Source organism: Ostrinia furnacalis, unplaced genomic scaffold (assembly GCF_004193835.3).
Source record: "Ostrinia furnacalis isolate ACB-3 unplaced genomic scaffold, ASM419383v2 OfSCF0058, whole genome shotgun sequence".
Lineage (NCBI taxonomy): Eukaryota > Metazoa > Arthropoda > Insecta > Lepidoptera > Crambidae > Ostrinia > Ostrinia furnacalis.
The window spans coordinates 808,033-952,211 of record NW_021130297.1 but is presented as its reverse complement, the minus strand read 5'-3'; the positions used below and the strand labels follow the sequence as shown (position 1 = coordinate 952,211).

The 144,179-nt window shown below is 38.8% G+C and overlaps 4 protein-coding genes across 4 annotated transcripts in view; all 4 read right to left on the bottom strand.

The window, feature by feature from the left end:
* The window catches only part of LOC114358663 (uncharacterized), a 4,089-nt gene extending 226 nt beyond the window's left edge, over nt 1-3,863 (bottom strand). The window contains exons 1-2 of the mRNA XM_028312715.1: nt 3,656-3,863; nt 1-61 (exon numbers count right to left, since the gene is read on the bottom strand). The exon at nt 1-61 is cut by the window's left edge and continues 226 nt beyond it. Coding sequence (XP_028168516.1) covers nt 1-61; nt 3,656-3,773 — 179 coding nt within the window. The 5' untranslated portion in view covers nt 3,774-3,863. The remainder of the gene's footprint in view (nt 62-3,655) is intronic.
* A 19,292-nt stretch (nt 3,864-23,155) lies between these two features.
* Nucleotides 23,156-24,033, bottom strand: LOC114358577 (uncharacterized). Its single transcript, XM_028312618.1, has 2 exons — nt 23,913-24,033; nt 23,156-23,391 (listed from the first exon to the last, which is right to left on the bottom strand). Exons 1-2 carry the CDS (start codon nt 24,031-24,033, stop codon nt 23,156-23,158), a joined length of 357 nt encoding a protein of 118 aa, XP_028168419.1.
* A 38,358-nt stretch (nt 24,034-62,391) lies between these two features.
* On the bottom strand, nt 62,392-77,683 carry LOC114356164 (tripeptidyl-peptidase 2-like). The gene is made up of 6 exons (XM_028309299.1): nt 77,590-77,683; nt 74,745-74,856; nt 74,080-74,152; nt 73,693-73,778; nt 72,685-72,856; nt 62,392-62,647 (listed from the first exon to the last, which is right to left on the bottom strand). Exons 1-6 carry the CDS (start codon nt 77,633-77,635, stop codon nt 62,438-62,440), a joined length of 699 nt encoding a protein of 232 aa, XP_028165100.1. The 5' UTR covers nt 77,636-77,683; the 3' UTR covers nt 62,392-62,437.
* A 3,983-nt stretch (nt 77,684-81,666) lies between these two features.
* On the bottom strand, nt 81,667-121,920 carry LOC114358484 (inactive dipeptidyl peptidase 10-like). Its single transcript, XM_028312498.1, has 15 exons — nt 121,836-121,920; nt 121,119-121,360; nt 119,755-119,936; nt 119,184-119,542; nt 118,987-119,115; nt 117,363-117,486; nt 110,245-110,471; nt 91,871-92,013; nt 91,334-91,476; nt 87,425-87,548; nt 85,744-85,979; nt 85,323-85,443; nt 84,354-84,495; nt 82,783-82,955; nt 81,667-81,813 (listed from the first exon to the last, which is right to left on the bottom strand). Exons 1-15 carry the CDS (start codon nt 121,918-121,920, stop codon nt 81,667-81,669), a joined length of 2,577 nt encoding a protein of 858 aa, XP_028168299.1.
* Nucleotides 121,921-144,179: the final 22,259 nt, after the last annotated feature.

The window sequence follows — 144,179 nt, the reverse complement described above, 5'->3', positions numbered from 1 at the left end:
AGGAAGAAGGAGACCACCTTGACGACCGCCACCTTTGCCACGACCAGAAGTAGGATCATAGCTGTAACAAAATGAAATTAATCAGATGGCTGGTGAAAATGAAATAAATTGTACCTACTGCATTTTAGACACTCAATATCAATTTATTGATCTTTCATGTGAGAAAGTTATTGGTCAAGCTTAACTGAGTTTAGTGCCATAGGAGCGGCATGACATTAACATAATATTATGACGTGACCGATTTGTATTCTCTGTAGCACAAACCTGAAGCATATTTGAAGTTTCGCTGACGTTTGACGTCCCAAAAACATGCTTCGATATCTAAGGTGCTGTTATCTAAGTTACTCTGTTAAGAGCTAGATCTGTACAGTAAAACCTACGAAAAGGTTCATGACTAAGTTAATAATAACTTTGGTGTGCGTGCACCATTACGGGACTATTCCCACCTCTCGTTCCCACCACTGCAACTCCTGTGTAGCCAGGATCTACAGCTTGACCGCCACAAAAACCTAACCAATGAAGGTCAAGTTTGTCCCAGGGGAAAGTTAAACTGTCATTGGACCCGCAACGAAATTAATCAGAAGAACATAGGAGGAGTTCGAAATTAAGATTCGACTTCCCTCCATTGCAAAGCGGATGACAGGTGACAGCGTGCGTGCAACATTACCTTACATCAATATTTGCTCTCAGCGTGTCTTGAGGAAACCTTTGTCTTATCAGGCAATCAGGTTGATTCATGTGTGCAATATCTAACCAAACTACCAATAAAAGTGATTTCTTTGCCACCTCCTTTATATGCCTCATTTTGGGACTCACGAAACTACATAAACAGGAAAGAGAGTGAATTTCAGGTTTATCTTGAAGGATACACACTAAATAACTTTGGTTCGTTTCAGCCATGACGTCCACTGCTGGACAAAGCCTTCCCCCAAAGATTTCCATAACGACCGATCCCGTTTAACTTTAGATTACCTACTTTTTTCCACTCAAATAAAGCACAGTAATGATAACAAAATGGCAAAAAAAAACTGTGAAAATTCGTTACTTTATCTTATCAACCACCTATCTTAAATCAACTGCACCTACCAAGTACATAATCCGGCCCGCCCATTACTTAAGAGCCCAATATTGATACAAGTAAGAAAATATTTTATGTCCAGAAATGCAAATAACAGTTACAAAGATTACAAATACCTATAGGGGAGAGTTCGGTATATTGTACCGCCGGGTAAATTGTACCACCCTCATATTTCGTAAAGTATTTATTGAATGTCTGTAATTGCAACACTCAGCGATACACAACTAAAATCAATTAAAATCGGCCATGTGGTTTTTGCCGTGACAACAGACACGTGTGTTTTATTTTGAAAAGTATTTTTTCATTGTTTTCAAGTAACTTTTGACAATACATGTTTAGTTTGTAATTTTGTTAAATTTAATCACAGGCTGTTTCTAAATATTATTTACAAGCGTAAATTAGTGTGGATTACAATTATTTGAAACATTTTTCGGCATTTATAAGCTATATTTTATACCGATTTTTTTAAAGCACTGTCACCTAGTCGGCTAAATTGTACCTACCACATCAAGTTGTATGGAACTTTACCAAAGAATTTTGAATTTTTTTTTTGTAAACATATTTTGAAGTTATAACTGCATAGTTATGTTTGACTAACAATAAATGAAAGCAACAGACTGGCAAAGTAGATTAGGTACAAGTGTGCGTTACGATAATTGGAATTACAAAACTTGTACTCAAAATCGTAATAACGTGTAAAACAATATCGATTTTCTATGTTATTAACTAATGTTCCTTTTCGTTTCCTAATTTGTTAAGAATGTATCGTATAATATTTTGCCATAGTTTTTTATAGGCTTGAAATTTATTGAAATGCAATTTAGTAACCCTGTGGTACAAATTATCGAACCGGTTGGCTAAATTGGACCGAAGCTCTGAACTCGTACTTTGTTGATTTGTACTAAATATACAACAATCATGTTAATTAATACTTATGAAATAGTAAGTTGAATAATGTATATTTTATTATACAGGGTGGAAACGATAAGTGATCGCACGCGATTATTTCTAAACTATACAAGATATCGAAAAACTGGTTACTGATCCTGAAAGTGCTTTACGAGCTCTTTCCAACGGTATAAGTAATAGGTTACAGAATTAACTGGATCTATCCGAAAATTCAATGTTTTCAGCATCCATACTAAATGTATGCCAGCCACACAATATTAGAAGTGTTATTTTTTTTATTAAATAATAAAAACTTAAATTGAACTCGTAAATTGCATTCTCATTTAAAATTATTCATGGAAAACATTGGTTTTAGGCTTTATGTGCTCTAATATTATCAAGACATGAGTGCCATGACTGTGGCAGTACTAAATGTATGAAAGCTGGAAACATTGAATTTTCGGATAGATCCAGTTTCTTTTGTAACTTATTATTGGTACCGTTGGATAGAGCTCGTGAAGCACTTTCAGGATCAGTAACCAATTTTTTGATATCTTGTATAGTTTTTAATATTATGTGGTTTTACTAAATGTATGGAAGCTGGAAACATTGAATTTTCGGATAGATCCAGTTAATTCTGTGACCTATTATTGGTACCGTTGGATAGAGCTCGTAAAGCACTTTCAAAATCAGTAACCAGTTTTTCGATATCTTGTATAGTTTAGAAATAATCGAATGAGATCACTTATCGTTTCCACCCTGTATACCATTAGGGATATTCCGATACTAATAAATACGAGTAGGTACTCGATACTTTTGATTCGATACCAAGTATTTATTGTATCGAATCAATTTTGCGATACATAATCGGTATCGAAACAAAAATACTTGGTATCGAATCGAGTCAGCAAAACAACCGAAAACAATAAAAAAACCGAGAACGCATCATACAGAACTGACAGAGCAAAAACAGTCAGCTAATCAGCTTTAATCGGTTACCGAGTTACCGGTATTCGTCGCGTGGCGGCGTGAGTGACGCGTTGTCTCGCGCTGGGCCAGCCGAATTCGTCCGACTTCAGCCAAGCCCGAGCCGAAAGCGAGAGAAGGAGACACCCGCACCCGCCCGCAAATCATCTCGCCATTCCGCCATTGTGAAAGTGTTAAGTGATTGTTTACAAGTAACAAAACAAAATAAAAGTTCCAAAAAGTATCGATATCAGTAACTATCGATACTTTAGGAGTACTTATTTAAGTAGTATCGAAAAAAGATTTGAGTATTATCGAAATGAGTAGGTATCGATACTTAGGTGGTATCGGAACATCCCTATATACCATGGACATTAGCAAAAACAAAAAAAAACTAGGTGTAAAATGGGATTGAAAAAAACTGGTCCAAATTAGCGGACTCTCCCTTATCAAGTTGGCGTACTAAAACAAAAGTTATGCCATAAGGCCTGTTTACTCCTCTCCTGCAAATAAAGACCCGGAATATTATAAGGTTTATTATAGGTAAGGACGCGACAAACATAATCTGGCCAACGTTATTTACTTTCTTCATAAACAAAGAAAAACGCCTCATAAAACATTTTATACCTTTCGCGACATTAAAAGTGGCTGGCATCCCGTAAGATTACGATGATTGTTTTGCCCAGACCTTGCAGCGAATTGAATTAAATTAATCTAACTTACCCCAAAGTCTCGCTGGGTTTTTCTTCTTCTTTGCACGAGCGTCCTCAAGAAGCTCGTTATTATCCGAGCAGTAACAACACACAATGAACATTGAAATAACAACTACGGTCCTCAACATGATCACAGGAACGTTAAAATAACTCCCGAATAATTTCCCGCGCCTTTTGAAGTTTTGACAGGTGTCAAATTAATTTTCTTTTTTATTTTTAGTTTTCTTTTTCGCGCGCTGCCGAACCGTTCAGCCAGCCCTCGATAAATAACTCCTTATTTGTACGTAGCTCATGTAAATTCGTTTTTAAGAAGAAAGTTGTGCTTTGTTTCAGGAGTTAAGCAAATTGGTGCCGCTTTTTCCATTTCTGTGACTAATGCATGTGTTAGGAAACGATTATGCGACCTTTGTGTTCTCGATGCGTTCCGTTCCGTCTGTTTACGTTTTTCTGTTCAAAATTTTAACGGCCTAAAATTTCTCCGCGCGAAATGGGTTTATTTGCATATGAATAGTGCTTGAAATAATTAAAAAAGGAAAATACACAAGATGTTTTTGGCACGTTTATGTTGTAACTTTGAGCTCAATAACAGAAATAAGTTCAGTTTCCTTTGAGATTTCGATCGTTAGAAGTTCTGAATGAATCCCATCAAAAGGATCCCATCTTAATGGATTAGGAAAAAGTGTGAATGCAAAGAAGGCTTTTTTACTCAAATAAATAGAATATTTTAAGATTTTAACGGATATTTAATTTAAACCCGAAATCCTCGGTAGGTACGAAAAACGTTTTCATTACTTTTTATTAGGCCTATTTGGCTATCGTAAAACCTTTTATCCAATGGCCTACATGTAATAAAGTAATTGCGTTTTTCTTTTGAAGCGTAGGTATCTACACTGGCGTGTATCACGTTACAAAGTGATACATTCGTTATCAATACAAACATAAAGACCTACTAAGTGTGATTCTGTGATTACTTATTTTTAAGAAATAAAGATACCTTAAGTTATGCTAACTAATGAACTCGAGATTTACTGAGTGGATTTTTGTTTACTTAAGTATTTTTTTTTACAGCATTACCCAACATTTCGTGACTCTACAAATTGCTCTTTACACATTCTGTGCTCTTTTAGATATAATAATATTATTGTCTATTTAAGATTTTAGTTAATTTCCTCCGTGAATGAATGTGTTTTTACTTTCGCTTACAAATTTTAATGAAACGGGACTTGCTTTCAAAAAAAGTTTTGCATTTTACTTTTTTCTCTTTTGTTTTTCAAGATAATATAGTTTTACCGCTAAATTGTTATGCAAAAATGCCTATTTATCCATTTGGAACACACACTACGAGGTAAGGTGACTGATTGATCGACAGACATACGTAGGTACTCATGAATATGAACATCTTGCGATAACTATTAATCAACTTGACCGATCGTATATGTAGATGGATGTTATATTTCTCATTAGTTTTACTACTACTTATAGTTTTTCAGATAATGTTACATTTAGCTGTAATAGAACTCCACTGTGCTAAAAAAAATAATCTTCATTAAGTTAACTGACTGAAAAACGAAACCAAATTCGAATCCTTGGTCTAGAAAGAAAAACCAGACAGTTCGCACTTTTACCGCGCAGCCAACAAGTGGGTAATCTCCGCATCCACATGTACCGTTGATTAAAGCCCGCATATAAAACGATACATAAATATGAATCTATGTATACTGAAGTAACCGACATAGCTCGCAGAATTGCTAAAATCAAGTGGCAGTGGGCGGGGCACATAGCTCGTAGAGACGATGGCCGTTGGGGCAGAAAAGTTCTCGAGTGGCGACCACGGGCTGGAAGACGTAGCGTGGGCAGGCCTCCTACTAGGTGGACCGATGATTTGGTAAAGGTCGCGGGAAGAGCCTGGATGCGGGCAGCGCAGTACCGTTCATTGTGGAAAACCTTGGGGGAGGCCTTTGTCCAGCAGTGGACGTCATTTGGCTGAAACGTATACTGAAGAATAAATTATGGAGAATAGATTCAAATACATAACTAGCATCTGTATAATTTATTCTTCATGGTGGTGAATTAACGAAAAAATTTCGGAAATCTTTGAATGTTAGTTCTGTTAGCTACTATTTCTCTACAAAAATAAAGGAATGTTTTCGTTGAGTAAAATTTTCTATCTACAATATTAACAGTACTTTCCCTCCAGGTGGCATTACAATTTCCACACTGTATAGTTTATCTATTCACCAAAAATGAAAACATTTGCGGTTAGCTTTACGAACATTTTAACTGCATAAGCGAACATCGAAATTAAGGAACGCTCGTTCCGCTCACCGCGCTCCGCTCACTTCGCTCATCCGACTCCAGTATTTCGCTCACATAACTTATTTTTAGTTGGAATGTTTCGCCAAGTTCGGATGTACGGAAATATATTCCGAAGTACACTTTGAATTCGAATTGTGCTTGTTTGCATTAAGCGAGTTGTTTACAAGTGCCACTTAACATATTAAATTGAGTTAAGTTTGCTAAAGCGCAGTCCGTTTGTATGAGCATTAATAATTTGATTAATTAGTTTTTGCTTTCAAAAAACATTATGAGCTCATTATTTTCTTAATTTATTGCTATATTGAAAATAACTAATGTTCACGTTATTAGAAAATCAACCGTGAAAATTGAAATTACTTTGCTAGCTAGCCTTTGAAATATAATATTTTCATAATGTATTATATTTTCAAGTAAAATTACGTTGATATGCTAATAATAAAATATGAGACCACGTATCGCGGTTAAATAATTCACTTTTCATTAAAAATACCGAAATCTTCCAAAGAAATATTAATTAAAATATTATATTCTACCACATAATAGCGACTGAGTTTCTTGCGCTGCTTCTTCTCAGCACTGGCCATTTATTGTCCCAAAGCAGTGGTAGGGTTAATACTGGGACGTGTATAAGTGCTTTTTAAAAGCCTATTTGCAAAAATGAGTTTTATGACTTACTTATGAGTTTTACAAAAACCTTTTCGAAAGTTTCCATTTTAATTACGTTAGCGAGCAGTAGGTTAATTTTGTGGAGTTATAACTCCTATAAGTGCAAGCACAACGACATTTAACCCCTTATTAATAAAAAGTTACACCCTAGTTCAGGGATGGCGAACCTTTAAGTTTGAACGTGCCACTATTTAAAAAAAAATTTGAAGTAATCATAGACACGTGCCATTAAATTAACACCTAATGCCATTAAGTATCACCGCTGGTGAGTTACACGACCTTACTCTACAGTGGCACTAACTGAAGACGGCAAATACGATAGCTTATAATCAAAACACATTATTTACTATTGAATTACTGAATTTGTGATTGGTGACGTGCCCAAAATATTATGTCGCGTGCCATCATTGGCACGCGTGCCATTGGTTCGCCAACCCTGCCCTAGTTGAACCATATTATTTTGGTTGAACACAGTTTTAAAGTGATATTTCCTAACTAAACGTCACTTTAAAATAGGGTTCAACTATGGTGTTACTTTTATTATTAAGGGGGGTGATGTTTTAACTCCACATTAGTGTCCCAAGCTTGGCAACGCTTGCAATTACATTTCTCTGAGTCACACAATTACTCCACAATTTATTATAAATACGCTGCGTTCAACATAACATTTGTCATATTAATTCAATCTTCTCTCGACTACCAGTTGCAGTGTGCACTATTCAGTGTGCAGTGGCAGAACTTTTAAGTTTATGCTAGAGTAGACCGCGAACCGCAAGTGGCAACCGCAGAACTTTACAGTTGACATGTCATCGCGCCCCTAACTCTGCTACCTCGTTAAAATAACTCGTTTTCTTTTAAATTATGTTTGAAGTAGGTATAAGTACCGCATTCGAAGTCTACTTTTTTTTAATCCATAACTATCTTGGCCTGTATCTCACCTGATGGTAAGTGACGATCAGGCCGATTTCACCCGGAATCCTCAACCACGGAGGAATTGGTTATCTTACCTCTAACTGCCGGAACACAACAATGCTGTTAACATATGCCAATCGATATGCCTTGAATTCTAAGAATATTACTTATTCACTGATTTTGGCTTTTCCAAAAAAAATCTAATTCTTCCACGTACTTCTGTACAATCAAAATACAAATTCAGTGGCACTTCATTCCTATTCACTATTATCTATGAACCCAATTATAGCATTTAAGTATTATTATGTAAGAAGCCATTAAAACCTAATTTCTAGACTCAGTGCTTGGACTTAGTACCTACTTAAGTATAGTTTCCAGACTCAGTACTTGGACTTAGTACTTAAGTATAGTACTCCTCATTACGCCGTCGGATTTCCTAGCTTCCTTTGCGTCATATAATTACGCTGTAACTCCGGCGCTGTTATATTCAATTACAGAGCCTTTAGCTTATCTAGAGTGTGCTAAATATTTAGGAGGTATTAGGAACACGCGGGTAGGAGATACTGTTTCCAAGGATATTGCAATTTTGATATCGCACTTAGTTTAAGTCTTTAACTAAAGTTTTAGACGAGGTTGTTTGCGTTAGGAAATACGAGTATAACGCCATCTATCCGGGCTAGGATTCACCCCGTGATAAATTCTTATCGATGATTTTAGATGTCATAATGTCGATAAAAAAACGGCGAGATAAATCGCGGCGCACATTCTTACTTACTTATGGTTCTATGTTTCCTAGATGGGGCAGAGGGCGTCCACAACAGTCCTCCATCGTATTTGGTCGTGACCTTCGCGTTTGATCTCGCTCCAAGTTTTGCCGATTTTCTTCGCGCATACTAGGATTACAGAAATTCTGCTAGAGTGGAAACTACAGCAGTTTATATTGAACTAGCTTTCCGCCCGCGGCTTCGCGCGCTTTGACTACATTATCTACATATTTTACGGAACCCTATTTTTTTCCAAAATGAAATTTAGCCTATGTTACTCGTAGATAATGTAGCTTTCGAATGGTGAAAGAATTTTTAAAAACGGTCCAGTAGTCTTTGAGCCTATTCATTACAACCAAACAAACAAACAAAGTTTTCCTCTTTATAATATTAGTGTAGTTTAGAATTAACTCCTTAAAATCTCCCTTCGCCTCTATTGGCGGGACAGGGACATGGAAAAACAAGTATCCTCCCTCATACACTGTCTCCAAAAACTTCGTGCATCAAGCAGTACCTATAACTAGGTATCACTATCTCCACAAACATACACACCATCGTCTCTAAGGTAGACAGTGTTGATAAGCCACTTGATTTCTCGGAGCTAAAAATAACTTTGCCAAATAGTGTTTAATCTCCATGCCATAACCGCCGCGTAGTGAAGCGGAGGCGCCGCGGGACTCGACGTTCCATGAAACCAATTTTAAGGTGAACGACGCAGGCCTGGCTGTGGTACTGCTGGTGTGACCATCAAATTCATGGGAAAAAGGATAATGTCACGCATGTTGAAGTGGAACTATTTTGAGAAACTTTATCTTAATCGGTATAAAATCAGTAAGGTTTATTTTATTGAGGTAAGAAGTTCTGTTAATTAACAACACTTTAACAGCTGTATTTAACAAATCTTATCATTTAAAATTATACCAAAATTCATATTATCAAATCGATAATATTATTATGGTGGAATAGTAATTTAAAAAATTTTACCTTTGAAAAATCTTCTCCAGGTATTAGTATTCGGAACTTCTAAAAACTGAGCCTTTATAAATTAAGTATGTCAGCTGACAGTCTACTTTGAGTAGGTGCCTACTTTGGTAAATAAATAAAATATTCAGCCTAGTAAGAAATCAGCAGAACTTCGGGACTTTCTCGACGCACGACAGACGTGTGGTCGACGCGTCAGGCCCGCTTATAGAGTTTTATGTTTCGCGTGAACGAATTCCGGCTCTGTTATGAAAAGGATTCCATCCGAGCACATGTTCGCCGGCGAATAAGGAGTGGCCGAACACTGAGGATTCGTTAACTCTTGCGACTTCTGTCTGTGAGAACAGCTAGGGACTGGCCTTTTCAAGACGAGAATGAATAGGCACTTGCAGGGCAGATGTGTACCATCCTAAACTGCATCTCACTTAACACCAGGTGCGATTGCGGTCAAATACCTGCCTTGTCATGCATAAAAAAAAAGACTGGAGAATGCTTTCAGCTCGTAGCATGGTTGTTTTCAAGGTAAAAGTACATAGTCTTCTAGCTCACGGCATGGTTCTTTTCAAAAGTCTTGAGACTACTGGGTCTATCAAAGCTGGAACTCACTTCTAGCTCAAAGTCTGGTTCTTTCAAGGAATAAGTGAAGAGTCACCTTCGAGACAGTATTGTATTATGGCCACCTTAGGTAGTCAAATGCCAGCTGATAAAATTATGAAAAAATAAGCTTTTGTCTCTTTTGTCAGCGCATCAACTCAGCTAGCGCCCCATACGACATAAGTAGGTAACTAATATGTTTCGATTTTTTTGAGTTTTTTAACTTCTTGTAAAATATATGGATGAAGAGCCTGTTTAAGATGCAGGAGCCATTGGATGCAGTCTGCTGTAGATTATTCACGCCGGAATAGAAGACAATGGGAGATACCTACATTCCGAAATTAACTGCTGGCATTAATATATCGTTCCAACTATAATAGCCATACCTAGTCTCCAACTAATTAATAACATTAATAGATTATTTTGGATACCTGATTAAAACAGGATTCAAACCCGCAACTACCTACATCAAGTATACACCTATACTAGGTAGGCGAACAACCACGCCAGGCGGCAGTCTATTTCAAAACTTTTCCAAGTAAAATCTTGATCATGAACTTGAAAATTACAAGATAAATATTTATCCAAGAGATCCGATAAGGTTTCTCAGAACTAAACCAAGCTTTACTTTCTATTTCGGGGCACGTGCTAAAACGTGAATGCTCGCCCCCTGTCACTCCCGACTATAATTTTGGTCTTATTTTGCCTTCTGTCTTCTAGTAAAATTAATTACGAAAACGAATATATTGTTGTCACTATTTTTTGTATATTTTGTCTCCTATACTCGTAGATACAGTGCTGAAGTTTTTCGCCAATTGATGGTGTCACATAGGCAAAAACAAATTATGACTTTCATGGTGTTTGAAATTTAAAAATAAATAATAAAAAGATTTTTTTATATGATCCTGTTAAATCTTGTGTTGGTACATCGGTGCCCTCAAAAAATAATAATAATAAATCTTTAGACAATTTCACACATCGCCAGCTAGCCCCAAAGTAAGCAACTTAATGCTTGTGTTATGGGTGCTAGCTTAACGGATATACTACTTATAATATACTTTTTTTTAAATACATACTTTCAACTTGAATGTTAATTTTCTTCAGTAGATTGATGTTGTACCAAGTGGAGCTGCAAACCGTAATCCCAGCATTTCAAACCGACCTTCCCAGAAACAAGATTTGCAAATTTAAAGAGTCTTCAAATAAGCATATTAGCTGGCTATTCCACGGAGCGGGCGCGTCCGGCGGTGTAAGGCTGCTTGTCCACCAGAGTGGGCCACCGAACAGACGATGTGAGGCAAGCGACCAGCAGCCTTATTCACGTAACAAAACTTCAACGACAACAAATCGCTGAGTTGCGATCCTATCGAGTAATCGTTCTATCAAAACGACCCTTGTGAATACGGATTTATAACTGTTTTTCAATGGGACGACGTAACAAAACTTCAATGACAACAAATCGCTGAGTTGCGATCCTATCTAGTAATTGTTCTATCAAAACGACCCTTGTGAATACGAATTTATAACTGTTTTTCAATGGAACAACGTAACAAAACTTCAACGACAACAAATCGCTGAGTTGCGATCCTATCGAGTAATCGTTTTATCGAAAATGACCCTTGTGAATACGGATTTAGAATTTTTTTTCAATGGGATGACTTCTGAACGTCAGCGAGATCTTGACTGTCAAAATACGTGAATTAGACCAGTCGAGTTAACTACGTACCTGGCGGCCGTAACATCACATCGACGCTTTGTGTGCTTACCACAAGTTTACGTTAAGTGTGCTCGCTAGCGAGTGCGGCAAAAAAAAACTACGAAGAGTTTAGTTCTTTAAACCGCTAGGGGCGCTGTACAATCTATCGTACCAACATTATTTTTTTGTTTTTACGCAGTCGCTAGCGAGCACACCTAATGTTAACTCATGGCATAATTAAGTTAATCTGCTCATTATAAGCACACTGGTACGGAAGGGGCGAACGCGGGCGAGATGCAAATGAATGTGAGGAGACTCGCATTCCAGCAAGGTGCGCACTTAACTCGGTCGGGTTGTAGTTGTAACGAATTCCGCGAAGTTCGCAACAATGAAAAAGCGAAAGCGGTGATTGAATGTTCGTCACTCGCACCGCAACTAATACATTCGTTTGCTTGATTAGCGTGACAGTTCCTCGCACACGTCTTTTGCTTTGTCATAACGAAATATCACTCTCCATAAGCCCTTTACTTTATCTACAACTGCATGCCTACTTTGCTAACTCATACTAAGAAACTATCATTAGCGAAAGCCACCGGTGAAGCCAAAAATATCGTATAGTGTTCCTGTTCTCTCGATTCCTGTGGCAAAATAAATATGTAGAGCTGACACGACGAAACTAGATAATAAAATAATCCGATCTGTGTATTCTTCCTCGGACAGCTCTAGTGTATACGCAGTAGAGATGAAACGGATATCCGGTAACTATCCGGCAGGCCGGATATCCGGCCTAAATTTACTATCCGGCCGGATACCGGATAGTAACTCACTATCCGGCCGGATACCGGATATTAAAAAACTACGACATTTTCCTATTAATAAAATGAAATACATTAATCTTTGAGGTAAATATCAATAAAATGGCTTATAATAATGACGGCTTTTATTTAAAGTCCAAAAAATTTAAGCTTTTATTTAAAGTTCAAATTACTAATTTCTCTTTCTAGGCTATTCACTCTAATGATGAATACATAAATACTAAATATCTGTTAATGTCGAAATATTGCCAAATAAAAAAGGCGATCTTTTTTTCACTGGTGGTCTGATGACATGTTGCATGCAGTTCAGTCATATTACGCAACAAGTAAACTAATTTAATTTTCGCTATTCAATCACACAATCACGATAGCAGCCGAAATCGCCCGAATTGATCTGCCCCCTAGACAAGTGGCAAAATCTGACATTCTATTCGGACGGATTCGATTTTCGAAAGTGTAACTTGTCTAGTCTACTAATAGACCCACTGATCGCGTTCGAAGCACCTGTGCGGCGCTAAGCTCGTCACGACATGCGACGAGACAATGGGCCAACTATCCGGCCGCCGGATATCCGGCTATCCGGCCTAGCAGCTGGCCGGATATCCGGTATCCGGTATCCGGCCAAACAACTATCCGTTTCATCCCTAATACGCAGCCTTACAGGGTGATCTAATAAGGAGCTCATAGCGGAGGATATCTTCAGCGAGACTACTTAACACGCGATTCAGAGGGTAATTTTAAATCTGGGAACATCTTGCAGACTTGCGTTTGGGGGATATTGAATTTTAAGACTGTCTGGGTAAACTTAACTAACTTGCTAACTTTGATAAGAGGTATCTAAGGTACATGTTTAATACTGCTTTAACAGAAAATCCACCTCTGCTAGGGAGATCTTGTTTTTCTGTGACCTTAGATTAAATATTTTAAAAAGTCCTACTTGGCACATTTTAGTTCAGGGAATTATATTAAAAAAGTCAAGGTCTTCGTTTTCAAAGATTCACAGAGGAGTGAGATATCAAACAATGTCACAAAAATGTATTTATACTTAGATATCTTTGAAAGAATGTATTGATACCCCCATGTTTCGTATGGATCCGATACATCCGTTGATCAGGATCTGAGGGTTTTTCGACTTCATCCATCAAGCCGCGAAATTTTGTTTGTGCTCCAAAATGTGAGAGCAAGCGAATATCACAAAATATTTGGATCCAATGATTTACGCCCAATTCGACGAGTGCCTTTTTAAAAAAATACATTTCAGATAATACATTATAGTTATAATCTGACATAATAATAGGTACTATCTGACAACTAAGTTTAAATGTAAACTCGACAACCCGAGATGTCCCGAGAAATCAGCCTCGAGAATTCTCGAGACCCGAGAAATTGAAATTTCGGGAAATCATGAACCCTACAACTAACAGATTGCTGCTTACTGGTCACATCGAGATAAATGAAGCCGTTTGCGTTTACTGCGAGCTGGAAACGACAGGTGGGAACAGTCAGTATGTGGGACATAAGGACATTACATCAAGTCTCTCGTGGCTGACACCGCATCAACGTCGTAACCTCGTTATGAAGTCGGCGGCGCTCTAAAGCTCCGGCAATCATCGTTAAATTAAGTCCCGTATCAATAGCGGAGCACCAGATGTGACACTAGGCATAAATTGGGACACATTTTGTAACAAGTACACGAGGAAAACTCGCAGGCATTATGTTATGTTCTTAGCTGATATTATACTTCAGGCTTCGACGCGGATTCATAACATCTGATACAAAGTTGACAGTTTACAGACGAGCGCGATCGAAACCTTACAAATAGCCTTAGACTTGAAGCAAGAATTTGAATAAGCTCACTCACATGTTACAAGCGAGCTATAAACCTACTGTGTCTTTTTCCTTTGATGCAGATTACGGCACTATTCCCACATTCCCACCTCTCGCTCCCACTGCTGCAACACCTGTGGCCAGGATCTACAGCTTGACCGCCAATAAAAACCCAACCAGTGAAAGCCAAGTTTATCCCATGGGAAAGTTAAACTGTCATTGGACCCGCAACGAAATTAATCAGAAGAACACTTAGCTAAGTAACTCTAGCTAGGTAACCGTCCCTCTTACAAATTATTGTTCTATGAGACGCCACAGTTTTACGGCCCACGTGAACCGGCTTATAATCGACTGCGGGCTACGGGGTCGTAAGCCGCTCATCTCGCTCTGAGCAGCATGCATGTGAGCATAGCTTAAACAGATGACGACACTAACACATTCGTATATAGTTACAACTAGCTATTGCCCGCTGCTTCACCCGCGTGAAATTTAGTGCCACAGATCGGCATAAATTTTAGCCTATATGTTAATCTAGGTTACAAACAATAATACTGTAAAGTTTCAACAAAATCCGTTCAGCAGTTTTTGCGTGAAAGAGTAACAAACATCCAGACATCCAAACTTTCGCATTTATAATATTAGTAGGATACCTACATGAAATTTTGCAACAAAATTAAAATTTAGTAGAACCTGGGAAAATGGCGCATCCATACTAGCAATACTGCCGGACTAGGATGCGCACCGTGATAAAATCTATCGTTGATTTTAGACGACAAACTAGTAAAATCAATAAATTAATGGCGTGACAAAAGCTGTATGGGGTACCTAATTAATCTGCTTACCTTCTATTTGACAGAACCTTTGAACATGTTATTGCGTAGCGTACCTATCACTCAACGTGCATTGGACAGCTGCTTTACATAAGGTTAAATGCCTCCAACGAATTTGGTTCACTGGGTATTTTCCAACTGAATCTATTGAAAACCAAAGTGAGAGAAGTAAACTCAAAATGGAAATAAATTAAGTGGATAAAAGTGGAATTTTTAGGTCCAATCTCTCAAAACAAATCTGATACACCTACATTTGGTAACATTTCAAGTACTTACGTTAAATATCATAAGTTTACAGCTGGAATTCAATAAAATGTTTGAACTGAAAGGAAAATTAATTACTCGCTGAATGGGCCCTTTCAGCCCCGATGTTTCTTGTTAAAATGTTATTTACAGCCTATTAAAAAGCTACTGCAATAATTATTTATTCCGCAAGAGGATCATACAAACTAAGTGGAATCCTTAGTTTGTTTGAGGACTCAACAAGATCTATGCATGAGAGAGATTAAGAGCCAACACATTAAAGAAACTGGCCAAACGTAGTCTTATTAAGTAACCTACTAGGTTTCTGTTATCATTCTTTGGGTATTTTTTTATCTACAACGAGGAAGCTCTTGGTACTGTATCTCACCTGAACCCTATGGATATGGAACCCTAAAAATTACCAAGACTTTTTAAACCCCGTTAAGGTACTAATCTAAATAATTATGCTTGTGTTACGAGTGGGTTCACTACAATAGTCGAGCGGTGGTGGGGATCGAACCCGCGTTCCTCGAATCATGGAATTGGTTAATCCGACACCTTTCAACGTTCAGCTTGTGGTTCAGCTATCGTCACTTTGAATAATAGATTAAAATATCGTAGGTACAAAATATGGTTTTCCCCCTATTACCACCACTTAAGATGTCTCTGTGTAAAACTTGATGTACTACCGTCAGCATATAAGTGCCACTTGTGGTCTAAACTGAATAAATATTTTTGATTTTGATTTTGATTGATTTTGATAATACTCTATGTGTAAACCTAGGTAGGACACACTCAACAGAGTAACAAAATTAAGGAGGTATTAAGTTTCACTGACCTAGGTGGTCTCAACGGAGTTGTTTGGTTGGCATGCCATTATTTATTTAGTGGAACAGGTATTTTCGTTACGAACCTAGACAAACCTAATTTAGTTATACAGCCAGAGGTCGGACAAAAATAGAAGCGTTTTTGCAATAGATAAATGATATAGGAAGCGTATTAGAATGTCACATGTATTTTTAGATAAAGAAGAATCGTGGCATTTTGCGTAGTTCCAATACTTCCAATAGATAGGTACAGTTTTGTAATATACATGAGTGAAATCTACACTTAACTGTAGGTACTATGGCACAGCAATAAAAAGAATCAGAATTTCTACGCCAAGTGGAATGTGAACCACAGTTTTACCTTCGAATTTTTGGAACTTACTTTTATTAAACAATAGAGATCTTCAAAGTAGATTTTTCGGCCAAAAAACCCTCATGCAGCATTTGAGTCAGCTCCAAAAATCCGCATGCAATAGTGGCACTACTGTTTCATTTCACTGTGATACTGGCCGTACAGGTACTGTCAGTATGGCCAGAGTAAATACAAATGAGTAGGTCATCTTCAATTCGGCGCACCTCACCGCTAATCAACGCTAAATTTTGTCAGTGTATGCGTGCGCGCCGCATACGTATTGGCGCGCTCACATGCAAACCGCGCTGGGTGCGTTTCTATGAAGATTTACTCTGGTACAGGTACTGTCAGTATGGCCGGCCATCTGCTATTTCTTTTTATACCCACATTTTACTGGCCCACTTTCTAGCCGTAAAATTTGCCCCATATCTTTTAACGGGCCCCGTTTTGTAGTTTGACTTCCAGTTAAAAGGTAAAACGAAACGGGATGAACGACGTTTCATGAAATAAAAAGGACCTTTAGGTTTTACGGTTCAGGTTTTTACTTTTTTCGTATACCTAGTATAGTATCTTTACGGATTTAAAAAGAAATACCAAGTTGGTTTTTCTTTAGGTGGTTTAAAACCTGCCAGTTTTTCCACCACATTTCACTTATCCCATTTTTTGTGAACCTGTCTTTCTCATTATTAATTTAAATTCTATCCTATTTTGAACAGAAAGTACTGTTTTTATCACATTCACTAAAGTATCTATATAAAAATTCCAAATATGTATGAACCAAACTTGAATCTAACTCGAGGACAAAAATGTAGGTATGAATATTTGAAATCAGCAATCTTATCACATATTCCTCAAGTTACTCGTATTGTTCACATCGTGTCTCTAGGGAAGGTTTATTAGATTTTTAGTTAGCCCTAATTTCCCTTAAACCCTAACCCTAACCCTTGAGCTCATGTGGACTTAGGGGATTTATTTACTTTCATAGAGAATTTGTAGGTCAAGGGTTAAAAGAAATTTTATCAGTAAATTACCTTCGCATCAAATAAAATTGCTCAGCAGCCTATACCAAACTTTCAATGTGGATTATAACAAAACGAATTCCTTGTGGAGTTAAAAACTTTATAGATATTTCGCTCACAATTTGTCCACTGCCAGCAGTGCAGTTAGTTGTTATTACTCTCAATAGTTGAGAGTAGAAAAATGGATTCAATTAAAACTAGCAATTATCCTATTAAGCTATCCTATCCCTCAAGATTGGCAAGGCCCCAGGACTCGACCTTATCACCGCAGAAATGCTGAGAGTCGACGTAAACTCCGCCGCCGACGTTCTGACACCTCTCATCGAAAACATCTGGATGGAAGAGGAACTCCCAGACGACTGGAATAAGGGGCTTTTAATTACTGTGCCAAAGAAAGGGGATCTAAGCCAGTGTAGCAATTGGAGAGGTATCACTTTGCTCTCGATACCGTCAAAGGTTTTCTGCAAGATTATCTTGGATAGGTTATCGGGGGCCGTTGAACCTCTTTTGCGTAGGGAACAGGCTGGCTTCCGCCCGAACCGCTCGTGTACCGACCAGATCAATACTTTGCGTATCATTTTGGAGCAGGCATCAGAATGGCAAAGGGAAGTCTACCTAACCTTTGTAGACTTTGAAAAAGCCTTTGATACGCTGAAGTGGGCAAGTATATGGTCGCGACTCGCTGACATTGGTGTCCCGCCGAAAATCATCGACCTACTGAAGGCCATCTACAGGAAATATTCTTGTACGGTGACTCACGACGGCCTCATCTCCGAAGACATCGAGGTGCATGCGGGCGTCCGGCAAGGCTGCCTGCTTTCGCCCCTTCTCTTTCTGGTTGTCTTGGATGGAGTCATGAATCGCGCATATCAAGACCAACGGCGTGGAATAGAGTGGGGTATAATCGGAGTCTTAGAAGACTTAGATTATGCCGATGACCTCTGTTTGCTGAGCCACACGCATCACGATATGCAATCCAAACTTAATGACCTACATCGAGAAGCGGGTATCACAGGGCTCAAAATTAACTGCCGGAAGACCCAAGAGATGCGATCTGGAGTGAGAAATTGCACGCCATTACGGATTGGTGCAGAGGATGTGGCACGAGTCCACAATTTCACCTACCTCGGGAGCGTCGTGTCAGAAACTGGAGGTACCGAAGAGGACATCACTTCGCGCATTGCCAAGGCCAGAGCTACCTTCGCACAACTTCGCCCCATATGGCAGTCACGGAAATTGACCCGAAGGGTCAAGATCAAAATATTCGGGTCCAACGTTAAATCCGTTCTGCTCTATGGGTGTGAAACGTGGAAGGTCACAAAGGTTATCTCGCACCAGCTGCAGGTCTTCATCAACCGCTGCCTTCGCCGAATTCTCGGCATATACTGGCCCGAGAAAATCTCCAACGTCGAGCTATTGGAACGCTGCCACGAAATCCCGATCGACCAGCAGATCAAGCGCCGCAAGTGGAACTGGATTGGCCACACTCTCCGAAGGGACCCCGATCACATCCCTAAGCAGGCTCTGGATTGGAATCCCCAAGGAAAACGCAAACGTGGTCGACCCAGGCAAACTTGGCGGCGCACTGTAGCGGACGAGGCGAAGAAGATCGGCAAGACCTGGAGCGAGATCAAGCGAGAAGCTCAAGACCGAACGAGATGGAGGACTGTTGTGGACGCCCTCTGCCCCATCTAGGGGACATAGGACCATAAGTCAAGTAAGTCAAAACTAGCAATTACACTAAATTCGTCATTATGATCATCATCATTTTAGTGACAGAATGTCCATCTCCGCCAATGATATCCAGTTTCAGACTGATGGCAATCCAGATTGACATGTCAGCAACCTGCATCCAGCGCATTTCTGCAACCTTTATAAGATCGTCTGTCCTCCTTGCCTTATGCGTTTACTCTTCTCTAGAAGGTAATTAAGTAAGTGAATGAGCTTGTTTAACTGCCAAAGACAAAAATACGCCTCCCTATTTTACAAAAATTTTAGGGTAGTCACCAATTTTTGTAACAAAGTATCGAATCGTAAATTCACATACATCAATGAACTTCTCGCTAATTTAATTACTGGGCTTGAAGTGCTGATAATTCGATTCACTTCACGCCAATTTGAAATTTAAACCGGATTACTTGTCGGTAGTTTGACGCTGTTAATGGATTGTCCTGTAATCCGATTAAACGATTGATTTATATCGATACAAATAAAAGATCGACGCGCAGTGGTGCCTAGTGATGTGCAAGTTCCGAGAAATGGTTTGGAGATTGCTGGAACTTACTAACGGTTTTTAAGAGTAGGCGCACACCTTTGATTTTTCGTCGGCCGATAGTTTAGTTGGACAGTTGATCAGTATGGGCATGTATGGGAGTGCGCACACTACGCCGATTCGATTAGGCCGATTCTTCATACAAATTAAAATCGGGCACAACTATCGGCCAACTAAAAATCAACGGTGTGCGCCTACTCTTAGGCACTCAATTTAAACGTCAAATTTTACTTACCACCATCTTACTTCAACTTTTAACAAACGTCAAAAATCTGTCCATACAAAAAACAACGGTTATATGGTTAAAATAAGGTAGGTAGTGCAACTCAGCCTAATTGTTCAACATTTTCACTCGTTGCTATTTATAACTTTTTTTATTAATTATAACTTTTATTTAATAACTAGCTGACCCGGCGAACTTTGTTCCGCCTTAATGGCAATAAATAAGCAGACTTTTTTTTTAATTTCGAACGGGATAAAAAGTATCCTATGTCCTTCTCCTGGCTCTAAACTACCTCCCTGACAATTTTCAGCTAAATCGGTTCAGCCGTTCTTGAGTTATAAGCGAAGTAACTAACACGACTTTCTTTTATATATATAGATTTAATATCCAAAACTAACATACAGAATAGGTAGTAAGGATTAAAAGCTCTCATTCATACCGTGTACTAGGTAGATAGATAAAGCTTCACAATGAACACGCGTCTTTGTTAAAGCTTATTTACGTATCAACTCCCGAGTTAAACCTCCTTTTCATGTGCGAGTAAAGGCTTAGCGATAACGAGAGATAAAAATAGCTATATGGCATTATAGTATTTATGCTATAGATTGTGAAACGTGCCAGCAGCGTAAAGATGCATAATTGTATACAGTTTAGCTCTTATTGCTACATTCTGATATCCAAAATGATCACACAATTTTGTCTGTTCTCAACTTAGGACTGTGCGATACAGTAATGCAGTAATCCCGCGAAACTGGACTGTCCTGTCCTGTGAACACACAAGTGTGTGTTTGAATTTCGAATTCCAAATTCGAACGAATCGATTTTTTGCGGGACACTGCAAACGGGATGTTCGTGTGAATGAATTAATAACTAGCGGCCGCCCGCGACTTCGTCCGCGTGGATCCCGTTTTACCCCCTTAAAGGTTGAATTTCACAAAATCACATCTTAGTGAGCACCTACGTTTTAAAAGGAAACCCCATGAAAAATTTGAGACTCCTAGCTCTTGTACTTTCTGAGATTTCGTGATGAGTGAGTCAGTCAGTCAATCAATGACCTTTCACTTTTATAAATTTTGATAAAAGTGCATACTACTAAACGGGATCCTGCAAAAAACGGGATGTCTCCGTGGAAAAGAATCCCAGTTTCATACAGAAAATAATGTTTTTATTGTACTCGTACTTCGTAGTAAAAAGGTAGGTACTTATATCTATTAACCATAGATTTGCACAGTGCATTCTGTGATAGTGCATCCACCGCAAAGTCTGTCATATGATTCACAATAATTATTATTTATCACGCTCCGCTGCACTGCCGCCGGCATAAATACACAAATTACGTTGACGTTAAAAGTTCGTTGGTTATTTATTAGTCATTAATGGTTTGAACAATGCGATCGGCTTATCGCCTGCAAGCCTGACGGTTTAAATAAATTTGTTAAAAGCGGATTATGTTTGAACTTTAATTTGGCACGAAAACCTTTATTTTCGCGAGAAAACTACTCAACTATCGTTAAAAATTGTTCAGACGTTAAAGCTTTGTGCAAAAGTTGTAAATAGCTCGACAAAGGGAGACCGCAAAAATGGTGCCGCGGCCTCTTTTAAATTTTGATGTTAGTTTAGATTTTAAGTCTACTTACATGATATCCGAAATCTACCACTAATGTTAAAATTGTTTTTCTCTATGGCTGCAATGAATAAAAACACAAAGGTTTTAAAACATCACTATGTATCATGAATTTAGTTTTAGAGCATAATGCAAAAACCATACCTAATATTTTTAAACTACGTGAGAACCTCAAAAACTATCTATTCATTACTGAAAAGAAATACAACCCGAATTAATATTATTAAAATATCTCTATGTAATAACGTTATAAATAATTTCACTTACAACACTAATCACCCTTTTATATTCTTCGAGATCAAGTTCGAGTAAAAAGTGAGTTGGCGTATAGCGGTACCAGCGTCGATTAACAAAAATTTAAAAGAGGGTAGACCGATTTCTTTTCAATTACTCCTAGTGACCCAACCGTCTCCATACGTAATCGCGGCGCAGACAACTGTGCACGTTATTTGTCGAATATTTTTTTTTAGTAGTGGAGAGTGTGTACCAAGTGTAGTGTGAATTTTCAGCAATTGTGCATGATATTCATCCCATAATTTTATAGTATACTTAACTAGCGGCCGCCCGCGACTTCGTACGCGTGGATCCCGTTTTACCCCCTTAGGGTGGAGTTTCGTAAAATCCTTTCTTAGCGGATGCCTACGTCATAGCATCTACCTGCATATAACCAAATTTCAGCCCGATCCGTCCAGTGGTTTGGGCTGTGCGTTGATATATCACTATGTCAGTCAGTCAGTCACCTCTGAGTTATAATATTTAAATTGTGTTGCATAATTGTATTGTTTATTGCAAAAGTGGAAAGTGTGTACTGAGTGTAGTGTATAATCTAGTTTAGTTGTTGTTTAAAACGCGAGATGCGGCGCTGCCAAATTTTTGATAAGCGAGCGCAAGCGCAACCGGGTGCAAGTTATCTGCTAAACAGCTGCCCTGGGCAGGCCTGGGACTTACAATGCTGTGTAAGGTAAGAATGTAAGGAAAATAGTGCATTGAATTCATAGAGTTTGATTTTGTTTTGTGAAAGTTACAAAGTTATTGTGCAGGTACCTACCTAATACATTTGCGATAGGTTTTTAAAATTGATTTATGGTGTACAGAACAGGCATTTTAACATTAATCTCTGCAGCTTTGGGGCCAGGCTGACAAAGTTATTAGTGTGGGAGTTTTATCAATATGTAGGTATTTCTAGTCGTACCAACTTATTATTATTCTGTGGTCGTACAAACAGTTTAAAATTGGAATAGTGTGAAATATTTGGTGTTTCGAAATGAATTACTTAGGTAATAACATTTTATTAACAATAAATAAATACCTTATTAAATGAATTAATTTAACTTAATCTTAGATGCACCTACATGAAAATAAATTAAATAAACTGCTATTATATAGTATACAATCCATTGTGAAAATTAAAATACGTAATTTCAGTACGCCTCCACACAGTAAATTCACAATACAAATAAATATTTTATCATTTTACAGTCACTCGGCAAGTAAAAGTTCGTGGGTTCGATACCCACCTAGGTCAATATTTTTTTTTATTTTCAATGCGTCAATGGTTTTTCCTCCTATAAGGCCCGTACGCGCCATAAGCCGGCTGATAATCGTAATGGTGGTCATGGCCGTGATATTCATGGTGGTCATGGTGCTCATGGTGCTTCTTCTCCTTCAGGTAGCTGGCGAACCAGGCCAAGAAGTACCCGGCCTTGTGCAGAACGACCCAGAAGATGAACGCGTATACCAGCTTCAGGATGAAGAACTTCTTCAGCACCAAATCGGCGATGTACACTGCAAGGAGAGATGTCGGTAAGTGTTTTGAATATTATCTTTAATTGGTTGCGGGTAATATTAGCCACTACGAACTTTGACAATATTTTTATTTTTTAATCATTTTCATTTTAGAATACGCAAAATTTTATCAAACATAAATGCAAATTTAATAGACACAAAAGGCAGAATTAATACCATATAGCATTTTATATGTTGCGTATGGATTGTAACAATCGGGTCACAGCCCTGATGTCAGACTTTAGGAGCCTCATAGACATTTATTTGTACAATAACTTTTTAGAGCATACAGCACGGAATCTTGTTCCTTTACAGGTAATACTAATATTGATTTAAATACCCGTTATTTTAATCAAACTGGGTAAAAAATACACACTTATATCACACGAAATCGAAACCAAAACCTCCAAGACTCGACAAATTCACCTTGCACTTGAAAGAACTCGGACTAGGAAGGCTCTTTATTTGATTTAGGTAGTAGTTACTATGTGAGTGACAACAAATAACTCCACAAGACTTACCAAACAAAGCGATCTTCTTTTTCTTCTTCCCTCTTGCTTCTAAATCGTTCTGTCCAATATAACTTTCACAATACGCCACACCACACACCAGTAAAATCAAAAACACTGTATTTTTACTCATTTCTATACTCTTTAAACTCTAGGCTTAAGAATCAAAGGCAGTATTTATAAAATATTTTACAAATGTTTCTTGTATGTTGTTTCATGAACAATGGCAAAATGAAATATGGTGTTAGCTCTAAGAGCTCGGTATGTAATAATGGTACTAAATCAAGTGCTAAATGAAGAAAAGTTAGATGCTTTCGAGTGTTTGCACGTTATTTAGGCACAAGCACGCTAACTGGGTTATGAACTTGGCAATAGTTTGAAAGTTATAGGATGTTGTATGGGAAAGTATTACGTAGGCAGGTGTGAATTCGGTAAAATGACCAATTTGGAAGAGAAAAGTGTTATGAAATATTTTAGAACTTAAGCAATACTTTGAAATCTTTACTTAGTTTATTCTGAGGCGATATCTTTCGAGGAATTTAGAAAATTATTGCTAGATTATACAAACAGGTCTCCATAGTGGATTCCCATAAGACACTTGAGCAAGTAGGTTGCAAAGACATTTTTAAATTAAGACATTTTTTGTTTATATTTCTATGTTTGTAAAGCATGTAAAAACGAGGCAATAAAGTATTATCTTATCTTATCTTATCTTAAATTCCAAGTCTATCTTACATTTAAAAGATTTCTACAAGAACATAGCAATGTAATAGCTACATACTTATAATAAATAGGTAACTTTAACAAAACCAATGATAATAATTTTTCTTGTATATTTTTGATACAATCCCACATAAAATGAACGAAAAGAGTAGGCACGGATTACGAGAAAATTGTATTTCTGGAAAAATAATATTTATACATTATTTTTATAACATTTCTGCCTATGTAGGTAAGTACCGCGTATTTCGAGCAAAATAAGCAGATCTTTGCGCAGACGGCGTCAGCTCAGATTGTCGTTTCATTGCTTGACATGGAAGATCTGTCAAGGGTGAACGGGATCTTTAATTGTTTGTGTTCCGTATGATAATTTTAATAGTTTTGCGTTCATCATAAAAATACTCGTAAATAAGCTTGTTATTGATAAACTATACAGTGTCATCTAGTCACAAAAGGTTTATGATAGCCGATATACTAAGCAGATTTCTGTTTATCAAATCAAATCAAAGCAAATCAAAAATATTTTATTCAATTTAAACCACAAGTGGCACTTATGTTGAGGCACCTACATAATAATCATAATCATCCTGACTGATTTTAACAGTCTATCAAATCTCCACAAATATCAATCTAAAAACGTTTTTACTCATAACAATGAGGATCCCTGAGCATCTAATATTTACATAAAATATCAGCCTCAATTCAAGGCAATACTGACGTTGTTCCCATTCTTTTGAAGTTACGCTTCACTGCGTGCAGTATTTTCTCTATTTTAGCGTACCTACCTACCTGTCAAAAATATTCAGATTCTAGTAAACAACGACTCAATCTGGCTGGCAGTTCAAAGAGCTGAAAGAAATTAAGAAATCTGATGATTCTAATAGCTTTAATTAACATACAACAGCACATCAAACTATACATACTGGGTGTCCCAAAAACAATAGATAATCCTATAACCATTGATAGGCCTCGCCATGGTCTCCCTAATATAAAATTTTGACCCTAATAAAAATATCACTGTTTCCAAGAATTTTAAGTTTGTGCATTTTTAGAATATTGCCACCTACGATTACTTTTTTCATTGCCAACTTTTTTCAAATGAAGATCTTTTTAAATCACAAGGAATAGTTGGGCTGTCAAAGGAAAAGTTTAAAATTCAAATATAACTAGTTCAAAAGTATGAAAAATAAAAGAAATTGCAGAATAGAAGGAAAAAATAATTCATTATTTTACACTTTTGATCAGCCATCGTGTAAAAAAATGTAGGAAGCCCATCGTGTCCATTATCTTGAAAACTTCCTTGGTAAATTGTGATTCTAAAAAGGTATCCAAGTGTATGTATGTTATTGCCAATTCGCTTCTGTTACAACTAAATAGGACCCCAAAGTTTTTAAACTAGCGTGCAAACCAACCCCCATACGAAAATAAAATTAGTCCGTCGGTTTACCTACCAAATAAAGTTTTCTTTTCCAGTTTCACATAAACGCGAGCCAAATATTTCAATTAACCCGATCTACTGCACCTTTGTATATTTTTGTCAAAATACTCGTACACCTGTAAATCTATAATACAGGAAACCCCCATGTTCTCGAACATACATTTTAAAATATTCCCGATACAATATGGCGCATTGAAGACAAACAAGCGTATGGTTTACAGGAACGGTCCCGCGCGGTCTGAATACACCTTTCAAAGTCGTTAATGGTATACGCTAGGGTGTGCATGAATTTAAGATCTTTTATTAAGATATTTAAATTTGATTTTGACTTTTTTGACAAACTTATGCGACGAACAATATTGGGAAATCTATGTAACTTACTTCGTTCGTTTGTAACTTAGTAAAATCCTAACTTACATAAATCTTTTTCCTGGCTCAATACCGGTTTATTTCTATATTATTCTGCTTAGGCTTTGGCGGTAGACGGATTATACCTTATCATGGCTTCAAGGGACTTATCAATATAATCAAATTATCAAGTCCAACTACCTATGAAGGATAGAAATTATAGAACTGAAAACAATGGTAGGAGCTTTTCTGATAAAAGAGAACTTTAGTTGAATTTGTTTCGGTTAATACCTACCTAAAGTATAACTCCTGGTATAACTGGCACATTGACAGTTTCAGTATGGGAAATATGTCAAAATGACAAGTTTATTCTGAGATTAATATTTACTTTTGTTTTGTCGAATCCACTCTAAGGGCCTTGCCACACTAGCGGTTTAAGCGAAGCGGCGCGCCGCCCACTCCGCTTGCAAACCGCTTGTAATCCGCCAGTGTGGCAAGGAACAAAATAGATACTGTTATTTATCTGTTGAGATTAAATATTCTAATCGTTTAAATTACTGATAGTGCCAAAAGTATTGCCACCCTATTTAGAGGTAACAAATATCCAACCCGCCAATTCCGGGCACGCGCGGCTACGCGATCGCTCGCAACGCTGCAACACTCGCAATAGCTGCAATGTGTCACCGTGCACCGGCCTCGGAAACATTCGGAACACCGCATTAGTGGCCGGGCCTGCACGTGGCTATTGATAAAATAGATACGGTTATTTATCTGTTGAGATTAAAATGTTCTAATCGTTTAAATTACTGATAGTGCCAAAAGTATTGCCACCGTATTTAGAGGTAACAAATACCGCGCCCGACAATTCCGGGCACGCGCGGCTACGCGATCGTTCGCAACGCTGCAACACTCGCAATAGCTGCAATGTGTCACCGTGCACCGGCCTCAGAAGCATTCGGAACACCGCTTTAGTGGCCGGGCCTGCACGTGGCTATTGATAAAATAGATACGGTTATTTATCTGTTGAGATTAAATGTTCTAATCGTTTAAATGACTGATAGTGTCAAAAGTATAGCTACCCTATAGGTAACAAATACCCAGCCCGCCAATTCCGGGCACGCGCGGCTACTCGATCGTTCGCAACGCTGCAACACTCGCAATAGCTGCAATGTGTCACCGTGCGCCGGCCTCGGAAACATTCAGAAAACCGCTTTAGGCCCAGTTTTTTGATTCTTAGTTAAAATAACTAATTGTTAAATTTTGCTACTAATGGTTAAATATTAACAAAATGTTAACTAATAGTTAAAAAATGTACTAAAAGCAAGCTAACCATTGTTCGAAAAACATTTTTTTCTGATATTTAACTACTTGTCATTTGACATCTGTCAAATTTGACCATTGGTTATTTTAACTACGAATCAAAAAACGGGGCCTTAGTGGCCGGGCCTGCACGTGGCTATTGATAAAATACGAGTAGATACGGTTATTTATCTGTTGAGATTAAATGTTCTAATCGTTTAAATGACTGGTTAGAGTTAGAGGTTTCAGTGTCTGTTTTTTTTTCTTCGCTGATTCTAGTAATTCCGTAATGGTTTGGCAAATAACTAATTAGTGCAACGTAAGTCTGTGTGCTAGTTAACACAAAACTCATATCTTTTAAAATCCTGTCTTAAAGCTTTATCTTTAAAACCATCCGCAATATTCTATGAAGCAGACTTGTTGTGGCGCGTGACAGCCTCCAATCGCTGCTCGCGTGATCGGCGCGACTCCCGCTGAATTTCAACTATATTGGAGGAAACGGGTACATCGATAATGGCGCATTCACACCGCGTCGCGATGCACTTCTCCCGCTGGTCATCATTTTGTGATGTGTTAGTCACGTGAAATTGACTTAGCCTCGTTATGACGTGTAAACGTGCGTTAGCATCTTCTTTTGTTCGTAATTTCCACTGCTGGACAAAAATCTAACCCAAGGATTTCCATAACGAACTGTCCTGATCTACCTGTATCTTAAATTGTTAATTGAATAATTTTTTTATGTTAAAAAATGCACTAAAATTCAAGCTAACCATTGTTCGAAAATTTAACAGAAAAAAATGTTTTTCGAACAATGATTAGCTTGGCTTTTAGTACATTTTTTAACTATTAGTTTACATTTTGTTAATATTTAACTATTAGTAGCAAAAATTAACCCATTTAGACCGATAATTATTTTTGTAAATAAAAATCGTTTTTTCAGCAAAAACTTACAAAGGGAAGCCTAAAAATCATGAAAAAAATATTTAAAAAAATAATCCATAAATAGGGGGCCGTGGGGAGCCCGTACCGTATAGGGTACAGTAGGTCTATAAGCAAGCAAAACATAGACGTTGTTCAAAGAAGATTTTTATTTATTTTTGTATGATATAAAATAAAAATAAAATCTCATGATCACTAGTATCACACTTGGCATATCTTGTAAGACGTTTTCTGTGATACTAACCACATTTGGTTCTTTTTTCCCACCTTCTCCGAAGTTAGTGAGGATAGCTGAAGAAGACCTGGCTTCTTCTGATTTGTTACGTTTAGTGCTATCCATAATCGCATTTAGCAACACGATGATGGAAATTTAGAAAATCCATCGAAGAAAACTCTGACGGTTATTATTTACATTGACACTATCTTTATCGCCTAAATCTTCGTCAATCTGAGCATCATTAGCGGTCATCTGACAAGACAGCAGTAGAAAAATACCAAGACTGCTTTATGTTTGCTGAAATTATCAAATTTTTCATGAGTTGTGGCAATATAGTGATGCATCAATAGCCTAAAACAAATAATAATAAATATTAAATTATATTTTTTCTCATGATTTGCTCATGCATAGACCTACTGTACATTATACGGTACACCTATTTTAGACTGGAATAAACCGTATAAAAATAATCTCAATAATATTTTTTTTATAGTCATGATATCTATTGTACTCTATTTTTTAAATAAAATTGATGTAATTCACCATGAATAATAAGAAAATATACCTTCTTAAATACATTGTAAATATTTTTTTGGTTTTCTGTCGAGGAATTTCATAAATATTTCCGAAACCACTTGTTAAAACATATTTTTAAATATTTTTATATAAAATAATCACTTTAAGCTTACTGTCACAATATTTTTTACAAATTAACAACAGTTTGGTACTTCGAAATATTTTCAAAAAGATACCGTACCACATGGGGTACGGTAGGGCTAAATGGGTTAACAGTTAGGTATTTTAACTATGAATCATAAAAACTGGGCCTTAGCCACGTTATGATGACGTGTAAACGTGCGTTAGCATCTTCTTTTGTTCGTAATTTCCACTGCTGGACAAAAATCTAACCCAAGGATTTCCACAACCAACTGTCCTGAACTTCTGATCTCCCTGCATCTTCACCAGGTCATTGGTCCACCTAGAGAAACTGGAAAGCCCGACCAAATCATAGTCAAAATAGAGGAATTCACTCAGTAAGTAGATAGAAAATAAATAAGACAAATGTAATCTGCCGATGCAGCGAAATCTCCATAGGCATCTTACACGATTGATATTGCCCACCATTAATAAATAGGGGTTTCTTACGACTAACCTTCGTTCGGCAGTTTACCTAAAGGATTGGTTCCCACTTTGACCTAAACCCCGGACTTGTTGCACCAAGCTAGTTTAAATCGCTGCCCACGTGTTAGAAAGCGACACACGCTGAATTTCAAGTACTCTTAGGAAACTTAAAAATCTTCATGAGTTTAATAAAATAGAATCAAAGCCTGATAGTATTTTCAGTTCTGTACGGGTATACGATAAATTTTATTGAATACCTAATTTTGTCACAATACAATCCTAATTTTCAGATAAATATAATCAACGCATTCAACTCATGAAACCAAATTACTGCAGTGTTTCCGTGTATACCGAATATTGTACTAGGATAAGCATAAGAATAATGTCCGAAAATTAAAGTTTTTTTCTTCTTCTTCCTTTTCTCTCTCTGAGTTCACAACCATGTCAAACTTTTTGATCTTATTATGATAATTATTACGACTGCAACTAGGTAGGTAATGTTACTTTTTATTATTAGACCACATGACTGCAGTTTGAATCAACGACTGCACAATCAAGTGCAAACTTTTATAGGTGGTATTTTGAATTGAAGAAATATGTCTCGCAACGGCCAGCGCAGATGGCGAGAAACTTTCTGTTCACGTAGCGCGTAGTTTTTTGCCGCCCGCCTGGGAGGGTTCCAAGCCCGCGCCTTTTGGCTGCGCATTTGCTAAAACTAAGCTACACATCTTTTAATCACTAAAGGTTTTTTCTATTTGATATTTCCTATAAAAAAAATCGATTATATGTCTTCATCTTTTTTTATTCTTATACTAAACTAGCGACCCGTTCCTGCTTCTCAGTAAAAATTGTATGTACTTAAAAACCTTCCCCTTGAATCATCAAAGCTGCTGAGGTCACTTGTCGTTAAAAATTTAACTAGATTTTCTCTTTCAAAAGCGTTTTGGAAAACTCATTTCACACTTAAGCCCTGGCTAGTAGGACTCATGCCTTTTCCCTGGTCGTAAGTAACTTATCTTTAGAACGGTGAGCCGTAGGCTTAGCCCACTTTGAAAGATTCAAAGACTTTCAGACTGTCATTTTGTTCTCTTTCTAACGGCATTACCTGCTATTACAATGAATTTACAAGCACTCCAAATAATATTTTACTGACTTGAATTCTAACAAAACTAATTCTAACTAACGAATTTTACAACCTCGGAGTAGTGTTTGCTCTGATGCGTCCCGGTCACTATATAAAATTAGGCCATAGCCATATTTTCCGCCGCATTAGCGCCCATTGTGTTCCTATAAATAATGGTTTGTCTGTTCCTACTACAATGGAAACTTATTATAGTGTCCAATAAAGAGTTATAGCAAGGTTAGCTCTTTACTTTAGGAACTGGTATTATTTTTAGACCTAGGTTTCGATCTAGGTGCAGAAGTTTTCTCCTCTCTTAATGGTGTGATGTGTGAGATGGGAGAGATTTTGCGTTTATTATTTTAGTAGCAATAAAAATCATAAACGTCCATGGATCTTTCCTGTCAAAATACATGACCACTACCAATAAAATTTTCGAGAAATTATCTAAAAAAAACTGAATTTTATGAACTTTCTAATGCTTTTAGGTAAACTGAATTATCAAACAGTTTAAAATGCTACATTACCCACATGAGCTGGCGAAACGCAGACGTCCATAAAGCCTAATTTAGTCATTTTTCACAATACTACAAAGAATCCATTATACCAGAGTATTTTTATCGAAATACACAGCATCCTTTTCATCCTCCGCCGTTGTATTAAACCTGCGGCGCGATAAATCAGGTTTTTACGAAATAAGCTTTTGTTGTAAAGACATTTTTCAGGAATGCCTGTTCAGGGTCCTGGTTTCATGAAAGGAAACTATTTGTTACTTTCCTGAAATCGATTTGAAACTATTTGACGTAAATCTTCGTCTAAATAACAATTTATGTCTGAAATTCCACTAATTTTTTTCGTTATAAAAAGCTTTTGAGTATCGCTGGAAATATACCTAATACATCTTTTTTGTTGTACTTTAACTAAAGTCTAACAATTTCCATGCTTTTAAGCAATTTTGTTAAAATACATATTATTGGCAGGAAGCTAATAGGTACTCGTACCTTAATTGATGCTTACTGTCCGTGGTGCTCTTCAAGGTTCTTAACCGATTGAGTCCCAGACGGCATTAATTAATGTCATAACAATTGATTATCTATTGTGTCTAGATTCGCGGAGCTTGAAAGATTAAAGGTAAACTTTGTTTTGTCACCTATCATCCGTTTTGCACTAGAGGGAAGTTGAACCTTAACTTCGAACTCCTTCTTCTGATTAATTTTGTTGTGAATCCAATGACAGTTTAACTTTTTTCCGTAACAAAGTTGAACTTCACTGGTTGGGTTTTTATTGCCGGTCAAGCTGTAGATCCTGGCTACATAGCGGTGGGAACGAGAGGTGGGAATAATAAACCGCCTCTGTGGTCTAGTGGTTAGACCACCTGCTTCAGACGCAGAGGTCCCGGGTTCGATTCCCAGTGGGGGCAGATTTTTCTGTTCGGTTTGGTTGGTGGTAGGGCTTGTTCTAAGTCCGCCTGGCTAGCTACCACCATCTTACCTAAGTCTGTCGCCATAACAACAATGTTAACAGCATTATTGTGTTCCGACAGTTAGAGGTAAGATAGCCAGTTCCTCCGTGGTTGAGGATTCCGGGTGAAGCTCGCTTCCACCTTCGGCCTGATCGTCACTTACCATCAGGTGAGATACAGGTCAAGAGCTTCCTCGTTGTGGATAAAAAAAAAAAAAAAAAAAACCCGTTTAAGGTCTAGCGATGTGCTTACTAAAGCCTGGTCCGCGAGCACGTAGAATTTTGTCCAATGACCCCAAGCTACCCATCCTTATCGCTCGCCCGTAATTCTGTTGCTGTCGCGCTCGCACACTCACTGCGTGCGCCCGTCGCACAGTCGCGATAGCAATATAATTACGCGCGAGCGATAAGGATGGGTAGCTAGGGGTCATTGGACAAAATTCTACGTGCTCACGGACCAGGCTTTAATATTTACTTAAGGCGATTAGTGTCCTCAATCCGCGCTAAATGGGCATTTTGTAAAGCCTACTCCTCTTTTACTGCTGGACAGAAATAGTTGAAAAAAATGTATGTTATACAACAGTTCAAGGACTACATTTGTGACGTTTGAATTTTCGCTCCGTGTCTTTGTTTTGGATTAAAAAAATAAATACGGGACATCGATTTTTTACTTAAATTCCCTACTCCTCCAAAACGGCTATTTTAATTTAAAAGATTTTTGCACGAATAGATTGGGAATTCTTTAATCTTTAAATGACACGTTGCGTTTTTCAATCGAACAATACTTTCATTCATAAATTTTACTTTTGATAAATTCCGAACGTTTTGCTGTTGAGGGGGCCTTCGCGGGGTGCGGGCGGCAGTCGGCCGCTGGCCTTCAGACGAGGAGGTTGTGTCACTCGCTACAAACTGACATTAGCGATCAAAATGAATTTTTTCTTTGGCTAAGTTGCACTACCTGACGTGACCTAACTTTGACCGTAGCTTTGGCGATAACCGGTGTTTTTTGTATGGAGTTAGACAGACTTTTGACGCTTGTCAAAGTTGAAGTAAGATGGTGCAACCCAGCTTTTGTTCGACAATAGATTTTATGTCAGAATTGTTCATAGAGTACGTGCAGTCAGATGATACAATTGAATTATGACGCGCTCAGACGCTATTTTCTACCTGAATAGAATCTATTAGTGTAAAAAAACTATAATTGACTCCAAAACAACTGCACTAGATAAATACAAGTAGAAAAATTATTACGTTATTTATTTACTAGGCCTTTGCAATCAGTATCCAAATTAGGAGCTAGTCAGAATCTGTAACTTAATCGATTTACGTGAAGAAAACAATTTATATTTTTCATACTTATTAGAATTAGATTTTAAATATGTTTCTTCGCGAAAATACCACAATTAAAAATAACACCTGTAACGCCCCTGGGTCTGCGGGTGTCTATGGGTGACGGTAATCATTTACCAACAGGTGATCCGTTTGCTCGTTTGCCTCCTGTCAGTCCTGTCACATTAAAAAAAATAAGATAAAGTGGTATTGAATTGTTCTATAGAGCTTATTAAAAATTTGGATACTCATTACAAAATTAGCCATTTTCGGAGTCGGTGTCGGTGTCCTACCTTTTGGTGAAATTAATCTATTTCATGCCTTTAGTAGACTATAGGTATATACAAGAGCTTGTTTTAAAAAAATCTTTTTATTTATGATGGGGAATTTACTGCGGCGTAGTAGCAGAGATTTTCCGTTTATAGATCGTATTAATTTCGAAGAATAGGGATGTTTCGTGGATAAAGCAAGAAAGTAGCAAGAGTTTGAATTAGTCCGTCGGTGAACTTACCAAAAAAAACTCTAAATGTATTTTTCACTTTTTTAAACTTATGAAAATTTAGAGATGAAGCGCACCAAAGTTCAGAAGATGAGGCACATGACGTCAAGGCATGCTTAAAAATGTGGCGATTTGTGTCGTCACGCGGAATTTCATCGCATCATATCTTAGTAATTACTTGTTTAATTGACAAATAAAAATATCCTGTGTCCAATATTTTTTGATAATGTAAAATTGACGGACCAAAAGTCTTTTTTAAAGAAACTAGCCTATTCCTATGGCCACATTCCAGCTCCATCATCAGACCCTGCAGTTTACCTTAGAGAATTGAAGACTCATGATTTTCAAAGTAGCGTACTTATATAACATTAGGTACTTGCTTATACAGGGTGTCCCAAAAACAATGGATAACCCTTCAACCATCAATAGGCCTCGCCATGGTTTCCCTAACGTCCAATTTTGACCCCAGTAAAAATATCACCGTTTTCAAGATTTTTAAGTTTTTGTGCATTTTTAGAAAATTGTAATGAAATTATTTAGGTATAATAATAAATAAATACAAATCAAACGAGCCTAAACTCGATGGAATCGTTTAATCCCGGAGTTGCTATGGGGCCACTGGCATTCCAGCTCTACCATCAGATCAGCTCCACGTCATCACAATATTGAATTGTCACCCGTATTACATGTATATCCGAAATTTTAACTCAATCAATTGATGAAGGATTTCTAATAAAAAGACAAATACATTTTCAGTTTATTCTTCATAAGTGACACAGAGAGAATGACAATAGACAAAAGCAGAAACATTTGCTTTTTTAGGCCATAGACAATACTAGGTACTAATGCGTTCCAATAGGGATGATGACTGGGTAATGAAATCGAAATTCTTCTTCTTCTTCTTTATTTGTTGATGGCGATGGACTTGTGTTTTTTCGCCACTGGGGGCACACTGTTCCGCCAACGTCACGTGCGCAGCTTTTACACAATGTTATGAATCAAAATTCTATTTAGTCCGTCAGACAGATAATTAGAAAAGATTAGACTATATTTTTTATTTTTTTCCATAATCGAATAATTACAGTATTATATTGAGTTGAAATGTCGCGTGACGTCACATTTGAGTAAAAATTCTACTCAAGCGTGGCGTATCGCGCCATTTCAACTCGATGTAGCACTGTTATTATTTAATTATGAAAGAAAATAAAAAATATGAGTCTAATATTTTCTAATTATCTGTCTGACGGACAAATAATTGAAATTTTGTCATCTAGCCTAGTTGTCGTCAGGAAGTTGGTCTAACTAATTCAGCTTGCAAGATTCCACCCGAACAAACATTTATGTAATTACCTACATAGGTACATCATAAATTGCAAGCTAAATAAAAGCTTGTAATAAAGTCGGGTTTGTTCAAATTTCGAGAACGACTGAACCGACAAAAGCATTAGAAAATTTACAAAAAATAAAATAAAATTTTATCCCGCACAAAATGTTCATGGATTTCGTTATTTTTATTAAATACCTTTACGCCTGAGTTAAATGACACCGACATCAAGGTTCATCAATTTAAGTTTAAAATAATAGGCAGTAATGTATGAAGAAAGAGCTTCTATTCTGTATCTACCTATGCCCGTGTATTTTTGATCGGTGTCAAATCGGAGTTTTCGGTGCGGGGTGCGCGGGTGTTGCTCGCGGCGTGAAGGTCAAACGCCCAAGGTCATTGAGGACTCTAATCGCCTTAATCCTTAAAGACTGTAGCATTCACTTAAAGATTTAATAACCCCCAGAAAAGGGAAGTAATTTAAAAGACTCGGTATTCTTTCTTCCAAGAGTCGAGATTACGTGTAGGTAAATCTGTTTATTCACAAGCGATAGGCCTCGTGTATCGCGCCCGTGATTACGTACGCATTAGCTCCGGCAGTCGGATAGATTCAAATGGTTTGCGTACCCCGAATTCTTGCTGGAGTTACGAAGAATGGATGCGGCAATTTTTCACTTGTGAAAAAAATTTGCGCCGATCTGGTGAAAATCGTGGAAGTATGTACTTAGGATACGGGCAGCGCGGGACCAGTCGTTATGGAAATCCTTGGGAGAGTCCTTTGTCAACAGTGGACGTAATTTGGCTGAAACAAACTAACAAAGTAGTAATGTCAATGTTAAAATAAGATAAGTTTTTGGTAATTTAAAGTTAAATGTTTGCTTTGAAAAAAATAATTCTGCACGGTGAGTGTTTTTGTAAAACGTTAAGGTCAGTGTCTATTTCGATTTCCATCGTTATTCGATATCTCACTGTCGCCTTTGTGACTAAAATGCGATTCACGGGAATTTCAACTCGGTCGTGACGTGAAACAACTTGCTATTAAGCTGACTGAGTACTCGTGTTTTCAGCTGAATACGCATTGGGCTGAAGAAAAACGCGCGTGACTTTTTTAAAAAGCATGACCAGTACAATTGACAATTTGGCATTACATTAGGCTTTGATCGCTCTTCATCTAGTGCTGGTGACACGCAATAGCCAAGTATGTATCCGACATTTGCCGTTGTAATGCCGAGTCCACATTTCGTCCATCCCGCATCACTCAGTATGCAACAGTCCCAGTCAGATGAGATGGAAGATTGGAGTAATATGTCCCGTGTAGATCGCATCTGGGCTTCGACAGGACAGCCTTGACAAATATATTTAGGGGATATCTCTAGGCCCGGCGCGATTGGCATTTTGTTTAGCCAAATGTCTCGAACACATGTCTGGCAGAATGGATGTTGTGTTTTTTAGACCCTTGATAAGAATTTGAAGGCGTGAATTGCGAGATGAATGAATCTCGGACATGATTGATAAGTATTTGAAGGCGTAGGGACACGGATAACAGAAGTAGGGATATAGGAAATCAATGGTTTGCTCCTCGCGCCACATTCTCTTCTGTAAGTTACTTACTTATATGTGATGTTAGACATTTTTATGCGTAGCTAAGAGCAGTTCAATGATTTTTTAATATATCAAGGGTAGGTAGGCGTATTAGCGAGCATTTATTACGTGCTATTAGTCTTTAAATTATTTCGGTCCTGTAGTAAGTGACACACGTTTTTATGTTTTGTTTTACTCCTGCTGGTTTTGTGTTTTGTATCTGTCAGACTACGTATTTAGTTAATAGGGTGTTTGTAGCGACGCCATGTTGTTTCAGACCGTTTACCTTACCTGAAACCGTACTGAATTGGAAAGGTATGATAATTGTATTTACTCGTAGTAAGTTAGGTATTTCAAATCAAATCAAATAAAAATAATATTTCAAAGAAAGTGGTAGCAAGATATGTTATTGTTGTAGTGAAAATTTTAAATTATTGAGCTAATCTCAATATCACACAGCACAGATTGGCTGTTGAAAAATGAAAACCATTCTTGTTTCTCAAGCCATAAGGTGTTAGGTTGCTCATCCCTTAATTCCACAATAGCAGAGCTAAGTCTAATCCTGAGTTAACCCGCACTTCGTTAAGAGGCCGAGATAATGCGTGTTTGCGAGTTGGGGTCGTGTGGACCGCGCGCTGATAACACGGGCTACCATTACAGCCTAGTAAAGGGAATAGTAGAATATCTTCATGCGAACAGCCTACCAAAATACGTCGGCCGTTTGGTGTAGTGGTTCAGAACGGACTACTATGCCGAGAGGTCCCGGGTTCGATTCCCGGCCGGGCAGAAATTGAAATGATGAATTTTAATTTCTGTGACGGGTCTGGGTGTTACTATGTATAATATGTATGTATTTAAAAAAAAAAGTATATAAGTAGTATATCCGTTAAGCTAGCACCCATAACACAAGCATTAAGTTGCTTACTTTGGGGCTAGCTGGCGCTGTGTGAAATCGTCCAAAGATTTATTTATTATTTATTTATTTATTTAAAATGCAAAAAAAAACGAGATTCTATAAACAAGGTGACTTTTTAACCGTTCAATCTCCAAGCGATCCCATAATATGACCGCTTAACTTAGCGTAGATTCGCGGGGCTTAAAAGACTATACTATGTAGCTGCATACAGGGTATCCCAAAAAGTTCAAACTTGACTATTCGCACCACAGTAACAAAAAAAGTGCCTAAGCACAGAAATTACAAACCATCATAACTCGAAAACTATCAAAAATCGCGGAACATACATAGGGATGATTTGGGTAGCCCTAGTGATGCTCTACCTCTGGGTGTCGGCTTGCCACTACTTTTTGGGCCACCCTGTATAGTTTGAACATGAAGTATACCTACATTTTTCAATCATTTTATTTCCAGTCATAACGATTTGCATAAGAAGTCATCTAGTTTGCCATGCACACGTGTAAAATGAAATTGCTTCTATGAAGATATCTTACTGTTCCCTTCCACTGTGCTCACAGCATCTGTTTGCGGTCTCCTAGACTAATAGTCTTGGGCTGTCGCGCCACGATAATAACACGAGCATTGACGGGTTAACCGAGCCTTGCGTTGGCTTGAGTTGGCTCTCGCCTGTCAATTGTTTTAGGCACCGTGATCGCTAAGCCAGGGATGAAGTTAATGGGTGTAGGCAACTTTCGCATCCTTCGAAGTAGAGACTGCCCTTAAATAACATTCAAAATAGATACATAGGTACTCGCATTTTCTACGATGTTATCTAATTTTCACCATTTTAGTGCAAAGGGATACTCTGTATTGCCACTGTAGCAATTTTTTAAGCATAATACAATTTACAGCGGAAACATTGTCCTAATTTATCTTTTCCCGCCTCTAGTGATGTACCTTTATCTAATCTTTGATTGCAAAGTTGAATATTGTAGAAAATGCGTGCCCTATATCAATCTCAAGTCTCTATATCAATATTTTTTACTGTAACTTAATGATTCTCAAGTATGAAGGTATGAGTATGTACACAAACACATACATATTAAGTAAGCACTGACTACTACCCGTTCGCGCTAAGTTTGCCGGTCCGTGGAATGCGCGTCCCCCTCCCCCAACCGCGATTAAGCGCAATTAGCTAGTGATTAAACGCAATTAATGTGTCTTATTTTACGCAAATACACAATATTTATCAATAATAATAAACAAAATATATTTTAAATATAGTTTGTTATAGTTATAGACGTTTTACTTCGAGTGACGTCATACCGCCACCGGCAAACTTATCGCCTAACCCATCGCGAATGGATAGTATTGTATTAAGCAGCTATTATTAGCTCACTCTACACTACATGTATACTCAATACCGTATTAATGTGCCGTTCCCACTCATCCCTATGAGCTTTGTATTTAACTTATCAGCTCTGTTATCAATTTATAGCTCAGCGGGGACTTTAAGATCGCCCGGTCGGCTATAATCTCGTGATAAGGAAATCCCCGGCTCTCTGTACAGGATTACCAGTGTTCCTGGATTATTGTGCGAAATGCCAGGCTTTGGCAAGTTGATTGTGTCCTGAAAACGCTGTCATACCTAAGCTTTCACAGTTAGCAGATAAGCTACTTCAAGAATAACCGAAACCAAAAACCTTTTATATGTCCGCAAAAATATAGAGCAATTCACGAAAAAGAGCGATTTGCATAACTTTAATACAAGAAACAAAAATAAACTTGCCGTTCCAAATTTCAGATTGCATAAGATTGGTAATTCATTTATGGGAAAATGTATTAAATTCTTTAATAAATTACCACAAACTGTTGTAGAACTACCCATTCATAAATTCAAAGCACATATTAAAAGTACCTTAATGAAAAAGGGCTACTATAAAGTCGATGATTATTTAAAAGATAAAAATGTTTGGGATACTTTACTGCCTAGCTCGCATAAATATTTATAACTTTGTACATTTTAAAGCATGTAAACCTTTGAGAAAGAGGCTGACAATAGTGACTGAGTTTCTTGCGCTGCTTCTTCTCAGCACTGGCCCATTTATTGTCCTGAAGCAGTGGTAGGGTTAATACTGGGACGTGTAAAAGTGCTTTTTTTAAGCCTATTTACAGAAATAAATGAGTTTTATGAGTTTTAATCAATATCTATCATGTCACGTTTCTAAGATAAAAATATAACATGGCAGGCATCGATAAAATGGCGTGATAACCGCTTATTGCGGCGCGCATCCTAGGCCTACAGGCCCCCCTGAAAAAGAACCCCAGATACGCCAATGCATACTAGCTGTGTCTCAAAAATTAGCATAAGCAGTTATACCTAGTAAGTTTGTATTGCATACTCATCAAGAAAGTACCTACCTAAACAAAAAATTAGCAGTTTCACGAGCTTCTTTGTAATAAAAAACTATGTGGCTTTTTTTTACCACTTCAAGATTTAATATCAGTCTCTCAATACCTATTATAAGTAGATACAGAATCTGATAGACCGATAGAACTCTCATTTTCTCTACTGCACCGCGTATTTTTCCACAGTCTAGATACAGCTATCCATTATACCCATACCCAACCTGCGACCGTTGTTCCCGGCGAAAGTTAAACAGTCTTTCCCACAACCAAATTAATCAGAGGGCTACAGAACAGAATATAAACTTGGAACACTTGTATTATGTCCGAGCCATTATTAGCGCCATTAATTACGAAACTCCAATGAAAACATCGCAATAAAACACGGAAACAAACTGGAAGTTCTCCCGTTTGATAATTACGATCCTTAAATTAAGCAGTTAAGTTTATTTAGCTCGTAGATAACTAGACGTGCGATTGCAATGTTTTTTTAAATATATTTTCTTGAGTTAGGTAGGTATTTTAAATCGCTAGATTGATTCAGTCATTCTGTAGGCACCAAAATATTTTAAGTAACAGAATATTTTAGTTACCAACCTTACCACGTTACGTTTTGTTTCAGAAGGCTATCTACTCGTAAGTAGGACCTGTTTCCGAAAGTCTTGGTTTTCATTTGTTAGTTTCCTGAAAAAACATGCAGCTAAATATTTCAGACCTTTATTAAAATTCAATTTTTTTTTCTTCTACTTCCTTTTTGTTTAATATTTTTTTAAATTATCCCATCTTCTTACCTATTTAATTTTCGATTAGAATAGATAAGAGTATAAATCGCGCTATTTTCGGAAATTCATTGCCTTCCTTAGGCTAAGTCGAAGGGGGAAGAGGGGAAGAGTAAGGGTGGGGGGTAAATAGGCGCAATTACATGGTGGAGGGAAGAAATATTTTTAATTAATTATGAGATAGCGCACGCTCCGGAACTGCGGTGCGCTATCACACTGTCTGTAAGATACGAGCGAGTTCTAATAAGTAATAGGATGTCGTGAAACTAGAAAACTAAAACAGAAATGATTTAACTTGTGATATCAAAACCATAGTTTAATACTAATCTAGAAGATAAGTCTGTGTCGTAAAAAAATTGTGTTGGAATCAAAAAGTCAGAGTCGCCGTTTCAAAATTCTTCATTACAAGAGCCACAATTTTAAGTACTGCTAATGGATCTCAGGCTTAAGAGGTTATAAACTGCTTTACTAATTTCAGTGCACAAAAAAGAATTTCACTTTGAGTTGAATGAAACCTAATTTTAATGTGCCTGTAGAAATAAGATGCTCTGTACTATTTTTTTCTCGTGGCATCTAGGTGTATGTTATCAGTCTTCCTCTATTTTTATAAAACTACATGAGTAATATTTTTTGGTCCTTCATTTCCCTTTGATAAAAGTTCAACCAAAGCCAAAATCGCTTGTAAATTACGCCAACTCGTTAAGTGTGAAACGCGAAGTAACGAGTCGGCCGTCTCGCAGTCAAACGGTTACGCTAAAATTTAATTAAACTATTTAATTAAACCTCATACAGCGAAGTGACCCTCAGTTCTATCGTTTTATGCACTTATCCGTTAATGAGGTGGAAATAAAAACAGTTAGCCAGCGCGGGTTTTAATTGAAGTCGTTTGTTCAGTGCTTAAAGGGATTTGGCTTAAAAATTTAATGGCTTAATGTCCAGGAATCGAATGGCTTAACGATAGCTTCATTCGATTGCCAATAGTCATATTATTTTCTCTCAATGAGTTGTATGTTTAGGACTATGGTTAAGTGCAAAACAGACACAATGTTACAATCATTTTGACGTCACTATTGTGGGGGTGAGGAGGGAGTTACGTTAAATAGACTCTAACGAAAACTGGCTATTAAAACTACAAAAATCTAGCTTTTAGTTTTAAGTAACAGTACCTATAGCAATAGACGAGAAAGCTTGAAAAGCCCCTTGGAACTTGGCTATTTATTAAAAACAAGTTATAAGAAAAATAATTATATTATCTATAGGTATTCACCTATAGATCTTGTCACTCACTATACGGCGTTTTCTTATTCTTTCAAAGACTCACAATAACCCTCCTTCTGACGCAGTCGGGTAAAAACGGCACGTGCCTATACTCGTACTATTTCCACAACAATGTAAGGAGTACATTGTAGATAGGCTTTCGCGAAGCAATAGGCATGAAGCCTGTCTCACGGAGATAATGCTATAAATGGAGATGAGCTGCACACCGGTGGAATAATCTCCAAGCAGGGGTGCTCATTGTTGAGGACGACTAGCGATATGGCCAGGTTTCGCTCGTCCTTGGAATTCTCTTTTTTTTTACATCAAACTCTATCAATCTTTCACTACTGATGTCAGTCATCATCATTTCAGTGACAGAATGTGTCCACCGCTGAACATATTTACATATAGGCCGGTTGGTAGTGACCTGAATCCAACATCTTCCTGTTACCTATAAGGTCGTCTGTCTACCCACAAGGTGATTCCCATTCCCATCATTATAAACGATCTCCATCATAAGCTCTAAAGCTCTAAAATATTTATTCTTTACATGTAAATGAAAGTCTTTATCATGGAGAAAAAATGGATTCAATTTATCCTACTTCCTACTAATGTTATAAATGTGAAAGTTTATGAAAGAATGGGCGAAAGTACTTACCAAGTACCAACCGTGCCAAACTGTAGAGTAGAGAAAGAAAACAAAAATTTCATAATAAATACCTACTATAACAATACAGATTACGGTTGTTTAGGACTATGTTGAGCTGCCGCTTTCGATCGATAGAAATCCTCCGTGGTTGAGGATTCCGGGTGAAGCTCGCTTCCATCTTCGGCCTGATCATAACTTACCATCAGGTGAGATACAGGCCAAGAGCTTCCTCGTTGTGGATAAAAAAAATCGGCCCTTCCGGGGTCCATAGAAAAGGTTAAAATTTGCCCACCTGAGAATGGGACGTGTTTTAAAATGATGACGTGTTGCGTATCGAGTGTTGTTGCCAGGGTTTTACCTTTACCCTGCCCAGCGGCTGTACAAAGCTGTCGGAACCATAATTATTAATTAAACAATAATTAAATCCCGCCCTTCCTGGAACAACCCGGGACGCGGGACATCCGCGGATTAAATAATAAATTTGTAGCACAATGACATACTTGCTATGCCAAATTGTAGCTTTAATGCGCAGTTTTACTTTGTAGGTAATCTATGAAAATTTCTGAAAATACCTACATACTGATTAAATTTTTTTACGTGCAATCATATTCTAATTCAGGAATATATTATCTTCTTTTTTTCTTTAGGTTACATTTTTTTTCAGGCATTTTACTGCTTATTTTAATCATTTTCCGTCCATCAGACTTAAGATTTTGCAGTCCGATAACATTCAGCTTTTCAGTTTACATTCTATCAAGTTTCCAAAATGTTCTTTTAAGACGACAGTAATTTTTTCTCCCCACTACCAGAGTAGTTTTTTCTATGCCACTACGTTCCTGTTACTATACTACAAAAAGGCAGTATCTACGCTACGAGTAGGTAAGTAGCGTTTATTACAATAAATAAATTACAGCTTAGACTTTTCGTTTCGACTCCGAAGCCATAAATAACGAAGAGCAGGCCCGGCGTGGTTCCGCCCATTTGCATGCCGGCGCTTCCGAGGCCGGTGTATATCCGCGGAATCCGCGGATACACACGCACTCAGGTGCGGTGGAGATAATGTACTGACAGTGCTGGATTAATCCATAAACATAGTCTTAGGCTATGTTCAGATGGCAAAATTTTAACGCGCGTTTTCAAATCGCGCGACTACCAACGCGTGCAGATCGCCATCGCCGGCGCGATTATAGGGAAATGACAGGTCGCGCGAACTGTCATGGTTCGCGCGACCTGTCATTGGCCGTTGATCGCGCCGGCGATGGCGATCTGCACGCGTTGGTGTGGTTGAAACTTTAATCCGGCACTGTGTACGGACGGCACATCAGGCTGCACCCTGGTATCTTACGTCCGCTTTAATAGGTGTGATTTTGGAAGAGAAATGTAGAGTCTGATGTGCTGTCTGCTGTATTTATTGATTCACCGACCAATTTCAACCATAGCGACCACTTCTTGGCGGGTTAGAGTATTGGACCACTTTTTGGCGGGTTAGAGTATTGTAAAAAAAATATTTTGGAGATAATATGAATCGTGAAGCTAAAGTTCATTGTTTGCACCCGAAGAGCAAACCAGAGAAATTGGAACACTGGTTTTGACTACACAAATAATCAAACGTAGACCTAGATCAAGAGAGTAGAGAGTAGATATCTCTAAGTTCATGTGAACAGCCTAACTCACTATCGATAAAGGATTTAATACCTAATATTAGAACATAACTGGACGACTCTACCAATAATAATTCAATAAGCTGCTCGTGCTTACACCTCTCACAGTCATTAAATCCTAGCTTAGCTGAAAATTAACGATTTTGTTTTTAATCTAAAAAAATCCTTGTAACTTAATATTACTTAACTTAAAATTTAACCTTTCTTCTGCGAGGATATCACCGTGAGGTTTAACTATTTTTGCATTTTTTTTCTTAAGAAAAATAGAATTGCTACCCTCTCTTTATCAAAAATTCCCATCGCGTAAGGTACAGTCGTGCTCGGATCATTATCTGTCAGATTCGCAGCTCCCTTTGACGCCGCGCCGAATGGAAAGATTATCTTTGCTGATTGTCAGACTAGAGCTTTTTTCAGTCCTGAAAGTTCTCTGAATAAGTGCATTTCTCACTGGTGTCACTGTGCTGAATACAGCATTTTCACATTTTAAATTAATATTTTTGTAATTTTATAATGGTTTTCCTTTTGAAAAAAATATGAAAGCAACTACCTACTTAATATGTTTATACAAAAATAGGGGTAGGTAGGTACTGCATGTATGATCATCTGGCTTTAACTTAGATTTTTATTTTAATCCAAGGCCTCTACAAAATAACTTACTTATCAATACCGATTAATCACATAGTTAATCAAATCTCATCTCATCTCCAATGTAAAAGCCACATCAAAATAAAATCAGCTTCGTTTAATGACCGCTCACACCACATATTCTATTTAGTATTCATTCTATAGCCAAAAGTTAGGCTGAATAGGCCTTTCGAAGGCAACCCAAATCCGATCTTACCTAATTAACTTACCAGTTACTGCTTAACATTCTCCCAAGGCGCCATTGCAGCGTCTAATCCGATTGCCTTTAAAAGAAAACCCAACACAAGTTATAAGCAGTTCTAACCGGTTCCCGCGGGAGCGTCGGGAATATTAAGCAACGGAGCCGTTGGACAAAGGGCTGCGACCTGGAGTGCTTGGAGGAGTAGTTAGCACTACAATTATCGCTAGTGCTGAGCTTATCTCGATGTCGATTAGTCAAAGCTAGATCTAGTCAATCACTCTTATAACCAAGAATTGAGTTACTCGACCTCTATTGTAAAATATTGTAATATGCTATGAACAATACTCTACTAACGAAAAGTCTACTACTCTACTTTTTCTAATACCGTGTGCAACCAAAACTAATAATTTTTAATCATCATGTCACATCGGGTAACACATTTTCTTGCTTCTGCCAGTCTTCTGCTGAGCTTTATATTTTCTAAAAAAATCACCGATTTTCCTCCATTACTAAGATTTTCAGTATAGGTATCGAAAGTCCTCGTAAATTTTTGTCACCATAATATTCAGCCTGTGACCACGGCCGGTGCAACTCGGTCGAAACGTCAGGCAAATACAGGTTTAATATTATTTCAATGTTACCTATCCGCGTATCACGTTAAAACCCGTTGAAATTAATTCAACCATAATATTCATATTACAAACAACATAACTTCAACAAACTAAGTACCTGGAAACGACGTCGCTTTTCGAAATGTCAAAACAATTACCTCTAGAACCGGTATTCATTCATCCCCTGGGAATCAAGTGTTTCAGCTAATTAGGTACACTATTCAAACTATTATGTGTCACAAACTATTGACGTTGACAGAATTAGACGTTTCCAAGTATCGACAGCGTACATCCCTCGCTGGAAACACTGAATTAATTTAAGGAATCGACTGTGCAGTTCGCAGCGGCGATTATTCCGCAAATTGGCGTCTCCTGCAGGCCAGCTGGAGCCGGATCACACCGGTTTAATCCGGTTTGCTGAACTAAAGCAAAACAAACTAGAGGGTGCTGGCTGTCACGGTAAATACTGGGAAGTTAACTGTTACGGGGAATTCTCATACTTTAGATGCAAAAAGTTAACTGTATTTCTACCATTTTATTGTTGACTAACTTTTGCCTGCGACTTCGCCCGCGTTAATTTCGGTCTATTTTGATCCATCCATATTATATAGCCTTAGTTCATCAGGGATAATGTACAATTCTAATGATGAAAGAATTTTTCAAATCGGTTCAATAGTTTCGGAGACTATTCAATTTAAACAAACAATCAAATTCCTATTAGTGAAGATAATTATATAGGCACCTACTTAACATTACATACTTGAACTTTTAACCTAATTGTAGTTGCCGCTGCAGCGGGTAGGTAGGTACAATAATTATCGGAAACCTATCAAAGGTTAATAGTTTGAACTTCGACATACCTGGTGTCTATGTCGCAGTCGGATTGTATAATCCGCCGTTTTACATTACCACTAGGCATTTTACATTACAGCTCTGTTTTGTAATACGGCGGTTCAACGTTTAGGCGGATTGTCATTGCGATATTACGTTCTTCAATACGGCGGCCCACGTTTAGCCGCATCGTACTTCTATAGATTGTAGGGTGACCATACTTACAAAATAAAACAATGTTTAATGAAAATAAATTTTAATAAGACAGATTTTGAGAATTAATTACCTTCGTTACTGTATACTAAATAATATATTTGGCTTCAGTATTTTTTTTTACTTATTTATAAATCACAAGGGATAGCCATCTGAAAAAAAGTAACTCAAAACAATTAGACTTTTCTAAACATTTTAAGAATTAATTAGATATTTGTTATAGTCTTTTTGAGACATTAAAAATGATCAAAGGGAACAGGTAACTCAAAACAATAAAGTTTTAGTCATTTTTTCTGGGTTATTATTTATCTAGCAGACCTAGAAGCTTCAAATTTGGAATATAAGTAGTGTTTGGTGTATGAATCAAGGAAAAACTAAAATATTTGGGGGCACGGTAGTGCAACCGCCAAGTCGAGTAAAATTTTTCAATTTCGGTCCAGTTTTCTAGATACATAACTGCTGTCTACAAAATACAAAAAGAAATGAGATCCCATCAAAAACAATACTTGTCAAGGAGGCCAAGTCTCGCAACTCAGTTGTTCTACGGTAGAGGGTTGTGAGATCCATGTAATACCAAGTCCAGGCCAGGAAATCTTTAACGTTTTGCATGGATATATTGACTTGGCCATCGCATGAAAACGTGACGTGTAAATTAAATTATTTAGTGCGATGGCCAAGTCAATATATTTATGTGGAGCGTTGGGGATTTCCTGGCCTGGACTTGGTATTACATGGATCTCACAACTTTTTACCGTAGAACAACTGAGTTGCGAGACTTGGTTTTTTTGGCAGGTATTGTTTTTGATGGGATTAAATTGACCTACATCTTTTTTGGGTTGTCTGTGGGGTGAGTGATTATTATTTAATTTTGTTCGGGTATCTGATATCTATTTGTCTGTCAAACTATAAACCTTAGTTTAAGATTATATTAACTATCTGTGGTTTAAGTAAGTAAGTAATTTAAATTAATTACATTTTAAGTTAATTAACTTTAATTAGTCGTCAAATGTGGCTCAACTTTATAGGGTGTCAAAATGTATTCTCATAATAATATTATGTAAGTAAGTTATTTGTAATGTTCTAGTTTTCATCTTTTGGAGTTTGCGTCTCGGTAAGCCGAACGGTAGATTTACTTTAAGGATATTCCAGGGAAACCTATAATTAGCCATACTTATTGTTAAGTTACTTTAAGATTTATTCATTGTAACGCCGTTGGTTCCTAAATAAAAAATAAATAAAAAAAATAAATAAAATAAATAAAATAAATAAGTTATTTTTCTTTAAGATAAAATTATCTTCACCGGCCCCAGCCATGATTTCATATTTTTACACTAATAATATTGTGTAGGATTCCGCCGAACACCAGAATCCATAGCCACTTTGTCCGGCAGAGCCACGGTATTGAAAATAGGAACTAAAAACTGTCAAAGCGGTAATGATACGCTGTTTTACATTACGGCTAGCCGTATTGAAGAACGTTTGGCGCCGAATACATTCCGGCGGATTTTCATTCAGCCGTATTCAATCCGGCTAAACGTTAATCCGCCGTATTACAAAACAGAGCTGTAATGCAAAATGCCTAGCTGTAATGTAAAACGGCGGATTATACAATCTGACTGCGACATCTACACCAGGTTGTTAACTACCTCTAGGTTTGCTAACGTACACAAACACCAACTGCAGTTCTGTGTTAGAGTCCCGCTGGTGACAAAAGTTAGTGGAATGATAAGTAGATAGATAATACATAGGTTGTATTAATGGCCTCTTAATTCTGTCCATTCCACTGGATAACGTTTTACTAATTAACTTTAATGGTAGATATGGGTATCCAAGATAAGTTGTCTATGACGCTCTATAATCCTTCCCAAAACCTAAATCCTAATCCCAACAATTAAGCCCCATTACATAGTAAGTATCTTTAGAATACCTAAACCTTCAGTAAAATATGCATACAGTCAAGTCACGTTCATCCCTAGGGAGCCTAGGGACACGTAGAGCTACTATAGTCCCATTAACAACGTAATATAAATTTGGGTAAATGCGGCTTTCACTTCCCCTTAGGACAAATGCCGTCACCGTTTACATTCACCACATACTAGCCTCCCGAGAAATGTTACCTCCGGGAAATTGTAAGTACCTTCGTTTAATCCTATGTCATAGTTGATTTGTTAGGTTCTACGCCATCAGAATGTTGTAATATACCTAGATCCTTTATCAATGTTCCAAAATGTCTTCAGAAATACGTAACAAAACGTGATCATATTGTAATGTGGCAAAGTTACCTCTTTTATGAGTGTATTGGGTTATACATATAAGTACTATGTCACGGAAAATATCGTTAATTACAACAATATCATGTCACACACATCACCTGTGTAGGCGTAGCATGGTGTTGGAAAATGGGTAAAGTTGCAGTGACACAGGTAGAGCAAATGCCTCATCATGGGGGATACCGCGCCTGTTAGTATATCTGGCATCCATTAACGTTGATCTAAGGTTCATCTAATCTTATGGCCAGCGTTATCCTTTTTCTCAGCCTTTTCCAACCACGTGCATGTAGACATCAGATCATGCCACCTTTTATGGTCCCCGTTATTTTCATCATCTTCGTCAATTCAACCACAGCTGAACATAGGCCCAGTGATTTACAGACCGGTACAGGGTAGACGTCGCACACTGCGTTTTTCGTGGCCTTCAATCCAGAACCTTGCTGCCCCATTATTTTACTTAATACCATTAGCTCCTTTGTCCCAAATATTAACTTAATCCATCTACCTCATCGTATACAATAAAGAATCAATCCGACTATAATGCTGACGAGCAGGATCGGCCGCAAACAATCAGCGAACATTACGGCTCGGTGCCGCAATTCGGCACCTCTTTCGATGTTCTGTGGGCGCCTCCCTAACCTATAGAGGCTGACGGATGCCCATCGGCGCCAATAAATCGCTCCATTAGCCAGGAATCGCGCACATCTTTTATTAGACACCGGTTCCCAAAGGATTGGACCCGAATAAGAAGGGTACTTAAGTCCTAATTACCTAATAGTATTAATTATTAAATTACCTAATTACCTAATAGTATTGGTTAAAGTATGTATTGAGTTTTTTTTTATTTTACTTTGAAGAATTATAATAGTTCTAAAGTGCAAGATTGTGCAACGTACTTATCTTAGGTCTTATTTAAAACGAAAATAAATCTCTGTATTGAATGTAGCTGCAAGCGCCGGGTGCACATCGTTTTCAAGATTGTATCAACTTCACCCCTCACTAGAGTGTTTGGCAACCATTACCAATCCCGGGAAAGGAGCACAAAGGTCGTAAAACTGCTGTTTTCCGGGAAAAAGGGCGTGATTGCTTCCGGGATAACCGCACGGCAACCTTCGGTGGCCAATGGGTTTGCCAAATCAACAGATGTTTACATAGATGGACAATATTTTTATTCTTGCCTTGATTGATAGGTATAAACCAGGTCTCATACAATGCGCTGGAAGTGCCATAAATAAGAACAAGTCTCTTTTTAACCAAACCAAAACATAAAGCAGATACATATAAAGAAACTTTTGTATCTTACCTACTTCATCCAAACCTAAGCTTTACTGACCAAGCAATTTATTTCAACCTTTACCTTATAGTCTAAGATCCCGCTATACAACGACCTTCACCGAGATGCTTATTTGATGAAACATATTTTATATTTAATTTAACATGTCAATAATTATATTGCTTAAGGGTTGCCTAATAAATTTCAGTCCAGGATATGATTAAATAATCATTAAAAAAAGATTTCTTTTTAAATATTTCATCGGTTTGACTATTAAACAAACTCCATACCAGTCGAAAGTATGAAGCCCATAGAATATGCAAACGTTAGGTTGCCTATTATTTTCCAGTCATAACTCTTGGGTTGCCAGGTATAAACAGGTAAATTGATAGAGCATTTTGCACCGGTCTGATTATTTAATCAAATTTAAATGAAAATAAAGATTATTTCATTATGAACACGGTGGTATAGGGTTGCCTGCGAAAAATCAGTCCTGAATGACGGTTGTCGAATTTTGTAAAGTGAAATTAAAACTGAAAGGTGACATTTTTCGAGTAGTTGGCAACATTTGGGAAAGACGAGTTGTATGAGGCGTTTGTGTGTCTTGTCAAGAGGTATCGCTTGGGTGAAGAAATTTCTCCAGTGTTGCCGTGCTTTGGGAGATTTGGTCAAAAAATGTCGAAAGTGGAAATAACGACTTCCGGTCAAAAATTTGGATGACGCCTCCTGCAAAGACAAGACACACAAACGTCTCATACAACTCGTCTTTCCCAAATGTTGCCAACTACTCGAAAAATGTCACCTTTCAGTTTTAATTTCACTTTACAAAATTCGACAACCGTCATTCAGGACTGATTTTTCGCAGGCAACCCTATACCACCGTGTTCATAATGAAATAATCTTTATTTTCATTTAAATTTGATTAAATAATCAGACCGGTGCAAAATGCTCTATCAATTTACCTGTTTATACCTGGCAACCCGAGAGTTATGACTGGAAAAGAATAGGCAACCTAACGTTTGCATATTCTATGGGCTTCATACTTTCGACTGGTATGGAGTTTGTTTAATAGTCAAACCGATGAAATATTTAAAAAGAAATCTTTTTTTAATGATTATTTAATCATATCCTGGACTGAAATTTATTAGGCAACCCTTAAGCAATATAATTATTGACATGTTAAATTGAATATAAAATATGTTTCATCAAATAAGCATCTCGGTGAAGGTCGTTGTATAGCGGGATCTTATACTATTACTTTTACCTCGCACATAACCAACACCTCGTACGAGTACTTCAAATCCAATTACCGGTCTTCCCTGAAAGCATGATTCAGCCCGAGTGCACACGACTGTACTCACTGAAGGCTATGAAAACGGACATTCTAGCTTAAGTACTAAGACCCTCCAGAGCTTACGACAGAAACAGGAACTAGTCAACAACACAAGCTAGAAAGAGAAGGAATTCACTCGCAGAAACAACAAATAGCTTTTTTATGAACAGGATATATCGCGTTCCAAAACAATAAAGAACCCGCTTTGTTCCAGTGAAATTCGTGTGAAAATTTATGGTGTTTAAATCTCGGGTGTTACTGATATTATAACTTTTTTGGGGGTCCGTATGGGGCTTGAAAGAGTGGACGGGACCATAAATGTAACGAGGGCTCAGAGTTACGAGCACATTGTTTTTCTACGTGGATTTACAGGATGGTCGCTTGCTAACCTTTTTTAGATTAAATGAAAAAAGTAAATATACTACACCTAGAATATGCGGGTTTACAATAAGAGCCTTATTACAAAAAAGTTAAATCCGGGATTAACACTGGTTTAAAATGAAATTTCCATCGTTATCAGTCATTAATTTGGACTTCACTGCAGGAGCACGGCACTCTAATTTACCAATTTAGAGTTTAACTTTTGATCAGTCAAACTTTGTGCCTTGTCTCTTTTTACTTTGGCTAGTCATTTGCTAATCACTAGTGTTCGTGAAAACTGACTGAATTATTGAAATGATGAAACATTGTACGCACTTTATTATTTTAACAAATAATTAACTGTCAATAAATGTTCGGAAAGGATTGTTTCTCCATTTTCCAAAAAGCTTTTCATTCAAGATCCAAGATTTAACCACGTTGTTTCATTCCAATAAATTGTACAAAGTACACAGTACACCCTATTTCCTGTATTTTCCGAATATCTAACGTCAAATTGTTTATTCATGCACTTATTATAAGTTAAGGAAATCCCTAAGTCAAGGCGATTCGGATCGGTGCATATCCTTAGGAAGTTTCGGACGAACCTTCAACAAGTCCCAAACCGTTTGAATGTAGGGCTGCCACACTGAAAGGGCAGGAAGATTTATTCACAATGTCACATTAGTCTAATAGAGCTCTGTGATTGGTTCGTGTATCACCTTGTGCGTCCACGCGCACTGTGAGACCTCATAGTAATGTTATGAAATAGCTCTAGGAGCGTTATTTTGCATTTTGATTGAGCATTTTTTATTATTTTTAATTCTAATTCAAATAACTTATCAGAAGCAAAAGCATAAAAATTATTTCTCAAAAATAATGAATATTTTTTTCTGTTATTTCATAAATCATACCTACATATACATTATTTATCCAAAAAATATGATTCTTTTTCTCAATAAGTCCCTTATGTAGATAGGATAGAGTATTTTGGCGATCGCGAGAAATCGCAGGTTACTTATCAAAACAAATTCAGGACCATTGGCAGAGTAAATACAAATGAGTAGGTTATCTTCATAGAAACGCACCGGGCGCGGTTTGTATGTGAGCGCGCCAATACATACGTATGCGGCGCGCACGCACACACTGACAAAATTTAGCGTGGATTAGCGGGGAGCCAGTCGTGGTTGCGCCGAATTTCGTCAGTATGTGCGTGCGCGCCGCATACCTACGTATATTGGCATATTGGCGCGCTCACATACAAACCGCGCTCGGTGCGTTTCTATGAAGATAACCTACTCATTTGTATTTACTCTGCCGTTGGCATCCCTGAGCAAAAACATTAACGAAGGGCACAGAATCTTTGCATTTTAAACAGTGCCCGGCTGAATTATTAACACTAAGGTAGAAGATCGGGCGCGGAAAATTGACTCCTACCCGCTCCAACGATCTCCTGCCGACTGCCTACAAGTTGCTTTGGGCCTCGTTTGCAGGAATTTATTTTGCTAGTCCAGTTAATATTTATCTGGACGTTTGAACCAGGGATGTTATGGATATCCGTAACCTTAACCGAAACTTTCGGATATCCGAAATAAAAAAAAAATCCGAAACCGTAACCGTAGTTTCGGATGTAGGCAGTTTAAATTGTTTTTTGTACAGCATCACATGTAAAGGCATAACAGCCTGATTCATCTTTATAATGCCATCTAGTATCAATTTTTATTTTTTTATTACTTTTTATTCGATGTAAAGTGTGCGGCCATGAATGAACCGTGTTGAGCAACTATTGCAAATTGCATTCTAAAGCACAGATATCCGTAACCGTAACCGAAACTTTCGGATATCCGAAATAAAAAAAACATAACCGTAACCGAAACCGATATAAATTATTGCAATATCCGTAACCGTATCCTTAACCGAAACTACATATTATTATTATCCATAACATCCCTACTTTGGGCCTCGTTTGCAGGAATTTGTTTTGCTAGCCCAGTAAATATTTATCTGGACGTTTGAACCTCTTTCTGAGATAAAGGTATACCTACCTATCAGCCTGGGGCTATCCAGCTCTTAATTTAAATTACATTTCAGTGGCAGGCTCAACCTAATGGTTTTAAAATTGACCAGCCTTTTAGATTTGGGTTTCGGTATAAACTTATTTACCTGTGTAGAATTCTAACTGGATTAAACCTACATTATTGGAAAATAAATACCTTTTTTAACCAGCGTTTTAGTTAAAACCTTGTAAAGGACTGTTTCTGTTAATACGGAAAACTGATATCCTGAAAGTGAATCATAATAATACATATTTTTTATGTAATCTTTATCAATATTTTTTATGAAGATGTTTAAAGTATTTATTTCAAACTAGCTTTCCGCCCGCAGCTTCGCCCGCGTGGAATTTTGTCTGTCACAGAAAAACAATATCGCGCGGGTATTTTTGCTCACCGTTTAGACCTACCCTGGACTACGACAAACATTTTAAAACCAAAATCAGCTCAATCGGCCCAGCCGTTCTCGAGTTTTAATCAGACTAACGAACATAAATTCATTTTTATTTATATAGATTTTAAACATCTAATCCGTCCGTTTATTAGAAATCGATAAAGTGGCATCAGTTCTCGATTATAGATTCGAATTAAAACCGGGTGAGATGAGTCCGGTAGTGGCGAACTGCCGAGTCAGCAAGGCCCGAAAACCGAATGATCTCAGTTAAGGAACTGTTGACTTAATGAAACATCCGAAAGGTTAATGATCCCCCACAAAGGCGGCCATTTTTCATTTTGGAAGTCATTATCATACTAGGGAAACGCATTCGTTAACGCTGATTGCATTAAGAAGAAAAATTGCGGCTTTCGGCCTCTTTATGGGATCTCGGAATTGGATCAAGTTTATCCAGTGCATTTTCCTTTTGAAAGACAGAATTTTTTAGTTGTTAAGCCTGGTCCGTAAGCACGTAGAATTTTGTTCAATGACCCCTAGCTACCCAACCTTATCGCTCGCGCGTAATTATATTGATGTCGCGACTGTGCGACTGGCATCCGTAGTGAGTGTGCTCACGGACCAGACTATACCAACTTTTATATTTCATACAAAAGGCATAGAAATCTTGAGGTCGAGAACACTCCGCGTTTCTACTGCTTGGTGAAGCCAATGTGAAATTGCGGGAAAAGCCTGCAGCAGTAGTCTTAGGTGTTACCTAGGCACCTCTCTATCTAGTGATTGTCCGCATGAATAATAGTTTTTTTTTACTCGTAGATGTAAAGTTTCTACTTAACAAATAAAAATAGTTACTTGTACCTTTCTAAAACACATGACGTCAAAGGCGGACCAAGGACTCTTTTACGTTTCGTAAAAGGCAGAACAAAGCGCTACGTCATCAAATGCAATCCTGAACATCCCATTTGAAATCAATCAGACACACGATGAGGCGGTAATGAAATCTCGAGTTCATGACATTCCACATTCTCACCGCGACTGTCGGCGACACGGCACAATTCACTTTTATTTCGATTTCCATCTAACTTTATTGAAGGGAAATGTATTTTAGACTGTGATAATGTTTCTCTGTAAGGGCTCTTTCGAAGTACTTAGACTCTACAATTTTGTCTCTTGTACACGTCCAAGCATTACATGATGAAGGAATGAGATGAGTACCTATAGTCGAAGTACGATGACTTTGATAATGAAGTCAAAACGTATAAGGTATACTCGTAATAGTTATACCTCTTACGAGAATTAGCCTATTTGAAGTTAACTTACTTACTGGAAGGGTCAAACTTCTCCGTGATCTTATCTCCATTAGGTCTTATGTTCAATTCCAGATGGGATCCACATATCACTTTGTGTTAGTTAAATGTTCCTAGTTATAATAATAATAAATAATAGTTTTTTTTTATAATGTATTTTTAGTTTTTTTATAATTTACATTGTAAAAAAAATATTAAAAATAAGAAGGAAAATGAATAAAGAGATAATAATAATAATAATAAGCCCCGCAGGGCAGCTTTGTGGCGAGCTGTTGGTGAGTAGCGACACCACGGGGCCAGTTGTTAATCCGAGTGCTCCCGAGAGTCGGTCAAGACCCTCGTCTTCGGCTTGCCGAAGTGGAATCCGAGAGGGTCTGCAGGACTTTCACCTCTGGCTTGCCTTAACCGGCCGGCCAGAGTGGAGTCGCTAGAGCTATATGCTCCAGGGGTGGAAGTGTTAAAGGGCATAACGCCGCGAGTAACTTCGGAGAAAGCGCAGCACACCTCTCTACACCCCTGAGTTGGCAGACGCCAATGTTGCCCCTCAGTCCGGTCTATACGACCCATGACGCCAGGGGGGGCCCATTTAGTCGCTGGCTAGTCACCGCCTGCCATTTTTTCAGTCCGAGACTATGAACCAGGCAGGTGTCCCGTAGTCTCCATCCATAGCCCAGTAACCAGTCCATCCATTCTTCATCCATAATCCTAGTCCATTCTCCAATAACTGCAATAGCTCCTGTGCACAGGCTGGGGATGGTCTCTGGCTACATCCCATGATATAGTCAGAGACTAGATCCAGCATGTGCGCACCACTTTCACTTTTGTCGATTATTTTGCGCTTAAAACGGCCTCTACGTGTTGGATCTGTATCCCCACGCAAGCCTTATAAAGGACCGGGCCACTTTTGACCCGTGAGCTCCAAAGCGTACAAACATAATAAGGGGGGCCCATTTAGTCGCTGGCTAGTCACCGCCTGCCATTTTTTCAGTCCGAGACTATGAACCAGGCAGGTGTCCCGTAGTCTCCATCCATAGCCCAGTAACCAGTCCATTCTCCAATAACTGCAATAGCTCCTGTGCACAGGCTGAGGATGGTCTCTGGCTACATCCCATGATATGGTCAGAGACTAGATCCAGCATGTGCACCACTTTCACTTTTGTCGATTATTTTGCGCTTAAAACGGCCTCTACGTGTTGGATCTGTATCCCCACGCAAGCCTTATAAAGGACCGGGCCACTTTTGACCCGTGAGCTCCAAAGCGTACAAACATAATAATAATAAATCTTTGGACAATTTAACACAGCGCCGTAAGAACATTGCGGTTAAGTTAAAAGAAGGTTACCTACAACACGAATATGGATTGACTCATTTTTTCACTGTCCCATGTAGGTATGTACCTACTCTACAAAAGCAAGTTTCTTCCTCCCTTCACCTGAACCTAACCAGTTTGAAACCTTTTCACAACTGTATAGCAATCGTTAATTGCACATCTAAGAAGCCAATCTCCCATTCTATTTAAAGAAAAAGTCAATCGCAAGTGTCCCACGGGCTAATTGTTTAACTCCGGCCATTGCCTGCCCAATCAGCCGGGAGTCAAGTAATTACCGACTTCGAAGAATAAGTACGGGCGAGCGAACTTACTCCGAATCGAGAAGTTCGCCCGGAATTATTTACGAGATAGACTCGTGTTGTGACTTGCCGTCTAAAGCTGGATGTGATGTCATTTGGGAAAGTGGGCATTCCAGGAAATATGCCTAACTGGCGCTTAAGTTCTTTACAAAACTAAGTACTTAATTACCTACTATCACACTACTACTCTCAATGTGATAAATACTGTTGTAATTGTAATTTGTAACAATAACAATCTTATTTTTCTTTCAAATATAGGGTTACAACAATTCTACATCTTTCAAATGTGCACTTTTTTTAATGCTAAGCGTAAAATTAAATTAACTGTCCTAAAACGCCCAAAAGGCACCTGTACTACTATTCGTGGGCGTGACGAATTCAGGGCGGAATCGTAAATTGCGCGTACCTTTTCAACTCGTAATAAATTAGCTAATTTAAAAGCTGGGGCAGGCGTTACTGCGCCAAAACGGCCTGTTTCATTGCACACGCTTTGTGTGTGTCCCATTATGTTTTGGCGCCGATTGTCCGGTGAGATTTTGAGCTTTTTTTGACGGTGGGACATTATTTTTATGTCAGAAAAAGCGTCGATATTAATGTACAATAATCACGGGGGGAAATGTGCCCATAAATATTTACGGAAGTTATATTAAGTGCTCAAAAATGTTGGAAATATTATGTGTACATGTAGGTATAGTAGAATCTGTGCACGCGCACACTATAATATTTAGTAAATGGGTCAACGTTACTTGCACATTACAAGGTAACCACTCAATAAGTACCTCTACATAAAATGTTTCATTCCATAAAAAAAATACTTTTTAAGCTCCTCTACTCATCGCTCACTATCCTTAGTTTCCTTAAAATAAAAGCACAAATTTTTCATCAAATAATATTTATTTTCTCCTTCCTCACCAACAATTCACTTAAAAAATTAATCTTTAATTCATAATCACGAAGCACAATATTATTTCATCACTTAACGTACAACTCTGACTGGCATAGTATCATTACCAACTGCGGAGTGTGCTGTGGTTTGAATGCCAACTTGGCTAGCTCACTTCCGTGCAACGAAATACTCAGTCCAGTTACTGTGACTTATAATACAACGGACATGAGCCTACAAATGTTTACTATCAACTACTGAAAGTCAGTCTCTTCCATTTTTTAGTATTTCCGAGGATAGAGGCAGGTATATTTTTAATATTTTCGTAGTTGGAGGTTTAGATTTTTAGGGAAGAGGAAAATAAAAAAACTTTTAAGAGATAGTAAACAATTGTGGTGCCGATTGCCCTGTGACAGACAAGAATAACAAACCAAAATGTTTGACCAAAGTTTGGATTGGATATTGATTGACAAATGTTAACATAGATTTGCGACTTATGCAGCAAAGTTATTTAATTTAACAAAATCTTAGCTTTAAATATTCGCCAAACATTTGCAAATATTTTTGAAAGTAAACTCAAACGATGAGTATCTTACCAAAGGTTGTAATGAGCAAAAATGTTTTTCTTGTCGTCACTGCTTTACAATATACTGTTAAAATCACTATTTGTGACTATGAACACAATGTCTTAATATTATTACTAATACCTAAAACTCTTACGTCCACAGTTGGTTTACTAAAGCCTGTAAATATACATATTTTTTATTGTTTTAAATAAATAAAGCTTTTTTGTCATATACCCTGAAACAACAAACGGTTCCATGAATTACTTCGATAGATTTTATATTATTGAATCTACGTTATGCTGTTACAAAATTATTTCAGGGTATATGAACAAATATTTCGTGTATATTTTTATGTTTTTACTGATATAACAATCTATGGTATTATTGCTATTTAATCAGTTCTTACAATTACACTAATGAGGTCGTCGTCGTTTTAGATTTCGTAACTAAAACTATAAATAAAAATACATTTGAAAAAATAATAATTTCATGTAAAAAAAGGATAAATTGGAACACAAGCTAAATACGGCTTTGTGGGGTACGTGATAGAGTTCATTCAGGAATATGTATAAGTCAATAAAAATAAACTGATTCATGTACTCTAAAATGCCGAAAATGGCTTGTAGTCCTTTATCTTTGGGATTATCAACCTTGTTCAAATTACCTACAAGATTATTGATTTTCCAAACACTCGATATCTGAAATCAGAATTAGTATTCTATCTCTTTTATATTCTGTCAATAAGACAGAAAGAGACAATTTCAAATATTTATAAACATTCCCTTTGAACAAGTATGGTGATCCCTTATTATACTAAAAATAAGTGTGTTAATCGTAATTGATTTTGAGCACACAACAGAAATCAGCACCCTGTCACTAAAGTAAAAAAAATAGAACCTAAATATGCATTGATATAAGGGAGAAATTACAATACTGTTGACACACTTTAATTAAACAGACCAGCTGAATAGCGTTTTTTATTATTATTTATTTAAATAATACAGGGCTTGAGTAATGCGATTTTATGTAACATGCCCAATTGCATACCATCAGTACAAATAGTAAAATAAAACATTCCATTTTTGGAACACTGGCAAGACAAGTTCTATTTATTTAGTAATTATTTATTTATGTAATTTCAACCTTTAACATCGAAAGCATCAAGTCCAAAGAAATAAAATATAAGATTTTTTTTGTAAGCATTTGATTAGGTACTTAATTTAGACAATACATAGATCTCCAAATTTAATGAACAATTAAGATCTAAATTGATTTAAATAAGATTTTTAATATCAATATTTACTGTTTGAATCGCTGTTTAGGATACACGTTCATTATGTTGATACATCTACTACGATTAGGTTTGGACAGCGATAATTTTTAAATATTGATAATATAAATCCCGTTGAACTAGAATTAACTAGAAAGATCAAAGCTAAAACTCCATAATTGGAACTTGGCCCGCACTGCCGTGCGCCTATATACATGTGCGTATGCTGGACGTCAATGTACTCCACTACAAGCTAGCTCGTACACAACTCAGCTTAGCTTAACTAGCTAGGCCAGGTATACACCTTAATACAAACACAGAGAGCACTTATTATTTCGTAACATTGTGAAATCCAGTTTTAAAAGTAGATTTTTGTAAATTTTGCTAAATTAAAAATTTTACTAAGGGTCACGTCAATCTTCACATAACGTTAGCCATTCTCCGTAAGATGCAGGTGATGAAAAGTAAGGTGAATACCCAACTTTACACAAATATTACTATGTTAATAAACTAGGTGATGAGTGGTTTAAAAATGCACGTCAAAATGTTAAAAGGGTATGCCTTGGTGTTGACCACAACTTTATTCATAATACTAATGAGCAGTCGTGATAAAACGAGGTTAAAAATGCCTATAGTTTATCTGCGCCTTTAAAATTAAATGGACAAGTCGCAACCGTTTTTTAAACCAGCCCCTGTCAGCGACAACTTATGACCTTTTGCAAGTTGTCACTCCACCTAGCTGAAAGGCGTCATGGAACTCAAATGGGCGTACCCAGCATTCGTTCCAGGTGAGGGAAGAAAGATCCAAATTATTCAGACAGGCGCATACAGATTATTTTACGTAGAGGCATCAATTTTCATTGTGCAGCTACCTCCCCCTCCTTTCTAACTAAGGATTTCGTGACGTAACGATGTCTTACACCCAGAAAAAATAAGCCATAAAATTTCCAGGGTGGTCAGCCACCTTCACTTAGTCCCGTCGCTCTCAGCGTTCAAAAAAAGGTGTGGTTTTGCTGCTATGTAAGGTTTCGCCAAATAGCGTGACGTCAAGATATAGCGCCGAATCGTATTGGTAGAATGTAGATGCGATAGCGATAGCTCATTGGATGCGGTCTATGGTCAGGTCGAAGTGAACGCAGCCTGCGTTACGTATAAACGGGGCAATCGGTCAGCGGTCCAGGCAAGACAATCTGTCAGCGGTTTGCGTTCTTTGCTCGCAATCAATACAAAATGTACAGTGGTACATTTCACTTGGAGCTGACCGTAGACCGCATCCAGTGTGACAAATCCTTCATGCGAGTCATTTCTACTAGTATCTCAATATGTAGTCTAGATATTAGCACGNATACCCATTCTTATAAGATACACCATACAAGAATGCATGGTAAATTCAGTGAACTGCTCCTGAATCGAATGTACCTACTACTACTATTTCTATTTATTTATATTAACCGGCAGACAGTGGTGACTGAGTTTGTTGCGGCGCTTCTTCTCAGCACTTGCCAAATGTTGGTCTCGAAGCGCTGGTAGGGTAAAAAGATTATGAGACATGTAGAGGCTCCTTAAGAGCAAAATGACGATTTGTGAGAACTATTTATTAGTCCAAACAAATAAAGAAATTTTGACTTTGACTTTGACAACGCTTCAACCTGACGAAGCCGTTACTTGTATTCCAGACGGGGCCATCAGAAGGGGCGGTAGGCGGCTGGGAAGCGCGCCGGGAGCGCGTGGCGCGCGTGGCGCTCCAGGTGCGTCCAGCCGAGCTGATCGTAGGCCTGCAGCAGGCGCTCCTCGGCCTCCTTGGAGGGCCGGTCCTCCTGTATCTTGGCCAGCAGCTTGATGGCGCGCCCCCAGTGCTTTAATGTGAAGCAGTGCCACACGCCGTAGTGGATCGCCTGCGGGAGTTTTTGAGGTGAGTTACATTTTAGCAATAATTATACAATTGTATACAGGGTGTTAGGTAAATGGGTATATGAGTTGACACTAGCCCATGTTAACATGGTCATATAAATGGTATGGTGAAGTCAGAAAATTGATATCTTCATTTTAATTATTTTAATTTTCATACAAATCGGATTTTATAAAATTTATTAGTATGAAAATTAAAAATATTAAAATGATGATATCAAAGGACAATGACCAACAGTGGTCCAAATGTCCACCACCAATGAGACCTATATTGGCTTATAGTCCATTAAATAGAGATTAACTTTCAGTATGGGACGAAAAAAAAATAAGCTGTCAGTAAAAAGTTATGACTGTTTGAAAAATTGTAGTAGTTTACGCGCTAATCTCAGGAACTACTGGTCCGATTTGAAAAATTCTTTTTGCTATGGATAGCCCATTTATCAAGGATGGGTTAAGGTTATGTAACATCACCCTACAACCAATAGGGGCGGAGCAGTAAAGACAAATGTTGTAAAAATGGGAAATATTATTCAAACTATTTTCACGCGTACAAAGTCGTAGGCACAGCTAGTATAATATTATACTATAATTCATCTATAACCACTATTAAACCAGTTGGAAATAAGACTATTTTTACCCCTTTTGCATTATTCTAAGTATTCCAATATTTTTGTCTATCTTCTCAGCTTATTTTTTTTTCTTTAAGCGAGAACCTAACACGGCACCCTAAGCGACATGACATAACATGCATAGATTAGTCCAAAATGTGCGATCATAGAATGATATCAAGAACATTTTTCGAATGAAAAGGTGAAAAACATGACTTTTCATTCAGTCATAACTTTTTACTGATAGCATATTTTTGATTGCGGTTTGGTTATAATGAATCAGTATTTAGTAGACTATTTTACTACATAGGTCTCGTTAGTGGTGGACATTTGGACCACACTCCATACATTTTTGGTCATTGTCCTTTCTGACTTCACCATACCATTTATATGACCATGTTAACATGGGCTAGTGTCGGCTCATATACCCATTTACCTTACACCCTGTATACTAATGTATAATAATATTTTCTGTGAAATGCAATAAATAGTTTGAATTTGAAAAGCTGAAGCTTGTTGCATTTTCTTGATGATGGGTCAATCCACTTTAATCCCATCCAATCTGTGGGCCTAAGATGCGCGCCATGATAACTTTTATCGACGTCAAAATGTATGGGCAAAATCGATAAAATGGCGTGATAACCGCTTATCGCGACGCGCATCTTAGGACTACAGGTCTATATTAATTTTTCTAATTAACTTATACATGTTTCTCAAAGAAAAATCTCGCTCACTAAAATCAACTTTTCGTTAAATCGTCTCTATTATATGTGAGAGAAAAGCCAATAGGTATGTGACAAGGTAAAATAAGAGATGCAACAAATAGTATAATTGAACATTTATTATAAAGTACCAAACATACTCGTACAAACAACTTAATCCTACTAATATTATTACGTAAATGTAACTCATAGGACTCGATTATTTTTTGCAAATAGGCTTTTAAAAGGCATTGATTTTGGAAATATGAGTGGATAAATGGATGTTTGTTACTCTTTCACTCAAAAACTACTCAACGATTTTGATAAAACTGTGGCGACTATCCACCACAACCGTAACTTTTGGCCCCGCTTTAGATTTCTGAGCAATCCGCTTCTGCTTATGAAATTGGGACAGCCCCGATCTGACCGAACAAACGTTCACCGTTCTTCGCTCACTCATCGCCTTTGAAGAAAATATATCGAAGTTACACTCTGTCTTCCGCGATCACTGAACTAACTTAATTAATTTTATTTGTTACTTCCACAGTGAATAGCTAAATTGACTAGCTATTGATGATTAAGTAGTGACATAGTTTATCTATATATATAAAAATGAAACCCGTTTCGCGTTGTCACGGCATCACGTGTGAACGGCTGAACCGATTTCGATAATTCTTTTTTTAAAATGTTTGTGGAAGTCCAAGGATGGTTCTTACGGAAAAAAATATTAAGAAAATCTCTACGCTAAGGCGGTACGAAGTTCGCCGGGTCAGCTAGTAATTTATAATAATGAAATTAAGTTACATGAATGAAACAAATAAAAAAATATAGAACATTGGCAAAAATTCTTAGGAAACTACAAGTGGATATTTATCTAAAATTTACTTACAAACAGGTTATTTGAAACTTACTAGCCAAGTTCAGACCATCTTCAGAGTTTATCGTGGTATAATGTATAGCTTTACCAGGTCTCAAACTGGGAAGTCCTATGCGACCATCATGAGGATTGTAATACTCATAATAATTATGGTTAATGCTGCGTTTTATTCTGATGCAGTTGCTCGTAATTCTGACGCAGCTGGTCGTAATATTGGCGTTATTTTTCTGTTGAAAGAGTATAATTCTGACGCAGCTGGTCGTAATATTGGCGCTTCTCGTCTGCTGAACGAGTATAATTTTGACGCAGCTGGTCGTAATACTGGCGCTTTTCGTCTGCTGAACGAGTATAATTCTGACGTAGCTGGTCGTAAAATTGGCGCTTTTTTTCTGTTGAAAGTGTAGAATTCAGACGCAGCTGCTCGTAATGCTGGCGCAACTCGTCGCTTCGAAGAGTATAATTCTGACGTAGCTGCTCGTAATACTGGCGCTTCTCGTCTGCTGAACGAGTATAATTTTGACGCAGCTGGTCGTAATATTGGCGCAACTCGTCGCTTCGTTGAGTATAATTCTGACGCAGCTGGTCGTAATATTGGCGCTTTTTTTCTGTTGAACGAGTAGAATTTTGACGCAGCTGGTCGTAATGCTGGCGCAACTCGTCGCTTCGATGAGTATAATTCTGACGCAGCTGGTCGTAATATTGGCGCTTCTCGTCTGCTGAACGAGTATAATTTTGACGCAGCTGGTCGTAATGCTGGCGCAACTCGTCGCTCCGATGAGTATAATTCTGACGCAGCTGGTCGTAATATTGGCGCAGCTCGTCGGAATTCTGACGCCACTCTTCAAAATGCTCACGCAGCTCCTCGTTATGCTTCGTGTTATTCTGAGGGTATGCACCCAAGATACCGCACACACAGGCTGCAAGCAGAAGGCTCACAAACAGAAGCCGGACCATCATTTTCTTCTTATGGGACAGAAGGTAACCGGGTAGACGTTCGTTGGTGGGTTGTTTAATCATGGTCTTTGGTTGGACCAGCAATGGTATATAAGTACACAAAATAATACCTACTTGGATTGTACAGGGTTATCCTTATCGCTACAACGTTATTTTCCCGTAAAATGGGACAAAAAACCCCGAAATTTTTAGTAGGTAAAAGAAATATAAAATAAAATTTGCCGATTAGTGATGGGCATTGCTAATATTAATCGATACATTCGATTTCAACACTCGTATATTCACAGTATGAGTATGTTACTCTGAAACTCGTTTTTAAGAACCTATTAAACGATACCCCACACTATGGGGTAGACGATAAAATAAATCATCCCTACGTTACTTGTATGGGAGCTATGCTAAAAAATATATTTAAAAAAAATATTTTACCGTTTTGTCGGCGTGATTGATATACATACCTACTTCCATAAAATTACAGCCCCCTAGTGCCAACTACAGTCTTCAAGCAAAAACATGACAAAACTACAAGGGTATAAGTATAAGGGTTCTTAAGGAACAAGGACAAGGCTTATCAGAATTACGGAACCCTAAAAACCCAGAATTGATTGAGATTAAGTAGGTATCAAAGAAACAATAGCTTTTTTAATGATCGAATATTCGATTATATTTTGACATCCCTACAAAATAATTAATAGTGCCAGAGCGATAACTTCTAACCTTGTACAGTCAGCTTCATAAAGTTCTTAGTGTGGAGACTGATAAAAATAAATAATAAGGGCACAAATTAAATTTCAAAGAGGGCGACTTTAAAAGGTGTTGGCAAATTTTTATAAGCTCTACTAGCTTTCTGCCCGCGGCTTCGCCCACGTGGAATTTTGTCTGTCACAGAAAAACTTTATTGCGCGCGTCCCTGTTTCAAAAACCGGGATAAAAACTATCCTATGTTCTTTCCCGGGACTCAAACTATCTCTATGCCAAATTTCATCAAAATCGGTTGCGAGGTTTAAGTGGGAAAGCGTAACAGACAGACAGACAGACAGACAGACAGACAGACAGACAGACAGAGTTACTTTCGCATTTATAATATTAGTTGGGATAAAACAATATTAGTCCAGTCAATGAATTCTTTAACAACGGTGTAGAGTGAAATGCGTGGAACACAATTTCTGACTTCGGGACTTTATTTAGACTAGTTAGGAGGTCAACATATAAAAAGTCCCCGCCCTTAGCCATTGAGCCGGCGGGGAGAGTTTGAAGGTTTTTCGCTTAATCCTCGGAAACTATGCGTCCTAGTGACATGACTACTATGAACCCAAAAATGTTTATTAAATTTGCTACATGTGAAATAGTTAAGTTTTTCTATATCTTGTACAGTGTTCGGGGCATCTGCTTTAGGTCTGTAATATTGAAAATTTTCTTTTTTGTTTTACATGTACATCATGAAGAAATCGACTAAATCAACACTGAGCAAACATTTTAGACATGCGGGAGCGTGATAAGCCGAGTTTATTACTGACTTGGTAGAATAACTGAGATGAGAGACATTTTTTTTTACAAGTTATGTTTTTGATGGTATGTATGTACACACGGCCACACTGTTAACTATTCATTTCCGTTTTTGCTATCGCTCTAATCAAATGGCGATTCTTTGCGATAGAACGAGATGACATGACTGGCAATGGGCAGTTAACACTATTGCCCATAGTACTTGACCACCATTCACCTAATATTATTATGAAGCTGACTGTACAATTAATTTAAATTTTATCGCATGTGGTATGATGACTCACAGAGTTCTCTAATATCATAATCTGGCTTGAATTAATAATATAATTATGAATTTATTGGATTTTCCTGTGACATCATAAAACACAAAATAGTTTCTTTATGCTTTACACCGAGTTACTTCACATTTATCGTTGTAATTTGGTCATTAACCCTTAAATGCATGATTTTTTATTTAGTTATGAAAAAAAAATTTCAATTAGATTTTTAGTCACAGATAGGGGGAAAAATAATAAAAAAAATCTTAGTACGAAAAAAAGTATATTTTTGAAAATTTACAGTATGTAGCCAAATGTCTACACCATGCGTTTATGCCATAAAATTGTTCGATATTAATTGTTCTATGGTTTGCTTATTTGGGTTTTCTTTTCAGCATGTTTGGCTCGCTATCTGAAAAGGAAATTGAGACAGCTCTTGCTGCTTTAAATGATGGTGCAGTCTCAAAAGATGATGAAAATTTAGATGATGATAACATCGATTATTACCCAAACGTACAGGATTTATTGCATGAGTCCATAGATCATAATCCACCCTTGGAACATAACGAAGACCCTCCCATAGTCTATGATGAGGAGCACATATTAGATGGTGTTTCCTTAGCGGAACCTGTGGCGGGTACCTACTTCATCTGCGCAATCAAGTTTAGGTATTCCAGGAATTGCAGCTTGGAGGTCACGTAGCCGGGAGATGATTTGGAAAAAAAGAAATTTACCACCATGGGACGATGATCGCATTGCTTTTTTAGGGGATTCGGAACTGCCCACAGAAATATCTGACCTGGAGGAGCCATTTCAGTTCTTTATCAAGTTCATAAACGATGACATTGTTTCGAAAATTGTAGACGAAACGAATTTATGCATTACTCAAAAAGAGTTTAGTTCAAATAATCGTGTCAGTTCTATTGAGATTCGTCTCAATAGAAATGACACGAAACACCATCTGATCTAATATTATGCTCCTCTTCATAGACTACTAGGGAGGATCTTCGTTGTGTTCCAAGGGTAGATTATGATCTATGGACTCCTCATCCAGATCATGCAATAAATCCCGTACGTTTGGGTAATAATCGATGTTATCATCATCTAAATTTTCATCATCTTCTGAGACTGCACCATCATTTAAAGCAGCAAGAGCTGTCTCAATTTCCTTTTCAATTAGCGAGCCAAACATGCTGAAAAGAAAAGCCAAATAAGCAAACCATAGAACAATTCCTATCGAACAATTTTAAGGTATAAACGCATGGTGTAGACATTTGGCTACATACACAAAAACCAAGTCGAAGGTACATTCGGGATAGATTACCAAAAAATAAGTTATAATAATGAATTCTTACATTGTTTCTAACACGTATGTATTTTTTTGCAATCGTTTTAGCAATTAATTCTCACTGAATCAGAAAATCAAATACCACAAATTTTAACACTACCAATTTTTTCTCCTTCGCGATCGCTACGTCAAATATCGGTAATTTTTTTTTTTCAAATCTACCTCCATTTGCGGTTTTTTTATTTTTATTTGGATGTTTTCTATGATATTAGCGTACATTCAGAAACGCTTGTAAAATGTGTTACTTGCTATAATTAAAAAAGTACTTCGTAGACATATGGCAACACTATGCATTTAAGGGTTAACTATGTTTGTTATTCTAATGTATAACATAACTACTCCAGAATTTTCTATTATTCTAGTTTAGTTACTTATCTTTGAAATAGTCCTCGCGCTTAGCGGGTGCTGTCTTTGGCTATATTTTAAACTAGCTTTTGCCTGCTGCTTCACCTTTGTTGAAATTTAGTTTGTCACAATATATCGTCATAATTATAGCCTGTTATTCTGGGTTATAATAAATAATACTGTAGTTTCATCAAAAGCCATTCAGTAGTTTTTGCGTGAAAGAGTAACAAACATCCAGACATCCTGACATCCATGCAAACTTTCGCATTTATAATATTAGTAGGATTAGTAGGAAGTAGAATGAGTTTTAATCAAAACTTTCATTGAAAAAAAAATTGAACGATTGTTCAATAGAGAAAGATGACGAGCCAATTCGAGAAATAAATATGATGACAGACATCCTTCCATCCACCTTGTTGTACCAATGCAATGGACGCTGTTTGGCAGCATCGAACAAACAAGCGAATCTTGCGCCTACCCTAGCGCCATAAGTTCAAATTTTAAAAGAAGCGGTTGAGTGACGATACTGATACTGTATTATTATTAGGGATTTATAAGGGACAACTCGACCCCGGGATAACTCTACCCGGGACAACTCAACTCGGGACAACTCGACCCGAAACAACTCGTCTCGGACAACTCTGGTCGACTTGTCCCAGTCGAGTCGTCCCGGGGTTGAGTGGTCGTAGAATGTACGCGTACCGAGAAACGCAGCGTAGGACGTCCACCCCCAAGGTGGACCGAAGACATCGTAAAGGTAGCGGGAAAGCGCTGGACGCAGACCGCTACCAACAGGGTAACATGGAAAGCATTGGGGGAGGCCTATGTTCAGCCGTGCTGCCGCACAATTTATAAACGCAGTAAGTAACACGTGAACAGTTTCGAGAAAAACGCGATCAAAGTTGAAATTTTATTTTGGGGTGTCTACAATTAGTTACGCAGATATTTGTAAAAAAAAATACATATGTGGGCTTATAGAGCTAAACTCAAAGTTTATTTTGATATGAGGTTTTTGTATTTTAATTAATATTTTGTATTTAAAATTATTAAAAAACTGTTTATGTTATGGATTAACTAAGATTTCGTTCGATACTTACTACCCATGAATGCAGTATGATTGTTCCTTACTGCGTTTATCAGTAGTTTTCGTTACTTACGGTACATGTGTTAAATGATTGATTTAAATTGTAGTTCTTACAACGTAATATATGCGCCGTATCTTCACAACTTACTGCATTTATGAGTGGGAGTGTGAATCAAAATAATTTATCAAAATTTCCTGCCCCAGCGGCCATCAGACAACTTATAGTGTCTCCAACCTTCAGAGGAGTGGGTACAGCACGGCATTTGACATGATTTTTGTCTTGTCCATTAAAGACCCATTTGTTGAGAGGCTCTATTGAGACAATCGAGGATTGAGCTTAAGTAGATCCTCCACGTTCTCAGCCATGACTACGATATCGTCCGCGAATCAAAGATGGGTGATGTACTCGTTGATGATATTTATGCCCAATCCGCTCCAGTCCAGAAGCTTGAAAACATCTTCCAGAGTGGTAGTGAACAGTTTTAGAAATATGACATCTCCCTGTCTGACCCCTCGCTGCAACTGGAGTCCTGATCCCGGAGACGGACTGACATTGTGGCCTATTCGTACAAGCCATTCAACGATTATATCTATAGTAAATTTGGCACCGTTGGAGAGACTGTAGCTTGAAGAGAGAAGTCTTTCTCATAGACCACAAATGCCAGACAAAGTTGCTGATTATTCTCCTCAGTTTTCTGCCATAGATAAGTATGTGGTCTATCGTACTATAGCCTTATCGGAAACCGATTTGTTCGGGAGGCTAGATGTTGCGTGAAACCATTCATGACTCTCAAAAACAGAATCAGACACTTCTGATTCTGTTAATAAAAGATGGGTATAAAATTAATTCTTCAACAAGGTTTTGTTGCCTTTTTTGAAGAAGAGTATCACCACACTTCTGTGCCATGCCGTAGGCGTTTTTCCCTCAAGGATGACGGAATCGAATAGCTTCTAAAGAGCCTTTAGTACCGGCGTTCCGCCTGATTTCAGAAGCTCAGCCGTGATTCCATCATCGCCCGGTGCCTTGTTGTTTTTCAGCTGTTTGAGAGCCATTCTAATCTCGTACAGACACGTCCGGGATATCTTCGGTATAGTGTCGGGTCAATCTAGCTCTTGGGTCTTCGGCTAGATTTGTCATTTGGACAGGTTTTCAACTTCTTCCAATAACGTAAGAGTCAGCCACTGCGTTCATAACATGTTAACACCTAGGCAGCACTCTGACAATCCTTAGTATGTACGCAGTATAATTGTAATTACTGCATTAATATTAAGTACAAGTCATCTGTTTTTCCTATGGAAACATAATATCAGTGTGTGTTTAAGTGGAATTACTGCACATATACTATGTGCAAGGTGAACTTAACAATTGTAGAAACATAATAAGAATGATGTAATTGGCACATACTGCACTATTACTGTGTAGCAAATTAAGTAAGCGCGAGTATTCACGTAATATTAAGTTATTATGTGCTCTTACTGCTAACATAGTATGTGAAGAAACCTACAATCTGCTCTTTACTGCGTTTATGATAATATGTATCTTCCGTTCTAAGATAGATAGAAAAAAACGGGTCTTTGATTCTTATAGATCGCGATGTCAGGATTCAGAATATTCAAAACAATCATAAATGCAGTAAGTGGTACTTACTGCGTTTATAAATTGTGCGGCAGCGTGGACGTCCCATGTCTGAGATGATGATGATGATGATGAGAATGTACCTTGGCGTCGGTAAGGTTGGTGAACTTGAGCAGGTCGTTAAGGTTGCCGGCGAGCGCGGCGGCGGTATCACGACAACTGCACCCAGGCACAACTCGACCCTGTCAACTCGGGTCGAGTTGTCGAAGGGGTTGAGTTGTGGTAGGGTTGAATTGACCGGGTCGACTTGTCCGAGTCAAGTCATCCCGGGGTTGGCGGTCGTAGAATCAGCTCGGCTATGTACCTTAGCGTCAGTGAGGTCGGTGAACTTGAAAAGGTCGGCGTGGTTGGCGGCGGTAACCCGGAAAACTCAACCCCGTCGATTCGGGTCGAGTTCTCTCAGTCCCAGTCGAGTCGTCCCGGGGTTGAGTCAGAGTAAATACAAATGAGTAGGTCATCTTCATAGAAACGCACCGAGCGCGGTTTGTATGTGAGCGCGCCAATATACGTACGCGGCGCGCACGCACACACTGACAAAATTCGGCGCAACCACGACTGGCTCCCCGCTAATCCCCGTTAAATGTTGTCAGTGTGTGCGTGCGCGCCGCATACGTGTTGGCGCGCTCACATACAAACCGCGCCCGTGCGTTTCTATGAAGATGACCTACTCATTTGTATTTACTCTGGTTGAGTGGTCGTAGAATGTACCTTGGCGTCGGTGAGGTCGGTGAACTTGAGCAGGTCGTTGAGGTTGCCGGCGAGCGCGGCGGCGAGTTTCTCGCGCGCGGCGGGCGCCGATGCCAGCGCGTGCAGCCGGCACAAAGCTGTCCCGCGCCGGCACAGCGCCTCGATTAGGTAGCCCTTCTGCTTTTCTTGCTCCCTGGGAGAAGGTGAATGAGGTGAGAACACACGTCTACACTTGTGTACAGTAAGTATCAATTTACTTCGTGACACGTCTTTGTTACAATTGAAATATAGATGATCTACAACGAACTGTCCCACCCGTGACATTGACAGGGCGCCCCCCTGTCAATGTCACCGTCAATACCGGATCGCCGATTCCGGTTTTTGCCACGTTGGAAATTTTGATGTTGAAAAATGGTGGCGCCCCCTGTTTTGGTGGGACAGTTCCGTGTAGTTCATCAACAAAGTTGTGTTGTCAACTTTTTGGCGTACGTACAGTCAACATTAAATCACACTATACACTTTTATGGCAAAGTACAAGTGACATCACGTTAAACTAAACACTGTGATGTCTTATGTAGTTGTAATGAGGACTACTTTGCAACGAAAATGTAGTCTGATGTGCTGTCTTTTGTACAATGGAGGATATCATATTGTTGACGCCACTGTCCTATCACTTAAAACCACAGGGGCGCCAACTGGTGAACGCAAGATGTCATTATAAAATGCCACAGTGCTTTAGCTCAGTGTGCCATCGATTGTACAACTACAGATTCAGATTAAGGATGGGACGCACTTGAGCAGGACTGCACTGCGTTTACCATTCAACACTTGGCGCCACTGGCGAGTGATAGAACCTTGCTCGACAGTGGCGCCAGTGGAGAATGCAAATTAGCCCCCGTTGGCACCACTGTCTTACATATGTAGTAAAATTATAAAACTTTAAATACATTACATAGCTTGCTTGGATGACAAACATGTTTTCTAAAACAAAAACTATTATAAATTCAAATAAATTGCTAGTGTACTTACTGCTTAATTTTGTTTGCGTCGCTACGTGTGTCATTTTTCATTCCCAAATACGCTAATAATTTTTCTTGATCTATCGCTTTTATAACCTGTGGACAAAGAATAACCAACGATTAGTTTATACACATAAGATACCGAGTTATAGTTCCAAAATACTGAACTGTCCTATCCATGACATTGACAGTGGGGCGCCACCGTCAATACCGGATCGCTGGTTCCGATTTTTGCCATGTTGGAAACCATATAGTTGAACGATGGTAGCGCCCCCCTGTCATTGAGTTTGGTGGGACAGTTCAGCGTGGGTCATCTATAAGAACCTCCTCTTTTTAAGTCGGTTACGACAGTCGGATACGTAAATCAATCACAAAAAAATAATTTTATTTATTTTACCTTTTCAGAAGTGGCAATGAGCTGCTCACACCATGCTGTCGTCACGTCTGGTTCTTCAGTGGCATGAGGTAATCTATAAGAATATGTCGATATTAGGAGTTTATTAGGGGGGGTTTATTATGGGGTGTTTTGTGGGTAGGCCTTAGGGGGCGTCCATTCATTACGTGAGACAATTTTGGCTATTTTTTTTAAACCCCCCCGCCCCCCTTGGTGAGATTTCATGAGATTTTGCCAGACCCCCACCTCCTAAAAGTAGCACGTAATTAATGGACGCCCCCTTATTTCTCGGACGAGTAGAATATCACAAAAGGTTTAAAGAGATTGTGTAGGATTAGGCAAATATAGCTAGAAGGATAGATAACAATATCAAGTCGACTGTACGAAAGACAAGCAGGGATAAGTGAAGGGGTCTGACTGGCCGACTTGACATCAGAGGAACGCGGGTTCGACCCCCGCCGCAGCGCAGCTCGACAGCATATTTACCTTAATAATGGACTAATGGACCTAATAGTAATTTGTGTAATACCAATTCTTAATATTTAGTCCACTTTTGCATGCCGTAGCAACCTATAATTAAGGCAGCACTAAGATTAAGTTAAAAAAATATTTGTTTGCTGGTTGTCCTATTAAATAAATAAATAAATATTCTAAAAAAAAGTATTTACTTGGCGGGGTCTGAAGGCGCGTCCAACCCGTGCAGGTAAGCCACGTGCGCGCCCAAGTAGCCCGGAAACTTTTCTAGCAGCTCCTCGTACACTTGCTCTAACTTGTCGCCCTCTGAAACAGAACAGTAAAGTGAGCTTTATTTTCAGGAAAATGCTCTAAAGAGAAACCTGTCGAGGATTTAAGATGCCCGATGACGGCGACAGATCATAATCATAATAGGTATCTTTATTATTATCAGATGATAAGATGACGCGTGAAGATCGCCATCGTCGGCGTGATCATAGGCCAATGACAGGTCGCGCGGACTGTCATGGGTCGCGCAATTAAACCAACGCGACGATCGTTCGTTTCAGCCAAATGACGTACACTACTGGACAAAGGCTTCTACCAACGATTTCCACGACGAGCGGTCCTGCGCTGCCCGTATACAGTAGAATTATGGCTAGGCGCAGACCACCGATTTTTAGTTAGCCGTTATTTGGACCCAATTCAAATTTGTATGAAGAGTCGGCCGATACCAAATCGGTGTAATGTGTGCACTTCCATACATGCCCATACTGATTATACTTCCCGCCGACTAAACTATCGGCTGACAAAAAATCGATGGTCTGCGCCTAGGCTTAGCCTTAATCTATTCTAAAGGCTTCCACAGACCAAACGCGGGTCAGAAGCAGTGCGGGTCAGTTGCAGCGCGGCTGAGGCACACTGAAAGCAGCGCAGTTTCAAAGCAGTTGCAACGCGGGCGGTTGTCAAAAATTTAAATATTCGAAAACCGCTTTCAACGCGCTGCTACCGCCCTGCGTTCGGTGAGTCATGCTAATATGGCCGCCGTAGTAATACAACAGCGCGGGCCCGCGCTCGCGTCGCTTCTGTCCCGCGCCCGCGCCGCACGGTGGATCGAAATGGCATTAAAGTGGACATAGGGATTTTTTCCGGAAAATCGAATTTTAAAAATTGCCAATCGATAGTCCTTTGCTCACTCATCACGACATGTCATATCACATTTTTCTCTAAACCTGATACTTTAGCTTAAAAAAAATAATTTGTGTTTTTTTTGTATGAAACGAGACATAAAGTGCTAATTTTCTCCGAAGACCTGCTAGATCGTGACTTGAAACAACCTAGGTCGGTATAACTGCATTATTTATTAATATTCTAAGCTATTTCCAGCTGCTCCAAACCGCAACTTAGCCTGTTAAACGATTCCGAAAAAAATTAAAAATTGACTCTTCTTGTAATTGTATTTTAGTTCTTTTTTTTAGAAAAAGCTTCGATTACGGTACTAGAAAGTGATTTTATCGTTAGGTGACATTGTTATCTATTCTCAAAACCTGTTAAACCCTTTCTTTCCTATCAGCACATGACTTTAAAACAACAATGAAGTTACTCATACCTCGTAAATAACGTGTTTTGGGTATTTCACGTTCTTTGAATTTGTGATTTCTTATTGTAAAATGCTTAAATCTAAGAATTTTCTCAACTAACTATTTGCCTAAAGACCTATGCTATAGGATATAAATGTTTGTTATATCGTTTTCACAGTATTTTTATAAAAAAATCAGCTTGTAAACTGACGCTAAAGTGGAAATTTGAAAACCTGTGAGGACTTATCTTGATAGAATTCTTAAATTAATACTATACTAATCGAAATATTATCTCAACTAACTATTTAGACGACGAAATTGCCTAATTATTTATGCCTATAACATATTTGTAATGTAACTGGTTAATGATTGTAACGGGTTAAAAAAGTAATATGTCGGCCGTTTGGTGTAGTGGTTCGGAACGGACTACTATTCCGGAGGTAGCGGGTTCGATACCCGCACAGTACAAACATTTGTGTGCATGAACATATTTGTTTGTATTGGACTGGGTGTTTTCTATGTATAATAAGTATGTATTTACAACAAAAAAAGTATTTAAGTATGTTTATATCCGTTGTCTAGTACCCATAGTACAAGCTTTGCTTAGTTTGGGACTAGAAGCGCCGTGTAAAATGTCTAAGGATATTTATTATCATTTTTTTTTTTATTTACTCTTTTTGCGCCAAACGGCGTAAACGCTCTTAACACTGTTTTCTTCTGACAAATGTACCATTTTCTGCTAAAGGTGATTATAAAGTTCCTCACTGTACATGAAAGGTTTTAAGGTATTTCTTAAGACTACGAACAAATCTATATTATTCACAATAGCTTCCATTGTAATTACATGTTAAAAACCGCATTTAAAGTTGAATGTTATTGGTGATGTTACACAGCCCAAACTAAATTTAAAATAAGTATTTAATTAATAATTTAACTGATTATCCTGTATTAAATTAACAATAATGTCAGCCGTTAATTTATTGTTTAAAGCTTTATTACTTAATCATTTATCGTATTTATTTATACAAAACAGGAACAGTTACATTAAAATGGCAATGCCAGATTTTGTATGGAAGGTGGCGTCATTTTTTTTTCGCGCGGCCATCGACCAAACCTTATTTTTTTATTACAAAATAGTGTGATAAACCAAACTTACTATGACATGTATACCTCTAAACTCAGTCTGAACTGAGTTACGAGTATTAGAAGTTTGATGATTTTACATACTAGATTTGCTTTCTGCGCGCAAGTTTTGTAAGAAATTGCAGAAATTGAATAGTAAGTTTGGTTTATCACACTATTTTGTAATAAAAAATAAAGTTTGGTCGATGGCCGCGCGAAAAAAAAGACGCCAATTTCCGGCATTGTCTTTTGATGTGACACGCTTCAAAGAGTTTCTTGTATTACAACTTGCGCGGGCCCGCATTCAAACTGCGCTGCTACTGCCCCGCGTTTGGTCTGCCCAAGCCTTAAATCTCACCTAGCTTGGCCAGCCAGTTGGTGGTGAGCTCCTTGTAGGCGTCCATATAGTCGTCGTGCGGCTTGTTCTTGTCCTGTACAATCAAAAAATTATTTATTAGAATTAAAACGAACTATTCATAGGTGTTATGTACAAAATAAAAATCTTTAAAAAAAAAAGCCTTGTCTAACATTATTATGCATACGAACTGTTGTTAACCAATATTTAGCGCCCTCTATTTACTTGTACCTCCTACCGCTTCAGCTTTCAGTAGTTGGCGCCACTGTCTTCGTCACTAACAAGTGACGGTGGCCTCACTCTACAGTGGCGCCAACTAGTAAGCAAATGCGAGGTCTATTTTTTCGGGACTATTCCCACCTCTAGTTCCCACCACTGCAACTCCTGTGTAGCCAGGATCTACAGCTTGACCGCCACAAAAACCCAACCAATGAAGGTCAAGTTTGTCCCGGGGGAAAGTTAAACTGTCATTGGACCCGCAACGAAATGCGAGGTATATCAGATAAAATCGATAAAATGGCGCGATAAAAGCTATTCGCGGCGTGCATCCTAGGCCTATAGATTGTTTCGTCACGAATACGCGCCCCACCATTATTCCGCTAATGTTTGAGTGTTATCGGTACACGCTAAATTATCCATGAGTGCACATGCACACTATAGTCTATCCAATATAGCTTGATTAGAATGACAGCTGTCATCAAAAGTAACGACATAACTTTGTAGTAGCGATCAATGAGAGCTAAATATTGGCGGACAAGAAATAATTCACGTCTGACCTACAAACAATATTTTCGACGACAGTGCTTCCNTCACACTGTATTATCAATTTTCTCATATCGATAAAAATATCTCATCGACAATAAATGAAAACTCCACCCATCCCTACCGCCAAGTGATTAATAAAGTCTTCGGTCGGAAGGTCTCGGCGACTTGAACAAACTCTGCTATAGGGGATCTTGCTTGCAAGAGATTTTTAAATTTGCATAATTTGATGTACGAGTAACACTGGTAAACGCTGTGGCATTTTATGTAGTTGTAATACATGCTTTTTTAAAGGAATATGTAGTCTGATAACTCTCTGTAAAATAGAAATAGAAAAACATTTATTTTGGCTCTTAAATAAAATGACACAGATAAGTAAGTAGGTGCAACCGTGCAACGAATAGAACCAAAAATGGCAACCGCTCAGCTATAAGTATGTCATGCCACAAAATTCCAGGCTATTTATTATGTAGTGTCTACCTAACATCAATGTTTAACCCATACGATGCCCCGGTGGACACTTTGTATTAAAATATTCAGTAGAAAATAAACAAACATCGTAGACATGGAAACTTCGCGTCGATTAACGAACTCGTTGTCCAGCGAACTTTCGCTTGTTGCCGCTTCAAGCTCTGGGCGCCTTCAGCCATGTTAATTGCACATCAGACTAAACAGTTTTGATGCAAAATAGCACTTGTTGTCAGCACATAAGATGCATATCTTGATGACACATATGTACTTATGTTTGTGGACTGTGACTGTGACGCTTTAGTTTAACAAGGCAGGCTACAAGTTGAGACTTTGGCAAGTCAATTTAGTTCAGAAAACATCGCAAACTAGTATGTTCTTGCAACTCACGAAGGCGAGTGAGCTTTACTTGTGTGTGTACGTGTGCGTACATGCACATGATGCACATAAGCACATAACGAAAGTGTAATGTCTATCAAGACTTTTGAAAAACTAACAGTAGCGGGCCACCACACATGTAAAGCTCACTCGCCTTCGTGAATTGAATCTGTCTGTAGCAACCGTTACTGACTGACTGATCAAACTACTGAACGAATTTAGCTATTAAGATATGTAGGTTGTAGGTGTGCTAAGAGAGGATTTTCCAAAACTCAACCCCTAAAGGGGGGTTCAAAGTTTATATGGCACCAAAATCAAATCTAACGCGAGCGCAGGGCAAAAGCTAGTCTAAAATATACAAAATATTCGCTAAATTTAATCAAGATTGATATAATAACTGCTGCTCACTATTAAATAATAGATTTACTACACGAAAGTTTCCACGGCAACTTGTTATCTCCACCAAAGTTGAACAGCGGGGCTACCTACTAAAGTTATGCGAAGTTTCGAATATATCCAACCCTCTCATGGAAAGCGAGTTGGCAGAATGAGCGACAGTGACAGATAGAGCCGAAAATACGTAAACGGTTAAGAGTAGCCCTGCAGTCTCTCGACGTCTTTGCATTGATAAAACTGTTTTGCAAGTTTATGCAAACCCTAGACATCTGTGTCCATTAGACCAGAAAGTTTTAGCTTATAAATTAGGTCCTGTCTAATAGTGATAAAATAATGAAATTGATTTTAAGTGTTGAATTTGTAATTTTTCTTAATAAAGCACGTTTACAAATTACTGACAAAATTCAAGCATTTTTTGGGACAATTTTATTTTTTATTTTATTTTCCCCAACCCATTTGCGACTAACCCAAATCAATGACTCAATGACTTCGAAATTAGCCAAGTTTAACCCGTCAAATGTCTACAAATGGGACACAATAGTCTAGTACATATTTTAGTAACAAAACGGCGTGTCATACTTGCTATCGAACGTTGAAGTATCTATTGTCTAGATATCGACAAAATATCTACGTACTTACACACACAACAAAAATGTAAAATTAAAATGTGCAACACTTTTTTTCCTCTACATATTTAGGTAGCCTACTTGAAATCAGAATGATTTCACAACAAAAATGAAAAATACAATGTGCTGTAGTACGAGGGGCGGCTGAAAAGTTTTGAGCCTAGGTATCTTCAAGTGTTATTATTGACTCACACTAAATTTAATTAATTTGCCAATAACCTCCTTAGTATATGTACAAAGTTTCAATTCATTAGCGTCATCACGCTTTTAGTAATTAATCCGTAAACATCATCATGTCTCAGTCATCCGCGCAATGTACGAAATTGAAGTACACAGTTGTCATAAAATGCCTCACAAAGAAGAACAAAACGCTGACGGTAATATTTGAAGAGATGTCGACAGTTTATGGGGAATCTGGGCCTTCATTTGCCACCATGAAAGATTGGATCCGATAATTCAAGCATGGCAGGGAGTCGCTAAAAGATGACCGCAAGTCAGGGCGGCCAGATTTCGCCATTAACGAATAAAATAATGAAAAGTTAAAGAATCTTGCTCTAGAGATCCGCGAATTAAGCTGTGACAGATAGCTGAAGCCATAGGCATTAGCAAGGAACGTATTGGCGATATTTTTCATACTTATTTGCACATGAAAAAGGGGTGTGCGCGATGGGTGTCAAAAATGCTCACGCCATTCGACAAACAGCGTCGAGTCACAACTTCGCAGGAGTTTTAGGACATCTTTGGCCATAATCCTAAAAATTTTTTTTCTCACATTGTCACTATTGATAAATAATAGATCCGGCAGTACGATTCAGAGTCAAAACAAGAGTCAATGCATTGGATTGAAAAGGGAAAACGCCGCCGCGGTATTCAAAGTGGAGCGATCGACACCCAAGCTCATAGGCACTATTTTTGGGATTGTGGAGGAATTTTATTCATTGACTACCTACTTAAAAAAAACAACAATAAACGGGGATTATTTTGCTGTACTGTTGATAAAAGTGCGTCAAGTGGTTGTCGAAATATTAAGAGGCAAACTGGCGAAAGGAAATCTGTTATTGACAGACAATTCGCCCGTGCACATCGCGCATGTTGCAAGGCTTGCCCCGGGTAAAACTGGATTTCAAGAAATTAATCACCTACCACACAGTTTAGTCCGAATCCTTAGCTATTTTTTCTAATTCTCAAATTGGAAAAATGACCTCCAGGAACGAAGATTTTTGAGTGACAAAGAAATGAAGGCAGCGTTAGAGGATCATTTCGAAGGCAAAGATTGCGTTTTTTTTTTCAGTGGGTTAAAAGCTCTTTTACACAAATGTAAGAAGTGCGTTGTAGTAGAGGGAGATTAAATAGAAAAATATATTTTTTATACTATTCTATCGGCATTTTTAATACCCTAGGCTCAAAACTTTTCAGCCGCCCCTCGTAAACGTACTTATCTAAATAGTACTTACACCATCAACACCAGGGGGTACTTGGTGACCTCGTCTTCCCTGAGCCCTGGTGGTAGCAGCAGCCTTACCCTGGCTGCATGCCCGCTGGACAGCTGCACGGAGAATGTGCGAGGGGTGGGCAGCGCTATTGAGGATAGCCGCTCCTGTTGAAAAGGATAGTGAGCCAGGTTAAGACGAACCAAGGTCAGGATGCGTGCCGTGAAAAAAAATTATCGATGGCTTTTATCGCGGCATTTAATCCCAGATATCGACAAAATAAAAGCTTATCGCGGCGCGTTCCTAAGCCTACAGGGTATATCTATCTAGTCAGGGCAATAAAGGGAATCTAAGTTTTAATAAAAAAGTGAAAACGTTTTGTTTCATACTTCACACGCTTTTTAGGGTTAGGGACAATTTTGAAATAAACTAAATACATAGTTCACTGCACATTTAGATTTATAGGTAACGCAGTATTGACTATGCTACTGCGCTACAATTCTCGTCATTGTAATTTAATGATAATTATATTTCTCTATCAAAAAACATATTATAAAAAACGTAGCATAATAACGTATGTGAAATGTTTTATGCCACTTCATTAAGACGATTGTTGAATAAATCTGAATACAGCGTCATATTAATTTTCTTCAGCGAGGTCATGTTTTTTTCAGCACTCGTTAGTTCTCTATTCAGTCTTACAACAGTGTTCCAGTCTTTTCAAATGACCCCTTGTACCTACTCGGATAATACATAGTTACTTGCAGGCCTTATACTCGTACATAGTTCATTCGTAATAATTATTTATAGGTATCGCTTACTATCTTACTAATAAAAGATACACGCGCGTTGAACACTTGTTTAAAGTGACATTTTTGTAAACTACACTGTTCAACGCGTGTATAACTTTTTCATGTTTTTTGTAATATTTCCAATACGATAATGTTATTGTTTATGGAATAAATGACTATGACTATGACTATGACTATGTGTTGCGGCGGTGGTGAGGCGCCATACCGCTTTTGTCCCCGTTACAGATATTTTTATGTTAGACGATGCAGCATCGCACCGCCGCTGCATTGCATTGTATGCTTTCGCTCTATGGGGGTTAAACTCTACACTATATTTAAACTTACCTTAACAGCAGTATTATTCTCTAAGTGCAGCAGTGCCCTGGGCTCCGGCAGGGCGCTCTTGTGGAGGCTAGAGGTCGGCACTCCAGGGCCGAGGCACTCCAGCACGAAGTATGCTGACGAGGGACTGAAGTGTGCCTCGTGGTACAGGCACGGCAGGTTCTGGGGCATGCCCTCTGGAGAATGATGGCAAATACGATGTCGTCTTAGTATAGTCGTCAAACTACCGCTTAGATTTTTGCTCTATCAACGTGCTTGTACAACGTCACTATCAGAGATTATTAGGTTTCATCCACAAGAACACGATCTAGTCTAATTTATTAAGGCAAATAGAGGATTTGGCCTACCTTTGCTTGATCGTAACCACATTATGAATAATTAGGCATATTTACTGAGACAATAAAGCCTATCAATACCTTCAAAAAATAGTTAAAACTAACAAATTTTTATTCTGTTATCGAATCATAATTGCATATTTTTGTTGAAAATAAAAATGTATTATCATCATTAGTAGGAAGTCTACTGGTGACCATAGGTGGTCCCTAAAATAACTAGAGTAAACTCTTAATTAGCAGAAATTGACAATTAGCCTTACTTAGTTAAAAGATTAGCTTTAGGCTAAGGACTAAAGACTTCAAAGCCTTCCTTTCAATGGGTACTTCTCATTTACACTCAAATTTGATGGTCACACAATAATAGTTCATAAACGGTATAAGTTAGAACAATAACTTTGAAATCAGATGATAAAATATCTATTTAGCTACATACAAAATAAATTTTATCGTAATAGAAGCAAAAATAATACGAAAAAATCACATGAAACGATAAAAAACGGGGTCATTTTTCGCGTTCTCATCGTGTCACACCTTCGGTTGCAATGAAACATTTGGTTACTGCATTCACAATTTTCATTCGATTTGTGTGTAGCATATACTAAAATCATCGTAATCAAATATACTTTCCACACAATAATAAAAAAAATATCTTCTTATAATTATTTTGAATTGAGAAAGCGAAATACGTTGGTCACACGATTTTAGGTACCTAAAATTTTGAGTAATAGTACAAGATTGCCGTTAAACCGAACACCAGCAACCAATCACATTGTTCTATTCCGTTAACGTCAGTCGCGCTTCGACTATTGGGGAGGTGAGATAGGTCGATCGTCGCTTCGCGAAAAAAATACGTAACTTTTTGTGATTATCCATAGACATACCGTCGCTTGCTTGAACAATATTTTCTACCTCTAAAATTTAAACAATTTAATTGAAACTTTGCCATTGAAAACTTACAGTAGTAAAGTTTGAAAAAAATATTGCTGCGAAGTACAGAATCACTTTCGTGGCATCAAAAAATTCAAAACGTTAAAGCTTCCAAACGAGACTCACTATTTGACTGATTTACTGAGAATACAATCTTCACATCAAGCGCTACAATTTTTGTTTAAAAAAAGTTGAAATAAGTTAGAAATAAAATTCGCCACGAAGGTGACGATGAGAACCGTGGCGATGAGAAATACCCCAATACTCAATAGTGATAACCTGGTACAGCACAAGAACAATAAGCAACAGTACCAGGGTGTTTCTTCTTCCTCTTCTTATTGGAGGGCGAGGGGGACGTGGCGGTTGGTAGCTCCTCATCCCAGTCCGCGTCCCAAGTACTGTCCCCTGAGGACGCCAAGCTGCCGTAGTACTCTAGGTTGATGGACGGCGATGGCTGTGGAGAATACCACTGTATGATGAAGAGGTAAGGTTCAAAATATGATGGCTGAAATGGACAGACCTGACTACAAGTAGCTGGCGTTACCACATTTAACGACAAATACACTAGGGGACAAATGGAGCAACATGTTGCGGAACATGTCGCTGACCAGCTACGTGTTTTCCCGGGACTGCTTTTTTCGTAGAATGCACGCGAAACACTGAGGGACAACTCTGTCGTAGGTTACGTTGATAAGAAATAGTTTACGCTGTATCCCCATTAAGAAAACTGTTTGGTTCCTGTTTACCTCTCTACTCGTATAACTTCTGAGTGCAATTTACGCAGTTATCGCTTGCGAACTCACTCGTGGTCGCCTCTAAGGCCTAAGGCCCAGGTTCCACCAAAACGGAGAGGAGAAGATAATATGTGTTTGAATAACCCTAGCAGAGTGGAGAGGTGATCTGGAGATATAAACAACTGAAATCTTTTTTTAACCACAACGAGGAAGCTCTTGGCCTGTACCTTATCTGATGGTACGTGATGATCAGGCCGAAGGTGAAAGCGAGCTTCACTCGGAATCTTCAACCTCTGATTGGTTATTCAAACACATCTCCTCGCCTCTCTGTTTTGGTGGAAGCTGGGCCTAACTTGACATTATGTGGCAACCGATCCGCTCAGAGTCGGCGGACAGTTGTGCTAAGTTGTATAGTTCGTTCAATTAAAGGTCCTCCGCTAAAACTGGGCACCCATTTGTACTGCTCGTACAAATTTTTGATATAGCAGAACTGCAATCTTTTAGGAGATAATGTACGATAACCACATTTTTCTAATGGTGTACTTACTTGTGAATTACACGTGACACAGTAAGGCAGCTTCTGCGGCGAGCCGGGCCGCGGCGGCTCCGACGACACTCTGTACAGGTGCTGCTGGCCTGGCTTGCCTTCGGGGATACCCAGGTAGTATCTACGAGAGAAGATCGTACATAAAACTGGGTAATACATTGGGCCACATTTATTAAGGTTGATTCTGGACGAAGGTGTGACGTATTAAAAATATTTTTTTCTTAAAGTAATCTTAGTCAGGTCTAATGATAGTTTCAGGATTTAGTTGATAATGATGTATCCTATAGTCAGTAAAGTGGAAATAAGTGATCAAATAAGAAGTGCACCGTGAGGAAAAGCTCATGGCCTTTACTCAGATTAGCGAAAATCATAAATAACTAGGAAATTCACCCTTATAGACACAACAATTTGGACAACTCACATGTGCTGATTCGTATGATCCCACGCTAGCAGCTTCACCACGTCAAAGCTGCCATGCGTAAGAGGTAGTGCTCTCGGCCCGTGTGCATTATGTTCAGTCCTCACTATGTGCCTGAACAGGCCTGCTGGTCCGTCCCTGATGGGGGCTAACGTGACCAGGGCTCCCCCTCCGGCAGACCAGAGGGGGGACGGTGCTGATTCCACCCAGCCGTCGTTGCCGGAGGATATCCTGTATACCTGGTGGAGATTGAACGTCAATAAAGTTTATTTGGCAGATAATGCCTTATGACATTTAGTTCGATACGACACTAAAGAAGATAAAGACGAAACAGCTTCGTATTACTTAGTAATTATCAGTATGAACATGTACGGAAGTACATACATTTACACCGATTAGGGTCCTTGCCCACGGCGACTTTTTGTAGTGATGCTGTTTCTCGTTAACGAAACGCGCGTTTGTCGCATTTGCAACGCACTACAGAATCTGAAGCGATGCCAACGCGCTACTAACGCGCTACAGCAGCGCGACTGACGATATCGGGGAGAGAACGGAGGGAGGGTTACTGAATCGCGTTTGCATCGCGACAGAAGCGCGACAGTATTGCGTTTGCATCGCGACAAAAGCTCGTTTATGTGGGCGAGGGCACACAACTGGCGACCGCATTGCGACTGTATCGATGTAATCTGCGGGGAGTTTTAAAACCCGTCTTCAAACATTGACTTGACTTTATGAAAATTACGAGTAACCAGTAACCTAAATATTTTGTGAAGTCATTCTGTACTGAAATTCAGAAGGTTAATTTAGTAACTAGGTAAACTACAAGATAAAAGTATATAGGCTTCGATTTACTTCTCGCGTGATCGCCCAGATTATATCTTGCCAAGAGCTCATTATTTAGGCGCTCTTTTTATTTCATCTAGCTTTTTTCTGGGTTATAGCAGTTCACAATTCATTATGGCAGTGTTTGACCAACCTTGACTTTTCATAGTTCATCGAACGGCCTAAATAACCGTCTATCCGGTGTCAGCGTCAAATAACTAGTTCGTCACAACACGTTTTTGTTGCAATTTAAATAAGGTTGTGTTGTCCACTTTGGGTGTCACGAACTATTTGACGCTGGCAGTACCATGACCTGGGTCTAATTATGTTATGAAGCTAACGCCCGCATTCACAAACATTGCGCGTGGACCCACAAGGTGACACACGAACCAATCACATAGCTCTATTCAACGCTGTGCGTTCGATTTGCTGCTTCACTTAAGCAAGCATCGTTTGCGAATACGAGTGTAAGAGTGGACAATGGACTACCACCCTCGTGAAGCTCTGCAAATCTCAGTTCATGTCAACCGATCCAGCCGAGCTGGTGAAGGTCGAATCACGTAATTATATTGTTGTCGCGACTGTGCAACGGGCGCCCGCAGTGAGTGTGCGAGCGCGACAGCAACATAATTACGCGCGAGCGATAAAGATGGGTAGCTTGGGGTCATTGGACAAAATTATACGTGCTCGCAGACCAGGCTTTAGATGCGAGCAGCGCAGGACCGTTGTTGTGCAAATCCTTGTCCATCCTTTGTCTAGCAGATGACGTTTTTTGCTTGAAAACACTCTGGCCTGATTTGAATGGCTATCTTTTTCTCACCCAGTCACTATGGGCGGGAAAAGGATAGATAAATCGTCCTACCTCCTGACAGTACCACATGGGGCTCTTGCAGACGGACACCACGGAGAGGTTTTGAGTTCTGGTCAGCCACACCACGCATACCTCTGTTAGGGACACCCATTGAGCACTGGTGAAATAGTAGTCACTGTGAAATAAAAAGAGGATATTGGTATTGTACAGACGGCATCATTCACGTTAAAAACTATGACATCTATATCTTATGCGGTTGTAACTGGTGCTATTTTGCAATGAAGATGTCTGAGATGCTATCAAAATTAAAAAAATTAAAATTCTAATAGTTCATTCAGTACATAGGCCCTTTGTAGGGCACTTATACACGTCTCAATTAATATAGCTTGCCCTACCACCACTTCGGGACAACCACTTCGACTAGGTATACAACGGCACTAATCCCACTTTTCGTTTTCCGCTGCAAGTCATGTATAGGCTTTTTCAGGACTAATTCCACCTCTTTCCACCACTGCTACTTCTTTAGCACTATCAACAGACTTCAAAACTTCTCTTTTCCACTTCTGCCACTCTTGCATAACCAGGGTTGGGTTGGGACTAACCCCAGCATTTATATGTCCATTACAGTATTTCAAATCCTGTATAGCCAGGAACAGTTCGGCCTCCAATGAAACCCAACCAGTAAGGATACTGGGACTAAACCAGGAAATAAATTTTATGTTTACATAAAATGATTAAACTCCATTGAAATAAATATTAACAGGACTTCATCACAGCTACCTATGCTTGATTTTGAATTATAATTGATTTTCACGGCTTAATTCTTGTAATTATGTACCTAATTGACGCGACTACATATCAAGTACAAGAATATCAATTACACGTCTATAAATACTCAGAAGGTTATTAATACTATCATTTTCCGGGAAACAACTTTCCCAACTTACTTCGTTAATGATATCAGTACAAAAATAAATAACAATGAAGTGTCGCAGTAAATGAGTTGCTTATTTTGGTAATCTTCTATGTAATCTTTGAGACATTTATAAAACTTAGGGTACCATTAATCATTTTGAGCAATCGAGTGGTTTGCTTCGCTAAATATTTAGGTTGTTACGGTATTCGGGGCAGAGACATTTATTATTATATCTAGGTATAGCTGAAAGGACTTTACCACAAACTACGAATTTGGTTATTGGTGTAGCAATTGTAAAAATATAACCCTCGTTCTGGCGCAGTCGGGTAAACAGAACCCTATCCGATTCGAAATAGTGTTCTTTCTCCTGTTATCATTTATTTTTTAATTATTTATGACATTAATGAAATATTCTGTTGTATCTGGCCCACTGTCCCATTTATTTATTATCCCAAAGCAGTGGTACCAATGATATTATATAAAAACAAAAGCAGATATCGCACCCTTAATAATATAGGGGCACAACTCAAAATTTTTGGTTTTTTACTTTTTGTACTAGAGAGGCATATTTTCGTCAGTTCTACAAGATGGCTTTCACAGAAATCGAAAACAACGATCAGATTAAAGAGTTCTACATGTTGTGCCCCTTCCATACTTTCATCTATCTTCCCGCTAGAAGGGCTGAATCAGAGACATGCCGATATTTGTCGAATCCGGCCCCCGCGACTGTGGTCCAATTTGGAGTTGTGCCTTTGTGTGACAAACTTTTAAATAAGTGTTAGTGAGCTAAGTCTAATTAATTCCATATATTTCTAATAATATGTTACATTTTCATTTTTATTACATTGATAAAGTCCCGTTAATCATAGAAAATTATAAAACATAACTTTAACTTTAGTTAGGCGGACCATGGATGGGTGTTTTTAGTTAAATTTATAACTCTCCTATAAAAGTAATTTGCTTCTTGGTATTAATTTTCATACCTATTGGTTGATTAGGAGCCTATAGAATGTTTTATCGCGATGCTAAGAAATAAAGCGGTGGTTATGAAATACTTCCCAACAAATAAACTAATGATTTATAAAATAAGAGACATACCTACGTGTTAAGGCTATTAACGTTCGCTCGGGGCTCGGGTTGGCTTTTTTCTTTGTTTATTTCATGAATAAACGCACTAGTCAGCCAAAAGGTGAATTACTTTAATATGTTAGTGTTATAATTTATAATTATATTCTTTAATTTATTACGGTCACATAAATTGATGCTAATTAATCACTCAGATTCTAAAGACTGAGGATACATCGAATTTATTTTAAAATTATCTTTTCACGTATTAAGTTACTACAATTTTACTGATCAGCTATTAGACCTTGAAATTTTCAGTTTGTCTAAATTTAAGTTCTAAAGTGCTTTTTGTCTTAAAAATGTGAGTTCGTAATGTAATCTTGTGTTAACACCAGTTTTTATTAATATGTGGCAAATATTGTACACAAAAGCAAAGAAAAAAGATCACGGAGTATGTGATAACAGCTGTGAATACTCAAATACGTCCCAATTGGGACGTCTTGTGTTTAGTCTTCGTGTGGCCTGCGTCGTGCGCAATCGCGTGCGTACCACACCGTAAGTTCCTGTGTTCTTACCAAAATAAATAAAAAATGCCATCGTGTGTGTTTCGAAAGTGTACCAATTATGACTCTAAAGTAAACAAAATACAAGGGATCTCTTACCACATGTGATTATGCAAAATTATTTAGTATTTATATTTTCAATTATTTATGCAAACAATCAAGACGCCATGCGCCATGTTCAAGTTAAGAAAGAGAAAGCGATCTTGTTTTGACGTTAGAGCGATAAGGATGCGTGCGCTGCGGACATAGATTAGTTAGTGCAGAATCGTTAAAACTATAACGGTTACAAAATATCAACAAAAAGTGGCAAATCCTTAATATTATTATCAAAACTAAATATAAATCAAAGCAAACTCCAACAGCCGTTGAGCCAGCTAATCGCGTCAATTCATCCCCTTAGGATCCGCCACTATAACTCAGTTAAATCTTTGTCCAAACTACTGACAAGTTATTCGATAGCTGCGGCTAGAGCTCTCTACAATGCCCACACAATAGGTAGGATACGATGAAATCTCTAGTTATATCGATAACTATTTTATTTTAGCCTTTTGTATTTATCTGTGCACTAATATTACTATTTATGTATGTTTAGAAAATATTATGCAGCTTACTATTTTATTTAACCAATGGTCCGTGACCCTCACTCGGCATGGGGCACACTGAAAACCAGCGCCGTGGCCTTCGTCACCGTGGGCCTCGGCATATGCTGAGTGGGGTCCCGTTGCAGTGGGCATCTTGTTGGTCAATGGGTGGCACCGCTCAGTTTACTCTTGTTTTTTTTTTCTACTTCCATTATTATGTGCCACTGTCATGTCCATGTAATTGCCAGTATTTGTGTGATATCCATTGTAATAAATGTATCTTTCTTTCTTCTTTCTTTCTTTCTATTTTACACTCGACACTGACAGTTTTAGTTTCAGATTGACAATAATAGTACCTACATTTATGTAGCCCTCTTCTGAGGAGAAAAAAATAAATAGCGGTGTTAAAAGTGAACGATGTAAGTTGCATAACATTTTATTTGTCGTCGTATCATGATAATAATAGGACTTACTACCTCACGTTTTACAAGCGATTATACCCATAATGTTAGGTGTGACTTATTTTTCTCTTAATTAATCCCTTTTATTTACTAACTAGCTTCCCGTTAATTACTAATACCCGTGGCTTCGCTCGAATGAATTTCGTTCTTTCAGAAAGTTTTTTCTTCATAAAAACCTTCCGTGTGCCTTAAAAATTGCCAGATTGGTCCAGCCGTTCTCGAGTTTTGAACTTAGCAACTTTCATTTATTTATCCCTATGACTGTGATTTAAAGTTCTAGGGTTAAAATTATTTTCAACATTAGTCAGAAGATACTTCCAGAAGCTATCAATTGACCAATATTGTCCTTTAAAATATAAAAAGTGCAAGCTTACCCTTCTTCAATGATAACTTTGGGTGGTGTCAGGTGCCTGGTCCTGATGTGTTTGGGGTCGGCGATGTCAGCCACCGTCAGCGTCACTGTGGGATTGTTGGTGCCAGGCTTCGGGTATCTGACACTCCTGATCTCTGGATATGTCTGTAACAAATAAAACATTTAAATATAATTAATCTAAAGATATTCTAGACACTTATGAGCCATGTTTGCCGAGTAGAATAGAACCACTTTCACCGTTCTTAGGGAGGTTGGAAGAGGCGACTAAGGGACAAATATACGAACATCAGGCCTTCCCCACTCGCCGCTAGCGGGGTTAGTGTAGGCCCAATCCTCTATATGACTCTGGGAAATTAGAGAGAGTCGTGCTCCTGAAACTAAATGACCAGATGATGATGATGATGACCCGTGGAACGTTTAACCACAAGGTGGACAGACCACTTCCAATAGGTTAATCTAGAAGTCATTGGGCGAGGCCTCTTCACTGTTAATCAGTGGACGTTCTGTGTAAATGCTGATGATGATGGATGAGGTTTACCTTTGAGGGGTCATCAGTGTCCAAAGCGGGGCCGTACCAGGAGAACTTCTGCTCATGCACAAGAGTATCGTTGAAGGTGGCGTACAGCACCATGTGGCCGTCAGCTGACATCCATAATGCTGACCGGGACTTGAGGACCTCCTCTGCAACAATAGAGATAAATTGATGAGCCTCTGGTAAGAGCACCTGTCTGAGACCCATAGATCCTGGCCTGGGTGCGATTCCCAGCGGGAGTTTAAATGTTTACTTTTGGTAGCTGGACATTTTAATGGGGACAAGGGCCGTATAGGTTATGTAGAGCTCCCTTCATCGGAAGGATGAGGTATATCTCCTGGTGCGTCAATTAAAAAATTCAAAATAAACACAAAGTGATTTTACATTATATGTAACTCACATGAGAATCGTACCCGAACTTTTTGAGAAATCCTAGCTATTTAACCACTGACTCACAGAAGCATTAAACCAGTATTTAATTAGGTAATTATTAATATCAGAACTCGTATCGAGCGAGACAAGCATTAGGCAACACATATCAATAAATCATTTACTTATAGTGTACAATACGCTCGAAGAACACCACTTTCCAATATGCTCTCCCAAATCCTTTAACCAATTTAACGATTGCTTCTCAATCTGTTACCTGTGGTTCGCGATAACAAATAGCCTGGCGAAAGTTAACGACAGCTCAAGCAGGTCACCTGTTGAGCCGCAATTCACTTGTTCCGACCAGTTGAAGGCCGAGCACCATAATATTATGGGTGTAGGTAGATATGCCACGGCTTTTGAGTTTGATAGGAACTTTAAACTTTTTAGATAGGCTCTTTCAATCGACGACTGGAACATGAGGAGTTTCGTAATCTTATACTTCTATGCTTAATATTATAAAGCTGAGGAGTTTAGTTTGATTGATTGAACGCGCTATTTTCAAGAGCTTCTGGTCCAAAAAATGATTTTGTCATAGATAGTCCATTTATCGAGGAAGGATATAGATATAGGCTATACCTAGGTGTAACTTCACGCTACGACCAATAAAAAATCTTGAAAAACGAAACAAATAACTATTTTCATGCTACAAAGTCGCGGCTACAGCTAATTTAACCTGGATTGGACAGAATGTATTAAATTGCTTGTGGTTACCATTATAAAAAGTGTTTACGATCGGGGAACGCGTTAAATAAAGACTGTTCCCCTTTTGTGCCCATAGGTACCTACTAATAAAAGTTACACGCGATTTGAACACTGTTCAAAGTGACGTTTAGTATGAAAATTAAATTTCAAACTGTTGTACGTGTAACATTTTATTAGCCAGGGGATTTCTTTCTAAGCCCGGCCAAAATTCAGGCGAGGCCCGGACAAAGTCTAGTTACAAAAATAAATCCTGTGTTATCCATTTAACCTGATCCTAGATTAGTCCAGGTTTGACCCACGTTGGTGACCTGTCTGTGTCCAGAAAGTTTTCTAATTACACTGGATTTTAGCCCAAAACTACCCGCTAACTCGTGCGGGGTATTTCCCTTAGAATTAAAGAAAGTTGTTCGTGGTTACTTGTATTACTGCTGCATGAAGTTTGGTGAATTTGAAACTAGTTTTGGTAGAGAGTTTAACTCCTTTGCGTATTTTTAAGTTTATTTCCATCCAGTGAAACTAATACTAGATTGTTGCATAGATATTTTAGATATTCTATAGGTGAACTGAAAGCCAAATAATACCCAAATTATAATACGAGTAATTATTTGTCGCAACATACACAATACACCAAATAAATTAACTGTATTTGGGTATTGTTCTCGTCAAATAATTACAACTGTTTGGAGAACAACCATTTTGGGCCCAAGTTTGTACAGAGTTGTACATTGGTAGGTTTTAGATATTATATTACGCATACATTAGGGAGTATTTTACGGTAAAAATGATAATTTTAACTGATGTCGTAAGTCGTATACAATAATAAAAACGAATTAATGATTTAATCTAAGATAACGTAAAATGGAACGTTAAAAGTCAATCGATTAAAGACTCAATACACTATACTGTCCCACCAAACTCATTGACAGGGGGGCGCCACCATCGTTCAACTATATAGTTTCTAACATGGCAAAAATCGGAACCAGCGATCCGGTATTGACGGTGGCGCCCCCTGTCAATGTCACGGGTGGGACAATTCAGTGTATTTGATCTTTAAGAAGGTTTGTACTGACAGATGACAAAACTAAAATGATTGAATGAAATAATGAATGAAAATAATTCGTTTTGTCATCTGTCTGTCTGTCTGTCTGTCTGTTACGCTTTCCCGCTTAAACCTCGCAACCGATTTTGATGAAATTTAGCATAGAGATAGTTTGAGTCCCGGGAAAGAACATAGGATAGTTTTTATCCCGGTTTTTGAAACAGGGACGCGCGCGATAAAGTTTTTCTGTGACAGACAAAATTCGGCGAAGCCGCGGGCGGAAAGCTAGTTGAAAATATAAATACTAAATAATTTTGCATAATCACATGTGGTAAGAGATCCCTTGTATTTTGTTTACTTTAGAGTCATAATTGGTACACTTTCGAAACTCACACGATGGCATTTTTATTTATTTTGGTAAGAACACAGGAACTTACCGTGTGGTACGCACGCGATTGCGCACGACGCAGGCCACACGAAGACTAAACACAAGACGTCCCAATTGGGACGTATTTGAGTATTCACAGCGCGAGCGCTTATAACATATCTGCTTTTGTTTTTATATAATATCATTGAACACAATAATAAACTAGTTTATTGGAGCTTATGACGTCTTAGCAAGGTCCATTTTTGTTTTTTCTGCTCAGTCGGTACACTCTTGTCAGAGTGGTCGTGGTAATCATTGTGAATCACGATGAGTGATGTTCCTCGCAATACGGCGCCATTATGTTGCTGCGATGCTCGTAACTCGAAGAGGCGTGTTGATATGTTGCGAATTGAAATGCTTTTTCTTCATAAAATTGCGTATATTCTCAGTTTCAGTTAATTTAAAGCGTTAAGTCGTTACAAGTATTTGAAAGCGAATCGTATTATATTAATAATAAAAACGACATAAAATTTGTAGCTGTACAAATAACTTAGTACTGGGCCCAACGCTTCATAGAAAGTGGTTGTTCTCCTTTACTGTGTAGATCTAGAAGCCCTAAAGCATCTGAGAAATAGAATACCTAATTCTATTTTGTACGTGCATTGGCTCCTCTTAAATAGGTAATATCATTCCAGGTCAAAGTTAATAAATAAACTGCTAAATTATCTAGTTTCTATTATAGTTGTTGCAATTCACGTAGGCGAGTGAGCTTTAGGTACATGTTTGGTGACTCGCTAATGTTCGTTTGTCAAAAGTTTTGATAGTCATTCAACTATCGTTATTTGCATGTACATACGTACACGTGCAACGCACAAGTAAAGCTCACTCGCTTCCGTGAGTTCCGTGAGTGCAAGAACTATACCGGTACCAAAAACTTTCGACGGGACTAATAACGGAACCATATAACTGTAAAATGACTAATAGAGATTTTCATAAATAAATACCTAAGGTATGTTTTATTACTTTTTGGAAAAACTCGACCCTCACACTCAATCAGTGTCATTTCGTCCGCGGTAAAACTGTAAATCAGTTCAAAAATTACTAAAAATATTTGACAGGCGACTTCTATAGTTAAAATGCATTTGAGTTAGCCTGCTGACACATGAGTCTATGCTGTAGTTTGAGTAATAGTCCCATATTATCGACTATTTCGCAATATAATAGTAAAATCAGTACCCAAACGTTAATACTACGTTTATGTAATATCTTGGTTCTGGTTTACGTTTACTGTGCTGTAAAGCACGTCAGTACTTGATACATGGCTACGCTATTATTGTGCTCGGAATAGCACGTTTAGTATGCAATTCAGTGTTTAATGTTCAATTGTATGTTTCTGTTGTGGATAATGCACATGATTCATTTGATATAAGTGTTCGTTCGTTCGTTAGTTTCAGCCGAAAGACGTCCACTGCTGGACAAAGGCTGACAAAGGCCTCCCCCAAGGATTTCCACAAAGACCGGTCCTGGTGTAAGTGACATTATAATATTTTATGTACATTTATATGGGGTGGTCCTGATGTAGAGAAGACTAAAGATGATGATGATGATGAAGGACATCCTATCCTACCTAATACTGGAAAAAAAGGAGGCATGTAAAGTGCTCCTTAAGGGCTACCTTACTTTTTACCCGATTGCACCAGAAGGAGGGTTATTTAATTATTTCTGAAGTTCATAAATGCTAAAAAAATATTGGTCAAAAAATAATTTTTGGTTTTGTATTAGGTAATATGGAACACTATTTCGGCATGTGATATTCGCTTAGGGTATACTCAACCATCAAAATAATATATTTGTAAATTGAAATGAAATAAGAATAAGTAAGTAAAAAAAAAATCAAAATGGGATGACAAAATAACCTCGTATTTTCATAAAAACGTAACTCGAGCGTCTCAAGAGGTCGTAAGTTCTTATGAATTGTGATTTCTTTTGTCTAATGGGCACAATATTTCTTTGTTCCAACGGGCTCAAAGAAAACCGATCGAGTTGCTATAATAAACGTAACAAAACAATTATCGATATGACAACTCGATTCCAATTAATTATGTCGATTCGATTGATTACTGCTATTATTGCCGCCCTCTAGACAATATTATAATCGATTTGATCAATGATTGCTTGACGGAGCGTGGAAGAAAATACTCATGTAACAAAAACTGTAGCTCAGTGATCAGAGGCAAGCAAAAGGTTTTGGGTTCTCTTCCCACCTGAGGTAGTGGGACCCATAAAGATGAGGCTGACAATCTTAACTGAGGTTTCATTTATTGTCCCTAAGCCGAGGCTGCGTTAAAGTAATACAGGGAGATGTAAAAGCGCTTTTTAAAAGCTATGCACTAAATAAATGTTTTCTAAGACTTTTTTTTACCCGTTTCTTCACTAATGTGGTTTTCAGGTGAAAAATAATGTTTGAAAATATATCATCATCATCATCATCATCATTTCAGCCACAGTACGTCCAGTCCACTGCTGAACATAGGCCTCTCCCAATGACTTCCACATCGCACGGTTGGTAGCGGCCTGCATCCAGCGCCTTTCTGCTACCTTTATCAGGTCGTCGGTCCACCTTGTGGGTGGACGTCCCACGCTGCGTTTTCCGGCACGTGGCCCCACTCCAGAACCTTTCTGCCCCATCGGCCATCACTTCTGCGTACTATGTGCCCTGCTCATTGCCACTTCAGCTTGCTAAAATATTTAAGCATTTAAATAAATACAAAAATCCATAAAAACAGACATACGTTTTCTTATGTTAGTTGTGGTTGAAGTAACAAAATCTAACGAGTTATTTTTATCAATCTACAATGACATTTATTTAGTGGTCCCATAATAGAAAACCAATATAATTTCTGGATCCCATCGTTCGTATTCCCGAAGATTGATCATACAATTTACAATCAATCACCCCGATCAAATGTACCATAAACCATTTATTACAAGCATATCTGATACCTAATGTAAAGAGATGAAGTAGGTTTATACTTTTTATTATAAGCTATTGTTCTACTTACGTCTTTTATACATATAAACTAATATCCTAAGGATAGCTCTGTAACTTTTTTTTTATCCACAACGAGGAAGCTCTTGGCCTGTATCTCACCTGATGGTAAGTGATGATCCGGCCGAAGATGGAAGCGTCATCTTCGTATGTTAAGTCTTTTAACTGTAAGATATTTAACTGTTACTGTAAATAATTTGTGTTTAGCCAAAGTAGACGCGGTTATAAAAAAAGCTGCATTCATCTTTTATAAGTGTTTTTTCCTGAGATGTGAATTTCGGCACGCGTGCGGATTTAATCCGCATGTTGGCATTATTTTCATTATTTCATACTAGCTTTTGCCCGCGGTTTCACCCGCGTGAAATTTAGTTTGTCACATATCGTCATAAATTATGGCCTATATGTTATTCTGGGTTATGAACAATAATACTGTAGTTTCAACAAAATCCGTTCAGTAGTTTTTGCGTGAAAGAGTAACAAACATCCAGACATCCAAACTTTCGCATTTATATATTAGTAGGAAGTGGGATAGGAAGGATAATAATATATTTTTCGTATTATGCGGGCTACACGCGTGCAACTAGCAGCGTGATTTTACACGCATAGGGATCAGATGCAAGTCTGTCGCCAACAACAATGTTAACAACATTGTTGTATTCCGGCAGTAGCAGCAGGAGGTAAGATAGTCAGTTCCTCTGTGGTTGACAATTCCGGGTGAAGCTCCGCTTCCATCTTCGGCTTGATCATCACTTTCCATCAGGTGAGATGCAGGCCAAGAGCTTTCTCGTTGTGGATAAACTACAGTTACTTACAGGGACTTGGTGCGTTGTGGTGTGACGTCATTCCAGCTTCCTCGTGATTTGGATTGATTTGAAAAAGTTTTTTTTATGCCTGACAAGGCAGGTATTTGACCGCAATCGCACCTGGTGTTAAATGAGATGCAGCCTAGGATGGTACATATATCTGCCCTGTAAGTGCCTATTCAATCTCTATACATTTTTATGGCACCTACTGTATTTATTTCCTTTATTTGGTGTGACGTCAGACGACGCACTTGCCAGACGTCAAACTTGAGCCCGCGCCATGATACGCGCCAATAATGTTGCACTTGCAATTTGTACAGGATGTGCTGTGCTTTTTATTAAAAATTAAAATGAATTAATTATAATAATTCTTGGAAAACTTTCGTCCTCCTCTCTTAAGGCGGCTTTCAATAAATACTTAGTAACAACATAGTGTAGTGGAAACCCTAGTCAAGGAGAGCTATCGTATTTATTTTCCCTTATCCGTTGGAGCCACTGTAGAGTAAGGTCCTGTCATTCGCTAGCGAATAAGACAGTGGCGCTAACTGTTGAGCGCAAATACAATAAATTTGAATAAATATCCCTCATTGATACCTACTATGAACTGTCAAAACGACTAGACTTTGGCTAAAGACATAATTCAAGGTACCTTCAAAATCTTGGTTATTGGTGTCAACTACCTAATAAGTGGAAGACGTAGCGTGGGCAGGCCTCCCACTAGGTGGACCGACGATCTGGTGAAGGTCGCGGGAAGTACCTGGATGCAAGCGGCGCAGGACCGGTCTTTGTGGAAATCCTTGGGGGAGGCCTTTGTCCAGCAGTGGACGTCTTTCGACTGAAACGACGACCTAATAAGTGAACATTTAGTTAATCAGCTCATTAACCGCTGTAATCTGTAATTAAGCACCTCCAATTTGAGCCGTGTACAGTGGCCATTTTAAACCTGCCCAACGGGTTCGGTGGCTGACCACAATAGGCGCCGGTGTTGTGGTTACACTGGCTGGCTGGGAACGAGTGAGCGTACTGATCGAATTAAGGTACATTATTGTTGGTTCTATGTACACGTATGTTTGGAAAAAAAATTAAAGCGAACCGTACAAAAAAATGCATTGCTTTATACAGAACAAGGTAGGTATTAAGAGACAGGTTTCTTTTTAGCAACTTATAAGTCTACCAGTTTCCGTTTCAGAGGGAACTAATAAGCCTTGTTGCTAGTTCTACTAACTAAATCGGGTATTTCATTCGCAAAGAACTGCCGTTCATTCGAGCCAAATCGAGCCTTTACCGCCATTTTAGCGCAACCGACAAAAACCAAATTTTACAGGAGAAGGTTTTTTTTAAATATTTTTAATCAGAAGTGTGCTAAGAACAAGAAAAATGACATACGTTAATGATTTTTAGAGATTTAAATATATGACTGAAAATAAAACAAAAATAATGAGTATTTATGCCATTTATGGCGCATACAATATTTTTGCTGTCACAGTCTATAGATATTCGGGCGTTTACGATAACATTACCTATCAAAATTACTATGTCCAAGAAATTATAATTGTCAAATAAATAGGCATTTTAAAAGGTTTTTAAATGAAATATCCACATGATAATCAAAAATTATTTATTCATGAGAAATTTCTTCTTGTACAAATCAATTAACACCACTTATTCAACCACTTATTGTGTTTTCTATTTCGAATATTCGAAAAAATTTTCAGTGATATTCGAATATTATTCGAATAGTTTCNCTTTTATACTATGTGTATCAAAGTAGCGAAAGAAACACAACTACGTAAAAATGAACAGAAAAGGTAGAAACAAGACAACTTAGTGTTCACAAATGCAGTCGGTAACATCAATGACTAGTTTTTTTAGTTGGTGATATGTATTTGATGCTTCCGACTGCATTTGCAAACACTAAGTCGTCTTTTTTCTATCTTTTCTGTTTATTTTTGTAATATTTGAATATTCGAATACATGTTAATTTACTATTCGAATAATAATTTGAAATTAAAAATTCGAATATTCGAATATTCGATTGCAATCTCTAATTGCATCAGAACTTTTGCTGATATAAACAACAGGTTTGTTTATTAGTAAACGCCTACAGTGAAGCGCTAATGTCGCTTGCGATAACAAGTGCGGTCGCTTGCGATAAAATGCATGTGTCGCTTACGTTAAGTTTTAGAAAAAATGTGTATTCACGATAATTTTAGCACTTGCTGTAACTTTGTAACGGTTTTTTTTTGGCGGGAAACACCAACAGGGATGGGTCCGTTGCGGTTTAAAATACTAGAATCGATAAAAAACGGTTTTTTGACAAAAGTGTCGCTTACGATAGTTTGGCGGTAAAGGCTCGAAATGATGTCCACTGCTGAACAAAGGGCCTGAGGATTTTTACAATGAAGACAATCATTACATAAGTTTGCTTTAAAAAAATATCTAAAACCGTCTACGCGTCTGTCCAGCGTGTCTGTCCAGCGTGGGGAGTGTAGGTCAAATTATTATTTGCTTTTGCTAAATTGGAGAGGGTTGTGCTCCTGCTATGGAGTGGAGTGAAAAATTATACTCTGCAGATTATTGTCCTTATTAGGCGACATTCCTATTTAAAGACCCTTGGCCTTATTAGGCGACATTACTATTTAAAGATATCCTTATCAAGTACAAAAAATGCAACATTTAGATCAAAATTCTGAATCACGCTGTAGACAAATCTAATTATACACTTAGCGCTGGTCTACATCTGGAGCAGGTCATTCACTCGCCAATTTGCCGATGCAGCGGGATACCGATATTCAACTAATGCAACTGATAGAACTCCTATTTCCTACAGGTATTCATTTATTAACAAATTATGTTAGTTACTAAATAAACACAAAACATACAAGCACTTCCACAGGAGTCAGGGGCAGACATTACACAAAATGAGCAAATAGGCTGAGAATATTCCTTCTCTTTCCCACCGCTACAATCAGGTATCCAGGATCTAAAGCTTGACCGAAAATAAAGACCCATGTAGGTAACCCATGAAGGTCAAGTTTGTCCCAGGAGATTCTCGATCTCAGTCCCTAGGATAGGTGGTACTTAGACGTTAAACAATTTTTTTCTGGAAACGATTGGACCTGTGAGAGTCATAGTATACCTACTATTTGGCATAAAAAAAATCTTAGAGGGAAAGAAAATCTAATCACAATTTGTGAATTGTAGAAGATAAGTACAGACACGTACAGAGTTGAATACGAATATTTACTAGCAAAGTTCAACAATTCAAACGTTAACAAGGTCAGAAAAGCCACAGTTTCAGAAAAGGAAATATTTATCCACCTTAACATTGCTATGTCACTCCACCCTGAACATTCGCCTGAAAATACATAACCTCCTGTATAATAGCGCCTCATTTAAATGATAATTTTTCATTATTCCGCTTTTGGAGGACAACCGCTGAATGGCGGGTGATGTATGGGAATGGGGAGATTTACCCCGTGGGGGATGGGGAATGCTATTAAGGAGTCGTCATGCAACAAGGTTTTGGAAAAATATTTATGGGGGCGTTTCTTGTCATCATCACACTTTGAATTGTTTTTTTAATACTTCGTTCGTTTCAGCCAAATACAATACTGCTGGACAAAGGCCTGCATCCAGGTACTTCCCGTGACCTTCACCAGATCGTCGGTCCACCTAGTAGGAGGCCTGCCCACTCTACGTCTTCCGCTCCGTGGTCACCCGCCACTCGAGAACTTATCTGCCCTAACGGCCATCAATCAGCTCTACGAGCTATCTGCCTTACCATTTTAATTTTATATCAATGCAATGATTTGGATTATATTTTATAGTTTAAAATGTTATTGTAATTCAACATTATCTATCTATTACCTGTCGGTCTTAATAGAATTACAATTATAAGTAGATACGTAATCTACACTAATATTATAAAGAGGAAAACTTTGTTTGTTTGTTTGTTTGGTTGTAATGAATAGGCTCAAAAACTACTGGACCATTTTATAAAATTCTTTCACCATTCGAAAGCTACATTATCCACGAGTAACATAGGCTAAATTTTATTTTGAACAAAAATAGGGTTCCGTAAAATATGTAGATAGTGTAGTCCACGCGCGCGAAGCCGCGGGCGTAAAGCTAGTTTGTTTATAAATACGTGGCTTTACTGTAACGCTTTAAGAATAAGGCCTATTTTTAACATCTTTTCAGCTTCAGGCTTTTCCCAATTTTAGGCAGGACAATTTTTATGTTACGACGACGCTAAGGTGCGCAATAATCCTGCTTCTTTTTAGATTCAAGTGGCTAAAATGGAAAATCGTTAGAATTTACACGACCCTTACAAAGTCTTAAGCATTTCTTTCATCTGATCTGTTTCTTATTTGAATTCTTAGCTGGCTATGAGGACTGAGGAAGACACTACAATGCCCAAAAGACATCGTGAAAAGTATAAAAAATGAAATACCCTTTTTAATTTCAAATATGAAAGTAATTCTCCAAAACGCCGTGCCATTTCTGCGCTGTCGGTACTTTAAGTAAAGGTCACCGCTATATTTGGCGGCTGAATGTACCACAACAGAGTTAGATGCAGTAAGTTGATTGTTAATAGTTGTAATTTCAGTTTTTGAACTCAACTCTAGGTCAAGGCAATACATAATGGGGACCAACAGATGGGTTTTAATGGCGGTGCTCCTGGCTACACCTGAGTTTTATCGTTGGGAACGGGAGGTGGGAATAGTCCCTTTTATTCAGGAACTTATTCGACTAAGCATCAACAACAAACAATCACAACAGTTTTTGTGATTTACAGAACTAGGGATCGATATTGATTCTCTTTCGTTTCAAAATTTTCGAATAAAGTAAAGTCATATCAAATCATTGCAAACTTTAACCCAAATTATACGGCAGTGGGAATTAGGCATGGAACATTTCATGAATAGCAAGTGAAAAATCATATGAAATGAATTTCATTAATCACACCTGCTATTTTTCTTCACATAGACTGCTATAATTTCGCAGTCAACGAAATCACTAATCACATGAATTTCATTCATTCATTCGAGCGAAGTCTGTGAGCGCTGCTCTGCTAAGTGACCGAGCGAGTAAGAAGGAATGATTTGATCATGTGCGTGTTAGAAAAGGACAAGAGATGTGATGACCAACGAAACTGAGCATTTTAAATATGAACTTTAAACTCAAAGGAGTAAGGTTTAGATTTCCTTGTCATGATTCGTATGATTTCATTAGATAGCAGGCAGATGCAATGAATGATTTTTCACTAGTCGCGCGGTTAGTGATTGTTTTGTTGCATACATACTGTGCTGTGGAACTGTTTGTTTTTTGTTATGCGACATAAAATCAAACAGATATTAACCTTTAGCTACTGAGGTGGATTTAATTTCACGTAAACACTGACGTGGGGGCCTGAGAGGCCCGTACATATGAGTGCTTATATTTAAAAATATATAATCTTTTTAGGGTTTTATGTTTAATAATTATTAATAGTGGTTATATTTAAATACAATAAAACGATTTTTATGTAAATTATTTGTTAATAAGTACGTATTAATTCAATATTTAGAAAACATGTAGCATTTTTGGCAAAAATCTCATAAAATCATGATTCACAAAGTTATCATGAAAAATATTCATAACTTCAACAAATCAACTTAGAATCTTAATTTTCAATAGTATTTTTAGCTAATGATAAATCAGTAATCCTAATATGAAATAGGGGGAAAAAAATTACACACATCAAATAGTGCGAATTAAACACAGTCTGGATAAACTTGCTTTGCTCAGTGAAGGAAGCCATACATGTTTTTAAAATGTAGATTTCATTTGAATATTCAAAATACATGTATGGCACTTGGTTTCATCGTTTAAGTCTTGATAGACAGGTACAGGCTTATCATTTCCTAGCATACATGCCAAAACCTTCTGTTCTTCTAGTTTTCGTTAAATGCTGGTTATTTTTACTTCCGAGATACCGCTTATTATAGATTTTTTAAAATTATTTCAAGAAAAGACGACAACTAAATGAAAACTATAGACAAAAAAAGTTACGCCAATACTGAGGTGGGGGCCTGAGAGGCCCACAAGAAACTTTAAAAGTAAAGAAATCGCAGTAAAGAACCATAGACTTGGCACGACTTTGTCTAGATTTCATTACTTTTTAGAGATAAACAAGCAGCTCCATCGAGACTTGGCTAGTTTTTTACAGAATGTTTTTGGTGGGATTTCACTTCTTTTTGTAGAATGTGGCATAATTATTTAACGTCGTCGTCCTTTAATATTATCGTCATTTTTTTTACGATATTAAACACATCTTTAAAAAGGACAACGAATCAGAATTGATTTAATAATAACTAGAGGGGAAAAAAAATCTGGACACCGCGGTGCAGAAAATCGACGCTCAAAGTGCTAGCGCCATCTAGCGGTGAGCGGTACAGGCGAACACCACGGCGCCGGTGTGGCGCTAGTAGTATTGATTATTATGAATGTGGTGTTACTCCAGATCTTCGATTTTCCTAGTTTTTATAGTTTTCCCTTTATGTGGCCATTAAACCCTAACTCTGTACCAAATTTCAGCTCTCTGAGTTAATGGGAAGTACTAGTTCTATTTTGATGATCATCAGTGAGTGAGTGAGTGTCATAAATGCGAAACTTTGCTTTCGCTTAACTTTGGAACTAATTGACCTACAGACTTGAAATTTTGGATTTTAAGTGTGTGATTATAGCTTACTAGATGACGAAAATTTCTGCGTTCTGGTCTTATCTAAAGGTTCTCAAATAGAGGCCTGAAAATGCGGCGAAATGGTTCCAGTAAAGGATGGTACGGCAGTGTTTGCTTCGCGCTCGACTTGGCGGGGGCACTGCCGTGCCCCCAGATTTACCTACTGAAATTGCGCGTGCAATCACGTGCACCGTAGTTGACAACCTCGACGCAATGAAACTCGAAGGTACTAAAAGATTCGGGTGTGTCGTGCACGTGGGAAAGGAGAAACTCAACAATTTGACTTTTGCAAGGCCTGAGAGGCCCCCACGTCAGTAGTTAAAGGTTAAGTCACATTCAATATAGGTAGCTAATTGAATTATGATGAACGATTGCTCGTTCATCATAATTCATACTTCATTAAAAGTAGCACATTATATGAAAGAGCTATATTTTAACACTGCGAATAAAAATCATTGCCTGTGAAATTTCACATGTGAAATCACATGAATAAAAATCATCATTTCATGAAATGAAAATGAACGGAAAATAGCAATCATTTCCATGCCTAGTGGGAATACAACTCCCATTTAGATCTTTATACCAAGAAATGGAAGGTCTTCTCTTATCTTAAGGTCCAAGAAATGAAAAATGTGGATTTGTTAAAGGCTTAAAGGTAGCAACTTCATGTTACTGCACCCAATTTGACTATGGCAACACCGCCCGTTTGCACTCGTAAGCTGCTGCAGTCTATTATAATCTTTATTTACTAGCTTTTAAGTCTCCATCCAGTTTGGAGTGTGTATTGTTCCTTGTAGCCGGCCGTTCTAGTTTGAGCTTTATTACTGAGTCATAAGCTTCAGTACACATTGTCGTATTCCCTGGTTATTGTTTGTAGGTAGAACAATAGCGTTTGAACTGGGTATTTATTGCATGTGGTTTCGAATATTTGTTTTCATGGACTCAAGCAAAGTTTGCAAGCTTTCATTTAGGGTTTTCGTTTCATCCTAGGTTTGGTAAAGTTAAGCAATTTGATCTGTGGACTTTGTTTACCTTAAAGCACAAAAGTTTGGATAGACATTGGAATGGGTTGGAAAGTATAAACAATAGTGTTATTAGTTATGAAAGTAAAAGGGGTTTGGAGTGGGGATTATGTCGTGTTACTTATTTGTTAGCAGTGCTGCTTTGTCCAGCAGTGGACGTCATTTGGCTGAAACGAACGAACGATTGAACTATTGTCACACAAAAATAAATATGGTCTACCTATCAGACAAAGACTTTCAAAACCTAGATAAAAACTGGTTCTTTCTAATAATAAGCGTGAAAGGTCATGATAGTTACTTTCGTATTTCTTTTGTGTAGAATGCACTCGTATGTATATGTTGCAAAATAGCACCTTTTAAATTCATGCCGGCGGCGTACCGGAAAACGCAGCATGGGACGTCCACCCACAAGGTGGACCGACGACATCGTAAAGGTAGAAGAAAAGCGCTGAACGCCTAGGCCGCTACCAAGCGGGCAACATGGAAAGCATTGGGGAAGGCCTATGTTCAGCAGTGGACGCATCCTATGGCTAAGATGATGATGATGATGATGATGAAAAGTCATATAAATAATTTATTTTCACAGTATATGCTGTCGACTGTACATTTCACTTAATAGTTCTGCATTCTCGCACAATAAAATTGTAACTCCCTTTGTTTCCATATTCCGAACACAGATACGAAAATAACTAGTTCATATCAAACACAAAAGATTCACTTGTAACAGGCACTCGCAAAAAAACCTTTTTATAACTGCCAGTGAAATATTGAAAGAGGTCCACACCCTGTCTAGTGTTGTTTATCGTTAGTCGATGTTTGTTATCGATACTTTAAAGTAGTGTTTTTCAACCGTGGGTCGTGACTCCCTGGGGGTCGCCAAGCCTCTATAGGGGAGTCCCGAGAGGTCGAAAAAACTACCTCAGTAAAAAAAACAGTAAATTTATAACGATAGGTTTATCCGAAATCTGATAATTATGCAAATGCATAAGTAAACTTTGTACTTATGGATTGAAATAATCAGTTCCTACAAGATTTTTGTAAATTATAAAATGCATGAAAAAAAGCGAGCGGTAGGGGGGAACTGATAGCTTACGTAGTAACTAAAGCGATAATCACATTTAAAAGATTGTAATTTATTTATAGATAATAATAATAATAGTGTTGGATCTGTATCCCCACGCAAGCCTTATAAAGGACCGGGCCACTTTTGACCCGTGAGCTCCAAAGCGTACAAAAATAATAATAATATAATTTATTTGCTAGAATAAGGTTACAAGGTTATAGAGAAAGAAGTTTCCAACATATTCTATCGTACATACGATGTGCAAATATTACAAAAAAGTACAGTTATGTTTTTAATATTAAAAAGTACCCAGTATCATTATTATTTGAATGTCATGCAAATGTCAGAAAAAGATTATGAATTATTGAATTAACTCAATAGATCACACATTAGATTCAAACAATAATAGAACTTATAGCTTGCGTATTTAAGCGATAATATAAAAGGTTTACTAATGACTCTGTGAATCAGAGTTTAGAACAGTCCCACATAAAGAAGTCAAGTTTTAAGTAAATTAACATGTTTTTTGACGTATCGTCAAGTACATCGTTATTTCTATGTACACTTAAGGTAAATCGATACTTAATTCGCACTTCATCGGAACAATTCGATCTATCGATATTGTAAATAGTTTATAAAAACAAGAACAACACTACTCGTATCTAAATGGTTTTTACAAAGGCAAAAGATTCTCGCTATCACTGAACTTTATTACGATTTTACGGGACTGGAGGCGGCCATATTGAAAAGGTATGACCGATAAAAATATCAAATATCAACCGGAAGAATTAAAATTGACTGTCGGACCTCTTGCTCCACTTTTTGGAGCACATTTTCAATTTGTGTAGATAACTTTCAACGATGGAGTTACAGTGTGAGAGCCAACTTTTGGCGAACTAATTTCGACCAACGCGTTAGGCGCCAATGTTGTTTTTGAACATAGGCGCCAATGTTGTTTTTGAACATTGGCGCCCAACGTGTTGGATGAAAGATTTAAGTAGAAGATTTTTGCAAAGAATAAGTATTCGATTGCTGAAATAGAGATTAAACTGTCTTTATTTTATAATAATAATAAAATCGTTTATTGCAAGAAAAACAATTAGTACATTTGTCAGATTAATCTTGGACTCTACACTAGGCAATTTAAGCCTATCTCGTGGAGGCCAGGAGATAACTTTACAATATTTTAAGTACTTAAAACTATTACTCAAATCAATTAAGACAGTTCAATGTCAAAGTTATTTGGTTATTACAATTTCTTAGAGAGTCGCTTCTCAAACTAAATTATAAATGTAATCTAAGTAGTTTAGATGGAAGAGCAGTCGCCCGGCAAGCGAGGAGCCCGCGTGGAGTTTGGTCTGTCACAGAAAGACTTTATCGCGCGCGTCCCTGTTTCCAAAACCGGGATAAAAACTATCCTATGTCCTTTCCCGGGACTCAAACTATCTCTATGCCAAATTTCATCAAAATCGGTTCAGTGGCTTAGGCGTGAAAGCAAGACAGACAGACAAACAGAGTTACTTTCGCATTTATAATATTAGTATACGTAGATATAGATTAAAGTTATTATTATTTAAAGTTATTAGTTATTATTATTTACTTGCAAGATTGCCAGTTTCTACTGGCTATAGATTTATCATTTTCCGGAAAGACACGAGGCATATCTGGCGCTTTATCTCAACAAGGTTCTTGCCACTTTATAGCTCATTAAGATAACTCCGACGGGAAATACTTAGGAAGGTATACGACGAAAATTTTTTTGAGGCAGCCATCTTGGATTTTGGGCTGTTATTAAAATGATATTAATTTTGAATTGGAGATAGGTGGAAAAATAGGCATTATTTATTGCAAGTAAAATAAAATGTTGTTTTCTGTAATTTTTATTTATTTTAATTGAAGTTAAAACTTTTTTTTTTGTTAAAAAGAAACTTTTTTCTTGTGAATCACATATGACTAATGGCAGCAATTGTTTGGTAAGTAATTTTAATTTCCAGGTATTTTAACTATGTTATTCGTATTTCACTTATCGAAAACCACATTATTTCTCACGGTTTGTTTTATGCATGATCGAAATCAATCAATAAATCATTTATTGTGCCAGTTATAGGTAATACAGTAGTCCGGTATAACCTGCCAGACTTACATACAATAACCTCAATTATAATAAAGTTACTTTAAGTTTCTATCTATAAAGTAGTTTATTTAATAGATACGGTACGGCCACAGGGACTTAATTAAAGCAGAACAGCTGCTCAATACAAAATTAAATAATAAACGGAGTCCTAGCGTCTTAAGCCTCATTTAGATTAACTGCGGAAAAAGCTCATTCTCAGAGCTTTTGACTGAATCAAATGATCGTTCCTGTCTCGTTGCGAGGAAATTAAACTAAAATAGGTTAATGTAACCGAGGGATCCAGACCATTTATAAGAACGATTGTAAGTCTTCTGGGCCCATTTTGATTATGGTGTTAAAAGGTATGTAGTACTGCTTGTCTTAGTTTTGTCAATGTTGTGTTGGTTGAGAGCTTAAAAAATAAATAAAATTATGCTTTATTTTAAGCAAAAGAGGGCTCCATATCAAGTATACAAAAAAAGCTAAAAATTAATAAGATCGACCGTTTCCTTTAAGAACGTTTATTTCTTTTCTTTCAAGGATGGTTTATTTAGAATCTTTGTAAGCTCCATTTTCTTTGGGAATAAAACGGGAGTTCAATGTCTGGGAGTATTAGTGACATTGTAATCTACACGGTTGACACGGTGTAGATCCTAGCAGTAAGCACGAGAGATAGAAATAGTCCTTATTTCGTATGAGAATGACTGCGTGACATTATTGCACACATACAGGCAAACACGGTAACAGTGATGCATAGATTTTTTTATATCAGCTAGCACCATTTCGAATTGGTCCAACTGTCACCTTCAGAGAACTGGGCAAGGTTGAAAAACAGCGCAGCCCGGGACTTGCTCTCGAGGCAGCTTGAGCTGAACCTCATGTTGTTTCCTGTATTTAATTTACTCTAGTCTTAATTTTAAATTTTGTGACTTTTAAATTTTGGTTGTGAGAAACAATAAATAATTTTTATTTATTTATTTATTTATTGCGTTCCATTTTACGAAGGGTTATGTAAGACTTCAACAGTCCTGTATTAATGATTTGTCAAATATCACAAACTTACCTTCATACAGCCAATCCGGAACACCATTGTGAATCGTCCCGGGAATTCCCGTTTCCGTCACCCGGTACCCCGTAGACGACCGGGGGGCCGGCCTGTAGTAGATGTCGTAATCTTTCACGGTGATGAGCCCGTGACCCTTGGGGGTCCATGTGGCCAGTAGTAAGTGGGGCCCCTCGGTTATGACGCCCCCCACCTCGTCTGGTAGAGGCGTTAGGGGGTACGACTCTCTGTAAAGAAGGAGACAAGTTAATGGGAGATTTAGCGTAACGGCTTAACACAGGATAAGTGGTGGTTGGTCCAGAGATTCGCGCTCAAGTGTTCACGCGCACCGTTAGCGAAGAACAGGGAAGGTACAACTCTCCTGAACCACAGTCTGGGGCGGAGCCGCGAAAGAATGGCGAGTCCGTCCTTAAGACTATGGGAGGACACCGTCAGGTTTTAGTGAGTAGGCCCTGCCCATTCGACAGGGAGAGCCACACATAACCGACTGGTTCCCCCGGGCCGAACTATACATCAGGTTATATGTATAGTTCCCGTTGCAGGAGGATGGCCCTTTCTAACTAGAGGCAATTGAAGTATTTGGCCTGCACTCCGCACGCTAGCCAGACGGGTTGGGGAGGCCTGATGTTCGCATAATAATATTTCTCTGGCCTCTTACATAGTTCGGTTACTCGCTTGAATAAGTCTCTTTCCTAGACACTTTATCGAATTTAAATTACTTAGGTGGAATTTAAAACAATTTTACACTTGAAGCTCACGTCCCCGATATTAGTTATTTAACTATGAGCTCAATGAACTGCCTAAGTGTATGCTATTAGACCATAAATATGCCTCCATATAAGAAACCTCTCAGGCTCTACATGTTCGTAAAAAACCCTTCTGTTCAGATAATTCAGTTCACTATGTAATACATGCCATTCTGCCTCGCTGAGGCAAAAAGTTATATTTAACTAAGCGAGGAGGTAAAAGAATATACTATAACACGATGTTATTACTTTTATCCGTGCTCTTCACACTTAGTAATATACAGTACAAAGGAGTAGGTTCTCTAGTAGTGGATTATCTTTACAAAAAAATATGTAAGTACCAAGCAACACATGGTTATTATTATTGATCTTATATCTTTTGTAATATTAATCATCGTTCGTTTCAGCCAAATGACGTCCACTGCTGGACAAAGGCCTCCCCCAAGGATTTCCTTATCGAGCGGTGCTGCGCTGCCCGCATCCAGGTTCTTCCAGCGACCTTCATCAGATCGTCGGTTACTAAGTACTAGTTATATCAAGTAGGTAATGTAGCAGCAATATCATATCAGTATTTATTTTATGTATAATAGCACTAAACTTATAATTACTCGTAGTAGGTACATAAGATGCCAAATTATTTATCTTGATGTGCCATTGTCTGTACTTTAAAGTGAGTTTTGTCCACAACAAGGCTGGGTTGCATCATCTTACTTTAACTTTGAGAAACGTCAAAAATCTGTCAAACTCATTACAAAAAAAAATCGGTTATCGTTAAAGTTAAGGTCAAAGTTCGGTGGTACAACTCAGCCTAAGCCTTCAAGATGGACCATGGATGGAGTTTGTATCGGCGACGTTTAATACATGACATACGAATTTTTGTATGTGAAATTAAGCACTAAACGGTTCAAAAATACGTCAGTTTCAAGCACATTTCATTGTGCTTACCACTAACTACCACTGGACCCAATAATAGAACGCAAAGCGAAGCATGAGCGCACTGAACGTGGCTCTACTATGCACATATTATGTAAAGCGGTTGCAATACATTCCAACCAGGGCTGTCACTAAAATATAACCAAGATACGGAAAAGGAAGAAAAATTCGCTTTGTCGGTAACTTTAGTGTTAATAAAGTCAGGCTATTTTTGCTGTGGTGCTAAATTAAAAGAATGAATAAAAAGCTAAAACAAAATGTTTAAGTCCATTATTTTATAGGTAGTTGTTCAGGTTGTTAAAACATTAAGTTTTGTTTAAAAATAATCATCTATGTGTTAATTGGGAAGAACAATTGCTTAATGAATAAATAACCTTTATGGCGTAAAAGTCCATTATCTAACTTTTTCTAGTTTACAGTTACGTTAAAAGGTCGTAACCTACTTCAAAAACAGTCTAAAGAACGTAAGTGACATGGGATTATTCCAATTAAATTAACTTTATCTTTTTTAGACAGCTTTTGATGCTGTTATTTTGTATCGTTCCAGAGAAAAACAGTAAATTAACATTAGAATTTAAATTGCACTCCACAAAAAACTAACAAAAAATAAACTTTTTTTTTAAATTCAAATATTATTGTGACAACCCCGATATGCTAAAGAAGATAAGGTGGGCACACACTAGCGGCCATTACCATCTCGCATAATATGGACTGGAGTCCGCGTACAATCACTTGGCTTTGCACTTTGCTTGCATACACCGCAGAAATTCAATTTAATTTTAGATCCCCTTTCTGCACCTACGTGAAACGACCTTTACAGCTGTGTGGACATTATAATAATACAAAGTTATACTATTGCTAACCATAGCAAATTTTTGTATTAAGAACTTTAGGCTTTCTGAAAAAAGATCATAAGGATAGTGATCTGAGAAAGTACGAACCAAGCATATCGAGTTCGCACTGTTATGTAGTTAGTGTAGGTATTGCGTACGATTTTTAATAATGTGACGCAACATAAAGTTAAAAATATTTTATTTTTTTTCAAAATGGGAAAATATAAAGCAAGGAAGAGATGATTTTATCATGATACTATCCTTAGTCGAAAGTATATTAAAACTTCCGATTAAATTATACATGCATGAGCGTTTTTTGGTGAAGTCAAAATTGCGAAAGTTTTGATTAAGCCTCAGTCTTATATACCGAGCTTAATAATAACAACGTAGACCAAAATGGATCTATATTTTGTCGTGTGGTTCCGTCAGATTAAATAGGTCCCATTTTCTTCCAAAGGATTTCGTAAAAGGAGACTAAAGGATAAGTATGTGAACATCAGTCCTCCCAGGTCCTCCCCAACCAGTCTAGCCAGCGGTGGGAAGCCAAATCCCCATTTGTCTCTGGTAACAAGAGGGTCGTGCTCTTGTAGTAGAGACTAAATGACCTGACGATGATGATGTAGAGGTGACACTTTTGAAGACGTCATCATCATCCGGCATAGAGGAATTTGGTTATATGTAAAGGTTGCAAAAAAGCGTTGGATTGAGGTAGGCCGATGCCAACTGGCCAATCAGGAAATTATTGGAGGAGGCTTTCAGCAGTGGATGACTTGTTGTGACTGAAATGATGATAATACTGTCAACAACTAATTGACTCGATTGTGAGTGAAAGGGGTAGATATTTTGAATTAATTTTAGCTGGTTCTCGCCCGCGCTGTGACTCAATTTTGATTCGAACCAGCATGTTTACTACTTGTAGTAAACTTGGAAGTATTTTCTACCCTACAATCTACACAGTTTTACTACCTACTAGCTCAGACTACCCTTATTCCAGAGTCAAAACGATGTGGATAATAATGCCTTGAATTTAATTTAAACTTTGTTTTAATTGTTCGTGTAAACCGCTATGTGGGACTGTCTTCCAAGTTTGGTCTGTTTTAATATTATGAAAGCAAGCAAAGAACAAATGTCTTTAGGAGGACTAATGATACCTGCTATGTCGTAAACAAATACATACCTACATAATAACGTTTTATAGGTTGTCTTATATTTTCATTATGTAAACGATATTTTAGACGAAATGTTTAGGTGCATCTAATTAATGTAATAAAACGCTTGAATCTGTTCTTAAGTGTAGTTAGATTCGAACTTGAGTGTTTACGGGCCTTTCAAGTTCATCTCAGTTGATTTCAAATTACCTAAGTCTTAGGGCCAACTTTATTATCTAAAGATAATAATATTGTAATAAACTTTAGAATAGCTAGTAAAGACTAGAATATTAAAGGAGACCAAGTTTAAATGGTCCATTCCGTGGAATTGTGACAATACTGGTATTCCGTTCCCATGTGGCTGGGTAGAGGCAGTTTTTACCCGCATTTTGGGTTCTAGTGTAAAGAGAACAAATAGCCCACTGTCTATAAAATACCTGAGATAAATCGAGATCGAAGTGCAGATGACAAAAATAAAACAAAGCGGTCGCGGGTTGGCTTGAGATGGTATTATAAGGGCTCGCGCATACTGGTGGCTTTTGTCGCCATAACATTTCGTTACTCATACCAAGTCCATGGAGATATATGGAGGTACGCATGTACGCAGTACCAAAAAAGGCATGGAGGTGACAAAAAAGGCACGGCGACAAAAGTCACCAGTGAGCTCGAGCCCTAAAACTGTGGAACAGCATGATTATAGCACTTTTTTGCATCAGGTCATTTATCATTATTATCATTTCAGCCACAGGACGTCCACTGCTGAACATAGGCCTCCCCCAATGATTTCCACATCGCCCGGTTGGTAGCGGCATCCATTCAGTGCCTTCCTGCATGAGATCGTCTGTCCATCTATTGGTCATTATGGCCACTAAAGTAGCCTTTGTAATCTACTAAAATCCAATTTGCCTACATAAGAATAAAAACTGCGATAAGAAATAATGGTGGAGATGTCGCAGGCAAATTGTATGATTCCGCATTTTACAAACGGCGTCGTCAGTTCACAAACGCTCGCTGTTCTATGAAATGCCGAAGGCAAAATGTAAATTGCCTTGGCACTTTATAATATGCCACAAAATTTGATAGCCAATTCAATCGCCGTTTACAAAATGCCGCGGCAAATTGAAGAATTTAGTTCTTTTTCTTACCACGCGAGGCGCTGCCAATCAAAACAAGAAAAATGGCGTCGAGTAGTGGTGTTGTGATACTGAAAAATATTGAAAACAGTGCAAATTCTACGTATTCAAAGGACTTTTCACAAAAAAACTATTGTTTTAAAGACATTTATTTTACGATTCAAAAATAGGAGCAGTGAAAAAGCCGTAGACAAATGAAAAAGTTTTTGAGGTTATCAGGCATGTAAAAAACGCTAAGGTGACAATGGGATCTGGTGCTCGGAGGACTGCTGCGGAATATTATAAATATGGTATAAAAAATATGATGTATGAGTATTGGCGATGTGGTCTATCTTATTCTGAAAAAAGACAGCCCTGAGAGCCCAACGGAAAACATACCTATGGAAGACTATTATGATATGTGAACGCTAAAGTGTAACCTTGCTGGTGACCAAATAAATAAATATTGTTAGATATTAATAGGGACAGTAGTCGAGACAAAATTCAGTACCAAATTAAAGATCGATATGGTCTATTTAAATAGAATTTCAATTACTGATATAAGGTCCGATTTTCCTACATGTGTTTTATGATGGTCACCCTATTGCAACAATCATGTCGAAATTTTATCGATTGAACGAGTCGCCAATTTGCCTTCGGCATTTCACAGAACAGCGAGCGTTTGTAAACTGACGACGCCGTTTTTAAAATGCGGAATCATACAATTTGCCTGCGACAGAGACAAAAAAAGGATTTTCTTTTAGAGAAATTGACTTCGGGAAATCTTCTGAAATGGTCAGTCTGTTCTACATTAGCTGTGGTAAAATTAAATAACGATTTTCATGGTCCATTTCTTTCGGCAGATGTTTAACGGCTCACTACTGGGACTCGGGGAATAGCGCTCTTTTTCAGCGCGAAAATGAAAAGATGTCGGATTTGCGCACTTTAAATATACGTTGATATAGTCCGAACCACAGGATTGCGGCAACTTAGAATAAAATCGTTATTACCTAGCAAATAGAGTCAGTTGGAAGAGCAGTCGCCCGGCAAGCGGAAGGTCGTGGGTTCGAGTCCCGCCTTAGGCAGTTCGATTTTCTCAAGTTGTTTATTTAAATTTAAAATTTAGAATAAAATAGCACAAAACTACACACTTCCTTAACTAGTTTTCTGACAAAGATATGAATTTCAATATTTAATTGCAATTATTTCTGAGTGAAAAATTACCTGTCTATATGGCTAGCCTTAATAAAGATTTAGCTTGAGTTTGAGAATTCACTACATTCCTACACCAGTGGTGGTAGGTTTTATCCCTAACCAATACAATTAGGTACCTATTAGGTGTTTGTATGAAAACAAGTATTATGCATTTACAAAATAAATAAACTATCAATTTAAGGCGACTTCTAAAATTAGACGAGTCGCTCGGCCTTCTGTAAGCGCCTTTAAGAGCATAATTGATTTTAGTCCTATATTGCCCCAGTTTGCTCCCCAGCCAATCAACCTCGTCGCCATTCTTCCATAATTTATGCAAGTCAAAACCCACAATGGGCAGATGCTGAACACAAAAGATCGCGCAAAAAAGGCCTTTGTTGCTTTTACTTGTTGTTTGGACTAGACAGGTATTTTGAAATAATGCTAGGATGGTTGAATGAATTCGGTACTAAAATCGCTTTGTAGTTAAAATTGTGTGTCATGGCATATGTTTCCATCTAATATTATCTTTGTTTGGTTTTTATGTTTTTCATCATCATCAGTTCACTATACTTTTACCTCCGCTGCAGTAGGCTGCTTCTCTAATTTACCAGAGGCAAAGGAGATGAACCGTTTAGAAACCCTGGAAATTAGGAGAAGAGTGCTTATCGTTATATTCTAAATCGTTCGTTTGTTTCGTTTCAACTAAAAAGTCCAATGCTGGATTTTCACGACCGGCCCTGCGCTGCCTGCATCCAGGCGCTTCCCGGGACCTTCACTAGATCGTCGGTCCACCTAGAGCATTGGTTCCCAAACTTATTTGAGACGCGCCCCCTTTCGACCATACAAAAAATTCCGCGCCCCCCCTCCTCCAGTTAAGATTATTTATTGGTCGTATCGAGCGCGCCCCGCTTTAAAGTTTTAAAGGTCTTTGCGCCCCCCCACTTAGGGAACCAATGACCTAGAGGGATGCCGGCCCGCACTACGTCTCCGCTCGCTCGTGATCCACACTCGAGAACTTTTCTGCTCCAGCCATCAGCTCTACGAGTTATGTTGTTCCCCGCCCACTGCCACTCCAGTAGTAAGTAGGTAATCATGATTTTTGTGGAATGCCATTAATATGAAATGGTGATGATTCAGCATAGAGGTACTTACGTAGTGAGTATATCGTACACGGTGTACCGGGCTAGGTAGGAGTGGCGGTGGATCCTCTTCAAGCCCTGGGCCAGGAGCAGGAACCGTCGGTCCGCCGACACGGAGAACGATGCTGGCTCCAACACTCTCTGTAGAAGAAGAGCATATTTTTGTAAAAACTCATAAAACTAATTTTTTTTTGCAAGTAGGCTTTTAAAAAGCACTTTTACACGTCCCAGTATTAACCCTACCACTGCTTCAGGACAATAAATGGGCCAGAGCTGAGATGAAGCAGCGCAAGAAAAACTCAGTCACTGTCCAGTTGAATCCAGTTTCAGTGTTAGAGGCACGGGGCTATAGCTCTTTTTCAGAAATTAGGATTTGTTATAAAAGGTCATGATATCATTGGAACTTAAAATCACGATAGTTTTCCAGCCATGTTTCTTAAAATAATTCAATTGTTTGCTTCTAAATATAATGTTAAAAGAACGTTTAAAGATATGATTTAGTAACCAATTCCACGCATCACCAGCAGACGACGTATCCATTTGACACTACTGGCTTCCATGTATTCTATGAAATAGCTAGCAACATGTCGTCTAAAGCAATTTCGTAGAAACCAGTGCGTTGCAGTGACACGTGTCGCCTGCTGCTGCTACGAGATTGTAGGTACTTTGCTTTAAATGTACCGAAACAGAAAAAGATTATATAATATTATTTTGAGTGTAAGATCAATATTTTACATCCTATTTATTTTTAGAAATATTCCATTTCCGTTTGCAATTAATCTGTCTGTACCCAATAGGTATTCCCAACGTCTTAAACGACTCAACATAACCCAAATCGATTCCAACTTCGCAAATGTTAAAGACAACTTACTTTACTAATTCAGCCGGCGTATTCACGGTCATGGTGTGACTAACCACAGTATGCTTAAGTCAATAGCTGAACTTCGTAATTGGGTATTGTTTATTAACGAGCCCTCAGTCGCGTGAGACCGCGCACGCAATCTAAGCATTAGAGGACCATCGAGGGGTGCATTACGTGTGATGGAAACCAGTTTACTTGTACGGGAATATTCCCACTTATAGTTCCCACCGCTAAAATCCTCTGTAGCCCGCCAACGGGACTATTCCCACCTCTCGTTCCCACCGCTGCAACTCCTGTGTAGCCAAGATCTACAGCTTGATCGCCAATAACCCAACCAGTGAAGGGCAAGTTTTTCCCGGGGGAAAGTTAAACTGTCATTGGATATTCCGATTAACTATTATTTCGCTCCGGCGTTTTCTGTAGATATGTTACGGTTAATGTGATAAATTGAAAATTATGAATAATCGCCGGTTATTATGAATAATTACCGACAGGCGAGGTAAAAGTGATAAATTAATCACATTTATTAGTGATTATTTCATAATGTATACNTGAGCCGCTCCTCATCGTAGTAGTTAAGACAGCGGCTCCTCGAGCAGCGGGTAGGGGCGGCACCGCTCGTGGGTCACGGCGGCCTAGGAGACCCTAACCTAGTTCCTGCAAAAACTCAGTCTGTATTCTTCTAAAATGCTGGCCTTTTTAGATTTTTCAGCGGCATGTTGGCTCAACTCACTAGCACACAGCCGTTACTAGATCGTAAACAGGCCTATCTTACCGGAGATGTTGAGCCGCTCCTCGTCGTAGTAGTCGAGGCGCGCGTCATCGTCGTCGTCCAGCAGCGGCTCCTCGGGCAGCGGCTCGGGGCGGCGCCGCGTCGCGTTGGGCGCGCCGCTCGTGGCTGAGGCTGAGGTTTCAGCGGCATGTTGGCTCAACTCATGAGCCATCACTAGATCGTAAACAGGCCTATCTTACCGGAGATGTTGAGCCGCTCCTCGTCGTAGCAGTTAAGGCAGCGGCTCGTCACGTCGGGACGCCACTCGTGTTGCGTGAGTCGCATAGCGACGGGCCTGGGGATCTCACCGGGAATGTTGAGCCGCTCCTCATCGTAGTAGTTAAGGCAGCGGCTCCTCGGGCAGCGGGTAGGGGCGGCGCCGCATCGCGTCGGGGCGCCGCTCGAGGGTCGCGGCGGGCCTGGGGTCTCACCGGAGATGTTGAGCCGCTCCTCGTCGTAGTAGTCGAGGCGCGCGTCATCGTCGTCGTCCAGCAGCGGCTCCTCGGGCAGCGGCTCGGGGCGGCGCCGCGTCGCGTTGGGGCGCCGCTCGTGGCTGAGGCTGAGGTTTCAGTGGCATGTTGGCTCAACTCATGAGCCATTACTAGATCGTAAACAGGCCTATCTTACCGGAGATGTTGAGCCGCTCCTCGTCGTAGCAGTTAAGGCAGCGGCTCGTCACGTCGGGACGCCACTCGTGTTGCATGAGTCGCGTAGCGACGGGCCTGGGGATCTCACCGGGAATGTTGAGCCGCTCCTCGTCGTAGTACCTACTTAAGGTCGTCGTCGGGCAGTGAGTCGGGCAGCGCCGCTCGAGGGTCGCGGCGGCCTGGGGTCTCACCGGAGATGTTGAGCCGCTCCTCGTCGTAGTAGTCGAGGCGCGCGTCATCGTCGTCGTCCAGCAGCGGCTCCTCGGGCAGCGGCTCGGGGCGGCGCCGCGTCGCGTTGGGGCGCCGCTCGTGGCTGAGGCTGAGGTTTCAGCGGCATGTTGGCTCAACTCATGAGCCATCACTAGATCNCCCAATCCCAATCCCAACTAATATTATAAATGCGAAAGTAACTCTGTCTGTCTGTCTGTCTGTTACGCTTTCCCGCTTAAACCTCGCAACCGATTTTGATGAAATTTGGCATAGAGATAGTTTGAGTCCCGGGAAAGAACATAGGATAGTTTTTATCCCGGTTTTTGAAACAGGGACGCGCGCGATAAAGTTTTTCTGTGACAGACAAAATTCCACGCGGGCGAAGCCGCGGGCGGAAAGCTAGTTTAAAAATAAATATTTCTAAGACACAAGTTGTGAAATTCCGACAAAGAATAATATCTGCACCTGACATAAATGTAATATACAATAACATGACAATCTCTGAAGTAGACAGTGCGGTTTCCATAGTAATCGGAATAGGTTGTGTGATTCTTTCAGGCAGTGCATTTTCGCATGTCGCGTGCGCTATGGAAACCGCTGGGAATGGGTATCTTTGTTCAACAATTACGTCAAAAGTAATAGACGTAGACTAATAAATTTACATTCGTTTTGTAGAATAGCTCAAATAGTAATAATGAAATGCAAATAAAACATACCTTAACGACCTGGTTTTTCTTGTGTTGGGAAATAACTGAAAAAGATGTGAAAAAAATAATGTTTTTTTCTAATTAAATCCATTCTTACACCCTTAAAATGTATTCAACTTGTGTCTGTTTTCTACTTCTACTAGTAGATAATTTTATTGGCTATCGCATGATATAAAATTTTTGCTTATTGATGTTAAACTACCCACGCTATCACTTGTTTTTGAAGGAAGAGCTGAAAACTTAAAATTAAAAACTTAAATCCTTGTAAATATGCGAGAAATGGGTCAAGCCCCAAATTTAAAGTATTTTCACCGATAAAATTGTCCATAGATTACGCCCTTGTTTGATCACTACATGCCCGGACACACTGTATATTTTAGAAATAGTACTGTTTGTTAAGGCCAATCCGTCACTTTTTATTCGTTTAGAGGATGTTGTCAGTCGCAACCGACGCGACTACTCAAGACTACGGATGCCCCCCTCAAATTCAGCTCTTATGAGTAAAAGTATATTATGTATGGCACCTAGAATTTACAATAACATCCCCTTAACAATAAAAAAATTNTCTCACCGGAGATGTTGAGCCGCTCCTCATCGTAGTAGTTAAGGCAGCGGCTCCTCGGGCAGCGGGTCGGGGCGGCGCCGCATCGCGTCTGGGCGCCACTCGAGGGTCGCGGCGGCCTATTGTCTCACCGGAGATGTTGAGCCGCTCCTCGTCGTAGTAGTCGAGGCGCGCGTCATCGTCGTCGTCCAGCAGCGGCTCGTTGGGCAGCGGCTCGTGTTGCGTGAGTCGCGTAGCGACGGGCCTGGGGTCTCACCGAAGATGTTGAGCCGCTCCGTTAAGGCAGCAGCTCTTCGGGCAGCGGGTAGGGGCGGCGCCGCATCGCGTCGTGGCGCCGCTCGTGGGTCACGGCGGCCTGGGGTCTCACCGGAGATGTTGAGCCGCTCCTCATCGTAGTAGTTAAGGCAGCGGCTCGTCGGGCAGCGGCTCAGGGCGACGCCGCTCGTGGGTCGCGGCGGTCTAGGGTCTCACCGGAGATGTTGAGCCGCTCCTCGTCGTAGTAGTTAAGACAGCGGCTCCTCGAGCAGCGGGTAGGGGCAGCGCCGCATCGCGTCGTGGCGCCGCTCATGGGTCGCGGCGGCCTAAGTGACCCTAACCTAGTTCCTGCAAATACTCAGTCTGTATTCTTCTAAAATGCTGGCCTTTTGAGATTTTTCAGCTTCATGTTGGCTCAACTCATAAGACGTTACTAGATCGTAAAGTGTAAACGGGCCTATCTAATCTTACCGGAGATGTAGAGCCGCTCCTCGTCGTAGCAGTTAAGGCAGCGGCTCGTCACGTCGGGACGCCACTCGTGTTGCGTGAGTCGCATAGCGACGGGCCTGGGGGTCTCATCGGAGAAGTTGAGCCGCTCCTCGTCGTAGTACCTAGTTAAGGTCGTCGTCGGGCAGTGAGTCGGGCAGCGACTCGGGGCGGCGCCGCGTCGCGTCGGGGCGTCGCTCGTGCCAGGTTCTCACCGGAGATGTTGAGCCGCTCCTCATCGTAGTAGTTAAGGCAGCGGCTCCTCGGGCAGCGGGTCGGGGCGGCGCCGCATCGCGTCTGGGCGCCACTCGAGGGTCGCGGCGGCCTATTGTCTCACCGGAGATGTTGAGCCGCTCCTCGTCGTAGTAGTCGAGGCGCGCGTCATCGTCGTCGTCCAGCAGCGGCTCGTTGGGCAGCGGCTCGTGTTGCGTGAGTCGCGTAGCGACGGGCCTGGGGTCTCACCGAAGATGTTGAGCCGCTCCGTTAAGGCAGCAGCTCTTCAGGCAGCGGGTAGGGGCGGCGCCGCATCGCGTCGTGGCGCCGCTCGAGGGTCGCGGCGGCCTATTGTCTCACCGGAGATGTTGAGCCGCTCCTCGTCATAGCAGTTAAGGCAGCGGCTCGTCACGTCGGGACGCCACTCGTGTTGCGTGAGTCGCGTAGCGACGGGCCTGGGGATCTCACCGGGAATGTTGAGCCGCTCCTCGTCGTAGTACCTACTTAAGGTCGTCGGGCAGTGAGTCGGGCAGCGCGCCGCGTCGCGTCGTGGCGCCGCTCGTGGGTCGCGGCGGGCCTGGGGTCTCACCGGAGATGTTGAGCCGCTCCTCGTCGTAGTAGTCGAGGCGCGCGTCATCGTCGTCGTCCAGCAGCGGCTCCTCGGGCAGCGGCTCGGGGCGGCGCCGCGTCGCGTTGGGCGCGCCGCTCACGGCAAGCACGCACACCACCGCCAGGGGCAGCACCACCTCCATTCCGACATCACCGCGCGGGGACGGCGAGGAGCGCTGCAACAAACAACAATACGATCATCATCATCATCATCTCACTCAACCATAGGACGTCCACTGCTGAACATAGGCCTCCCCCAATGCTTTCCGTGTTACCCGGTTGGTAGCGACCTGCGTCCAGCGCTTTCCTGCTACCTTTAAGATGTCGTCGGTCCACCTTGTTGGCCTCTCACTATAGGCCTTATACAGAAGCTCAAAGTTGCACAACGTGCTATGGAGAGGGCTATGCTCGGTGTTTCTTTACGAAATCGAATCAGAAATGAGGAGATCCGTAAACGAACTAAAGTTCGAAGATTCGAAGGCAACATTCGAAGCCACGATAGCCGAACGGTGAAGGAGTCGGCCTGGCCGACTTAAGATCATGGGAACGTGGATTTGAATCCCACCGCCGCGCCGCTCGACTATTGTGGTGAGCCCACTAATAACACAAGCATATTTAGCTTACCACGACGGACTAACGAGAAATTACTAATAATCTTTTAAAAAAATCCGCCCACAACAATTCACACTCCTGATTGCCACTACCACTTTGTCAAGAGTGAAACGACTGCGAAGAAGTTCTACATCAGAGCCTGCCTAGTTGTAATTTCGAAATCGATTTACGAAGCAAATTACTTTGCTACACACAAAATTTTATAAAAAAAATTAAAACCGACTCCAAAAAAAACCTACACTAAAACGTAGAAAAATAATTACTAATTACCTACTTATTTATTAGGGCGAATTATTAATATTTCGTCCTAATAATTTTATAAAATTTTACTTATTTCTTGCTTTTTAGTTAACTAATTATTACCTTGATGTTACCACTGAAGGTAGGCAGTACACTGAGACCAAAAAAAATTGGTTCATTATCGGCGGAGATATTGCGTATAAAAAAGTTCATCCCCAATTTTCCACCCTTGGGGGTGAAATATTTTCTTCAAATTCGCATGAAACCACCCTTTTGATAATACCTATTCAACAAAAAAATAATCGTTCAAATTGATTTATAATCGGCGGAGATATTGCGTATAAAAAAGTTCATCCCCAGTTTTTCACCCTTGGGGGTTGTTTTTTCTATTATTAAATTTAAATGGGACCACCCTTGAGGTATTACCTATACGCCGAAAAAAGATTTGTTCAAATCGGTTCATAATTGGCGGAGTTATCGCGTAACAAACATAGAAAAAAAAAACATACGGGTCGAATTGAGAACCTTCTCCTTTTTTGAAGTCAGTTGAAAATAATGGCAAAGAGGCGAGACGCCTACTAAAGCCTGGTCCGTGAGCACGTAGAATCCCGTCCAATGACCCCAAGCTACCCATCCCTATTGCTCGCGCGTAATTATGTTGCTGTCGCGACTGTGCGACGGGCGCCCGCAGTGAGTGTGCGAGCGCGACAGCAACATAATTACGCGTGAGCGATAGGGAAGGGTAGCTTGGGGTCATTGGACGGGATTCTACGTGCTCACGGACCAGGCTTTAACTGCCTCTGTGGTCTAGTGGTAAGACCACCTGCTTCAGACGCAGAGGTCCCGAGTTCGATTCCCAGTGCGGGCAGATTTTTCTGTTCGGTTTGGTTGGTGGTAGGGCTTGTTCTAAGTCCGCCTGGCTAGCTACCACCATCTTACCTAAGCCTGTCGCCATAACAACAATGTTAACAGCATTATTCTGTTCCGGCAGTTAGAGGTAAGATAGCTAGTTCCTCCGTGGTTGAGGATTCCGGGTGAAGCTCGCTTCCACCTTTGGCCTGATCGTCACTTACCATCAGGTGAGATACAGGCAAAGAGCTTCCTAGTTGTGGATAAAAAAAAAGACATCGAGAGGCAAGTAACATCCCAAGCCACGATTGTCGAACGGTGAAGGAGTCGGCCTGTAGGCCTAAGATGCGCGCCGTGATAACTTTTATCGACGTCAATTTGTATGGGCTATTGTGGTGAGCCCACTCGTAACACAAGCACATTTAGCTTACCACGAGGGGCTAATGAGAAATTACTAATAATGTTTCAAAAAAATCCGCCCACAACAATTTACACTCCTGATAGCCACGACCACTTGTCAAGAGTAAAACGACTGAGAAGAAGTTCTACATCAGAGACTGCCTAGTTTTAATTTCGAAATCGATTTACGAAGCAAAATAATTGCACACAAAAGAACACCGGAGCGAAGCTATTTTGGAATTACAACTGTCACGCTTATAGCTTTGTCTGGGGGTCTATCCTCAGAGTATTTGGTCTCATGGAGCAATTTAACGTATTCCGGTTATGGCTAGACCCCCTGGGCGTAAGATTATTTTGAATTTGAGTTCTTTCAGAGTGTAATCAAATAAGACATATTATGTACTAGCTTTCCGCCCGCGGCTTCGTCCGCGTGGAATTTTGTCTGTCACAGAAAAACTTTATCGCGCGCGTCCCTTTTTAAAAAACCGGGATAAAAACTATCCTATGTCCTTTACCGGGACTCAAACTATCTCTATGCCAAATTTCATCAAAATCGGTTCAGTGGTTTAGGCGTGAAAGCAAGACAGGCAGACAGACAGAGTTACTTTCGCATTTATAATTTAGTATAGATGTAGTAATTTATGATAAATGCCACGCATAGGGTATCCGCTTCCACCAACTCAAGTCCCAGTGTAGCTTACTTAGTTAACTTTGTTAAATCGCTTCTAAAGCGCTGCCGGCAGTGCCGCAAGCAGGTCTAACTAAACGCAAATTTGACGAAATTGGACCGGTGGATGTTCTAAAACTTGGTAGATTTAATTAAAAATAGGTGATCGGGGTGTTTTTGCGTTTAAAAACGGACAAAAGGCTTTAAAAATTATATGGCTGTGATGATTGAAAAGGTGGGGCAGTTAATAAAGTACCAATTAAGTAAGTTTCAAGGGGTGGGCAAACCAATTAAGGCTGAGTTGCATCAACTTACTTTCACCGTAACTTTAACAATAACCGGTGCTTTTTGTATGGAGTTTGACAGATTTTTAACGCTTCAAAGTCAAAGTAAGTGGTGCAATGTATGTAAATTACACAAGTAGGTACTGTACTGCGACGGACCATTTTCCCTAAATTAATTAAAATTTCGGAAAATTAAATGCTGTCTCTTTACTTGCACAAAGGCATACCTATTCAGCGAGGAAATGCAGCCAGCATCCTCGCTTCTTTGCCTCACGGACAAACTTTTATTTTTGAGTCATAAATGAGTTTATATTTTTATTTTGTTTAGAGTTAAGTTTGTGTTAGTTTAAAAAAAAAATCTGTTTATTGTAAATAAAATTTGTTCAGTAGGTAGGTACTTATGTAAAGCAAGTGCTTACACACCAGAGAGAGTACTCTGAATATAAGTGGTAAAAGTCAAGAAGGTGTAAAAATGAAACCTAGGACTGTTAATAAAATAAAATAAATCTAGATTTCAAAATCTAATCACAGTTTATTATACCTAATCTAATCTAACTATGTGAATCCTTAGTTTTGTCCAAACTTAACTACGCCGATACCGTCATAGGCGAATGTATCTATGGCTATACCAAGAAAGTCATACAGCGGGTTCAGAATTCCTGTGCCCGATTCTGTTACAACATCCCGCGTAGAGCCCGCGTCTCGCCGTACCTCAATCAAGGAAGCCTACTTAATATGAAATCAAGGCGTGCACTCCATTACGCGTGTTTACTGTTTGGAGTTGTACGCACTAAAAGTCCACCATATTTATTTGAAAAACTTATATTTTCGCATCGGAGTGTGAGGCTTGCTTCACAACTTGGATGTCCGAGCCACAGTACTGCAGCATTTCGTGGTAGTTTCCGTTATTCTGCCACGAAATGCTGGAATAACATACCACCACCTTTTAAAAGTTGTCATTCATTTAATTCTTTTAAATTAAATTATAAAAAGTATCTTTTAAACTTGCAAAAACATACATAATTAACAATAGTAGTACTTGCTTATCAGTCTTAAATGCAATAGACACCACCTATCCCTCCATGTCATAATATAGGTAGTATAAACTTATTTCACCCGTGCATGAGTTGCTTGTTCTTGGTTGTCATCTGTCTTCTATTTTATAGAGCTTAGATATAGAGTTTATAAACTGTATAAAAATATGTTCAAGTTTCACGTAGGTAAATAATGTTGATTGATGTTTCTGGGCGGGCTGCGCCCTTCTGCTAAACTGGCATCCGCAGAATACCAGTGGTCGTGACATGCTCTCTGCCGTCACGGCTTATACTGAGCTGATGCCATTTTGGTGCGTGTACTCTGTTTTTAGTGTTTAAGTTGTTATTTATTTGTAACGCTTTTAATACTCGCATCAAATAAATACTTTCTTTCTTTCTTTCTTTCTTTCTAATCAGTACACTTTATATTTCATTAATTAATTTTACATTGAACGCAACGTTCAACAAGTTGCGTGCGGTTTATAGCGGTTTCATATCAAACTCAGATGTTACTGTTGCCACTGATTTTTGTTTATATACCCCACATTTACCATATTATAAACAAACTAAGCAGGACCACTTAATATACGAGTACGCGCTTTAAAAGCAAATGAGAAATATTTTTTAAATGAAAATTTTATTGCCAGAACCTAAGGCTATCTTACTTTAACTTTAATAAAGTCAAAAGTCTATTTTTTAAGTCTGAGTTGCACCACCTAACTTTAACGGTAACTATAACGATAACCGGTGGAGTTTGACAGATTTTTGACGTTTGTCAAAATTAAAGTAAGATGGTGCAACCCAGCCTAAGTCTATACCAGCGGCCCGCCCCAGCTTCCCACGGTTGCAAAGGAATTTTCCGGCTTTTCTCTTTTATACTAATATGCAATATGCATGTTTTATAATATAAACCTTCCTCTTGAATCATAAAAATCCGTTGCGTAGTTTTATAGATCTAAGCATGCATAGGGACAGACAGACAGGAAAGCGACTTTGTTTTATAAATGTAGTGATGGTTATTGTAGTTACGGTTAAAGTAAGGTGATGCAACTCAGCCTTAGTAAAGTGTCTAATTTTACCTGATAAACGTTACTACATAAAAATTGTAGACAAATATTAAACGATCAAGTTTTATTGGATTTTCGTCGATTTTTTTTTATGTGACAGGAGGCAAACGAGCAGACGGATCACCTGATGGTAAGTGATTACCGTCGCCCATAGACACCCGCAGACCCGATGTCGATGGGGGACAATGGGGGTATCCCCCCACCCCCTAGTGGCACACTATTAAGCCATTATCCCAAGCTTTTATAAAAGTGGTTCGTAAAGGTGTTTTTTACGATAATCTGATATTTTTGTAGGCTGGAAAAGACTTGTAGTTATTATACCTATTTATTCTGTACCAGTCGGTGGGTAAACTAGATAGGTGTACATACCATATGTGGTAGACAAGAAAAGAAAAAGTAAAAAAACCTACAGCACAATTTCATCACCATCATCATTTCAGTCATAGGACGTCCACTGCTGAACATAGGCCTCCTCCAATGATTTCTAAAATGGCCGGTTGGTAGCAGTCTGCATCCAGCGCCTTCCTGCTACCTTTATAAGGTCGTGTCGTTCCACCTTATGGGTGGACGTCGTACGCTGCGTGCGCTTTCCACGCGGCACAATTTATTTCTAAAATATTAGCTTTAAATGGAAATTTTGCTTTGAGAGTTCATAATTAAAAGTAAGCCCATTGGACCTTCTTTCAGTGTGCATTTATGTTCGTACAAGTAATTAGTAAAAAGGTTCTTTTGTAAACGTTTTACGAACATCTCAAAATGTTAATTGGCTCTGCTTTATTTTCATGTTGAACAATATTTTGGAGAATAAATTACAGGGCATTGTTGACTTTGTACTTTATTACGTAATGGTTATTAAAGTATAAAACTTTTTAATACTGAGACACGTAAGTTAAGTTAATAATTTAAATATACTAACTACTACTAACCTTGTGAACAAGTCACAAGTAGGTATTATCAATGAGGTCTGCAGATGCAAACGGAGTTATGAAGTAATAAGCGCATAAATATTTTAGCTCGGTAGTAATTTCTCAGGCAGGTCAGAATATGATAATGCAACCAACAAAATAGTTGTAGACATGTGAAAGAAGCCAATTACTGAACTTTTTTCAAGAAAGCGACTCACTCGACTCAAAGGTCATCATATACACTTTTATGTTAGAACTAGCTGACCCGGCGAACTTTGTTCCGCCTTAATGGCAATAAATAAGCAGACTTTTTTTAATTTCGAACGGGATAAAAAGTATCCTATGTCCTTCTCCTGGCTCTAAACTACCTCCCTGACAATTTTCAGCTAAATCGGTTCATCCGTTCTTGAGTTATAAGTGGAGTAACTAACACGACTTTCTTTTATATAGCGGCGCGCGCGCTGCTGAAAGTTTTCATTAAGTTCTGGCGAATGAAATCGCGCTGAAAGTATTGAACAAAGAAAATTCTTACGGTGCGTTTGGTTCAGACAAGTGTGCGTACACCATTATCATTAATCGGTGTGTGTACGTAATGCTCAACATGAGTTTCGCGTGACCAGCCTGCTTAAATGCTTCGATCGTTAACTCGTGTAGGTTATGTGCCCTAATTAAATTAATGTACCGTTTAATTTAGTGGCACTGTTATGGCCAGTGTGATGAATATCGATGGCATAAGCTTTGTAAGTAGTTGAAACATTTTAGGAGAAAATTCATTATGTTGTCAAGTCATGCTTGTCAATGTCCCATAAAATCAGCGATTTTAAGAGCGCAAAATATTCGATACTTGAATGAAAATAGCCACAAACTAGGGCCTCAGTTTGACCTTAATATTTGGTGTATCCTAATGTACACAAGTCCTTAAACTTTGGCCATGAGACCACGTGACTACATTTTCGGAGTCACGTGCTCAGTATCGAATATCGATGTATTGATTCGGGACGAGGGGATACTTCAGGGACCGCGAGCTTCTTTGTCTGGATTGGACAATAGGAATACAAATCAAGAAAAGTATCTATATCAAACGAGTCTGAAATCAAACGAGTAACTCAGAGATTGGGGTACGACAGACCATTGCCTATAGGGAAAATATGCCATTCAAAACACCGTTATTATTTTGGTATCCAATCTGCCGAGGGTACAGCTAGTATTTACCTTTTCTTGTAATAATTATACTTAAGTGACAACGTTTATATTTATATTTTATATATATACTCCCAAGCCGCTTTCGGCTACGGTAACCACGACAAAATTCCTTTAGTCCGCAATAAGAGGGCTACGCTGGGCTGCCCTATCATGTGCCCTCACATGGCTACAGTAGCCAATCTTGTTGGTAAACGTGCGCGAACAATGTCGACACGTTAGGACACCGCTGATGTAGTTGTAAGTGATAGCCGCTGCTGGTCTGGCTTTAAGAGCATCGCGCTTCGAATCAAGATCAGATTTCCGCTGCTCTTCGAAATCGTTAACTTTTTTCCGCACCAGGCGCCTCCACTCCAGACGGTGGCTAGCAGTTTTTTCCCACTTTAGGGGGTCAATGTCGCATCGCTTCATATGTCTTTTCTGAACATCCTTATAACGTAAGAACTGGCCGCCTTGTTTCCGCTTGCCGTCCTGGAGTTCAGAAAAGAAAATTCGTTTCGCGACCCTCTCGTCAGCCATACGCCAAACGTGACCGCACCAACGAAGCTGCCGACGCATCAGGTACGCCTCAATGCCGCAGACATTTGCCCGTCGAAGTACCTGAGTGTTTCTTACTCGATCTGACCATTTGATGTTCAAAATGTCTCGCAAGCATTTGAGGTGAAACCTGTCTAGCGTTTTTTGAAAAAAATCTGCTTAAAAATTCGTGTTTTTTTGGTTATTTGATAAATTTCTCCAAAAAATGCCCCTATAACTGGTAGTTTTTATTACTTTGTATTATTCTCTATCGTATTACCTTCGTAAAACCAAAAATCGCATGTCTCTATCCCTATCACAACGTTTGCAATGATCGTTTGAACTAAGCCTCTCCGGGCGCGCCATTCAACGCTTCGTTAACAACAAAACTGAAAATGGATCTAGATTTGTAATTTTGATAAAGACAAGTTAGATTTCAAATAAAAACAAAAGATTTCGAAGAAAAATAAGCATTTTAGTTAAAATTAAAATTGTCTCTACCTGTAGCGGAGAATAATGTTGTGGCAGGCCTTTGTTCAAACGATCATAGCAAATGTTGTGATAGGGATAGAGACATGCGATTTTTGGTTTGACATAGATAATACGATAGAGAATAATACAAAGTAATAAAAACCACCAGTTATAGGGGCATTTTTTGGAGAAATTTATCAAATAACCAAAAAAACACGAATTTTTAAGCAGATTTTTTTCAAAAATTATCATTTTTTATTATTTTGTTGGCCTTTTTTGTGTATTTTATTATTTTTTTAGTATTGCCTGTTATTTAGCATTATTAATGTTTTTATTTTATCAGGATATACCGCTTAGTTTAAAAGTTATTACGTTTTCTTTACAATAAGTAATTGGAAGAAAAAAAATTCTATAAAAAATTTAAAAAAAATCTCAAAAAAATTTTGACCTCTTTTTTGTCGATAAAAATAGGTCTAGTTTCATCTATTTTCATATGTACACTTTAACGTGACTCACACTGTATACGGAAATTTTTGTAGAGAGCTTCAGATCATGTGAACGCAGCACCTTAGACCGATGTTTTCCGAAAGCAACCGCCGCAGAACTGATGCGGTGGTTTATTTCGCCTTCTAGGTCGCACTTGGATGTAATAGTGCTGCCTAAGTACTTGAACTTCTCCACCTGTTTCAGCACGCAGTTGTCAATGCTAATTTTTAGCGGTTCTGCATCGCCACCGAAGTCCATTGCCATAACTTCGGTTTTAGAAATACTAATTTTGAGACCATAACGACAACAGACTTCATGGAGGTTCGTAATTAAGAGCTGAAGTTCTTCAGGAGAGTTGGCAACAAAACACAGATCGTCTGCGTACATAATCTCCGTAATAACCGCATGGGAGACCCTAGTGCGGGCTTTACTACTTTACTTTTTATATTTTATACAAGGATATGAACATTGTAAAGAAATACAGACAGTACATGGTAACTTGTCTCTACATATGAGTACATAATAAGGATACACGGGACAGAACACGGCAGTCTCTATAAAGAGGTCTTTTCAGTTGAAAAGGTAGCATAACACATATGAAACTAGAGTACTTATGGAGACGGACAGGATGCAGAGAAAAATTCAAATAATATTTCCCTATTTATTTAAAGGTTTGTGCTCGTTTATGCGTGTCCCAATTTTAGCTAACAAACATTTATTTTTAGTTGGACAGCAACGCTTTCAGTGAGCACTTTCCATTTCACAGTCACATCACAGTGACAGCTAAAAAGTTGTGCAGCTTCACAGCGAGGACAATCGCAATCAACGAGCCGAGAAATGGAACGAAATATAAACGTGAAACTTTAGCTTTGTCATATTGTGTTGGAGTTGTCACGGCGAAGTGGGAACGATTCCGTGAACAACTCTTAGAGTAGGCGCACACCGTTGATTTTAGTTGGCCGATAGTTGTGCCTGATTTTAATTTATATGAAGAATCGGCCAAACCGAATTGGCGTAGTGTGCGCACTCCCATACATGCCAATACTGATCAACTGCCCGACTAAACTATCGGCCGACGAAAAATCAACGGTGTGCGCATTCTCTTAATTTTTTGTACACACTTTTCCTTTAAAAGTTATTATATGAAAGCAGAGCGAGTATTAATTAATTTCAGTTCAAGTAGGACGTCCCCCCGTCTATCTAAAAGCTAAAAATATGGAAAAATTATAGTGCTTTTCATGAACTTTCAAAAGAAAATTATCACGATTTAGATAGATCAGCTAGTTTAAGAGTAACAATCGTTCAACTTAGATGTAGTAAACGGGCAACTACGGAACCCTATATTGTGGTACACGACACGCACTTGGCAGTTTCTATTTTATTTACAACCGTGACAATTACATATCTTAGTTATTTTTATAGACTAAAACTCGTATCTTTAATATCAAACACCTAAAAGAGTTTTTGATGAGATCTAGAATTAGATTTACTCGTAACTTATCCAAGTTCAGCTTCATGTTAATTACTTAGTAAAAGGTAGAAACAAAACTTTAATTTGAATTTAGCAGTAAGCTCTCTCATCCGAGGCTTTCAGGTTGAATTCGTCTTATTAATTAACCTACTTTGACTTACTAAATTAATATTTTAAAATCAAGTTAGTGTCGAATTTGTTTGGTTTTGATTGCTGGAGATTCTTTCATAAGCTGAACAAATTATATGCGAAAGTAACCTTGTATGTCTGTCTGTTACCTTTCTGACTTAATCACTGGATCGATTTAGATAGTTGTAGAGATAGAGACTCAGCGAAAAACAAAAGATAGTTTTAATACCGGTTTTCTGTAACAAACCGAAACTTACGCGACCAAAAGCTCATAGCTCATATGAAAGCTTTCAGATACTATTCTTGTTACTATACCCTTTTATAGATCAATTAGTGGGCTATTTATAAGCCGTGTAAGCCGGCTTTTAGAAAAGGTAGCGACGAAGACGCCACTCCAATTAGTGGTGTTGTAGTAGTAACCGCGCCGAATCCGTTTAGCCGCGGCTCGGCGACTTAAGTTCTCTTAATTAAAAGTATAAACGCGTTAGACAAGACCGATAAGTATTATCTATACTTATAATAAATCTGTAGAAAGGTCAATTCTGTACATGAAATATATTTTCAAAATAACTATCAGGGGGTGATTAGTGATCGATACTGATGCCAAAAATGCAATCAGTAAAATTTTTGTCTGTCTGTCTGTCTGTATGTTCCTTATAGAAATAAAAACTAATCGACGGATTTTAACGAAACTTGGTACAATTATTCTTCATACTCCTGGGCAGGTTATAGTATACTCAGGAATTCCCACGGGAACGGGAATTAGCGGGAAAATCCTTTTGTATGAAAAATCTAAACCGCTTAAGTTAGACGTCTAGTTATAAAACTGCGTCTGTAGAGAATATTAAAACTTGTGATTGTAGAGATGGGCTTGGAACTAGGTACGAGTATACTTTAGTTTCGAGAGTCTTATTCAAAGTACAAACGTACACACGCCCACACTGTTAACTATCCATTTCCGTTTTTGCTCTCCCTCTAATCAAATGGCGATTCTTTGCGATAGAACGAGATGACATGACTTTTAATGGGCAGTTAACACTGTTGGCGATAGTACATAAGCCTCAGGGGACATAAATGTCGTCGTGTTGTCAATGAAGTAGACAATTACTTGTATCTAGATAATTTTCGTCCGTTCGTTTCAGCCAAATGACGTCCACTGCTGGACAAAGGCCTCCCACAAGGATTTCCAAAATCTGCGCCCGAATCTAGGCACCTGCCGCGACCTTCACTAGATCGTCGGTCCACCTAGTGGAGGGCCTGCCGAAACTACGTCTTCCGTAGTAGATAACTTAAATACTTACTACAAGTAGGTATGAATGTATAATTAAACCTAGAATACACCCAATCTTTGACCTCTAGAATAAAGGGCGATTCATTGATCATATTTAGCGCTTTATATTCTGATGAAAAGCATGAAGCGGTTGACCTGTTTTCAGGAGGTACACGAGCGGTATATTCGGCAATGCGTTGCTTGCAACAAGGTCGACAATGTTGCGGCAGAAAAATTGTTATGGCCGTCAATATTGTAAAGAAAAATTGCCGCCTTTGTCAATGAAAAATGGTAATTGTTTACTGAAGAACATTTTACTTACTGAAAATATACTGAAAATATTTTGTTAAATCATAATTTCTTATCTAAAATGGCATAAGCTATTAATTTGTAGTATAGGTATGCTTAATACTTGTTAAGTTAATCACTGTTATCGTGTTTATTATAGCAATTAAGTAACACCCAGCTCGCGACTTTTATGTGTGTTAACTAAAAGTTTAGTTAGTTCATAAGCAGCAACAGCAATATCCGTGGAAAGTTTTGTATTTTGTATTTTCTTTCATCATCATCGTTATGATTTCAGTAATAAGACGTCCACTGCTGTTAATACTTTAAGTATTATTTATTACAATACAGCAACAAGATTACAAATCATGGCTTAAAATTCGGAAAATAAAGTTTTTGCATTCCGATTATTTACACAAAATTAATTTATTCATTTGCATTATTTTACGACAGCCAGTTAGATACAAGAACTGCAAATTTTTAATGGCTTGCATTTACTTACGGTATACCTACCTAACTGGTAAGGTAAGCTTTTTATTATAAGCGCTATGGTCTTTTAGTTACACCATGATAAAGTCGTTCAGGGTAAGTACGCCATCGTAAGAAAAGTAGGCATCATAGATACTCCAGTTACTTCTAATAATTGTATCTATGTCTCCGAGTCCATTATAAGTTTCACTTGGCGCCGCGGCTGCCAAGAGTGCCAAGTCTGCCAAGTGTCGGAGTGGCAAGTTGGCGACCCACTGATGCGAATGCCAATTGGAAAACTTGGCGCCGAGACAGTTTAAAATGAAATAAAGTATTTTCTTGTAATTTCGCATTGTGGGTTAGATAGTTCCCAACGTTTGTCTTATCTTTTAATTTGTAGTAGAGTTTAGGCCGAGATGGTAACTCTACCGACTCAGTGTAAAAGTAAATCGTGAATCCATTGCATCTTATGGTTCATGTATGTTTAATGTCATTTAATTGAAGTCGAACAAGTAAAATTTTACGAAATTAGAATTTGTCATTTCTAGAAGATGGAAAACTTTTCTCCAAATGGAAAACGTTCTCTACCAATTCTTTACTATCCTATATTCAAATATTGTATTTCCAAGTACTTACTACGTTCCTGAAAACTCGGCTAATTAGTCGAGCACTTCTCAGAAGTAGACTTGGCTGAAGTACGTTATATTAAGGATCAAACCCAGGACTTTCGGGTCAAGATAGTTCAGATATCTAACCACTACACCACAAAGGCGTTCCATTTTAACCAGAAAATATAACCCTTTTTCAATTCACGACCCCTTCAATTTCCGGCCTACTGAAATTATGACAGCCGGCTTAAGTATTAATCTGAGCCTGAGTAACGGCCACTTACAACGTATATTGAACCGTGCGAATATGAGCTGAGAGTTGTAATTCCGCCGTTATGACTTAACCTGCAGTGCGGTGCCATGAATGGCGCAATGCATCAGCTGGGCATAACGTGTTCTTAAATGCCCTTTTAAGTACAGTCAATTGCACGTTAGAATGCACATTGCTGTTGCAAAGTCGCCATGACAATCATACAGGGTGATTGGGTTACTCGACCAATTCTTTGAAAGGACTGTACTAGAGGTCATCAGTAACTAATTAAATCCAGTGAACCAGGAGTCGAAATTGGATGGTTATGGAGCTGTGACGGTTTTGAAGTTTTCGGTTCGGAAGTTTTGATCATTCTGAAAAAAGCGCTTGGCCAAAACTTACATAATCTCAGAAATAAAAGGTCATAAGTAAAAATATTTTATTTTATTTTCTGTAATCTTTTTTAATTAAAAAAAACGACATAATTTAATGCTAATGGTCTCTAGTATCCCTTTCAAAGAATAGGTTGAATATCCCTGTCGCATTGTATAAGATGGCACAGTTTTATGGGCTTATTATACTATGGTCTGTATTTGCCAATTTGGATCATAAAATTGTAAAAAATGTTGGACATAGTCACATAGGTTAATTGAGTCATTCACCCCGCAATATGGCGGCGCTAAAGTACCAAACTTGTAGTTTATAGGTAGAGAATAATGCTTCATACATATAGATAAGGAGGACATTTTGAAGTTATGATGGGCCAATAAAAATGCGAATGTGAAGGAGCCGCCAAATCTGTTTTGGCAGGGCAACGACCGACGCATATTATAATTTTTCATGATAAATTGGCTCCGGTGTAAATTTAAGTTTTCGGCACTTACAGCATTTACATTTTCTTCCGCCGATATTATAATTTTTCATTATAAATTACTCTAAGGCGACTATCACACTGCACCGCGCTCCGCCGCGGTACGCGGGACGACAGATTTAATCATTGTATGCAAGTACCTCAGTTTGTATAGAAAACACGCGCGGCACCACACACTGAAAACGCGTCTGCGCGCGGGATTCTTTATAATGTAGCCACGCGGACCGCGGCGGAGCGCGGTTCAGTGTGATAATCGTCTAATTTCACGTTCTACTGAACCAAATATTTAACTAGACTGCAATGTAGTCTATTTGTGTAGTAGTTGTGTGTAGTTACTACAACACAAAGAAGATACGGGTACGAGCACACGTCAAACGAACTAAACATAACATATAAGTAGTGAAACTTTAATGTACTGAAACCACAGCAACCTCACTGTAATAGTGCTGCGTTTTTAATTTTTCAGTAATGTGGTAAGTGCATTTTCCTGCCTCCAAAAGTATTTCATGGTGTTATTTACGATGCTGCAGTTGTGTAATGTAGGTCAAGCGTTTTAAAGCCTTGCGAGCTGGAACTTAAGGCGTGTTGTTGCCTAAATTATATTTAATAGGATTTAACGCTGGCGCCTACGTGGTCTAGCCCATTATAGGGCAGTGGGATCATTATTCTAACTATATTTTGTGCACTATTGCCTTGTATTAAAGGCAAAAATACGTAAAACCTAAAAGTGCTAGTCGTTAGACTCTAGAATGTCGCGTCATTTCAGGCTTGATAAATTAGATGTTTTTGCTTCCAATTTATTAAGACATTACAGTAATTCGTTAAGCCGTCTCAGTCTGTTTGAGCCACGTCAGATTCTTATGATGAGGGCATGTTATCCCATTTTTCCTGCAAGGCCGTAAAAATTGACTTTATTTTTTGCATTGGATATTCAGTGTCAATGTTATTACGGCTTATTTGTTTGCAAGATTGCCAATTCCAATGCGCAGGGAATGCAAACAGGTCGCGGAAATACCCATCTCGTAAAAAGTACGGTTTGGGTTTCCTCCCTGTGTGAACAGGTCGTTAGTACAAATACGCCTGTTCTACCGTCTGAGTTGAAGAATTTTCTTTATCAATGTCTTTTTAAACACGGAAAATGGATGACGCCGTATCCAAATGTTTATTTAATATTCGTCGTCGATCCCGTTTGCTAAAGCTTCTCGACCTAAGCTTTGATTAAATAATATTTGAACATTCACGTACACGGCCTTATCCGTCAGTTCTAAACAGGCGTCGAGCAATTTCATAGGAATCATTACTTTGGTAAAAAATACATAAAAAGCATGCTGTTGTCCCGTAAAACGCTCCGTCATCATCATCATCATCATCATTTCATTTACTTATAGGATGTCCACTGCTGAACATAGGCCTCCCCCAATGCTTTCCATGTTGATGGATTGGTAGCGGCCTGCGTCCAGCGCTTTCCTGCTACCTTTATGATGTCGTCGGTCCACGCTGCGTTTTCCGGTACGCGGCCTCCATTCAAGAACCATGCTGCACATCGTCCGTCAGTTCTGCGTACTATGTGCCCTGCCCATTGCCACTTCAGCTTGCTAATTCGTCGGGCTATGTCAGCGACTTTAGTTCGTTTACGGATCTCCTCATTTCTGATTCTAGGCCTATAATGAGAGGTCACGTTTCTAAGCCATAAGTCATCACACACATTGATTGGTAGACTCCAAGCGCTCCGTAATGGCTAAATATTCATTAAATTATGCACTTATGCAGTTTCCCATCACCCACGCATTCTACCTCGACCCGTTTTCGAGAAATCAATCAAGCGTTGCTGTTTGCATAATTTTTGGCCCATCCTTTATATTGTAACGTGGGCATCAAAGTTAACGAAACTATCTGCCCATCTTAAAGCAACTAAGAGTCTCGTTTACTATCGTAGCACCCAAACTACGGAACCCCACTTAATATGCTCTTGACACGCACCTTCCTCATTCTTCGGGTATACAGACGGCAGCATACTAGATTATACAGTTTTGAAAAATAACCCCTATTGCAACTGAATATAAGATACTTAATGTGCTGTCGTCAGTGCCAAATCTCATCAATTCTTGGTCGACGCGCCGCGCCTTGTCCAAGTTTTTTATGTCAATCTTTTATAGACTTGACTAGTAACTGCGACACTTAGTTTAATTGCTTTTATTTAGTTTTACGTGGATTGCGATTCTGCGGGCTAAGTCAGTCACTCTGGTTCTCCTACGGATCTCCTCATTTCTGATTCGATCACGCAGTGAAACTCCGAGTCCACTAGGTGGACCGACGATCTGGTGAAGGTCACGGGACCGGTCTTTGTGGAAATTCTTGGGGGAGGCCTTTGTCCAGCAGTGGACTTTCGGCTGAAACAAACGAACGAACGTGGATTGGCTCTTTATCACCATCACAAGACGTTGTAATGTGAAATGAAAGAGTGAAAAATTTATTGTATCTAATTATAATAAATTAATTAAATCTAATTGAAATCTAGGGAGGGATGTAATGGGGCTAATCCCATCTTATCCCTTCTATACAGGCTCTACAGCTTAGCTCCCAACGAAACCCAACCAGTAAAGTTTGAGTAGTTCCATACCTACGAAATAATGGGAGGAATATGGTATAAATATTTATCATCTACAATGTACCTTTACACTATGCCCGTTTTCACCATCAATCCCTAATTTTTAAGTGACCTCTGTGATAACATATTACAGAAATTTTGTTTTCATAGGGGTCACTTAAAATTTAGGGATTGATGGTGAAAACGGGCAGTCTTTCGTAAATCACAGCTTACATAATATCAGGGTGCCAATTTCTTTACTTCGCACATAAACAGCTGAAACTCAAATACAAAGTGACATGTAAGAGTGCCCCTAAAACATCCTATAACAGTATAAATAATTTACTTGGTAAACGTTACGGAGGTGGTAAAATGTATATCAGAGTGACATAACAAGCGATCGAAAGTCACGCAAGTAAGAAGGTCAATGACTGTGGAGGGGTGCGGTAAACATTTTTAGGCTTAGTTGCACCACCTCACTTTGATCGTAACTATAACGATAGCCGGTGTTTTTTGTTTTGACAGATTTTTGACATTTTTCAAAGTTAAAGTAAGATGGTGCAACCCAGCCTTAGAGTTGTCTATGGTGGCAAAGTGATAGGAAAGCGAAAAAATCGACTGCTGCTTGTCACTTGTCCTTCAAACTCCATGAGTCGCCATGTTTCTCTATTGCTATAAAAGCTCTGAGTTCGAAGCACAATTGCATAATTATGATGTTTCAAGCATGCCATATATTATAATAACAATAGTGATTTTTCAATTTGCGCATTTTTTCTGGGCATCGAGTCCAAGACGCTGGATTTCAAGAGTCCAGTTATTTAGCTCTTAAAAACAAGCAGACATTTCTTTATATCATGCATACTCTCTATATTATATTAGAACATGGAGGCGTGACGAACATTGACAGTGGGCTACAAATAGAACAGCGGGATAATTTATCGGACTTTGAGCACAGCTTTGAGTGTAGTTCGGTTTAGTTTGTTCTATTTGAATTTCAAACTAATACGAATTTAAATATAAGTAGCTCTACATAAGGGGCAGCATTTATATTAGGAGTGGAATTATGAATGGATAATTTATAGTAATGCGAATGCAAACACAAAAGTAAAGAAACTTTTGTGTTTTCAGTACAGTACATAGTCGCCATATTACAAGCTCAACACAGTTTGGTTTTTTGGCGCCCAACGTGTAGGTCGCGTGATCCGAAGTTAGACACAGATCTTGGAAAACAGATTGAATTAGATTCTTGTGACATATTGAATCATATAGTGATTTTGTTTGTCTGTTTGTTCTTATACTGAGCATATTAAGATTACATGTGATAGTACCAATAGGTTGGACATTTTTATTAATTATAAAATTTTACTATATAAATTATTGTATGTGCCGTGTGGGGACGGCCGTAAAAGAATACTTTTCCCCACCGCCCACAGGAGGCGTGTCGTAAGAGGCGACAAACTCCTGTAGCACCGGACGGGCAGCAGCGTCTGCGTGCGAAACCAAGTAAAAAACTGCGATCGCCAACCCGCCTGCCAAGCGTGGCGATTAGGGCAAAACCCTCCAAATGGTAGCACAAACAAAAAAACGGCCCCTAGTCCCCGGCGGCCCCACTATCCCGGACCACGGTAGCGGTCACGGTAACGGTGGGGCAAGGGGTGCGAAGAATCCCCGGGGGATGCCAGGCTACCAACACCGACGACCTCTGGCCCTGGCAACCTATAACGCTCGCACACTGCGTACAGACGTGAAGCTAATGGAACTCGAGGAAGAGTTGAGCAGGTTACGGTGGGATATCGTGGGATTATGTGAAGTCCGAAGAGAGGGGGAGGACACCATAATTCTTAAATCCGGAAACCTGCTCTATTTCCGGGAGGGCGACCAGCAGTCCCAGGGTGGTGTCGGGTTTATCGTCCACAAGTCCCTTGTCAACAACGTGGTCCAGATCGAGAGTGTTTCGGCGAGGGTAGTGTACCTGATACTCAGAATCACCAAACGGTATTCGCTGAAGGTCATACAGGTATACGCACCGACCACGGAACACCCCGACGACGAAGTGGAGACCATGTATGAGGATATTTCCAGAGCCATACATGGCTCCCGGTCCCATTTTACCGTTGTGATGGGGGACTTCAACGCGAAGCTAGGTAAACGAAGCGATAATGAGCCGAAAGTGGGGCAATTTGGGTACGGAGAGAGGAACGCACGTGGCCAACTGCTGGCTGGCTTTATGGAGAGGGAGGGCCTCTTTATGATGAACTCCTTCTTCAGAAAGCCAAAACAGCGAAAGTGGACATGGCTGCATCCCAATGGCGCTACAAAAAATGAGATAGACTTCATCTTGTCGACGAAGAAGCATATATTCAATGATGTCTCTGTGATCAATTCGGTCAAAACAGGAAGCGATCACCGAATGGTAAGAGGCACATTGAATATCAGACCCAAGCTCGAGAGATGTCGACTGATGAAGTCTACGCTCCGCCCAGCGCCCATCCAACTCCAAAACCCCGAAAGCTTTCAGCTCGAGTTGCAAAATCGTTTCGAATGCCTAGGAGACTGCGAAAATGTGGACTGAACATGGACAAGACAAAAATCATGTCTAATGTCCGTGTTGCACCCACTCCTCTGAAGGTTGGAGACTCTACACTCGAAGTTGTCGACAATTATGTATACCTGGGACAAACAGTCCAGTTAGGTAGGTCCAACTTCGAGAAAGAGGTCAATCGTCGAATCCAACTCGGATGGGCAGCGTTCGGGAAGCTTCGCCATATACTCATGTCCGAAATACCGCAGTGTCTCAAGACGAAAGTCTTCGAGCAGTGTGTGTTGCCAGTGTTGACATATGGATCCGAAACGTGGTCGCTTACTATGGGCCTCATAAGAAGGCTCAAGGTCACCCAAAGGGCGATGGAGCGGGCTATGCTCGGAGTTTCCCTGCGTGATCGAATCAGAAATGAGGAGATCCGTAGGAGAACCAAAGTAACCGACATAGCTCGCAGAATTGCTAAAATCAAGTGGCAGTGGGCGGGGCACATAGCTCGTAGAGACGATGGCCGTTGGGGCAGGAAAGTTCTCGAGTGGCGACCACGGGCTGGAAAACGTAGCGTGGGCAGGCCTCCTACTAGGTGGACCGACGATCTGGTAAAGGTCGCGGGAAGAGCCTGGATGCGGGCAGCGCAGGACCGTTCATTGTGGAAAACCTTGGGGGAGGCCTTTGTCCAGCAGTGGACGTCATTTGGCTGAAACGAAATTATTATTTCTGTTCCACCATCTGCATCAGATCATATGAGGTCAACTTTCGAGACCACTAAGGGGTTGCTTAAAAATTAAATCCCGTTTTAAAACGTATTTCCCAAGGGAACCGACGTGTAATCTGCGTCACACCATCATTAAACCTTCAGCAGGTTTCGCCATCTAATACGGTTTTAGGGGTCCGTACTAAATACGGAAACGATACATTATATGATCACAAGCAATTTCAGGAGCTACTTGACCTTTCAATGATGATGTCAAAATCATCCCATAGTAAATATAAAAATGTTCAGTAAATAAAAGTATGGAAACATGATCAGATAAATTGTGCTTTCTTGAAACAAAAACACGAACTCTCCTTCATCTGTCTTGCTGTCAAAATGTTTCATTTTAAAATGTTTTTAAAAGCGTGTTACAGATTCTCTCCTTTTTTGGTTTGTAATTTTTTTTTAATTACAAATAAAAATGTACGGAGCCTTCCAAACATAACTGGCTGGCAGGGTTTTACCGCATGTTATGGGAAACTCGGTCAAACTCCGCAACGGGTCGCGTTTCAAAGCTATCGGCGTTACCTTACAAACTTATAATTACTAGCGGACCAGAAATAGTACTGAAATAGTGATATAATATCGTGAACTCTAAGCTTTATACAAATTTAAAGTTAATAGTTCAATTAAAAGTATTTAAAGAAATCAAAGATGATCTAAAAAGTGAGACTGTACTTTTTCGCACAGTTAAATTAAAGCTCAATTAGTGCACAAAACTTGTTTCTTATAACTTAGTAGCATTGTTACAGTCTACACAAAAACCTTTTAAGTCACTATAATGAATAACATGTATCAAATACATAGTTTTCACTGATTTAATTTAAGTAAAATGTACTAATTGTATCTTATCAAAAGTTGTAAAGAACTACTTTGTTTTTGTCAGTGTTCATGCTTAGCTATTATATTGCTATTTTTTATAATAACGTGGGCATATCAAATAATGTCTATCTAAGATTGTTTTTTTTTTAAATAACCATTGTCCTTGTTATCAATATCTAATTATGTTTTCCAATCTTCTTTCGATTTCCCTATGATTATTTATTAATTATTTATTTATTGACAAAGATCTACCAACAACACATCTTTACATAAACAAGTAATGCATGCAATGATGACAAGACCAAAAGATGTGTCTTTATAGGTAAATACAGCTTACTTAATTTTAAACAAAGAAAAGCCGGAAAAATAATACTGAGATTTATTTTTGTTTAGCGCCTACACTTGTTTACTTCCTACGCCTACTTTATTGTTCAACCATCAATTTCTGAAGCCAAATTGCCAGAAATTATCTTGTTACGCCTTCACAAGTAAAGACAATTTTCCCAACCAATAAAGATGATGTTTTAAACATTCATTGGGATTTAAAACAATCATTTCAACTGTATTGCCTTGTCTCGGTGAATAAATAACCTTTCAATCATAATATCGCTCTGTAAATTTATAAAGAATGCTCTAAAGAAATCTTAATAAAATCAAAGTCATTTCTGCTGTCTGTACGCTAGATTTATTAAACTATGCAACGGTTTTCAATGCAGTCTTCAG

What these genes read in the sequence shown, in the direction of transcription:
- LOC114358484 (XM_028312498.1), bottom strand. Translation starts at nt 121,920, where the DNA reads ATGCGACTCACGCAACACGAGTGGCGTCCCGACGTGACGAGCCGCTGC. An exon ending in GTGTACGATATACTCACTAC is followed by an intron (nt 110,472 to 117,362) that starts GTAAGTACCTCT and finishes CCTTCTTTACAG; the next exon opens with AGAGTCGTACCCCCTAACGC. An exon ending in GTGTCACGTGTAATTCACAA is followed by an intron (nt 84,496 to 85,322) that starts GTAAGTACACCA and finishes TATTCTCCACAG; the next exon opens with CCATCGCCGTCCATCAACCT.
- LOC114356164 (XM_028309299.1), bottom strand. Translation starts at nt 77,635, where the DNA reads ATGGACGCCTACAAGGAGCTCACCACCAACTGGCTGGCCAAGCTAG. An exon ending in GCGCCTTCAGACCCCGCCAA is followed by an intron (nt 74,153 to 74,744) that starts GTAAATACTTTT and finishes ATATTCTTATAG; the next exon opens with ATTACCTCATGCCACTGAAG. An exon ending in TCATTGCCACTTCTGAAAAG is followed by an intron (nt 73,779 to 74,079) that starts GTAAAATAAATA and finishes CTTTGTCCACAG; the next exon opens with GTTATAAAAGCGATAGATCA.
- LOC114358577 (XM_028312618.1), bottom strand. Translation starts at nt 24,033, where the DNA reads ATGAGTAAAAATACAGTGTTTTTGATTTTACTGGTGTGTGGTGTGGCG. An exon ending in AAAGAAGATCGCTTTGTTTG is followed by an intron (nt 23,392 to 23,912) that starts GTAAGTCTTGTG and finishes CTCTCCTTGCAG; the next exon opens with TGTACATCGCCGATTTGGTG.